Genomic DNA, 136,342 nt, shown 5'->3' with positions numbered 1-136,342 from the left:
AATGGACTGTTACATGAATTTGTTGAATGTCATATTTGGCCAGCGCAGTAAACGTAGGCAGAATTTTAAAAAAATTGTTTTTTAGGTGGTACATTAAGCATTTTTAGCCATATAATATTCTTGAGCATACATGTTTTTAATAATACTTGTCATTGCAAAATGTCGCTTCCTCTATAGAGCAGCAGAAAAAAAAATACAAAAAACATTGAAAAGTTCCACTTTTGTTTTGAAGCAGGGCAAAAAACAAACAATGGATGTCTATGGGAGAAAAATACCAGAACATGGGGGACAAAAACACCATACACCCAAAAAAAAGTGTAAAAAAAACATCACTACAAAAACCTGCATGTGCTGCATCAAAAAATTCCTATAGACTTCCATGTAACATCTGGAGCTGCTGTTTTTGTAAAAAAAAAAAAAACTGTAAAAAAAATGTAATTAATAAAAAAAAAACACAAATCTAAAACTTGGTTGTTATTATTGATATAGCCACTGACAGGCAGTAAATTGATTTATGTGGAAAAATTAAGAAAAAGGTAAAATATGAGTGGGGATAGCCTATATACAGTGTAGAGAAAACCCCATGTGTGTCTCAACAAAGATTGTGTAGTAAAGAAAGAAGACCAAAAAAATGGATGGCATAGGGTGGACAGAGGGGCATACACAGATCTCATGGGCCCCTATAGCAAAACTTTGCCCCACCCAGTTTCCCAATATTTTTTATTTTATTAAGGGCTCGTTTACACAAACGTATTTTGCGTTCCGTATGCGGCCCGTTTTCTGCGTTCCGCATACGGTCCGTATATGGAACCATTCATTTCAATCGGTCCGCAAAAGATGCAGACAGCAATCTGTGTGCTGTCCGCATCCGTTGCTCTGTTCCGTGGCCCTGCAACAATTTTGAGTCCTGTCCTATTCTTGTCCGTTTTGCGGACAAGAATAGGCATTTCTATAATGGGCAATGGGCCTCCTGTTCCATTCCGCAAATTGCGAAAGGCACACGGGCGGGATCAGTTTTTTGCGGATCTGCAATTTGCAGGACCGGCAAAAAACGTCACGGTCGTGTGAACGAGCCCTAAGTGGAAGAAATTGTAATTGAAAAGAAAACTAATTAAAAAAAAAGTCACCCTTCATCTCATCTACTTCATCCGACTTCTTTGCTAAAGAAAGTGAAATAGATGCTTTATAAACATAGTAGTGTTGAGCGAGCATGCTTGACTGAACACCATTTTGACTCCAGCATCACCACGCTCGGCGAGTTGCGGTGTTCGGCTGAACACCGCATGTACTCGAGTGCGATGCTCGAGTCTCCTTCCCGCATGTTTGTTGACTGCTACCCAGTCAATAAACGTGCGGGGAGGTACTGGCACTCACTGTAATGTCGTAGCCATGATGGTTACTGGAATTACAATGATTGGCTGGCTGGAACCCGTCATTGGGTGCTATATAGCACCCGATGACACCTGGTTCGGCTCAGTCTTAGTCAGGGAGAGCTGCAGCAGAAGGGACAGAAATTGTTTAGTGTTGAAAGGTGCTATAGACCCAAATGTCCTTTTAAGGACTATTGTTTTATCTGGCTGCTACATATATTACTAGCGCAACCTACGCTAAATTGCATGCAATTGTTTGGCCGCTGTTGACAGCAACATTACCTGCGCTACATCTCCTGTATAAAGTTTGCGCATCCTAATATCTCTCACATTCAATTTATTTGTATATACACTTACAAAACCTGTGCTACTGCACATGTGACATACTTGCAAGCATATATACCATTTAATATGCTCAAGGCGAGCAGTAAGGGACAGGGAAGTGGCTGTGCTTCTGATGGTGCGCCTGAACTGCGCCTGCTGCCAGAGCACAAGAAACACACTCATCCACAATACCTAGCTTCATGTCCCGGTTTGCAGAGCGGCGCAGGACACCACTTTTGAAGTCACACCAGTGCGACCAGGTGGTCGGTTGGATTGCAGCAGATAATGCTTCCAGTCGGTTAAGCACCACCCTGTCTTCCTCAAAGTCCAGTCTCAGTAGCCAAGAGTCTGGTCAACAGAATCCTCACCCTGATCCTCCTTCCTACCACCATGGAGAGTCCTTGGCAAACAAGTGATCCCACACTCGGATATTCTGAAGGAGCTCTTTTCATCGCCATTCCTTGATTTGGGCCTCTCGCCAAGCCTGCTTGAAGAGGGACATGAGGAGATCTTGTGCACTGATTCTCAAGAGGTTAATGATGAGACACAGTTGTCAATAATTGAGCTGCTTGTTAGGTCAACAAGTCAGGAGGATGACCAGAGTGAGGAAGTGGAAGAGCAGGTGGTGGACGATGGAATTACTGACCCAATCTGGAAAGGTGGCAAGCCGTGCGAGGACAGAAGTACAGAGGGGGAGGGATCCGCAGCACTGCAACAGGCTGGAAGAGGCAGTGGGGTGACAAAAGGGAGAATGCTGGCCACACTAAACAGGCCCACAACTGTTCCCCGGAGCACCCCCTTGCGGCAACCTCCCTTGTCAAGGGGTAGGTGTTCCGCAGTCTGCCGCTTTTTTGAGGAAAGTGAGAACGATAAAAGAATTGTCATTTGCAACCTGTGCCGTACCAAAATGAGCAGGGGCGTGAACACTAGCAACCTCACCACCACTAGCATGATCCGCCACATGGCATCAAAGCACCTTAATAGATGGGCCGAACACCTGGGTCCACAATCCAGTGTCTGTGGGTCACACCGCTGCCTCCTCTTATCCTGTGTTACGTGCTGGCCAATCCCCTGTCGAAGATGCAGGCCCGGATGCCTCCTGCCCTGCACCTGGACCTTCGCAAGCACCATCAGCTAGCACTTCCACTTCTGTGTCACAGCACAGTGTACAGAGGTCCATACCCCAGGCCTTCGATCGAAAGCGCAAATACCCAGCCACCTACCCACAGGCCATAGCACTAAATGCACACCTTTCCAAATGGCCTTGAAATGTTGCCATTTAGGCTTGTGGACACGTCCCTCGTTACTCAGTCCCCAGCCGCCACTATATTTCCCGGTGTGCCGTCCCCGCCTTACACCAGCATGTGTCCCGTAACATCACCCGTGCCCCGACCAACGCAGTTATTGGCAAGGTCCACTTAACTACTGACACGTGGACAGGTGATTTTGGCCAGGGATGCTACATTTCCCTGACGGCACACTGGGTGAACGTTGTGGAGGCTGGGAGTGAGCCGTACCCTGGGATGGCACAGGTGCTACCGACGCCAAGGATTGCAGGCCATACTTCCATCAGGATTTCCGCCACCACCTATATTAGTATCTACAACCCCCCCCCCCCCTTCTCCTCCTCCACTTCCACCTCTGAATTCTCATCTTGCAGCACCAGTCAGCCATCAGTGAGTAGCTGGAAGCAGTGTAGCACTGCAGTGGGGAAGCGGTAACAGGCCGTGCTGAAACTACTATGTTTAGCTGACAAACAGCACACCGCCGCAGAGCTGTGGCAGTGTACAAGAGAGTGCAGAGAGGCAGGAGGCCTCCCTCCAGCAGGCAGCTACATCATGGCTGCTCACTGACTAGACTTCACTAGACACTGCCTAACTAGGCCTGAGCTAAGCTATATATACACTGTAACACTGCCCCATCTAGTGGAGAAACTAGTGTAGTGCACCCTAACTAGGCCTGTGTAAAGGATCTTACACATAGAATCACATGGTGACATGGGAGAATATGACATGAGATGAAGTGCAGCATACAGGCATAATATATCATAATAAAACACAATCAAACTAGTTTGCGGTGCCCACGATCATGAGTGGGACACTGCATCATCCCTATCACAGCCCCCTCCCTCCCCTCCACATCAGGTCTAGTATGTCCCCCACCAGTCCCCACAGGATGGTGAGAATTCTGGAGTGGTTGCAGACACTAATGGAGCCCATCAGACAGAGCCTGCTCCTCACAGCAATCATCCTCACTCACAGCCCACTCCATCCTGCTATGTTTCCAGAGCTCTCCTCCTGTGCCCAGAGTTCAGGAGTGCAGGGCCACTCACCAGCCAGCCCACGGCTGCATCCAGGTGCTGCCTCCCCCGCACAGTCCTGTTCTCATTAACCCCAGCACTGCCAGCAATAGGCCTGAAGCAGCAATTTACAGAGCCTCTTCTATAGGAAGTCCCATCCAAAGAACAGAAGTGAGCTGACAGTTTTCACACATGTCACTAGTCCCCTCTGTATACTGATCCCCATGTTAGCATATCACTTGTGCATCCCAGCACTGTTAACAGTATGTCTCCTGAGTCTGTGAGCCTTGCGGCTACACCTTCATAACCCCCATCTCTCCACCTGTATCATCAGCAAGAGGATCTACCGCAGATAGCTCCCGCTGTCGCACCTCTGCTACCACCGCTCCAGATCCCTTAGGCCTCAACCTAATATTTACTCACCAGTGTCCAGCCTCCGCAACAATGCTTCACCTGCTCACCGTTCCGCTTCACGGCGGCTTCCGCTCATTTGCCGGAGCCTTTCCAAGAATCTCTCTGTCACGGTGAGGGATATCACAGACATCGCGACTCCAGTTTAGACGATTCACCCATATGTAGGGCACGGTCCAGAGTGTCCACTAGGTAAGTGTAACTGGGACTCAGCGTGGAGTAGGCGGTTACCGATAGTACACAGAACATTACAGCACATCACCATCTTCACCCACCCCCTTCTGGTAATTCCAACTATTCTTTTGCTACCCTGGTAGCGGAGCAGTTGGTAGACAGCCAGAGCCGGTTTTCCGCTATTTCGGGGGCCCCTGCTTGTTCGGTGTCGCTGCTGAGCTGGTACCTGGCTGACGAAGTAAAAGAAAAAATCTGGGCCCAACAGTATGTAGATCTTTATTCTTTAGTCGCCGAACAGATGATCTGGATGAACAATTTAAACGTCCAGATGACTCTGAGGTAGACAAGTCTAATCTAAACAATCGAGAATTGGCTCAAGGCTTCTCTAATTTGCCAGCATCCTTGGTGTGTGTTTCCCGGAATTGCCATCCCCCCATTGTTTTCTTACCTGACATGATCTGGACGGTTATTCATGCTGGGTTATATATGACAAGCAGTTCCGCAGGTCATGGTAGCGTGACATGATTTAACTTGGGAAAGCCAGGATGTCAACCAGTGGCTTCTGGTAATGACTCCATAGTCATCCTGCACCTCACAGCTTTCCAGGAAGGGCTGGTGCACACAGCGGAGCATTGGCCTACAGAGCCAATCCCAAGATATTACAGCTCCTGTTCCCACAGCGGTGGATCACACCTAGCAGTGCGAGGCTTTGAGAATGCAAAGCTGGAGGCAGCAAAATCCACGGCTCCTGCCCCCTCTTGTAGGAAGGACGCCAGTGAACAGCCTAAGGATGGAACCGAGACTCGCCCATTATCCCAAAACTATCTGGGTTTAGGACCTTCACTCACTGCGACGACCAATCTTTTGCTGACAATGTGAATTCAGCCAAAGATTATCCAGAGGCGGTCGCAAAAAAAAAATTTTTATATCAGTTGAGTGAAAAATTCACTCAAATTCCTTTTGATAGGGCGCTACTCGAATTGTTGCAAGCTGGTCAAGGAACATTGATGGCAAAACCCATCATTGAGTCTGCTTTCCATCTCTTGGCGGTTCACCATGAATGCTTCCACCTCCTACGCTGTTTTTTCAGGGAAACTACTACAGTCATGGCCAAAAGTTTGCTGCTAAACTGCTTTTAGATCTTTGTTTGAGTTGTTTCTGTGATGTAGTGAAATATAATTACACGCACTTCATATGCAAAGAGTCAGTATTTGCAGTGTTGGCCCTTCTTTTTCAGGACCTCTGCAATTCGACTGGGCATGCTCTCAATCAACTTCTGGGCCAATTCCTGACTGATAGCAACCCATTCTTTCATAATCACTTCTTGGAGTTTGTCAGAATTAGTGGGTTTTTGTTTGTCCACCCGCCTCTTGAGGATTAACCACAAGTTCTCAATGGGATTAAGATCTGGGGAGTTTCCAGGCCATGGACCCAAAATGTCAACATTTTGGTCCCCGAGCCACTTAGTTATCACTTTTGCCTTATGGCACGGTGCTCCATCGTTCTGGAAAATGCATTGTTCTTCACCAAACTGTTGTTGGATTGTTGGAAGAAGTTGCTGTTGGAGGGTGTTTTGTTACCATTCTTTATTCATGGCTGTGTTTTTGGGCAAAATTGTGAGTGAGCCCACTCCCTTGGATGAGAAGATCCGGACAAGTCTTTTTCCTGATGCCCCAAACAATCGGAAAGAGGCTTTATTGGAGAATATGACTTTGCCCCAGTCCTCAGCAGTCCATTCACCATATTTTTTGCAGAAGATCAATCTGTCCCTGATGGGTTTTTTTTTGGAGAGAAGTGGCTTCTTTGCTGCCCTTCTTGACACCAGGCCATCTTCCAAAAGTCTTCGCCTCACTGTGCGTGCAGATGCGCTCACACCTGCCTGCTGCCATTCCTGAGCAAGCTTTGCAATGGTGGCACTCTGATCCCGCAGCTGAATCCTCTTTAGGAGACGATCCTGCCGCTTGCTGGACTTTCTTGGACGCCCTGAAGCCTTCTTAACAAGAATTGAACCTCTTTCCTTGAAGTTCTTGATGATCCTATAAATTGTTGATTGAGGTGCAATCTTAGTAGCCACAATATCCTTGCCTGTGAAGCCATTTTTATGCAATGCAATGATGGCTGCACGCGTTTCTTTGCAGGTCACCATGGTTAACAATGGAAGAACAATGATTTTAAGCCTCCTTTTAACAGGTCAAGTCTGCCATTTAACCCAATCAGCCTGACATAATGATCTCCAGCCTTGTGCTCGTCAACATTCTCACCTGAGTTAACAAGACGATTACTGAAATGATCTCAGCAGGTCCTTTAATGACAGCAGTGAAATGCAGTGGAAAGGTTTTTTATGGGATTAAGTTAATTTTCATGCCAAAGAAGGACTATGCAATTCATCTGATCACTCTTCATAACATTCTGGAATATATGCAAATTGCTATTATAAAAACTTAAGCATCAACTTTTCCAAATTCCAATATTTATGTAATTCTCAAAACTTTTGGCTACGGCTGTACTATGATATGAGCTAACCAATGGGAAGCTCCATATCCTGTTGCTACTTTTAAATATTTAGCTCCTTCTTACAGTTAGTGGTCTCAGAGGAGCCAGGACGTCCATCTTTACTGCATTATTTAGACGATTTCCTTTTCATAGGCCCAGCAGGGATTAGACACTTTCCACTGCATGGATAAAAACAGAGGGTCCACTAACTGTCCTTACATTTTTAGCTATTGAAACCGATGCAGATAGGATAGTATTTTGTTTACCCCAACAAATATTGACCAACTTAAAAGGCCTCCTGTCCCAAGTCCTGTCTTCCAAAAAGGCTACCTTTAGGCCCCTTTCACATGGGTGAGTTTTCTGCGCTGGTGCAATGCGTGAGGTGAACGCATTGCACCCGCACTGAATCCAGACCCATTCATTTCTATGGGGCTGTGCACATGAGCGGTGATTTTCACACATCACTTGTGTGTTGCGTGAAAATCGCAGCATGCTCTATTGTAGTGAATGGGGCTGCGTGAAAATCACAAGCATCCGCAAGCAAGTGCAGATGCGGTGCGATTTTCACGCACAGGTTGCTAGGAGACAATCAGGATGGGGACCCGATCATTATTATTTTCCCTTATAACATGGTTATAAGGGAAAATAATAGCATTCTTAATACAGAATGCATAGTACAAAAGGGCTGGAGGAGTTAAAAAAAAATATATAATAATAATTTAACTCACCTTAATCCACTTGTTCGTGCAGCCCGGCTTCTCTTCTGTCTTCATCTTTGCTGTGCAGTAGAAAAAGGACCTGTGGTGACATCACTGCGCTCATCACATGGTCCGTCACATGATCCATCACCATGGTGAGGCATGGGGGGCTACTTTCAGGGTAAATGGTTTGCTATAGCATGGCCACAGTCGTGGGAAGGGTCTCCATTGCTCCGTAATCTGACATGTCTGGAGCTCTATCTCATAGTAGCAGCGGTCGTGGTTTGGGGAGAGGAGATAAAAAAAAGACGCATAGTATTCTTGACAGACAATATCTCTCCCAGTCCTCACCCGACTGTGCCATTTCATCCTCCGTTGCCTAGAGCTACATTTCTGGTTTAAGGCAAAACATGTTCCTGGGGTACGCAATGATTTAGCAGACTCTCTGTCCAGATGACCAGGTTTCGCAGTCTGGCTCCACACGCGGAGCAGTCGGCAACTGCAGTGCCACCCTGCTTATGGAACATCGTTTCAGAGAATTGTTGAACCTGATGAAGGAATCCATAGCTCCTACCACCTTCCGATCCTATCACAGTACCTGGCTCCGATGGCTCGATGTCACAAATAAAGAACAGGGGATACGGGTTCATCATAACAGAGTAATCGCCACTGGCCATGCGGTCTCAAAGAGCCTCTAGAAATTGTTCAGGGCTGGAAAAAGTCCTCCTGCGCAAAAACAGACAAACATTGAGCAATTTCCCCTGCCATTTTGAATCAACTACTACTCCTCGCTCTCCCAGGTGTGTGTGCTGATTCTTCTGAAACACTAATTTTTCCTTCTGCATTTACCCTTTTGTTTTTCGGGGCTTTTCGCATTAGCGACTTAATATCACTACGGACCTCTTTACAAGGCGGTTTACAAAAAGATGATGTCCTCCTATTTTCTGATTCCATTCTTGTTTGGCTGCCGAAATCCAAAACGGATCAGCAGGGAAATGGCCGTATTGTCCCGTTATACAGTATTGGAGGCGGTTGCTGCCCTGTTCACAACCTCCGTCAATATCTAAGTATCAGACCCCCAACAAAAGGCTCACTATTTATTCACAGGGACAACTCCGTTCTTTCCTTATACCAATTCTGCCACATTCTGGCAGCCTGTTGTATCCAGGCAGGGCTGTAAAAATACCTTTTTACTACACATTCTTTTCGGATAGGAGCTGCCACCACGCCACGGTTTTTCTATAAGGTTTGTCTGAAATAGAGATTCATAAATAAATTTAAAAAATGAGGTGGTTGGAAATCTAACCGATACAAATCCTATGTTCATCCCAACTTTTTGTAATTTTAGAAACACCGCTGGTTCTGGTGTGGATGGTGGGACATTCTTTTGTGTACTGGGCCAGCAAGCGAGCAGCTGTGAGGCTTTTCGGCCACAACTTTGGATTCCCTCTGTCTCAAGTACAGAATCTGTTGGTTCCAGATTTACCCAGAAGTAACCCGCAGAATCTTTATCCTTCCCCCGCGATTCTCAATGTACATCTCAGGGGGAATGACCTGAGCTCTCAGAAGAATGTCCAATTTATACACACCCTAAAAACAGATTTAGGCCTCTTTCACACTACCGTTTTTTTTTTCCGTTTTGCAGTCCGTTTTTTGCGTTCCGTATACGGTCCGTATACGGAACGTATACGGAACCATTCATTTCAATGGTTCCGCAAAAAAAAAGAAGGAATGTGTTACGTATGCATTCCGTTTCCGTATTTCCGTTTTTCCGTTCCGTTGAAAGATAGAACATGTCCTATATTTGGCCGCAAATCACGGTCCGTGGCTCCATTCAAGTCAATGGGTCCGCCCAAAAAACGGAACACATACGGAAATGCATCCGTATGTCTTCCGTATCCGTTCCATTTTTTGCAGAACCATCTATTGAAAATGTTATGCCCAGCCCAATTTTTTCAATGTAATTACTGTATACTGTATATGCAGAACGGAACAACGGAACGGAAACGGAACCACAACGGAAGCAAAAAAAAGGAACAACGGATCCGTGAAAAACGGACCGCAAAACACTGAAATGGACATACTGTAGTGTGAAAGAGGCCTTAGCCAGATGTTGTGCCCTAGTTAATGGCGTTAATGGTGAGGTGCCGTAAAAAAAACCTGAATATGGGCAATCTCAGCGTTTGTCCGGCACATACAGTACAGACCAAAAGTTTGGACACACCTTCTTATTCAAAGAGTTTTCTTTATTTTCATGACTATGATTCACACTGAAGGCATCAAAACTATGAATTAACACATGTTGAATTATATACATAACAAAAAAGTGTGAAACAACTGAAAATATGTCATATTCTAGGTTCTTCAAAGTAGCCAACTTTTGCTTTGATTACTGCTTTGCACACTCTTGGCATTCTCTTGATGCCAAGAGAATGTCACCTGAAATGGTCTTCCAACAGTCTTGAAGGAGTTCCCAGAGATGCTTAGCACTTGTTGGCCCTTTTGCCTTCACTCTGCGGTCCAGCTCACCCCAAACCATCTCGATTGGGTTCAGGTCCGGTGACTGTGGAGGCCAGGTCATCTGGTGCAGCACCCCATCACTCTCCTTCATGGTCAGATAGCCCTTACACAGCCTGGACGTGTGTTTGGAGTCATTGTCCTGTTGAAAAATAAATGATGGTCCAACTAAACGCAAACCGGATGGAATAGCATGCCGCTGCAAGATGCTGTGGTAGCCATGCTGGTTCAGTATGCCTTCAATTTTGAATAAATCCCCAACAGTGTCACCAGCAAAGCACCCCCACACCATCACACCTCCTCCTCCATGCTTCACGGTGGGAACCAGACATGTAGAGTCCATCCGTTCACCTTTTCTGCGTCGCACAAAGACACGGTGGTTGGAACCAAAGATCTCAAATTTGGACTCATCAGACCAAAGCACAGATTTCCACTGGTCTAATGTCCATTCCTTGTGTTCTTTAGCCCAAACAAGTCTCTTCTGCTTGTTGCCTGTCTTTAGCAGTGGTTTCCTAGCAGATATTCTACCATGAAGGCCTGATTCACACAGTCTCTTCTTAACAGTTGTTCTAGAGATGTGTCTGCTGCTAGAACTCGGTGTGGCATTGACCTGGTCTCTAATCTGAGCTGCTGTTAACCTGTGATTTCTGAGGCTGGTGACTCGGATGAACTTATCCTCCGCAGTAGAGGTGACTCTTGGTCTTCCTTTCCTGGGGCGGTCCGCATGTGAGCCAGTTTCTTTGTAGTGCTTGATGGTTTTTGTGACTGCACTTGGGGACACTTTTAAAGTTGTCCCAATTTTTCGGACTGACTGACCTTCATTTCTCAACGTAATGATGGCCACTCGTTTTTGTTAACTTAGAATTTGTATTATGGCAAGAAAAAAGCAGCTAACAGTCTATTCAGTAGGACTATCAGCTGTGTATCCACTTGACTTCTCCACAACGCAACTGATGGTTCCAACCCCATTTATAAGGCAAGAAATCCCACTTATTAAACCTGACAGGGCACACCTGTGAAGTGAAAACCATTTCAGGTGACTACCTCTTGAAGCTCATCAAGAGAATGCCAAGAGTGTGCAAAGCAGAATTATTTTGTGAACTGGGTGTCTTAAAACATAACCTTTACTAGATCATTTAAAATATAATAAGTACCACTGGGTGAGAGACAACAATTAACATGTACCTCCACTATTTTATATCACATTAGGTAAATAAATGGGTGGATCTTACCACGTCTAGTGGGTTCCACAACCTGTGGAGGGCGGTCCTGGTGGTTGTTGGTAACCGGAAACCTGCGTGACCAAGGTGCTGGTGTCTGGTGGCAGTGTTAGCACTCCTATTACACCCTATTATGGCTTTCCTACCTATAAGAGGGCTAGGGGCTGTTATGAACACCTGCCTAGCACACATGGAGCACTCGCCCCAACAGGGGCGACCCCATACCGATCCTTTCCCTCAGTGTGGGCCTAGTACTACACTTAACCCTAATTACAATTAATTAGGGTTAAGTGCAGTACTAGGCTCATAGTGAGGGAAAGGTTCGGTATGGGGTCGCCCCTGTCGGGGCGGGTACTCCATGTGTGCTAGGCAGGTGTTCATAACAGCCCCTAGCCCTCTTATAGTCATAATAGGGTGTAATAGGAGTGCCAACACTGCCCAGACCCAGCACCTTGGTCACGCATGTTCCGGTTACCACCAACCACCAGGACCACCCTCTACAGGTCACATATTCCAGCAAAACCTAGTTTTGAATTCCCTCCTTATTGGTCACTGCTCCCTTGGGAGGGAGGGGTTATCTGCTACCTTCAGTGTTAGTTCTTCAGCACAAGTGCATGGCAGCTTTAGTCTTTCAAGATGACAAGCCCTCCCCATGTTTATCAGTTGTTTTATGTTTTCAAAATCTCAATTTGTTATTTAAAAAAATATATATATTTTTAAATAAAATTAATAATTACGAATGCAATAAATAATAAATAAATGCCCTGATATTGCAGTACGCAGCCCTGCAGGGTGAGTGATGGTGAGGTCACAGGGGTAGTTACTAACCGAGGGTGTGTTTGGTACTCACAGTCTTTATATACCCTGGGCAGGCATACAGCAGTGATGGAGAGGCTGGCACATGTAATGCCTTCTAGTGCAATGTTTAGTTTTTTTCTAGTGTAATGCTTTAGTTTAAATGTCAGTTCTTGTTCCTCTGTCCATGGCATCTAGGATTGCTCCAAACAACATTTCATTGTATTGTACATTGTATTACATTGTATTGTACAGTGACAATAAAGGCATCTTATCTTTATCTTACATGGATCCTCTGGGGCACTCTGTGTATAGGGACCAGGCCTGGTGTTAGGTGAGGTGCCCTGGGTGTTGCAGGTTTAATGTGCCGGTGGCAAGATCCCTTTAAGTTTGTGATGCCGGTGCCGGTAACGATGGCACACCGATTTATTGTAGGAATAATTGAGAAACAAAAGTTGCAGTGAACCAAAACTTCCTTTTACTGAAACAGTTCAACTATTTACAGTCTTTGGTTAGCTCCACATGTAAAAAGGTTGGATACAGGCAGGCTTTACAATAATGGCAGGCAAAGTCTTTGCAACATACTCAGAGGGCAAAAACACTTACAGATCAGGCTGCACTTTTCTTCAGATCCTGTCTGGCTTACTCCAAGGCCCGTATGCCCTTTTGCTGGGTTTATCCTTGGATAGGGAAACCTTCCTCTGGTATATGTCTCCTTGCTGTGGAATATCCTTCTGCCCTTCAGCTCTCTGTTTGGCTGGAAATACACTTGGTTCTGCACTGCACCTTTAAGAGAACTTGGTTTCTCAGGAGGCAATCTCTTCCCCTGGATGGCAGCTTCTGAGCTTCTTTGCTCAGGAAACTCAGGCAGGCTAGACTGCACTGACTAGCCTCCTGGACTATATTGCACTGACTCTTTCCTTTCTGGGCCTAACTATATATACTAGAGGTTCCCTAGCTCCCTCTACTGTCTAGGAGGAGGAACTACCCCTAACAGGCCTGGTACAGTAGATAACAGGAAAAATACACATAAAAACATCATATAAAATACAATGATCATGTTCCAGAAGAGGTGGAGAATAACGCTGGTCATATTGACCCTTGTGTAGTGCCCACATTTACCTAGTGGGACACTACAATATTATTTCTATGTATTGTACTGTTTTGTCACAGCTTTATTTTGGCGTGGTTGTGAGGCCAGAACTTATGGAATTTTGGGGAGTTAATACTGAGACGTGGTACCCCGTAGGTTCATCTCTCGGTTGGAGACTCTTGGAAGTTGGGTTATAATATCGTGCCCACAGTGCCTCACTGCGGCAGGCATATCGTTTACGGAGTTATGTGTTATTATTCAATAAAACTACATGCACTCGAACGTTATTTGTTTCCGTGTCCATTCAGTTTTTTTGTGTGGATAGGATGCGGACCCATTAATTTCAATGGGTCCGCAAAAAATGTCACACACCGTGTGCTGTCCGCATCAGAATGTCCGTTCCGTTGCCCCGCAAAAAAAATAGAACATGTCCTATTCTTGTCCGTTTTAGGCATTGTTACAATGGATCCGCAAAACAAAATTGATGGCATACGGATGTCATCCGTTTCTTTTTGCGGACCGCAAAACACATACGGTCGTGTCCATGTAGCCTAAATCTGTGGCCAGTTTAAATCCCACATGGAGTGTCCGCTTGTTCTTTTGGTTGCGCCACAGCTTTAATAAAAGGCATAAAGTCTAATAAGTATTGTGTTTTGCTATCGCCTGTATGTGATGCACCTAATTCGGCAGTCATGCTGTGTATGGGGCAGGCTCACCACTGCAGTCCGCTCCATCCATAGTCTGAGCACCGCATAGTGAGTGGGGCACAACACTGCCTGCATGTCCTGGCTTATCATAAGCTGGGCCATGCAGGCAGCCGCCTGGGACAGAGGTGAAAACCCAGTGACAGCTCATATTGATCCTTTCTATATGGACCCCTTTCTTCTCTCTCTGTACAGGGAACACTGACAATGTTGCGGTCCACACCTTTCGCAGCCCAATTGAAATGAATAAGTCCGCACACATTCCGCAAAATTGCGGAACGGATGCGTACCCAGAATTACAGTCGTGTCACTGGACCCTAAAGGTGGCACTGGACACTTGTTGGTGACAGCAGCGCTGAGTGACAGTAACTACTAAGGACACGCTCTAAGGATTTAGCATGGACAAGTACTACTTGTCCATGCTTAATCTTACAGCGTGTCCTAATTATAAGTAAATAGGACATCATGGGAGGGGAGTGGTGCTGGCTGAGACTGACTATTTGGCAAATGGAAAAATATCAGTTACTGACATGACTGAGCCTGAAGGGGTTAAACTTAAACAACTGAACAAAAGTTAAAAAAATAAAAATAAAAAAGAAGCACCTTACTAGATTGAAGACAGGCCAGCAGCAAGCAAAGCAGGGCCCAACTCTGCAGTGATGGCAGGAAGGCAGGAGGATCCACACTCTCTTTTTCTGACTCTGTGGTCACGTCTGGTGATCACAGAAGAACTTGGGGCATGACAGGAGCGGACTGGAGTGGTCAGGACTGCAGAAGGAGGAGGCAATGATCGGGTTATTTTCCTGGGACCCGGCCCCTTCTTCTGCAAGTCTCTCTCTTTCTCTCAAGGCTCCCGAGCTCTCTTCCCTGGCTGTGTGAGGAGGTGGCGCCAAGGACGCAGCATCGCAGACTGGCACAGTGAATGAGAGGCAGGACACTATTATCATAAACCGGGACATGCAGGCAGCCGCCTGGGACAGTGGTGAAAAACCAGGACTGTCCCGCTGGATCCGGGGCGGTTGGGACTTATGCAGTGGGCCCCAGCACTTGCCCGGGTGTGCTGGGTGCTGACGCCGGCCCTGCCTGGGGGTATTACAAATTGTTTATTGTTATGCAATATGCATTGCATTTCACTGTTTGTTTCCCGGTTATTATTACCAGCAAAGAAGGCATGGCAAAGGATGGCAGGAATAGGGTTAAGCACCCTGTTCCTCACCTCTTGGTAGGAGTGGGCTGGTCCTGCTTCCTGCCAGGAGGGAGGAGCTCCTGTGTAATCACAGAGAGGAGAGGACCCAGACTGCAGCGCTCCTTCTCCTACAGAGGATTCTCCAGAGAGAACCATTACTAAATTTCCTCAAGTAAAGTCTTGAGAGGATAAAGACAGCAGAGTGACCTGGTAATTTCAGCTTCTACAGATACTGCTGTGAAGTGAGGGAATACGGCTAAAGACACCCTCATTGTCAAACAACCACTAGGCCAGTATCATCTAAGTGCTGAATTGCCACCAACCAACGCGCCTAGATATTCTTGCTGGTGCCAAAAAAGAATTGCACAAAATATTGCTGCATGGGTATTTAAAATGCCACAAAAAGGGGTCTTGTGACCATTTTTATGCCAAAAACTGATGTAAAAAAGTTTGCAAAAGGCCCCCAATGTTTCCAGTAAAGGAGATGCACTGTGATCATAATTTTTTTTTATAATGAGCAAACGCTAATCATCATACACAGCGGTTGCTGACATTGTACGTTAAAAGGGTTTTCCAAGATTTTATAAGGCCGCTGCCTTCTCCATGTTCACCAAGCACAGCGCCGTGCATTGTATAGTGGCTGCTCTTGGTATCACAGCCCATTAACTTCTTTGGGGCTGATCTGCGGCTAGGCCACATGACCCATGAGCGTGTCATCACTGGCCTGTGAGAAAGTCTCGACACTACTGTGTACTCTGCTGACTTCTCAAACAGCTGATTGATGAGGGTCCCGGGTGTCAGACCCCCATCAATCAGATACTGATGACCTATCCAGGTGATAGGTCATCAGTTTTAAAGTCTCGGAAAACTCTTTTAAGTCTAGGAGCACATTTGTGTCTAGATTCAGGAATTCTGTTCGGATCCCATTTACTGTTACTGGTTCCGGGTGGAGTACCTGCATGCAACAGTATTTCATCCTTTTTAATTTGCCGGAATCTTTTAAAATTAAAAAAGGGCTGGCTTCCAAAGATTTAAAGGGTATCTAGGTTGTCACCAATTATCTCCTCTCCATAGGATATGGGAATAAATATTAGATCAGTGGGGGTCCTAAAAGTGGGACCACCACTGATCACATGAACAGGTACCCTGTACCTCTTAGAGCCTCCAAATGAACATATCATGCAAACTGCTACTCCATTCATCTTTGCAGGTCTTCCGGAGACAGGCGAGTACAGCTCTCGGCTATCTCTGGAACGCCCATAGAGATGAGTGAAGTAGTAGTTCACATGCCCAACTTGCCACTCTGTTCATTACAGGGGGCACTCAGGGGTACAGGATATCCGTTCTCATGATCCTGGAGGTCCCACCAATCTAATAGTTATCTCCTACCCTGTGGATAGGGTATAGAATGTGACATCTGGAGTACCCCTTTAAATACAACTGTCAAGCACTAAAATACATACTTAGCTTTATATTTATTAACATACATAACATTAAATAACATCAAGAATGCCGAGTTAATATAAAAAAAAAAATTTGGGCACAAGTTAGCGGAAATTGATATATTTTTTTCTCACAAAGTAGGGAGACTTTGTGAGAAAAAAAAAATATCAATTTCCGCTAACCTGTGCCCAAAATTGAATGCCCTTCATTTAATACCTTGGGGTGTCTTCTTTCCGAAATGGAGTCACATGTGGGGTATTTATACTGCCCTGGCTAACTTGAGACAAAAATTTCAATCTTTCATGGACTTAATATGCCCCTCAGCGAATACCTTGGGGTGTCTTCTTTCCAAAGAGGGGTCATTTGTGGGGTGTTTGTACTGCCCTGGCATTTGAGGGTCTCCGCAATCATTACATGTATGGCCAGCATTAGAAGTTTCTGCTATTCTCCTTATATTGAGCATACAGGTAATGAGATTTTTTTTTCCCGTTCAGCCTCTGGGCTGAAAGAAAAAATGAACGGCACAGATTTCTTCATTTGCATCGATCAATGTGGATGAAAAAATCTCTGCCCAAAAAAAAAAGGAGGGGAAAGGCGTCTGCCAGAACATAGGAGCTCCGCCCAACATCCATACCCACTTAGCTCGTATGCCCTGGCAAACCCGATTTCTCCATTCACATCAATCGATGTGGAAGAATAAATCATTGCTGGGATTTTTTATTTTTTTTATATATATACAAAGTGTTTGCCAAAGCATATGAATACCGCCGCCCCCTCAGCTCATATGCCTCGGCGAACGTATCTTTTACTGCAGAGGAGAAATCTCGTCTTGCAGCGCCGCATACACCGACTTGTGTGTAATCTGACAGCAGCGCAATGCTTCTGTCAGAATGCACATCAGTGCTGCAGCTAGTCGATCGGTTGGTCCACCTAGAAGGTAAAAAAAAAAAAAAAACAGGCCGCAACGCAATAAATTTATTAACTTTATAATAACTTTTGAACAGAACATATAAACTTAAACTTTTTGAACATAACTTAACTTTTTTGCTTACTGGTGATTTTTATTTTATTTAATTTTTTTTACCTTTATAGGGCAAACCTCTCCTTCCCCATGGGACAATGTGCAAAGTGCAAATCGGCCAGAGATGTGGCGAAGTACATTATGCACTTTGTCCCAGGTGAAAGGAGAGGTTTGCAGCAGCTCTGTGTGGATGGGCCCTAATAGCCCTGTGTGCCTGTCCTGTGAGATGCAATCCCTATGCTAACTGTACCTGTGTGTGGTACTTCCGGAAACACTCCCCTAAGCATAGGGCAGGGAGGTCAGGGCAGTCAGGACAGAAATGGCGGGTGTCACGCCTGCTACAGACACAACATCTTTTTCGGGGTGACGGCTGGGTTGAGGTACCAGCAACGACACTGGGGAAATGTCGCTCGTGGTGGATGGGGCCACGGAACCTCCTGGAGGTTCTCGATGATCTCTTCCTGAAATTTGAGGAAGGATCCTGTTCTCCCAGCCTTACTGTAGAAAACAAAACTATTATGTGCAGCCAATTGAATTAAATATACAGACACCTTCTTTTACCAGCGTCTGGTGCATCGGGAAACTAATTACGGAGCCAACATCTGGTCAGTGAAGTCCACCCCTCCCATGAGCAAATTATAGTCGTGGACACAGAGGGGCTTTTCGATGACACTGGTTGCCCATTCTATTTGTATTGTCGTGTCTGCTTGAATGGAGGAGAGCATGTAAACGTCACGCTTGTCTCTCCATTTCACCGCGAGCAGTTCTTCGTGGCCCTGTAATAGGATCTACGTGGGCCAGACAATGCAGGAGCTCAGGAAGAGAGTACAACAGCACACTTCGAATATTCGGTTGGCAGCGCGGGACAGAAGTAAGGGGGAAAATCCCCTAACATCAGTGGCAACCCACTTCCTGGATAACCATGATGGTAGGTATGATGATTTACGGGTGGTGGGGTTGAACATTGTTCGAGGTAACATTAGGGGGACACATATTACCAGGAGTCTGCTCTGTTCGGAATCAAGGTGGATGTTTAACCTTGGTTCACAGGCCCCAGGTGGTCTAAATGAGGCGCTCACCTTTACTGGCTATTATACATAGGTTATGTCTCATTTGAACAGACCTATGTATCACTTAGTTACTGTCTTTCACTTGGTTTTGTTTCACTTTCACTTTGTCCATTTCCCTTTTTAGGTTTAAAAAGGCCTGATGACACTGAAATGTGGGATTAGAGAACGTATGGATCCTCTTCGCCTGCTTTTCTTCACTTTTCTTTTATGTCTATCCCTTGTAGCTGTCAGGGTCTAATGGACAGCATTTATTCCGTCCATCTCTCACAACTGCAAAGGCACATGTAATAAGCACCCAGCACGTTAATCACTGGTGGCCATTGGATCATATTCAACCTATTGTTTGTTTTATGCTTCAATGGGACACCCCTTGCACTTATTGTTTTGTATAGAATTATTTGTAACTTGGATATTATTTGGAATTACCTATAATATTTCTATGTGGTGTACCTCTGTCCATATCAATCAACTGCCTATTTTATTGTTCATATGTATTTAGCATGCAGATGTGTGTGTGCTGGCTCTTTTCCTATTTTTGCACCTGCTCCGTTGGCCCCTTTCTCCCCGGTGCATGGTCTGTCATCCTTTTATTCGCTTACACCTTGATTGCATTGACATAGATTTTTTGAATTACTAAATTGATGTATATATTTTTTATTATTAATTCAGGGAAACAGTCAATGGGGGTACGGGACACGCTTTGGGTTGTACAATCCTGCTAATGGAGCCAATTAGAAATTTTTAGGGCATCATGTGTCTATGAATTTGTTCATTTTTATTTATCTATTTATTGCACTATAATATAAGATGTTTGTGTTCCTTTATTAATCATTGTGTTTTTTTGGTGGATCTATTATGGCTTGAATAGCCTGCTTATATTGTGTTTAAACAATCATGGGATGATCTTGTAATATTAATTATCTGTTGTGTGTATTACTTATTGTTCTAAATGTGGATCTATTTTGGCCTACAGCCTTTATGTTTGCTGGTTCTTATTATAATTATACTGTATGTACAGTTATGTAATTGATCCAGAATAGTTATATCATGTTAGCATTTCTTTGGCTCGATTTTATAATGTATTCGTATTTTCAATATATTTTGCCCTTTGTGCCCCATTGCAGCTTGCCCGTGCTTACCCAGGTGTTGCAGATATTTTACTGTTATCCTGTTGTGGTATTGTGATTGCATGGTGACTCCATTGATGCACTGAAGCACTTAATTTTTCCCCATCTGTGGGGTTTGCTTTGCTTATCCATGTATCCATGTTTTTGATTCATATGTCTCAATAAAATCATGTTTTATTTTTGGAGGTGGGGTTGAGTTATGGTATTTCTTTCTTTAGTGTTGTTTATGTCTGCTATTTGATACCAGGCCTGCTCTCTGTTTTGTATAGTTTGGTGTGCCCCTCATTGTTCAGTTTTGTTAAGATGGCCGCTTAAGAGCTCAGCTCCCGCCTGCACCGCCACATTCTGGCCAGCGACACCTGCAATTTCGACCAAATGGGGAAGAAAACCAGTAACTGAAGGCCCTCTTCTCCTTCCTGATCTCCCTCGCCACCTAGGACACTTGAGTGCTGCATGCGGGCTCCCCGCGAGGCCCTCGAAGCTGCAACGAGCCTCCCTTCATTGCTCCCTCCGACCACCTAGACAAATCGCTCGTGCGGGAGCGCGGGAAGAACAGCAGGAGCAGAGGGACGAGCCACCCGCCACCACCGAGGCGACATCACCATCTGGAGAATCAGCACCCCCGACTGGACTGGAGCTCTCACCTGTAGTGAGGGACTTCTTGCCTGCCACATCCAGGCAGTCAGGAGCTAACATGGCGGCCCTAGAAGGCAGTGCTCAACAGGGATCTGGGAATACAGGTACTGTGCCCTTACCCACCCTGCAGAACACAGCTCCCTCCTCCTCCTCACAGAGTCCACCCATGTCCTTTTCTGGGGACCCCTGGTCTGTCCCTCCAGACGGTACCCCACCTGCCCTGGCTAATGTAAACAGCAGCTCCCCATTCCCCGCAGACGCCTGGGCTAGTTCACCAAGCTCTCCCCCGCTGGCTGCTATTTCTCCTTGTGCTGCTCCTGAGCCCCCACCATCCTGGGCAATTTACCTCAGCTAATTCCCTATAAAAGAGGACTTTCGGATGCTCATATCTGAAGTTAAGGGAGCCTGCATAGCAGAGATTGCTGCTGTCCGCACCGATATAAAGCATATTGTCGACCGAGTGGACTCATTAGAAAATGTGTACGATGACACCAGAAAGTATATATCCGCCCTTCACGAGTCTGTAACATCTCAAACAGCGGCTCTTAGGGAAATGGGTCAGCACTTGGAGGATCTGGACAATAGGGGCCACAGGAATAATATTAGAGTCCGAGGTCTCCCGAAGGAGTCTGGAGATGAAGACCTATTTGTCACTTTGGAGGCTATGTTTAATATAATCTTAGGAGAGCCACCCATGCACAGGATCAAACTGGACAGGGCCCATAGGGCACTCAAACCCAAGGGCACCTCCACTTGTCCCAGGGAAATAATTTGCTGTGTACATGATTACACGCTCAAAGAGACCATTATGGCAAAGGCCCAGACCCTACGCAACTTTGAATTTGATGGGACCCCCGTGCAGCTCTTCCCTGACCTCTCATGGATTACCCTTCAAAAAAGGAGACACCTACATACTCTCCTCACATTGCTACGAGACCGTCAAATAGCATACCGCTGGGGATTTCCGTTTGCTTTGTCAGCATGCCAGCAGCGAAAGACAGCAACCCTTCGCTCCTTCTCAGACCTACACCCTTTCTGCGAGACGCTTGGACTTCCTGCACCTGCAATGACGGACTGGGAGATTGAACCTCCTGTGCCACCATCCGCCCCGTGTCTGGTCCCAGGGGACAAGGAAGAGAAGAGCAGGTCCGAACACCGGTTCATCCTCATCCCTGCAGACCCCTCCATCTCCAGGACATCAATCGCCAGATTGATCCCTCTTAATTAGAGGGCGACGATTCTACCCCTGAGCAACCTACACAAGCAGTAGCTCCGTTGCAGACATCCCGCCCACTTATGCTCCTATTTGTTATAACTATTTGCTATTTAGCCAGTCACTTATATAATGTTATTTTGTTTTTACTTTCATGGTGCAGGCCCCACCTGAGCACTGGTTGACCTCAGAAGGTCTTATTAGAACACGAAGAGCCTCGGTCAGTTGATCTCCGACACTGCAACCCCAGAAGAGGTCCCGATAGTTGCCTCTGGCAGGGAAATAGGTCCCTGGGAATTGTCAATTACTGCTAGTTATATCTTTTTGAGTTTTGTCTTGTCTTGTCTCCCCCTCCCTCTTGTTTCCATATCCCTTTCTAGCTACCTCACATTCCTCGATCAAAGCCCCTACGGACTCTGACCTCGACATCAGACGAGACGTGAAGCTCCTCGACTAATGAACAAGGAACATGCAGAATTAAATTCTGTGAATATTGGTGAGCTGTATTCTCCCTGCACTTCACTCCATCCTACACTACCATGGTACAGTGTATGACCCTAAATGTCAAAGGACTCAACTCCAACGCCAAGAGGGAACTTTTGCTCTTGGAGTTGAAATCCCTCAAAGCAGACATTGTGTTTCTTCAGGAAACCCACTTTGACAAAAACTCTTCCTTTCGCTTTGCATCCCATGTATATCCCACTGCATACTCGGCCACCCATTATCACCAGAAGGCGGGAGTCGCCATTCTCATATCAGCCCATTGCCCCATCAGAATTGAATCTTCAATATTAGATCCGCAAGGGCGCTATATCATTCTGAGATGTAAACTTGCAGGTCAGTCAATCACGCCTTGTAATCTGAATGCCCCGAACACGTCCCAGATTAATTTCCTTAGCAGAGTGTTCCACAAGATTTTCAGATTTCCCAATTCATTGGTTCTACTGGGAGGGTTAACTCACTAATCTTGTAAAGGGTAGGCGACAACCCAAATACTACATTTCACTATCCAAATGTTGTTGCTAAAATATAACTTTTATTAATACATCATATAAAAAGGATTTCTCCACTAAACATGTAAACACAAAATGTGCACAGGACGTCTTAGGTGGCGTAATTGCCGGGTATGAGTATGTTGTGTGACAATCACCCCTACACCTAAGTCTGTGTGCAGTAAAGGGAGCAGTGGACTAACTGGATATTAGGGGAGGTGGATTGATTGCACAATAAGCTTCTCCACCTACACTCGCACAACCTAACTCCAGTGACTCAGAGCCACTAGCACTGCTGCCCTATGTTAAAGATAAAAATGGCTAGAATAGTATCCCTTCCTATAAGAGCTGCCCCCTCTCTATCAGGGTGATTAGCCCAGCTCCATGGGTTTCTCTGGCTGCCTGTTCTACTGGGAGGGGACTTTAACACTATTTTTTCTGACTCTAAGGACAGGCTGGCTCTGCCGGGTAGGCCCTTATACTCAACACAACAGCGATTAGCCAGGGACTTTCGCAAATTAATCCGGCGATACTCCTTATTTGATCTTTGGCGACTTAATCATCCTACTGATAGGTTCTTCTCCTTTTACTCCGCCACGCATGGTACCCACACCCGTACTGATTTCTTTTTTTAAACCATCTCCTCTCCGTGTATTAAAGGGGGCTCATATGAGTCAAATCACCTGATCCAACCACGCCTCAGTAATGGTTGGAATGGACCTTGGTTCCGGTCATACTCGCCAATGTGATTGGCGTCTTAATGACACCCTCCTTAAGAGACCACTATTATGAGACGAACTACACGGTCACCTTAAATCCTATTTTGAGCTTAATGTAGGGTTAGTGGGGGATGTACGTTCCCTATGGGAGGCCCATAAGGCTGTAATGAGAGGGCACTGTATCACCCTGGGCACAAGACTAAAAAAGGTCAGCACTCTCCTGAGTGACATTTTTGCCTGCAGTATACCACCTGACCCCATATCCTTCTTACTCAATATCACTCCAGAACATATAAGGAAGCATTCACTTAAACTGTTAATACAAGCCTTCAACAGTCTTGAAGGAGTTCCCAGAGATGCTTAGCACTTGTTGGCCCTTTTGCCTTCACTCTGCAGTCCAGCTCACCCCAAACCATCTCGATTGGGTTCAGGTCCGGTGACTGTGGAGGCCAGGTCATCTGGCGCAGCACAGCATCACTCTCCTTAATGGTCAAATAGCCCTTACTTTCAAAGTTTTCCCAATTTTTTGGACTGACTGACCTTCATTTCATAAAGTAATGATGGCCACTCGTTTTTCTTTACTTTTTCTAACAGTCTATTCAGTAGGACTATCAGCTGTGTATCCACCTGACTTCTCAACGCAACTGATGGTCTCAACCCCATTTATAAGGCAAGAAATCTCGCTTATTAAACCTGACAGGGCACACCTGTGAAGTGAAAACCATTTCAGGTGACTACCTCTTGAAGCTCATCAAGAGAATGCCAAGAGTGTGCAAAGCAGTAATCAAAGCAAAAGGTGGCTACTTTGAAGAACCTAGACTATTACACATTTTCAGTCATTTTTTGTTATGTATATAATTCCACATGTGTTAATTCATAGTTTTGATGCTTTCATAGTCATGAAAATAAAGAAAACTCTTTGAATGAGAAGGTGTGTCCAAACTTTTGGTCTGTACTGTATATGCCAGGGAGACGGAAATCTGCACCCTGGAATATATGACTGCAATGTTCCAGGACAAAATGGATCAATTTCATGCTATTTGGGATGTTTGGGACAACTGCTGGGCTTCTAGGCAACGCTGAGAAGAGCCCGAGGGAATGAATTACCCCCCCCCCCCGCTCTCCTCCCCTGATGTGTCATTGTCTGTATTGTCTACGTCCTTCTTTATTCTGTTGTTGTAGTGTTAATAAAATAGGTTTAAGCTTGGATCACACACACACCCTAATATTAGATCAATGTAGCTACTCCCTCATAAAAGTTCCTCATACATTGGGACACCATTGATAATTGTCTTTCTTTTTTTTTTTCAATTTCCATATTTATTTAAGAAATGAGTACGACAAGATTCTCGTGTAACCTTTATTGGTTCTTGTCTGATTTACACTGCACATAAACTGTGAAGTTATAGTCAGTGGCGTAACTAGAGTTCTATGGGTCCCAGGGTAAACTTTGAATTGAGGCCCCCTCAAGACCCCGCCCACTATAGGTCTGTACCGATGCTTGGTATTAACATATTGGGCACCAAAACTTTGGGGGATCAGAATGGGGCAGACGAGGGATCTTTCAAGAAAAGAAAAATTCTGGCAGCATCAGCGGAGGGTACTCCCATGTAAAGGTACTCAGTTAAAATGTGAAAAACTCTCTCTCACCATATATATTTTATTTTGCCATTTTGCCCCCTCTGTATATATTCGATTTTGCCCCCTGTATATATTTAATTTTTTGCCCCCTCTCTCACTGTATATATTCCATTTTTTGCCCCCTCTGTATATATTTCATTTTTTGCCCCCTCTGTATATATTTCATTTTTTGCCCCCTCTGTATATATTTCATTTTGCCCCCTCTGTATATATAAACATTTTTTCTCCTCTCTCTCTCTCTATATATATATATATATATATATATATATATGTATATATATATATATATATATATATATACATTTTGCCCCCTCTATATATATCCACTTTATCCCCTCTATATATATATACATTTTGCCCTCTGTATATATATTAATTTTGTCCCCTCTGTATATATTCCATTTTGCCCCCTGTATATATATATATATATCCATTTTGCCCCCTCTTTATAGATATTCCATTTTGCCCCCTGTTACAGGGGGCAAAATGTGTGTGTGTGTATATATTAGAAAAAAGAGAAGCAGCACACAAAAAGAAAACGTGTGGGTGCAAAAAAATCCTCCTGGGGGACCTGCGACCAAGGTCCCAGGTATGGATAATGAAGCAAAAGAAGGCAGCACTCCAGATGATTGTGAAAAAGTGGACGGTTTATTCACTCATCAGCAACGTTTCAGCTCTCTCTATGGAAAAAGGCTCCATAGTGAGAGCTGAAACGTTGATGATGAGTGAATAAACCGTCCACTTTTTCACAATCATCTGGAGTGCTGCCTTCTTTTGCTTCATTATATATATATATATATATATATATGCAGGGGGCAAAATGTATATATATGCAGGGGGCAAAATGGAATATATACATTTGGGGGCAAATGGATATATATATACAGGGGGCAAAATGAAATATATACAGAAGAGGCAAAATGAATATATATATACAGGGGCCCTGCGTATATATATACATTTTGCCCCCTCTGTATATATTCCATTTGCCCTCTGTATATATATTCCATTTTTTGCCCCCTCTGTATATATATATATTTTTTTTCTTTTTGCTATATATTTCCAGATTTTGCCCCCAGGCCGGTCCCCTGTGAAAGATTTGCTGCCATGCCAGTGCCGTGCTGGCGTGCCACTGTGCAGCACTGCCAGGTGCCCCCCTGTTAGTTATGAAGCCAGCGGTGTGTGCACATTTACACATACAAAAAATAAAAATACTTACCTAATCTGAGACTGCTTCACTCCCGCCGTCTTGTTCTCGCACAATCCTCTCTTCCAGCGTGCGTCGCGGGCCCGCGTCATCCTGTCAACCCTGAGTGATCCTTCGAGACCAGGCGCGAGGTCACGGGTCTGGTCTGGATGACAGCAAGAAAGCAGCGTCGGATGGGTGGAGACGGGGCGTAAGTTACTAACTGCGTAGGCAAATAGGCCGGGGCCTGACCGGCCATTTACCATTAAAAAAAATTAATCACTTGTGGCGGGGCTGCGCAGAGGCTGCGACCGCGACCGTTACGCCCCTGGTTATAGTATATGTTCACTTGTTGCATACGTCGTGCATATTGCCTTGTTCACTTTACCTTGTACAATTGTGCATACAGTTGAAACAGAATTGTTTTGTTGTATTTCAATAAAAATACAATTATTAAAAAAAAATTTTTTATGGGTCCTAAAATGCTGTGATCCAAAAATAATTTTTTACATATATATAAAACAAGTGTATCACAAGTTGAATGCTGTAAAAATAAAAACTTTAAAAACTAAACCTGGAGCAATTTGTTGTGTTTAGATGCACACACGCACACACAAAAGCAAAATAAATGCTAATTGAGGTTACACAATTCTCTAAAACCATCCCAAAAATTACAATATAGCACTGCAGGGAGCAATAAAAGTCAATTTCTTCTTTGATTTCAGAACACATTTGTAATGCTAAAATGTTGCAACATATTTCAACTATACCTCACCCTCCCCCAGCAGTGGCATCCACTACCTTATATTGCAAGTAACTCCTCCCAAACCTTCCAGGACCGATACTAACAAGCACATATTTCCCTGGTTGCTTAAGCAGTGCCTTTGTATATCACTGAAGGTAACATCTCAATGGAGAAAGCTACAGCAAAGGGACCACAGACTCAAGAACACATGGAGTTCTAAGAGAATGTAGGACAACCCAAAAAGAAGACACTTCTCAAGACAGTTGTCAGGATCTTGCACCAATTGTACCATAGTGTGGATACTGAAACTCAAACTATTCCTAAAAATGTATTGCTGACCTAATAACCATGGAAATGATGCTAGACCTGCACACCGTGAGTGTCAAACTACAGGACAACAGACCCATTACACTAGTGAGAAATGCGGATGACTGGAAAAAAGGTGGACGGCTCCTCTCTGGTCTCCTGGCCTCCAATGTCATGCTTCTTGGTGGGGCTTTGGCAACTTGTGTGTTCACAGAAGACAATGACATCTATGAATTTGACTTTCTCATCTTCCTGTCCATCATGATGGTAATCTGCATTCTGTGGATGCTTTTTCAAATGTACTTCACTTGGAAGCACAAAAATGCTGTTCTCTTTAAGGACTGTCAGGCAGGACCCATATGGATGAGAGGTCAGTGAGGTGGTGCAATCATTTACATGTTTTGGTATAGTTTGCTTTTTTTCTTCTTTATTTATTTTAGGATATGCCACATGGTCAGGTTTCTTAATGCAGTTTTGGAAGCCAAAACCAGTAATGAATTCAAAAAAAGAGAAGAAGTTCTATCTAGCCTTTGTACTTTCTTTTTATGATCAACCCTTGATTTTGGCTTCCAAAACTGCACGCAGACACCTGACCATGTAGCCGTACCCTTCTACTGAAATAACAGAAGAAGATGGAGACACATTTTCATAAATGGAGATGTTCTATAGAAGTATATATAGAAATTGGTGTTTGTACAGCCCCTGTAGAGTCACAAATTGTATTACAACTTGTGTCCAGTATTTCAGCTCATATGGTACTACGGAATTCTAGTATAGTGGTACACGTCCCTTACATAATAATCAATTTACCCTAAGCCTGATAGGAGCGTTAAAATAAAATAAATAGACTTTATTGGTATTACTGGTTTAAAACTTACGGGTGTGTTGCCCCAAACTTCATACGTGTAAAAAAAAACTGGCTTCAAGAGGGGCATACACTGTGTGGCTAGAAGAAGCAATAAATCACCACACAGTGAATGTTTCTGAGCCAAAAAGTATGTCAGGGCTCACTGACACACGGCTCAGACCCTCCTCTAGCTAAACAGGATTTCTGAAGGCCAGCTCACAGGAGCCACTGATATGCCTTCAGACAATTATGCCAGAGAATTAAACGGCCATCCTAGCGCCGATACTTCCACCAGAGTATCATAGTTTGGGCAGACTAGATGGGCCAAATGGTTCTTATCTGCCGACACATTCTATAGTTACTTTCAGGCAGGGATATTATGCAAACAAGGTCTCCTGTGTATGGCTCCTGACGAAGTGCTAACAATAAGAGCACAGAAACGCGTTGAACCACTTGTATTTGATCTTATCCTAAAACCTGGGATTGATCTACTGTACTGGCCATACTAGATGCCAGACTTTAAGCAACATTGAGACTTATAGTTGCAATTCCTAGGGAGGTTACTAGTTAAATTCTCTGGGATAATTGTCTGAAGGTACATCAGTGGCTCCTGTGAGCTGGCCTTCAGACATCGGAGGGTCTGAGCCGTGTGTCAGTGAGCCCTGACATACTTTTTGGTTCAGAAACATTCACTATGTGGTGATTTATTGCTTCTTCTAGCCACACAGTGTATGCTCCTCTTGAAGCCTGTTTTTTTACACATATGAAGTTTGGGGCAACACACCCGTAAGTTTTAAACCAGTAATACCAATAAAGTTTATTTATTTTATTTTAACGCTCCTATCGGGCTTAGGTTAAATTCATATGGTGCTGATCTGGAAAATACCAAATAAAAAAATAAATCCCTAAGTGTCCATTCAAACATCCGCAACCTGGGTGCAGATCTGTTCCGCAATTTTGCGGAACAGGTGCGGACCCATTCATTTTCAATGGGGCTGGAAAGGATGCGGAGAGCACACTATGTGCTGTCCGCATTTCCGAATCCACACTTCTGGATTCACAATTCCGTTCCCGAAAAAAATTGAACATGACCTATTCTTATCCACAACTGCGGACAAGAAAAGGCATTTTCTATTATAATGCCGGCGATGTGCGGTCCGCGAAATGCGGAACGCACATTGCCGGTGTCCGTGTTTTGCGGATCCACAATTTGCGGACCGCAAAACACCTACAGATGTCTGATTGGACCCTAACAGTGAGCCAAATACACTGCCCGTCCCAAAAAAAAAGTCGCCACCAAAAATATTTAGTTGGACCGCCTTTAGCTTTGATTACGGCACACATTCGCTGTGGCATTGTTTCAATAAGCTTCTGCAATGTCACAAGATATATTTCCATCCAGTGTTGCATTCATTTTTCACCAAGATCTTGCATTGATGATGGTAGAGTCTGACTGCTGCGCAAAGCCTTCTCCAACACATCCCAAAGATTCTCAATGGGGTTAAGGTCTGGACTCTGTGGTGGCCAATCCATGTTTGAAAATGATGTCTCATGCACCCTGAACCACTCTTTCACAATTTGAGCCCGATGAATCCTGGTCATTCAGTATGTTCAGGTAGTCGCTGACCTCATTCTTGGAGCACATACTGTTGCTGAACCTAGACCTGACCAACTGCAGCAACCCCAGATCATAGCACTGCCCCCACAGGCTTGTACAGTAGGCACTAGGCATGATGGGTGCATCACTTCATCTGCCTCTCTTCTTACCCTGATGCGCCCATCACTCTGGAACAGGGTAAATCTGGACTCATCAGACCACATGACCTTCTTCCATTGCTCCAGAGTCCAATCTTTATGCTCCACAGCAAATTTAGCCTTTTCTTCTGGTTTGCCTCATTGATTAGTGGTTTTCTTACAGATACACAGCTGTTCAGTCCCAATCCCTTGAGTTCCCTTCGCATTGTGCGTGTGGAAATGCTCTTACTTTCACTATTAAACATAGCCCTGAGTTCTACTGTTGTTTTCTTCAATTTGATTTCACCAAACGTTTAGGAGATCGCGATCACTATCATTCAGGATTTTTTCCCCGCCACATTTCTTCCTCGAATACGATGGGTCCCCACTATCCTTCCAGTTTTTTATATTGCGTTGGACAGTTCTTAACCCAATTTTAGTAGTTTCTGCAATCTCCTTAGATGTTTTCTCTGCTTGATGCATGCCAATAATTTGACCCTTCTCAAACAGACTAAGGCTACTTTCACACTTGCGGCAGGACGGATCCGACAGGCTGTTCACCATGTCGGATCCGCTCTTCCGCTATTTCGCCGTGCCGCCGGACCGCCGCTCCGTCCCCATTGACTATAATGGGGACGGGGGCGGAGCTCCGGCGCAGCACGGCGGTGCACGGTGAAAGCCGCCGGACTAAAAAGTCGGACATGCAGGCCATTATAGTCAATGGGGACAGAGCGGCGGTCCGGCGGCACGGCGAAATAGCGGAAGGACGGATCTGACATGGTGAACAGCCTGTCGGATCTGTCCTGCCCCAAGTGTGAAAGTAGCCTAACATCTTTTCCACGACCACGAGATGTCTTTCGACATGGTTGTTTAAGAAATGAGAAGCAACTCATTGCACCAGTTGGGGTTAAATACCTTGTTGCCAGCTGAAGGATAATCGCCCATGCAGTAATTATCCAATAGGAGGCTCATAACTATTTGCTTAGTTAAATCCAGGTGGCGACTTTTTTTTTTTGGGGCAGGCAGTGTATATACAGACAATTAAAAGCCCTTTATTTCAACATGTGTCTGCTCTGTTGACTGCCGATATACTCCTTCTGATCAGTTCAGTTAGGCTACTTTCACACTAGTGTTCGGGGCTCCGCTTGTGAGCTCCGTTTGAAGGCTCTCACAAGCAGCCCCGAGCGCTTCCGTCCAGCCCTAATGCATTCTGAGTGGACGCGGATCCGCTCAGAATGCATCAGTCTGGCAGCATTCAGCCTCCACTCCGCTCAGCAAGCGGACACCTGAACGCAGCTTGCAGCGTTCGGGTGTCCGTCTGGCCGTGCGGAGGCGTGCGGATCCGTCCAGACTTACAATGTAAGTCAATGGGGACGGATCCGTTTGAAGATGACACAATATGGCTCAATCTTCAAACGGATCCGTCCCCCATTGACTTTCAATGTAAAGTCTGGACGGATCCGCTCAGGCTAATTCACACTTAGCCATTTTTTGCCAATATAATGCAGGCGGATCCGTTCTGAACGGATCCACCGTCTGCATAATATCAGCTCCAGGCACTATGTTAATTGCTAGTAGTGTGCTTGATTACAGAGTACACAGTCACCTCCCCCCAACATGTTTCACCGTGACTGGCATCCAGGGTAAAGAAGCCACCTCCACCTCTTTAATATGCAACCATGTTATAAATATAATAAAAGGACACAGTAGTATTTCAGTGAAGGCACCCGAGCAACAGGGCATAGTTAGGTTACAGAGCATAGTTATGTAAGAGAAGGATTTCTGAGGCTTCTTAAAGGGCTTTTCTGGGATTTAAAGGGGTTGTCTCACTTCAGCAAATAGCATTTATTATGAGGAAGTTAATACAAGGCACTTACTAATGTATTGTTATTATCCATATTGCTTCCTTTCCTGAGTGGATTAATTTTTCTTCACATTATACACTGCTTGTTTCCATGGTTATGACCACCCTGCAATCCATCAGTGGTGGTCGTGCTTGCACAGTATAGAATAAAGCGCCGGCCTCTCTGGTGGCGGGGACCGTGGGACCGCACATAGGTTAGTTGTTTTTCCTATATTGTACAACACAACCCCTTGAATATGTAAATTAGACCTTTGGTGCAATTATTGCATCACCATCGTTCTTGTTGCACCCAAGCTCTCTTCCTACTTTCTCTGATCAGCCCTTCCTCACTGCTTTGCCACTGCCTGGTCCTGTCAATCAAAGCACATAAATGATTCCTATACACCCTCGTTCCTCCCAAGCCTACTTTGCTTATTAAGAAAAAGTATCATAACTCAGGAACGGAGAATCAGATCAACAAATGATTAATTGCGCTCCAAAAGGCTGTCTATGGGAGGAAGTATTTAAAAGGCATGCCTTGGTTACAATTGCTGGGTGGTGGGCTGGTTCTACCCCTGGTTTGGAGTCTTCTGGTTTACAAGCCAGAGAGAAAAAGTGTGCATGTTGCTGCTACTAAAATGGCAATTCTACTGAGGACCGAACTCTGAGAGAGAACAGATATTTGCAGAGGGTTGAGGACCACTAAGGGAGAGTGCATAGACTATGTTTACAGCTAAGACAGTAGCCCATCAGAGGGTCAATATACTAAAGGTAGTATAAATCCAAATAGACAATTCACAGATTACCACCCTAATTAAAACGTAGCCTTTATTATAAATAGTAAAAATACCCAAATGAAAAATAAACCAAAAGAAATTCACAAGAATGAGCAAATAGATATAATAATCAATACTCTAAATTACAGGATGGGGTAATGCTGTAGGCAAAGGTATTGGTGATAAGATGGGGAACTTTCCCTGGGTCTCAGTTCACCCTGTATTATTAAGTCCTGCCTACAGAATGGAATAGCCGCCCCGATAGAGGCGATCCAGTATTCAGGAAGCTCCTAAAAGCCCTCGGATGGCCCTGAAGCGGGATTATGGATGCAAACTTTGGTAAGGTAGCCTGAAACGGCTCTATACAATCACCTACTGTAAGTACAAGAAAAAAAAATATAAAAAAATAATATAAATAATGAATACATGAAAATAAATAGTACATTCAATTTCTGCAGTGTCGGATTATTTTACTATTCTCAAAAAGACACCCTCAACTACCAAAAAGTCGTTGGATTAAAAGGGTCCCTTAGATCCAACGCGTTTCGCCCAATATGTTCAATGGGCTCGTCAGGGGACACTAATACAGTATTCAAATAAATATCCATATAGTTGTTAACATAGGCCAGGCATGTCCAAAGTGCGGCCCTCCAGCTGTTGCAAAACTACAACTCCCAGCATGCCCTAATAGCTGTAAGCTATTCAGGCATGCTGGGAGTTGTAGTTTTGCAACAGCTGGAGGGCCGCACTTTGGACATGCCTGACATAGGCAATCCGACCCAGTATATAGCAGCTTATTGCAGCACCAGTAATCACTGGTCAGAAATACAAATTGATGAGTTGCTGATTGAATAGATAAAGAAACAATACAGAGGTTGGGCCAGTGAGTCTAATACCCCCTCACACTTAGTACAAGTGGATAGTATGCCCCCTCGCATTAGATACAAAATGGGTAATACTAGATTTATTACTGCCAAGGCAAACAGTTAACATAGGATACTTGCGTGCCCCACATATTTTAACAAAGATACTGGGAAAGATAGCCAGCCAGTCTAGTTGCAGTCAGATGACATAAGCAGGCCGCTGCAGCGTATTATCTGCGTCACATGGTCAGTTTCTGTAATGGAGTGGCCTACTCACTGGCCCAACCTCAGTATTGTTTCTTTATCTAGTCCAGGGATGGGCAAACTGCGACTCTCCAGGTGTGGTAAAACTACAACTCCCAGTATGCCCAGTCTGCCTACAGCTATCAGCCTACAGCAGGGCATTATGGGATTTGTAGTTTTACAACAGCTGGAGAGCCGCAGTTTGCCCATCACTGATCTAGTCAATCAGCGACTCATCAACTTTTATTTCTGACCAGTGATTACTGGTGCTGCAATAAGCTGCTATATACTGGGTCGGATTGCCTATGTTAACAACTATATGGATATTTATTTGAATACTGTATTAGTGTCCCCTAATGAGCCCATTGAACATATCTGCCGAGACGCGTTGGATCTAAGGGACCTATACTTTTAATCCAAGGACTTTGTGGTAGTTGAAAGGTGTCTTTTTGAGAATACTGAAATAATCCGACACTGCAGAAATTGAATGTACCATTTATTTTCATGTATTTATTATTTATATATTTTTTTCTTTTTTTCTTGTACTTACAAGTACTCATTGTATAGACCCGTTTCAGGCTACCTTTTGCCTCCATAATCCCCCTTCAGGGCCATCCGAGGGCTTTTAGGAGATTCCTGAATACGGGATCGCCTCTATCAGGGTGGCTATTCTGTTCTGTAGGCAGGTCTTAATAATACAGGGTGAGAACCAGGGAAAGTTCCCCATCTTATCACCAATACCTTTGCCTACAGCATTGCCCCATCCTGCAATTTGGAGTACTGATTATTATATCTATTTGCTCATTCTTGTGAATTTCTTTTGGTTTCCTTTTCATTAGAGTGCATAGACTAGTCAGCAAAGGTAACACGTGCTTATGGCTTTAGACTTTACTGCCTGTGGTTAGGGTTAATTGCTTCTGGTGCCTGCTACACTTTTGAGAAGGAGTGGCCATCCAATCTAGGACTGAACTCTACATTTTAGGAATTGCTGAAGTATTGGAAAAAGTTCTTGCATGTTCAAATTGAGAAGATTGTATAGTGTATCCAGAGAGAGATATTATTATCATTGTTTATTTGGAAGCGCCATTAATTCCATGGTTTTGTATAAACATGAAACTCTTAGCATTCTGGAATACTCAAATCTTCTTCACCCTCAGGAGTGACCAGTAGCCACTAATCATTATAGTACCACTTAAAGTGTAACCACCAAGCTAAAGTGTAAACTGTGCTGTTTGATGGTCAAGATAGAGAGAATAGTAAAATGTTCTATATGATCTGCAAATGTTTCTTTACAGGGGAACCCTTGACCATATCTTTCATAGTTCTACATCTTGCCTACGAATTTTAAAGGGTTTTCAGGGTCTTAGATACTGGTAACCTAGCCTTAGGATAGATCATCAGTTTCAGATCTGTGGGGATCCTACTACCAGCGACCATGCTGATCAGCTGTTTGACGGTGCCATGTTGAGTGCTGGAGCCTGTTCATAGTATAGCAAGCACAGTGCCATATATTGTATACAGGCTATGCTTGGTATTGCAACTCAGCCTCATTTACTTGAACAGGACTGAGCTGCAGAAAAGCCATTTGACCAGTGAGGAAGAGGCCACAGTGCTTGATAGCTCATCAATACTTAAAGGGTTTGTCTCACTTCAGCTTAGAGAGAACGCCACACTCCGTGTGAGTGCAGCCTTCCCTCATTGTTTATCTGTTCACTGTCAGCATTGCAGAGATGAGCAGGCATAATTACAAGCCGTCCCATTCACTTCTATGTGACGGGTCATTCCTATACACTTGAATAGGAAGAAGCCGTCCCATTGAAGTGAATGGGACAGCTTGTAATTATGCTCCTCATCGCTGCACTGTTGATGGCGAGCAGATAAACAAACAAGGGAAGGCTGCGCTTGTATGGAGCGCAATCTTCTCCCCACCCAGCTGACCGGTGGGGGTCCCGGGTGTCGAACCCCGACGATCCGATATTGATGACCTATCATGAGGATAGGTCATTAATAGACTTGAGCGAATCGAGCTTCAGATCATAGATCTGAAGTCAATTTGTTTAAAAAAATTGCTGTTAATGCTGTCTCCGTACAGCATTAAAATGTATTGGCTCCATGTAAGCAAACTTCGTCTTGCCCGAAGTTGCGCGAGACTTAGGTGAATGAATACGGACCTACGGTATTCCTATCTGCGTAATTAAAAACATTTAAAAATAGGAATCCAAAGTGGGCTTTGGTACCTGCTGGTAAATCGGTACCCACTTCTGATTCCTATTTTAAAATGTTTTTAAATGCGTAGATAGGAATACCGTACTAATTCAATGAAGTCTTGCGCAATTTCGGGCAATACGAAATTTGGCTACACGGAGCCAATACATTTTAATGCTGTACGGAAACAGCATTAAAAACAAAGTTTTTGAACTAATCGACTTCGGATCTATGACCCAAAGCTCGATTCGCTCAAGCCTAGTCATCATTATTAAAATCCTGGAAAACCTCCTTAAGAAAGGGTAACTCAGGAACAGAGCCTCCGATCAACAAAAGAAAAACAGCATTTTAATCAGGTAAAAAATAGCTATAGCTATGTGTCCATGCAAACAGCTGGATAGGGATGTCACTGATTTTACAGTAAACTAGGGCATTAATCCTAGAGCAACAAACTATAGCATTAACCCTTTAGCAGTGAACAACTCAGTCACTGCACTAGAATTAGACCCTGATTAGATACTTAGACCCTGATTAAATATCCTACAGTGTTAGATGAATGTATGTACGTCTTATGTATGTGTAGATCTACAGATGGATTCATAGATGAGCTGCCACCTCTGCTGACCTGTCTGTGAATGTATGTAAATCATTACCCAACAACTGTTGAGCATCTTTATGCAGAACTATGACCCACATTTACTACTGTGGCTCTGCCTGAATTCTGGTGCAATTTGGTGCCTCTAGCCTTTCTGCTGCCTGAGGCAAGATGTCCCCTAATGTGTGCCAGTACACAAAAATGCTTCTTATAACGTGTGCCAGTACAAAAAGTAACCCCTTATAAAGTGCGCCAGTACAATAAATACCCCCTTATAATGTACGCCTGTACAAAAAATACTCCCTTATCATGTGTGCCTGTACAAAAATGACTCCCTTATAATGTGTGCCAGTACAAAAATGTCCTCTTATAATGTGTGCCAGTACAAAAGTATCCCCTTATAATGTGTGACAATAGAAAAAAAAAACTCTTAGTGCCCCCAGTAGAGCCAATGTCCCCTAAGTTCTCCCCACAATGTGTGCCAATATTAAATGCCCCTATTTAGGGCCCCCATAGGCCTGAAGCCTATCAGAGGGAACAGCAGAGCAGGGAGACAATGCTTCCATACCACAGCATTCAACTGAGGACGGCGGTAAAGTTGAATATATAGAGATAAGCACTTCTCCAATTGAAACCTCCCTGCTGCTTTGCATTGCTGTGCTTGTCCCTGACAACTGAATGTTGCTTCTAGAGGCTGTGCACATATAGAAGTTCAAGAGATCTTTAAGTTGTATTTTGGTCGCACCTGTCACAATATTTTTATATCATATACTGTTATTTAGTAAATAATTGCACATTGCATCACCTGCCTTATGGTGAATTTATACTGCCTGACCTAACAGGCAATTATCAGGAAGGTACTGTTCCTTCTCTATAATTACCTGCTTATCACAGGAGGGGAAAGCTGCAGTTACATGATGCAGTCACCTCTACTGTATGAGGAGAAGCAATCATTACTGCAATCACTTGAACTCATACAGATTTATTGTATGAGGTAATCGCCTGAGGCACTCGCCTCATCTGGCCTCATTGATCTGGGCACAATTTGGAGCAACTAAGTTTAAACACGTTTTTGAAGCAAGTAAGCCCAAATGATAAAGACTGGTCTACATGGAGACTGTATTACACAGCCCAATGTGTCAGACAATTGTCTGGAGGGAATCATTCCCTCTCGGCAATCGCCTGCTCACTAGTCGAGGTGACCGCTGATATAACATGCCGCCAGGGGCGTAGCTATAGGGGAAGCAGGGGAAGCGGCTGCTTTGGGGCCCAAACTCAGAAGGGGTCCACCCAGGAGGAGGACTAAAACATTTTAATGTCAAGGCCCCATAACAGTATTATACAATGACGATATATACAGTGACACCAGGCTCGGACTGGCCCACAGGGGTACAGGAAAATCCCCCTGAGTCTCCCATCCCCTGCACAAGTGGCACAGAACACATTAGATTTACTGCACTACATACATATATTCAATGTATAGCACCTCAACCAGTCTATGTTCATATAAAAAAAAGTATTAAATGATTTATTATATTTGAATGTATCCATACGGTGGGCCCCCAAAATAAATTTTACCGGTGGGCCCTAGGTACCCCAGTCCGACACTGAGTGACACTGTAGGAAATGGATGGAGCAGCTACTGGGTTTGGTCTGAGAGAGTTATCTTGACTAGCCACAAGAGTGGGGGTTTCACAGGAGGAGGTGATTGTGAAGACGTTTTGTCTTGGTGCAGGGATGGCCGGAGTGCGCTTGCATCATCAGCGCGCCCGGCGTCACCCATTCCCATGGCAACTGCAAGGTCACGGTGGGCTTTGTGCGGGGACGGCAACCACGATGGGGCTGAGCGCCGAGCTGCTCACTCAGCGCTTGGCTGTATTGGTATTCTGGAGTCATGTGACGCTGGCCACGTCACATGACTCCACTAGTGCCCTATTTAAACAGGCAATCTGCTTGTTATTGAGGTCCTTCCTGCGTTTTACTTACCTGGTGTTCTGATCTTCTGCTCGTGTTTTGACTTCCCGGCTGTCTTTTCCCTTGGTCTTGGAGTTTCCTCCTGGTTTTGACTTCGGCTTTTTCCTGGCGATCCTCCACTTGCTCATCTGGTACAGTGCTGCTCTCTTGGTTTTGACTCGGCTTGTTTTACGTCGCTTGTATGTTTGTCCGTCTTCCCTGCACTTACCTAAGTTAGGGTTTGTCGACTAGTTGTCCCTTGTCACTAGGACTTGCGAGGCAAGCAGGCAGGGACAGGGGTACGGGTTGAGCTCAGTGGTCACTTCCCCACTCCCTGTGTGCGTGACAGAATAACAGGCCCATTTATCACTGTTACCATGAATCCTTTGGTTACCCTAACGGAGCACGTCTCTAATTTTACCCAGACGGTTCAGGAATTGGGGGAAAAACTCAGTCTACATGAGTCAGGGCAGAGTGCCTCCACTCCGCATCTACCTAGCCCTCATATGGAGCCCCAGATTAAGCTTCCTGAACAATTTTCTGGTGACCTTAAAAAATATCTTTCCTTCAAAGAAAACTGTAAGCTTTACTTCAGGTTCAGAGAGCCAACTGGTGGGCATAGTTATCTCCCAACTTCAGGGGGACCCCCAGAATTGGGCCTTTTCCTTGCCTTCTGATGCTAGTTGTCTCAGTTCCGTCGAGAGGTTCTTTCAGGCTCTGGGAACGCTGTATAATGAACCTGACAGGGCCATGGTAGCTGAAACCACTCTTAGAGCTTTGGTTCAGAGGGATCTACCTGCAGAAGAATATTGCACCCAGTTCAGAAAATGGTGTGTCCCCTTGGGTTGGAATGAACCAGCCCTTAAAAACCAGTTCAGGTCAGGCTTGTCGGAGAATCTTAAAGACCTATTAGTCAGCTATCAGCTTCCTGAGACATTGGAGGAGACTATGACACTTGCTGTTCGACTTGACAGACGTGTTAGGGAGAGACAGCAGGAACGTTAGAAATATGCTCCCTGTTAATTCTTGAAAACTTACCAGTAGAGGTAGTACTGGGGATGCCTTGGCTCCAGTTACATAATCCCATTATTGACTAGACCAAGGGAGAACTGGTGAAATGGGGGTTTAAATGCGACTCGTGTTTGTCTATGGTACAAGCGGGGGTCTCAGCAGAATCTGATATATTACCTCTAGTCTTAAAGGAATATATATATGGATGTGTTCTCCTCATCTGACCCCGAGGGTCTACCACCCCATAGGCCTTACGACTGCGCCATTGAATTAGTAGAAGGTGCCAGGTTTCCCAAGGGACGCATCTGCAATCTTTCTAGGCCTGAATGCAAGGCCATGGAGGATTATATTAAGGAGAGTCTCAGTAAGGGGCACATCAGGCCTTCTGTATCTCCTATGGGGGCGGGATTCTTCTTTGTCAAAAAGAAGGATGGAGGCCTCAGACCATGTATCGATTATCGGGAATTAAATAAGATTACGATCAAGAATCAATACTCCCTCCCGTTGATTCTCGATTTGTTTAATCAGGTACAGGGGGCTTCCTGGTTCTCAAAAATTTATTTGAAGCGGGCATACAACTTAATTCGAATTAAGAAGGGAGACGAGTGGAAGACAGCGCTTAATACTCCTGCTGGACACTTCAAACATCTTGTTATGCCTTTTTGACTCAGCAATGCGCCAGCGGTGTTCCAAAATTTTATGAATGATATTTTCAGGGAATTCTTGGGTACATTTTTGATTGTTTACCTTAATGATATTTAGATTTTTTCCCCTGATATTGAAATGTTAAACAAGTTTTGGAAATTTTGAGAAAGAATGAATTGGCTGCTAAACATGAGAAATTTATTTTTAGGGTTCAAGAAATATTATATCTCGGGTATGTTCTCACTCCTCACGCTTTTAAAATGGATCCTAGCAAGGTATTAGCAATTATGGATTGGGTAAGGCCAGCTTCCTTAAAGGCCTTACAATGCTTTTTGGGGTTCGCTAATTATTACCGTAGATTTATAAAGAACTTTTCAGTAATTGCTATACCCTTGACCGACCTCACCAAAAAAGTGGCGGACCTGGATAACTGGTCTGTTGAAGCTACTGAAGCATTTGAAACTCTTAAAAAGGCCTTCAGTAGCGCTCCTGTTATGATTCAGCCGGATCAAGAAAGACCTTTCATTGTGGAGGTGGATGCCTCTGAGGACGGAGTAGGGGCGGTCCTCTCACAAGGCCCCACTACTCTTACCAATTTAAGGCCTTGCGCCTTCTTTTCCAGAAAATGTTCTCCCACCGAGAGAAATTATGTCGTGGTGAATCGGGAATTGCTGGCCATTAAATGGGCGTTTGAGGAGTGGAGGCATTTTCTTGAAGGGGCTAAACATTGTGTCACTGTTGTCAACGATCACAAAAATCTAATGATTCTTGAGTCTGCTAATAGGTTAAATCCCTGTCAAGCCAGATGGGCGTTGTTTTTTACATGTTTTAATTTCTCCATCACTTTCAGGCCAGGAGGTAAGAACGTGAAGGCCGATGCCTTATCTCTGAGTTTTTGTGCGTTTCAGCCTATGGACACACCACCTGAAACCATACTGCCAGCTAATCAGGGCTGTCTTTACCAAGGGGCAAAAGGGGCAGCTGCCCCGGGCCCAGTTGCTCCTGGGGGGCCCAAGGCAGCTGCCTCTTGAGCCCTGCTAGCCACTGCCCCGGGTGTCAGGCTCTCAGCCACACAGGGGGTGCTGCCATGCCATGCCTGCCGGCACTGAGTCCCAGGCATCGTACTGTGTTAGAGCTGTGAATGTGATCTAGGACCTTAGATGACATCATCAACATGTGACCAGTAACCTAGTAATATTACTGGTCACATGGCTATGAGGTCATCACAGGTCCTACCAGGAGTGTTGCAGAAGTTAACTGTGGAGCTTTTTTGTGTGAAGATTAGATCAGAAAAAGGTGACAGGGGCTGTTATGTTAATATACTGTACACTACTGTATAGTGGGGTGCTGTACACTGTGTGGGGGCCTGTATACTGTGGTGGGCCTGTATACTGTGTGGGACTGTATACTGTGGGGGCCTGTATACTGTGGGGGGAGCCTGTATACTGTGGGGGGGCCTGTATACTGTGGGGGGCCTGTATACTGTGGGGGCCTGTATACTGTGGGGGGCCTGTATACTGTGGGGGGGCCTGTATAGTGGGGGGGGCCTGTATAGTGTGGGGGGCCTGTATAGTGTGGGGGCTGTATATTGTGGAGTGCTATACTGCTGTACTGCACACTGTGGGGGTCTGTATACTGCATACTGTGGGTGCTGTATAGTGTGGAGTGCTATACTGCTGTACTGTATAGTGTGGGGGGCTGTATCTTGTATAGTTTGGGGTGCTGTATACAGTGAGGTGCTATACTGTGAGGGGTTGTATACTGTGGGCTGCTATACTGCTCTACTATATACTGTGGGGTACTGTATAGTGTGGGGTGCTATACTGCTGTACTGTATAGTGTGGGGGGCTGTATCGTGTATAGTTTGGGGTGCTGTATACGGTGAGGTGCTATACTGTGGGGTGCTGTATACTGTGGGCTGCTATACTGCTCTACTATATACTGTGGGGTACTGTAGAGTGTGGGGTGCTATACTGCATACTGTGTGGTGCTGTATACTATAGGGTGCTATACTGCATACTGTGGAGTGCTGGGGTGCACTGTAACACTAGGGTGAGCCGAGCCCTGGTCTCCTTCCTGTAGAGCGGTGCCCACTTCCAGCCTGAGCCCAGCTGCCCAGAGCACTGATCCTGAGCCGCTGGAGTCTTCAGAACTGGAAGTATTTACAGTCATTCACTGTACTCTACCACATGTGTGGATTTTTTGTGTGTGTGTTCTGGTGGAGGGCGTGATTGCATGCTAAGGTGTGGGAAGGCGGGATCCAGGGGGCCCAAGTAAATTTTTGCCCAGGGTCCAATCAATATTAAAGACATGCAGCTAATGTCGTTTTAGCAGCCTTATCTCAAGATTTTACGGCTCTTATTAAGGCAGAACAACATCTGGCCCCGGCACCCACACCAACAGATAACTTGTTTGTCCCCGAACAATTCCGTCTCCAGCTGTTGGGTGAGTGTTATGATTCTGTTTTGTGTGGACATCCTGGTATCAGGAGTACTAAAGAGTTGGTATCAAGGTCTTTTTAGTGGCCCACACTATTCATGGATGTCAAGTCCTATGTGTCAGCCTGCGAGGTTTGTGCGAGGTCTAAAACCCCTAGAACTCGTCCTGCTGGTGAGTTGCGACCCCTACCCATTCCCAGTAGACCCTGGTCTCATATTTCGATGGATTTCATCACGGACCTGCCACCTGCTGAGGGTAAGACTGTGGTTTGGGTAGTGGTCGATAGGTTTGGCAAGATGGTACATTTTGTTCCTCTTTCTAAGCTTCCCAATGCTAAGACTCTGGCCTCTGTATTTGTAGAACAAATTGTACGTTTGCACGGTATTCCCGAGAACATTTTTTTTCGATGGGGGGTTCAGTTTGTGTCTAGATTTTGGAGAGCCTTCTGTCAGAGGTGCCAAATCTCTTTGTCTTTCTCATCTGCCTATCATTCTGAGAGTAATGGGCAGACTGAACGACTTAATCAGTCTGTGGAACAGTTTCTCAGGTCATATGTCTCTGATGATCAACAATTATGGGTTAAGTACCTTCCTTTGGCAGAATTTGCTATAAACAACCATGTTAATTCCTCTACTGGTGTCTCCCCATTCTTTTGTAATTATGGGTTCCATCCTCATTTTCATTCTGGGTCATCCATCTCCTCGTCTAACCCTGAGGCGGATAAGGTCTCATCAGAACTGTGCACAGTTTGGGCTCGGGTCTAGTCAATCCTGGAAAAAGCTCAAAACAGTATAAAAATCAAAGCGAATAAGAAACGTTCTAAGGGGATGGATTTTCAGGTTGGGGAGAAGGTGTGGCTATCTTAAAAAAATTTGCATCTTAAGGTGGCCTCCACAAAGTTTGCACCTCGCTTTATAGGTACATATGAGATTACGAAAGTGATTAACCCAGTATCTTTTAGGTTGAAACTGCCTTTCCACATCCATGACGTCTTCCACAAATCTCTGCTTAAGAGACATGTTGCACCTGTTATTTCTTCACAGTCCGCACTGCCGCCGGTACTAGTTAATGTTTGCGTGGAATTTGTGGTTTCCAAGATATTGGATGTTAGGAGAGTCCGTAGCTCTTTACAGTACCTGGTGCACTAGAAAGGCTATGGACCGGAGAAAAGGTCTTGGGTACCAGCTAGGGATGTTCATGCCTCTAGACTTGTTAAATTTTTTTATGCGAAACATCCTGAAAAGCTGTCATCTGTCATCGCCTTGGGTCCGGTGGCCCTGCGTAAAAGGGGGGTACTGTCACGGTGCTGGGACGGCCGGGGCACGCGCGCATCATCAGTGCGCCCGGCGTCGCCCGTCCCCGGGGCAACCACGATGGGGCTGAATTGGTATTCTGGAGTCATGTGACGCCGGCCACATCACATGACTCCACTAGCGCTCTATTTAAACAGGCAATTTGCTGGCCACAGATTGCCTGTTATTGAGGTCCTTCCTGCGTTTTACTTACCTGGTGTTCTGATCTTCTGCTCGTGTTTTGATTTCCCAGCTGTCTCTTTCCTTGGTCTTGGCGTTTCCTCCTGGTTTTGACTTCGGCTCCTTCCTGACGATCCTCCGCTTGCTCCTCTGGTACAGTGCTGCTCTCTTGATTTTGATTCAGCTTGTTTTACATCGCTTGTATGTTTGTCCGTCTTCCCTGCACTTACCTAAGTTAGGGTTTGTCGACCAGTTGTCCCTTGTCACTAGGACTTGTGAGGCAAGTAGGCAGGGACAGGGGTGTGGGTTCAGCTTAGTGGCCACTTCCCCACTCCCTGTGTGCGTGACACGTTTCTTGGGGGAATGGGGCCCAATCAAAGATTTGCTGAGGGGCCCAGTAATTTCTAGCTATGCCACTGCACGCCGCGATCTCTTCCGCAGCATAGGGAGGAACGATCACATGTCATTGCTCGTCCCCAAGCTGTATAGTGGTTTGCCGGCAGCAGATTGCTATTAGACACCATGATATGTCGCCTGCAAATGATAATTTTTTGACATGTCGAAAGATTTGGATTGCCCGATGATCAAGCGTTTGCTCGTTCATCGGGCAATTGGTGGCAATATTACACTGCAAGATTATTGCTTAGTGATTATCTGCCAAAAAATCGGGCGGTGTAATGCAGGCTTTATTGTGATGCAACTAAACAATGTAACGCTACAGAAAACCTTTTGTGTAGCCCAGGCCTAATTAACAACTGGATGTCACTAATCCCCTTGACAATAGGATGCATCATTACACAGTGTGATACCGTCAGTGATTACCGGAAGCTGTCAGACTGTCTAGGGTCTCAGCCCTTTTGGACAAGTAGAATAGTAACAGCCAAGTGTCAATTTATTCATACATTTCCAGGAAGAATAACAGGCATAGAAAAAATGCCAGCCCATCCCCTTCTCCGCCCATGCTACTCCTACAATTTTAGAACTGGCGTGAGCGAGGAAAAGTCGCAGATAGCGGCGCCTAAAGTACGCCTAATTTAGGCATATTTCAGCTTAGTAAATGACCCCTGCATTGTTTTTTTGTATAGTAATAGTATGCACTTGTCCCAGACTGAAAAAGCATATACCTGTTCCTGCCCTTATGATTATGTGTTTCTATGTTCTTCATATTTTCTTCCTTGTGTTGATGATGTAATTTACATAATTAAGGAACAGGTGAGGAGCATTACCAAGGAAAGAAAAATTCCATGGTAATGCTCTAGTGTGGCACTAGAGTGCAGTTCTAGATTAGATGGCCACTCTATCTCAAAAGTGTAGGAGGCACCAGAAGCAATTAACCCTAACCACAGGCAGCAAAGTCCAAAGCCATAAGCACATGTTACTGTTGCTGACTAGTGTACACACTATCCATTTGTGGTCCTCAACCCTCTGCAAATATCTGTTCTCTCTCAGAGGTTGTTCCTCAGTACAGTTGCCATTTTATGATACTTTTTCTTAATAAGGGTGGAATTAGGGCATCACCCTTGCTCTCGTTGCACCCAAGTTCCAATCATTTATGTGACAGCTTCTCCCTGGCTGCTTTGATTGACAGGACCAGGCAGCGGAAAATTAGTGAGGAAGGGTTGATCAGAGAAAGGAGGAGAGCTTGGGTGGAACAAGAGCAATGGTGAGGCCTTTATTTCCACAAAGGCCTAATTTGCATATTAAAGGGGTTTTCAGGGATTTTAATATTGATGACCTATCAGCCGATCAGCTGGTAAAAGAGAAGGCCACGCTTCGTAATTATGCTGCTCACTGTTGCGCTGTTGATGGCGAGCCGGTAAACAAACAAGGGAAGTCTTAGCTTCTATGGAGCGCAACCATTTCTTCAACCGATTGATTACAATATTAGAGGAATGGATGTTTAGTGGAGAAAACTGAACTGAAAAGAGGCTCTAGGACCCCGTTGGGCTCCTTTAGCCTTTATACAATGTGAGATACGGTTGGGCAGGAGGCATACATGTTCTGTATGGTATGTTGCGGCACATTTGCCCACAGATGTTGCAGCTGGGCGTGTAGATCCTGCACACTGGAAGGTTGCTAAAGCTGGTGTACCAACTGGTCCCATAAATGCTTGATTTAAAAAAATCTGCTCCAGACAGGCCAAGGAAACTGCTGCAGTCTGACAGAGACATTCCTGTGAAACCTTTGCTAAGATTTATACTGCTGAAAAATGTCAGTCGGAAGCCCTGTGTCACGGAGGGAAGGGAAGAGTGCAGCCCTGGACTCCACCCGCACCTCTGTCCCTACCTACTTGCAGGACCCGTCCTATCTGACAGCGTACAACTTGGCGGCGGTCCCTAGCTTAAATACGTGCTGGGGCCTAAAAGCAAAAACCGTGAACAGAGTCAGGGAAGCAAAAGTCAAAAATCCAGGAGGTCACACAGTACACAGGGAAAAACACAATAGCAAGGTCATAAATAGAACCGAGGTCGGAAGCCAAAAGAGGTCAAGTCAAATACAAATGGAGGTAGTGAGGTCGAGGTTACAAACAAAGCCGAGGTCAAAACAAGCAAGGTCTGAATATATAAAGAAGACTGGTGAGGGTAACAAGACCAATCACAGGCAACCTGTGGCCAACAGGCTGCCTGTTTAAATAGCCCAGACTGGTGAGTCACATGACGTGGCCAGCGTCACGTGACTCACATTACACAGCCAAACACAGCCGAGCACCGATTCATCATTATCGGCGCTCGGCTCCCCTGCTGCTCGTAGTCTAGGGGAACGCCAGCCACGCTGAGGAGGCGTGCACGGCCGGGTCCTCCCCGCCCCCTGGACCCCATGGAGACGAGGCCGCCGGCCGCGTCCTCGCTCCTGCACACAGACGGGATGCCGATGGCGATGCAAGAAGGAAGCACGTCGCCGGCTCCTGTTACAACCTGCCATGAGAGGCAACATATGTGGCTACAGAAGGTCGTGCATATATCGCTGAGCTGTTAGTGTCCCCTGCATCACTAATAGGGCGACCAACTGTTAGACTCCCCAGACTATCACACCAATAGTCAAGACAATGTTTCATTCCACATAAAAGGCAGGATTGAAGCACTCACCATAAGGCCTCCATACGGGCAGACAGGGGCATGTAATAAAAGTCCCACCTGTGTCTGGATGGTGGCCAACAAAACTGTGGGAGCTGCTCATGCTCGTAGGAGGATCAAATGATCCTCTCTACTAGTGGTCTGTCTGCACCAACCAGAGCCTGTTCACTTTGTGTGCCCTTGTATAACCATTGCTTCCAACATCTCGTTATGAACAGCCAGATGACAGCCAACTTGTCAAAATGACCATCCTGCTACTCTCAGTCCAATAGTGTGTCCCCTCTCAAAGTCTGTCACCTAGGCAAAATGTCAAAAAGTACATAATGTCTAGTGGTCAACAATCTCTCACCAAGAGGTACACTACCCAAAAGTATCTTCTGAAAGTCTTTTTATAGGGCAGTGGGGAAGCATTTTTACACCCTCTTGTGGGAAGACCCAATGTCTAATCATGCCACACCTGTAATCATTTACATATCTGCCTGAGACATAACTGTATGCTGAGTTTTGCAGCAATCTGACATTTCTGTTTGGGTCAATGAGTGACTATATATCTTGACAGGTACCATTGTCACAAAATCACCAATGTTACCCCTATGAGGTGTGCTAATTCCTGAGCGTCCATCTTGAGAAATTCTAAAAAATTATTAACTTGTTCCCAAAATCATGCAATAAGCATTAACCTTGAGTATCTGTGTATTGCATATGTAGACCTAAGAAAACTTCTATTTTAGTTTTATGGATTATTTATATGCTTTAATATATTTTCTTTTCTTTACAGTTGGAATCATTCTCTTTGGAGTTGGCACACTTGTTATGGCAGTTTTTAAAATCGTATTTGCAATCGAGCACATAGGCTGCAGAGAACCTCTAACAGTTATCCAGCCGATCATTCTGGCCCTTTTTGTCATTGTACAGGTGAGATCCACTATACCTGCCCTTCTGTTTCTGCTTTGTAGAATTTATTATACAATCTCCTAATATAATAATCAAACAGGCTTCAGACTGGAAGTTCACTTCAAAATGCACATGAATAGTGAAGGCTATGCCAAATTAACCCATTATTATCTGCCTTGGAAGTTTCTGCAGGGACAGATGATTTTGGGGTTATCCCACTATAGAAAAAACCTGTAATCAAGGGCGTAACTACCATAGCGGAAGACCATGCGACTGCCATGGGGCCCAGGGCAAGAGGGAGCCCAGTCTTGGTTGGGATCATCCCCTCTTATACTGGGGATGAAAACTTGGTCAGGACTCTACCCTCTAAAGCAGGGCTCAGCAACCTCCGCCACTCCAGGTGTTGTGAAACTACATCTCCCATCATGCACACTTGCTTGGTTTTTCTCTAAACTCCACACAAGTGGAAGGAGCATGCTGGGAGTTGTAGTTTCACAACAGCTGGAGTGCCAAGGTTGCTGATCCCCGCTCTAAAGGAACAATTTTTAGCAAATGAGGCAGTGGAAAAACGGCCAAAGTGTCATTGCAAAGGGTTAGGCAGAAACCCTTCTGTCCTGTGTGGGGGGGCCTGGATTGATCCTTGCTATGGTGCCCTTCTTTATGTACGCCACTACCTGTAATGGTATATTTGGTGATTCTATGACTTATGAATATGAATTATTATGGGTTTTCTTAATATTTATTTTATAATGTACCTTTATTTTTCTTTTAGACATGTTTTCTTTGGATATCCTGCAAACATTGTGTCCAGATACATATAAATGCTACCAGGTAATCATCAATCCGACTAAATGAATGAATAAACAAAAATAATAATCCCTCGTTGATCATAAATTTAGTAATCCTGAGTTGCAAAAAATAAACCCTTGAGGTTTTAATTGAAAAATGAGGTTGTTATAAACAACAGGCATCTCCCTAATGCTTTATGTTCACCTATTTAATAACTTTGTTGGGCCTTGCATCTTAATATGGGATTAGTTCTCTTTTTACTTTGCCTGGTTTATTAGGTTGGAGTGATGCTGATCCACCAAAAGTCCATTTTGTGGATGATTCACATCGTTCATCAGAATGAAAGATGCTTGATTATCGGCAGTATATGTTGATCATCTTTAGAAATGAATAGGAGGGAGGAATGATTGTGAAAACTTCCAAATGAGTGTCAATCGATGTGTTTATGGTTGACTGGCTCTCGTTCTGACCAGACATCAGGCAGACTAATTGGGCCATGACAGAGCAAGTAGAAGACTTAGGCTGGGTTCACACCTGAGCGTTTTACAGCGCGTTCCTATCGCGCTGTAAAACGCCCGACGCCCCAAGAAGTACATGAGCTTCTTTGGGGCGTCTCGTCGCGCGTTCCCGTACATAGACTTTCGTGAACGCGCAACAATGGGCGTTCGCTTGTCTCTGTATGCGCGATTGCAAACGTCGGTACAATCGCACATACAGAGCGCTCCTTTCAGAACGCTCAGGTCTGAACCCAGCGTTACTGTATATATATAGATTATCAGTAAGCTAAGCAGTATGCAATGCCAAGCAGTTGCAAAAGCAGATATAATTTCTGGGCAAATAAATAGGGAAATCTGTGACTTTATCATTACCCCTTTATAAAACCCTTGTTGTAAGGTCTTATCTTAATATGGTTTTGGGTTCCACACTGTTAAAAAATAAAGATAAAATGGAGCTGGAGAGAGTTTAAAGGCAGGCAACTAATGAATGGGATTGATAACAAACTCATTGGCTGTGAAACTATTTATTTAAAGTAAGCAAAGCAGCACTGTATCATAGGAGTAAAGGCTGTAGTAGACCTGCAGATTAAGCAGTAGATTGTCGGGAAGGAAATATTCCTTCCCAGGAATTGCCTGCTGATCAGTGGAGGAGACTGCTATAACATGCAGTGATCTTCTCCACTGTATGGGTGTCACGGTGGGTAGGATACAAGATACAATAAACACACAGTAAACCACAAAACAAGCATCTAGGCCAGAAGCTGGGGATAAAGGTCACCTCCTGACAATTCCCTACCAGCTCTCCCTGGACTTCTGTGCCCACGTTCAGAGCCTAAAGGTGGGAATCAACGTGCCCCCGTGCCTAAGGCTGAAGTTTCCCTAAAATCCCTGAGATGGTGTAAAAGGGGAAAGAGGCAGCCTGCTTCCTCAGGGCCTGGAGGAGGCAGGTGTCTCTCTAACAGCCTAGACAGAACACAAAAAGGAAACCAAAACCAACTTATCTTGTAGCAGAGCAGAAACAGCAAATCCACCTTTCCTCAGAGCAAGATAGAAGCTATAACCCGCACAGGACACTGGGAAGGGGCGTAATTTAAACTCACACAAACGACCCCACCCAGTGCACCTGAAGGGAGGCAGATACAGCTCAACTCCAAACCCAAAACAAACAAAAAACTACACACGTGCTGCTAACCTGGCAGACCTCCGCACATAACCTGAGCAGGGCATGACAATGGGGAGGAGCAATGACTAATGCCATCGCTCGTCCCCATACTGAATCATTTTTGCCGGCAACAGATCGCGATTAGACAGCACCATCTGCCACCGGCAAACAATTACTTTTAAACCTGTTGAAAGATTGGGATTGCCTGATGAATAAGTGTTTGCTCATTCATCAGGTAATCAGTGGCAGTATTGCACTGCCAGATCATCGCTAACTAGCATTACTACGAATGGTCGTTAGCGATGATCTGCACACTATCTGCCAGTCAAATACAGGCTTTACAGTATAGCATACGTGATGTGAAGGTAGCAAGTGAACAGTCTGTTTTCAAATTTGATGTACAGATGTAGCAGGGTTTGCACTCCCGCTCTTAACTCAAATTTCTTAACTCATCACGTTATCTTGAGACAAAAGCCACTGAAAAGCGATTGAAGGTGTTTGCTTAGATTAGATAACACAACTCAGAAATCTCAGAAAACAGGAGTGTTAACTCTACTCCATCCGTATTGATAGTAGAAATGAACGAAACAATTCAAAACTAATCAGATTTGTTAGGAATTTCACAAAAATTTGCCTGCCAAATGAATCTGAAGATTTTTGGATTTGTTTGGACAAATCACGTAAAAATGATGACTAGCTCCATTTTACTGTTAATATTGTTGGAAAAAGCCACGAGAGAGGAAGAAGATCGAGGATCACATAACACTGGGAGGAGGTAGAGGGAGGCTTGCCCTTATTGACTTAGAGGCTGACAGACAGCTGGGATTTGCCAATGAAAAGGGCAGTAGGCAGAGAGATGCCTAAGCTAAGATACAAGAATTGTCAGTTTGTCTTTAGCTTGTGACCTGAAAGGATGTGTTATGACAGACCAAGCGTCTAATGTAATGTGATAGGGACACTATAGGGAGAGAATAAGAAGATATAATTGGGTAGATTTTAGGGAATTTGATCAGGGAAAGGTTTTCATCATGTTATTAAACTAGTTTTATTGTAGCAAAATCATTTTACGTCAATAACACATTTTTTATACCCTTGTTATTAAATACATAGTTCAAAGACATTTTTGATTAAACATTGCATTGTTATAGCCGTGATAGCTAAAGCTACTTTCACACTGGCGTTTGGTGCGGATCCGTCATGGATCTGCACAAACGCATCCGTTCAGATAATACAACCACATGCATCCGTTCAGAACGGATCCGTTTGTATTATCTTTAACATAGCCAAAACGGATCCGTCTTGAACACCACTGAAAGTCAATGGGGGAAGGATCCGTTTTCTATTGTGCCATATTGTGTCAGTGAAAACTGATCCATCCTGACACACAACGTAAGTCAATGGGGACGGATCCGTTTGGGTCACTTTCGTCAGCCTTTTGGTGTCCGCCTCCAAAGCGGAATGGAGGCGGAACGGAGGCAAACTGATGCATTCTGAGCGAATCCTTTTCCATTCAGTATGCATTAAGGGCAAAACTGATCCGTTTTGGACCGCTTGTGAGAGCCCCGGATCTCACAAACGGAAACCAACACGCCAGTGTGAAAGTAGCCTAAGGCTACTTTCACAATCGCGTTTGGTGCGGATCCATCATTGATCTGCACAGACGGATCCGTTCAGATAATACAACCGTCTGCATCCGTTCAGAACGGATCCGTTTGTATTATCTTTAACATAGCCAAACGGATCCGTCTTGAACACCATTGAAAGTCAATGGGGGACGGATCCGTTTTCTATTGTGCCGGATTTTGTCATAGAAAATGGTTCCGTCCCCATTGACTTACGTTCTGTGTCAGAACGGATCCGTTTTGCTCAGTTTCGTCAGATGGAGACAAAATTGCTGCAAGCAGTGTTCTGGTGTCCGCCTCCAAAGTGTAATGGAGATGGAACGGAGGCAAACTACTGCATTCTGAGCGAATCCTTTTCCATTCAGAATGCATTAGGTCAAAACTGATCTGCTTTGGACCGCTTGTGAGAACCCTGAACGGATCTCACAAATGGAAATTCAAAACGCCAATGTGAAAGTAGCCTAACTCATTACTGCATCAGACCATGTAGTTCAAAGACATTTCACGACAAAAGCTGCTTTATTTTCCTCCATCAATCTGCACTCAATACCCCATAATGAGAAAGAAAAACAGAATTTTAGAATTGTTTGCAAATTTTTCAAAATATAAAACTAAAATTTCACACGGACATAAGTATTCAGACATTTGAAATTTAGTTCTGGGGGCTTCACATTTCTCTTGATCATCTTTGAAATGTTTCTACACCTTGATTGGCATCCACCTGTGGTAAATTCAGTTGATTGGACATGATTTAGAAAGACACTGGTCTCACAGCTGACAATAAGGGTTGCCACCCGTACGGGATTGACTCGGACAGTCCGGGTTTGTAATCCTGTGTCTGGGTACAAGCCTTTCTCAGATCTGGACACATTAATTTCAAACTGCAGTGCAGACTGTCTGACTTGCTCGCTCACGGTCCTGACAGCTGATGGTGAGTGAGCGGCGGAGAGCTGTGAGCGGCCGGCACTCTGGGACCATCTTGAACCTGAAGAGGATGGTCAGAATGGATTGGAAGCCGGAGAGCTGGGGACTTCGGGTGGTCAGGAGCAGGAGCATGAAGACGCTGCTGAAGGAGAGCAGCAAACCCTCGCCCCACAGCATGGCGGCCTTGACGGGACTGAGCTGCTCTCACTCCCAGATCAGGCCGGATAACAATGAGACGAGCCTCGGGCATGCGCTTCTCCCGTCCCCAGGTCTTCTGCTGCACTCCTTTCCTATCACGACACCTCCCCTCTCCCCCAGTCTCTGTTACCGAGCCCAGGAAGGCTGCCGGACTCTCACACAACACTATACAGTCAGTGTGCCGGCCCCGAGTGACGGTTCCCGGGGGATGAGGGCCACATTATTCTAACTGGGGGTCACTAATGGGGGCATTATTCTTAATGGGTGGCACTAATGAGGGCATTACTCTTACTGCGGACATTATTCTTACTGGGGGGGTACTAATAGGGGGCATTATTCATTCTGGGGCACACTAATAGGGCCATTACTCTTACCGGGGCACACTAATGGGGGCATTACTATTACAGAAGGGGCATTACTATTACTGGGTGCATTGCTATAACTGGGGGCGCTAATGGGGACTTTAATATTCCTGGGGAGCCACAGTATTACAGCGACTTCACACCCCGTGCTAAGCCATGCCCCCACAACCACACCCCCTTTGGGGTGTGACTTAACTTGCCCAGTATTTTTTGTTGGGAAAGGTGGCAACCCTACTGACAATGCATATCAGAGCAAAAAACAAGCTGAGTTGTAAAAAAAACTGGTTGTAGAGATCAGAGACAGGAGACACAGATCTGCAGAAGGGTACAAAAAAAAATCTGCTCCATTGAGTTCCCAAGAGCACAGTGGCCTCCATAATTCTTACATGGAAGACGTTTAGAACAACCAGGACTCTTCCTAGAGCTGGCCTCCCCACCAAACGAAGTAATTGGGAGAGAAGAGCTTTGGTAAGAGAGGTGACCAAGAACCCAATGGTCTCTCTGGGCAGCTATGTGCAGATGGGAGAATCTTCCTGAAGGTCAAGAATCACTGCAGCACTCCACCAATCTGAGCTTTATAGCAGAGTGGCCAGAAAGAAGCCTCTTCTCAGTAAAAGACACATGAAAGTTTGAAAGAAAAGCACCTAAAAGACTCTTGGAAAACTTATCATAAAGAGGCATACTATTCATAAAGATAAAAGATCTGAAATTAGGCGAACTCTGAATACCCAGGTATTTGAACTTGGACATCAATAAGTGAGGTTTGGGTCACCGAAGACCATTTGGGGTAACTCATCAATGGGCATTAGGATTAAGATTTATTCTAATTTATGCGGCGACCAGAATAGCCACCAAATTCTCAAATCGATGGTATAGTAGTAAGCATTGAGGATGTCACCCAGAAACATTTAAAGGGGTTTTCTGGGATTTCAACACTGATGATCTATCCTTGAGATCGTTGGCGGCCCATCTCCCGGCACCCTTACCAATCAGCTGTTTGAAGAGGCCATGGTGCTCCAGTGAGCATAGCACTGTACATCATATAAGTAACTGTGCTTGGTATTGCAGCCCAGGCCCGTTCACTTGAATAGAACGGGGCTGCACATAGGCCATGTAACCGATGAACATCTCATCACTGGCCTAGGAGGAGGCCGTAGTGCTCACCGGCACGCCGTGACCTTTTCAAACAGCTGATCAGGTACCAAGTACAGAGCCAGACCCCCACAACCAGATATTGAAGACCTATCCTGAGGATAGCTCATCAATATTATACATCGGAAAACACTTTCAACAAGTCATCCCTACAGAAAGACAATTTTTCTATGACTGATCCACAAGTCCTGCTAGAGACGAACGAATCGAAGTTGACGAAGTGTAATTCGACCCGTGGTAACGAATCGCATTTTTTCCTAAAATGGCTGCAGCACATGTGAGGACATGGAGAAAGGAACTCTGGGAAGGCGGGATCACCCATAATGCCATGCATGCAGCCAATCAGCAGCCAGCCCTGTGATTTCACAGCTCTATAAATAGTCTCAGCTATCTTGGATTCTGCCATTTTCCAGTGTACTTAATGCAGGGACAGACGTCAGCAAGCCCTAGGAACAGTGCTAGAAAAAATTTCATTGTGATAAAAAAACGATTTACAAGTGCAGGGAAAGATTATTCAAGGTGTAAGGAAAGGATAGGGAGGAATCATTCTACAGCATTTATGTTGAACAGGGTTCAGTAGGGGAGGTTACAGCCTGGGTAATAGGAACAATCCTATTACACCTTGCTGCACTGAATGGGGGCCCAATTTGCCAAATTACAGCTCTGTAATTCCAGCAAACCGTTTTTGTTATTGGGGTGTTACAGCCATTAACAGGGTTTATTACAAGGAAATATTTCTATGTCTTATTTGGCCTTGTGCGGTGCATTAATATCTTCTAAAGCATTTTTTGGCTTGTATTAGTGGGAAAAAATTGCTTATTAGCCGCTGTGTGGTGAAGTGCTAAAATTACAGCACTTTTTGTCGTGTATTAATAGCAAAGTAAAAATATATTTGCCGTTCAGCGGTGCAGTTATATGTTCTAAAGCCTTTTGTGGCATGTATTAGTGGCAAAAGTAAAACATATTTGCTGTTCAGTGGTGCAGTTATATGTTATAAAGTACTTTTTGTCGTGTAATAGTGTCAAAATAAAAATATATTTGCCGTTCAGTGGTGCAGTTATATGTTCTAAAGCCTTTTGTGGCGTGTATTAGTAGCAAAAGAAAAATATATTTGCCCTTCATCGGTGCAGTTATATGTTCTAAAGCCTTTTGTGGCTTGTATTAGTGGCAAAAGTAAAATATATTTGCCATTCAGCAGTGCAGTTATTGTCACGGTCTCTCCAGTGACAGGGGACAGGAGATTGGCTGCATGTGATGTTATCTGACTGTCACGACCCTTGGTCATGGTCGTGACTCCTTGGGTGCCGCATGCTGTTGCCCGCGGTTTCCGTTGTCAACCGCAGCTGGGAGCACTTCGTTGTTGCCTCAGGTGCGGTTGCCGCGGACAATAGGCATGCGTGTGGTTGCCCTTGACAACGTGTCTTTGTGTGCACTCCCTTTGTCTGTTTGTTGTGCACGAGGTGGTGTTTGTATGCACTTGGATTCCTCCCTTCACCTGCGGTTGTCCGCGGCAACGTCTGGTGATGTTTGCATGCTGTGGAAGTGTCTCGGCCCGTTAGCTGTTCTTGAGGACACGGTTGCCACGCATGCCGTTGCCGTCGGAGACAGGTGAGTGAGTTTGTGTGCTTTCCCCTTTATGTGTGTTTTCCCTTCTGTGGTGTAGGAAGGGTTAACTCCCTTCCCAGTGTGTCTGTGAGTCACTGGGTGTGTCTGACCGTGGGTGTGGCCACCTGGCCTATAAAGCCTCAGTCCCTGGCTTGGTTCAGTAGGTTGCTCTCAGCCATGCTGGCTGGAGCAGCCTCCTGTCTCCTCCATCTGCTTGGTGGGGACCATCCTTCTGTTCATAAATCTTCGTTAGTTATATTCATGTTTGGTGTTCTGAAGATGTTTGTGTGGTCTCTTTGTTGGTGCAGCATATGGTTTCCTGAGTTCCCGTGTTATGTCTGGTGTGTGCTGTGTCCTTTATGTTGCTGTGGACATCAGCACTTGTTCATGGGTTCCAGGGTTGTGTGTCTGTGGCAGGTAAGTGCAGGACTAGTCTCACTTACCTGTCATTTCCATATGTCTGTTGATGTTCCCCCTGTGTTGCTTGGCCGTTGAGACTCCTGCTCCTCCGTGCCTAGGAGGAGTAGGGCGTCTGACTCTGTCCCCTAGTTCAGGGCCGACTTGAGGGCTCGTAGGGACTTTTAGGTTCCGGCGTATGAGCCCTCCTACCACCAAGGTCGGCTCATACTGACAGGAGACAGGGTCAGCGTTAGGGACGCAATAGGAGGTGACCTGCTCCCTAACTCTGTGGTCCCGGCCAAGGGGTAACCCTATCATCTCCTGGCACCGCACGGCTGGGGGTTTCCCCCACCGCCAGCCGTGACACTGACAGTCCCTTTGGTTTCACTTTGTTCAATGTTGTTGCTGGTCATGGCCACACCTCTTGTCTCAGGTGTAGATTAAGTGTTCATTCCAATTCCTATTTAGTCTGACCTCACCCATCATTCTATGCAGTTGATAGCTCCTTTTGGATGTTGGAAATGCTGGTGTTGGTTCTCCTCTGAGTTCCTGCTCGTCCGCATACTTCGGAGTTAAATGTCTTTCCTTTATTTCTTGTTTGTTCAATTTCCCCTACCGTTTGGTTTTAGGCCTGAGGGGGTCTCCTGTTCCTTCAGCTGGGAAGGAATAGGCCATCCGTTGTCCTGACACTATCTCCAGGGCCCTGTTAGGGTGAGATAGGGCTTAGGTTCCTGTGTATGTATGAACATTCCTACCATCAAGGTCTGTTCATAATGACAGTAGTCAGGGCTCGGATTAGGGACTCACTAGCTGTAACCATACCCCTATCCCTAGTTTCTAGGCCTAGTACCTTTCCCCTCCCCCTCTGTGTTCGGTGTGAAGTTAGTTCCCACATCACACCGTGACAGTTATATGTTCTAAAGCCTTTTGTGGCATGTATTAAAACATATTTTGTGGCAAAAGTAAAACATATTTGCCGTTCAGTGGTGCAGTTATATCTTCTAAAGACTTTTGTGGCATGTATAAGTGGAAAAATAAAAATATATTTTCCATTCAGCGGTGTAGTTATATGTTATAAAGCCCTTTTTGTCGTGAAGTATTGGCAAAATAAAAATATATTTGCCGTTCAGAGGTACAGTCATATGTTCTAAAGCCTTTTGTGGCATGTATTAGTGGCAAAAGAAAAATATATTTGCCGTTCAGCGGTGCAGTTATATGTTCTAAAGACTTTTGTGGCGTGTATTAGAGGCAAAAGTAAAACATATTTGCCGTTCAGTGGTGCAGTTATATCTTCTAAAGACTTTTGTGGCGTGTATAAGTGGAAAAATAAAAATATATTTTCCGTTCAGCTGTGTAGTTATATCTTCTAAAGCCCTTTTTATCATGTGATATTGGCAAAATAAAAATATATTTGCCGTTCAGCGGTGCAGTTATATGTTCTAAAATCCTTTTGTGGCGTGTATTAGTGGCAAAATAAAAATATATTTGCCGTTCAGCGGTGCAGTTATATGTTCTAAAATCCTTTTGTGGCGTGTACTAGTGGCAAAATAAAAATATATTTGCCGTTCAGCGGTGCAGTTATATGTTCTAAAGCCTTTTGTGGCATGTATTAGTGGCAAAAAAATATATATTTGCTGTTCAGCGGTGCAGTTATATGTTTTAAAGCCTTTTGTGGTGTGTATAAGTGGAAAAAGATAAATATATTTACCGCTCAGCGGTGCAGTTATATGTTCTAAAGCCCTTTTTGTCATGTGATAGTGGTATATTATCAAATGCGACTGTCCAAAACTATATGTTGGAAAGACTATTCAGGAGTTAAGAAGGCGAATTTCGAAACACCTGAGTAGTATCAGTACAGGAGAAGACACCAGCCTGGCCAGACACATGAGAGACAAACATAAAGGTAACAACACGAACATAAAAGTCTGGGGAGTGATGAAGGTGAAAACAGGCCCACGAAAAGGGGACATAGACAAAAAACTTCAACAAGAAGAAACTAAATGGATATACTTATTAAACAGCTTATCTCCAAATGGCCTCAATGAAGGGTTCACGTACTCGTCCTTCCTATAGATGGTACCCCTACTTGAGAACAAATGAAAAAATATTAGAAGGAAAAAACTATAGAGTAGGATTTACGATATATCAATAATAGAAAGAGCAGCCTCAAGTTAGGCTAGACCTAAGCAACAAAAATATTCGCAAGAGAAAAATACAAAAAGAACAGAAGAATATGATCAACCCTATGGAAAAAGTTGGCAATTCAAGTAAGCCCTTGATGAAGAATTGGGGATAAATATTTTTATATAAGAAAAAAAGGGGGAAAGAGAGGAGAGAGGAAAAACGAAATCAAAGAGATGAAAGAAATCAAAAATGATCATTCTCTGAGCCCTATTAGATAAAGAGCTGGGCAGAGGATAACCAGAGAAGAGGGCAAGATACATGCAAGGTACAACCAATCGAGGAACAGTACAGAGGATAGTAAGTCAAGTCTGTTGATATATATACAGACATAGAGGTACTATAATCATAAAGTAAATTAAATAAAGGAAAAATCATAATAGACTTTGCCCATCAGTCTCTGCCTTTTCCCCCTTCCTCCCTATTAAATCTGGGCAACCAGTAAAAATAAGTCCAACACTACTATACTAAAATTCGGATGAAGAATAAAACATATGCGAAAATGAGGGGAGATACACCAATAAACATATTCAATCGAAGAAATGAGAAGCTAACCGTGAATGGAGGAACTAATATGGAAAAGACATAGGGGACATCAGTGGTGTAATAGGCTCTGCCGCTGGCGAATAGAGACAAATAGCGTATCGATAGCTAATAAAGTTGGTAGAATATATCAGTTAACATCAGAGGAATAGATGAGCTACGATATTCGCTAAGTCCATGGGCATGCGCATTGGAAAATCCTGATTGCAAGTTAAGCATGAAAACATACGCATTGACACAGGACCTGTGAGAGCGCCTACGTCATCAACAAGTGCGGCACGGAATGATGACCCGCACCAATAGCGAGCAGAAGAACTATACACAACTGACGTCAGGGGGCGAGGCTAGGTCGTCGTCGAGCCGAGCCCCACGACTCATCCAATTAGCAATGTAGCAAAGGTGTATACCACGCCCCCAAGTAAACGCATAGGATACACGTCATTAACCTAGGTCATAAAAGCCCCAAACGAGGCAAACACGCTCACACCCTGCCCGAACCCCTGAGGACGCCGTGACATGGCGAAACATGTCGGGGGGCAGCGTGAGGCTCTAATTTTAAAACAGGAATCACTGGCGCTTACGCATATGAATTAACTCTAGACACGGTGCCGTGAATAAAGACAGGCAAACGCGGAGCCTGCAATGGCAACATTGTATCTAGACAAAAAGTGAAAAATAAAGGCCAGTGTCACTGGAAATTTTAAAACACAAGTGTTATGTCGGTGCACTACCAAACATTTTAAATTGAATACAATTAAAAGTTATGTCTTAGGCAATTGGTAGGTGCAGGGAAAAATAGGTGCAAGAATAAGTCCCAAAGGACATTAGTATTAATTAGTTGTTAGCCCAACACACCTTATCCCAGCACCTAAAGGGAAAACATAGATGTTGATCCCCAATAGCAACACCCCCATATAGTAATTTCCACCACACTGCCCCCACATAGTAATCCCCCCATAGTAATTTGCCCCCACACAGTAATTTCCCCCAAACTGCCCCCATATAGTAGTTTGCCTCACACAGTAATTTCCCCCAAACTGCCCCCATATAGTAGTTTGCCCCCACACAGTAATTTGCCCCCCACTGCCCCCACATAGTAATTTCCACCACACTGCCCCCACATAGCAATTTCCCCACACTGTTCCCATATAGCAATTTCCCCACACTGCCCCCACACAATAGTTTTCCCCCACATAGTAATTTGCCCCCACATAGCAGTTTTCCCACATAGCAATTACCCCACACTGTCCCCACATAGAAATTACCCCACACTGTCCCCACATAGAAATTATTCCACACTGTCCCCACATGGCAATTTCCCCCACACTGCCCCCACACAATAGTTTCCCCCACACTGCCCCAACATAGTAATTTGCCCCCACACTGCCCCATATAGTAATTTGTCCCTACATAGCAATTTCCCCACACTGTCCCCACATAGCAATTACCCCCACTCAATAAATTCCCCCACACTGCCCCCATATAGAAATTTGCCCCCACATAGTAGTCCCTCCCATAATAATAAATTGCCCCCACACTGCCCCCACATAGCAATTTTCCCCCACACTGCCCCATCTAGTAATTTGCCCCCACATAGTATTCTCTCCCATAATAATTTGCCCCCACACTGCCCCACATAGCAATTTGCCCCCACACTGCCCCATCTAGTAATTTGCCCCCACATAGTATTCTCTCTCATAATAATTTCCCCCCACACTGCCCCACATAGCAATTTGCCCCCACACTGTCCCATCTAGTAATTTGCCCCACATAGTATTCCCTCCCATAACAATTTGGCCCCATACAGCCCCCACATTCCCCCCATGTACTCGATTTATCTTCCCTAATATGTCCTCCTGTGTGTGCCCCCCCCTCCAAGTAGGCACATGAAATAAAAAAATTAAAAATGAACAAAAAATGAAAAGATAAATACTCACCTATGTCCAGGGCCAGGCGCTTGCTCGCAGAGGAAGCTGGGATGAGTCAGGCGCATCTCAGTGCTGCGTCCCGGCACAGGCGCGCAATTACGTCATCACGCACGCCTGCGCCGGGATTTCACTACCGCATAGGCCTCAGGCCTACAAGGCCTGAAGCCTATGGCGGTGATCGGCGACGGGACAGGGAGCTATGCGCTCCCTTGCCCCGCCGCAGTATGTGGGCGTTCGGGTCAGCGTTGGGCCCCCCAGCGGTTCTGGGCCCGGGGCTGCCGACCTGAACGTCCCTATTGTAATCCGCCACTGGTGTCTGTGCTGCGTCAAGGAGGGCTGAGCCATGCGCCCTGCATGGCACACATGTTCAATCTGGTTGTCAAGTGGTTCCTGAAGGTTTCCACCCATCTGCAAGACATCCTAAAATGGCCAGGAAACTTTGCATGCACTTCAGCCACTCGTACACCGCAAAGCACACCCTCCTTGAGCTGTAGCGGCAGAACGGCATCCCCCAACATAGGCTGATATGCAATGTTTCCACCCATTGGAATTCCACCTTCCATATGTTGGACCGACTATACGAACAGAGAAAGGCCATAAACGATTTCTTGATGATCCAAGCAGACAGGCGTACTCCCCTGTGTAACTTCGATGTCAGCCAGTGGCAGCTCATGCGTAAACACCTGCCTGTTTGCTCAGGCCCTTTGAGGAGGCCACGTTATTTGTCCGTCACCAGGACTCCGGGATGAACGATGTCATTCCACTGCTTCATGTCCTGGAACAGATACTGGTAAATCTGGCTGGTCAGGGGACTGGAGACGTGGCTCCTAGATCTCACGGCCACATGACCCCTGTGGGGGCTGAAATGGAGAAGGAGGAAGAGGAGGAGGACATTGAAGCACAAGCAATGTGTAGTGAAATGGGTGGTTTTTATACACAGGTGACAGAAGAGGAGGAGCAGGAGCAGCCAGAGGAGCTATAGGGCGATGAGGAAGACGAGGCAAAGGACCCAGACACACCGTGGCAGTATGCAGTGTAGATGGAGGCAGGGAGTCCCTCTGAGTCACTTGCACAAATGGGACGATGCATGCTCTCTTGCTTGCGTAGCGACAGCCGAATTGTCACCATTCGGCAGAGGGATGACTTCTGGCTCTCCACTTTGTTGGACCCTCGCTACTGGTCCAAAATAGGGGCCTTTTTTACATCCACTGAGAGGGAGGACAAACTGAACTACTAAAGAGACTACTATGTAGCCAGTTGGCTGCTGCCTATCTGCGCCATTGTCAGTCCTCTCGCAGGTCTGACCGGGGGGGTCCTCTGCGCTCACATTCCACTGCCATGGCTGCTGGGGAGGGGTGGCGTGGCAGGAGCAGTACCAGCTCCATCAGCAGCAGCCTGAGTCTAGATTCGCTGATGACCAGCTTTCTTCACCCGCATAGAGAAGAAACTACTCATCAGCAGCTAGACATAGAGCAGGACCTGAATCAGCAGATGGTGGCATTCTTGGACAGCACCCTGCCACCGCACATTGAAGATCAACTGGACTACTGGGCAACCAAACAGGATTTCTGGCCCCAACTGGCAGAGTTTGCCCTGGAAAATCTGTCCTGCCCGGCAAGTAGTGTGGCATCAGAGCTGGTGTTTAGTGTGACGGTGGCCATAGTTACCCCAACAAGAACTCGCTTGTCCACCCAAAATGTGGAGAGACTGACCTTTGTCAAAATGAATCAGGCATGGATCAGCCAGGATTTCCACCCACCAATGCCTGATACATCAGACTAGATCTTCCATAGTGCCACACCAACACTTTGACAAAAGAGACCGGTTTCTTCTGGCTACCTGCCTCAGCTACTATTCTGATGCTGCCACCCGCCTGATGCCACACATCTGATGCCAAGTGCTCCTTCTTACACCCACCATCGTCAGCGGGTACTGTTATTGCCACCCACCTCCCCACTCTGTCGTCTCCTCATGCTGCTGCCAACTCCACACTATGTCACCTTGCCACTCTGTGGACTCCTGATGATGCTGCCACCTCCACCCTATGTCACCTTGCCACTCTGTGGTCTCTCATGCTGCTGCCACCTCCACACTATGTCACCTTGCCACTCTGTGGCCTCCTGATGCTGCTGCCACCTCCACACTATGTCACCTTGCCACTCTGTGGTCTCCTCATGCTGCTGCCATCCCCACACTAGAGATGGCCTTGCGGTTCGCCCGGCGGTTGTTTCAGAGCGAACTTTGCTCGTTCGCGGTTTGCTGAACAGGTGAACATATAGCGATGTCTGACAGCGCCATATTCTTTTTAAATTGTGAAGAACTTTGACCCATGACACATCCATCAGGTGGTACAGGACAGCCAATTGAGATGTTTCAGCACATGGACATACCCCCTACCTTATAAATAAACCTGATCTGGCCGCCATTTTACATTCAGTCTTTTGCCAGTGTAGGGAGAGGTTTCTGTGTGGAGCAGGGACAGACTGTTAGGGACACCAAACTCTAGCTAATAGTGCCACAAAAGTCCTTTTAAGGACTGGTATAGGTGTGCTATCGTTAGGTGTGACTTACTGAGAGGTGTAATATACTTATAATATACTTTCTAACATATAAAGTATATTATAGTGCACTTGTATTGTGCAGCAGTTGTGTGCGGTTCTGCTGCGATACTGCAGCTACACAGAGTGCCAAACACCATTGGAACAAATAATTTCTACTGGTGTGATATACCAGTTGCCCCCGAAAAAACTGATTGAAGCAGGGGTGTTATATACCAATTATATACTTTCTACATAGTGCATTTGGGTAGTGCAGCATTTGTGTGCGGTTTTGCTGCGTTACCTCAGCTACACTGACTAACAAACGCCATTGGAACAAATAATTTCTACTGGTGTGATATACCAGTTGCCCCCCAAAAAACTGATTAAAGCGGGGTGTTATATACCAATTACAGGGAGTGCAGAATTATTAGGCAAATGAGTATTTTGACCACATCATCCTCTTTATGCATGTTGTCTTACTCCAAGCTGTATAGGCTCGAAAGCCTACTACCAATTAAGCATATTAGGTGATGTGCATCTCTGTAATGAGAAGGGGTGTGGTCTAATGACATCAACACCCTGAATCAGGTGTGCATAATTATTAGGCAACTTCCTTTCCTTTAGCAAAATGGGTCAAAAGAAGGACTTGACAGGCTCAGAAAAGGCAGAAATAGTGAGATATCTTGCAGAGGGATAGAGCACTCTTAAAATTGCAAAGCTTCTGAAGCGTGATCATCGAACAATCAAGCGTTTCATTCAAAATAGTCAACAGGGTCGCAAGAAGCGTGTGGAAAAACCAAGGCGCAAAATAACTGCCCATGAACTGAGAAAAGTCAAGCGTGCAGCTGCCAAGATGCCACTTGCCACCAGTTTGGCCATATTTCAGAGCTGCAACATCACTGGAGTGCCCAAAAGCACAAGGTGTGCAATACTCAGAGACATGGCCAAGGTAAGAAAGGCTGAAAGACGACCACCACTGAACAAGACACACAAGCTGAAACGTCAAGACTGGGCCAAGAAATATCTCAAGACTGATTTTTCTAAGGTTTTATGGACTGATGAAATGAGAGTGAGTCTTGATGGGCCAGATGGCTGGATTGGTAAAGGGCAGAGAGCTCCAGTCCGACTCAGACGCCAGCAAGGTGGAGGTGGAGTACTGGTTTGGGCTGGTATCATCAAAGATGAGCTTGTGGGCCTTTTCGGGTTGAGGATGGAGTCAAGCTCAACTCCCAGTCCTACTGCCAGTTTCTGGAAGACACCTTCTTCAAGAAGTGGTACAGGAAGAAGTCTGCATCCTTCAAGAAAAACATGATTTTCATGCAGGACAATGCTCCATCACACGCGTCCAAGTACTCCACAGCGTGGCTGGCAAGAAAGGGTATAAAAGAAGAAAATCTAATGACATGGCCTCCTTGTTCACCTGATCTGAACCCCATTGAGAACCTGTGGTCCATCATCAAATGTGAGATTTACAAGGAGGGAAAACAGTACACCTCTCTGAACAGTGTCTGGGAGGCTGTGGTTGCTGCTGCACGCAATGTTGATGGTGAACAGATCAAAACACTGACAGAATCCATGGATGGCAGGCTTTTGAGTGTCCTTGCAAAGAAAGGTGGCTATATTGGTCACTGATTTGTTTTTGTTTTGTTTTTGAATGTCAGAAATGTATATTTGTGAATGTTGAGATGTTATATTGGTTTCACTGGTAAAAATAAATAATTGAAATGGGTATATATTTGTTTTTTGTTAAGTTGCCTAATAATTATGCACAGTAATAGTCACCTACACACACAGATATCCCCCTAAAATAGCTAAAACTAAAAACAAACTAAAAACTACTTCCAAAAATATTCAGCTTTGATATTAATGAGTTTTATGGGTTCATTTAGAACATGGTTGTTGTTCAATAATAAAATTAATCCTCAAAAATACAACTTGCCTAATAATTCTGCACTCCCTGTATATACTTTCTATATAGTGCAGCTGGGTAGTGCAGCGTTTGTTTGCGATTTAGCTGCGTTACCTCAGCTACAGATAGTGACAAACGACATCGAACAAATAATTTCTACTGGTGTGATATACCAGTTGCCCAGTAAAACTGTTATTCAGTGACCGCATAATGTACCTCGAGCCACATAATCACAATTTCTTTTATGTCAGGTGAATGGCTAATTTTTAAGGCCCGTACTTCTGTGACCTAAAATAAAAATTTTCTAGGCTCCAACAGGGCACATTTCACAGAATTTCCCTTTAAGACGCATAAAGATGTCCCCTGATTAAGATACATATTTTTTATTAGAATTTTTGTCATTGATCCCCCTCTAGTATGTCACTGTCCATGTTGTGGGACTATTTGTACACTTCTACTTAGTATTTGGTGGCTGCAAATATGAGCTGAAGTTTTTTCAGGTTCGCCTGCCATTAAAGTGAATGGGGCCCGCCGCGAACTTGTGGTTCACAAACATTTGATTTTCCGCACTGTCCCGGCCGATGTTCGTCTATCACTATTTCACACTATGTCACCTTGCCACTCTGTGGCCTCCTGATGCTACTGCCACCGCCACACTCTCATTCTGCTACTCTGTGGCCTCCTCATGCTGCTGCTGCTGCCACCTCCACACTGTCATTGTGCCACTCTGTGGCCTCCTCATGCTGCTTACACCTCACCACTATGTCATAGGGCCACTCTGTGGACTTCTCATGCTGTTACTACCCTCCCCACTTCATGACTAGGCCACTATTTTGCCTTTTGGCCTGGCTGACATCATCATTTATTTGACCCTTTTTCTGATCTGTCAGAAGGAAGGAAACATGAGACGCACAATGGATCCTGTCTGTGTAGCTGTAAGGCCTGTATGGTCCCATCAGAATTGGCTTATGATTTGGTAGCCAAAAGCAGGAGTGGGTACAAAACACAAAAGACATGCAAATATACCATTCACGTGTAATCTGTTTTGGATCCACTCCTGTTTTTTTGGGCATTAGCAATACTGATGGATTAATGACAAAATGCTGACCGAGTGAAGGCGTATGCTCCCCAGACAGAGTCCGTTTTTTGTGGGTTATTGTTCTGACGGATCAGAGGAAGGGCAAATTAATCAGTGACCTCTCCATTCTGTTGAGGGGGCTCTACTTGTATAAGCGTTTAATAGAACAGGTTCTGTAGACATCTCTGTGGAATCAGCTAGTGACGGTGAAGGAGTGCGCTTCTTCTTGGCGCTAACATCGACCTGTAAGGCTGAGTTCATACTTGAGTTATTTGGTCAGTTTTGGCCCCGTGACTGCACGAATAAGTGAAGTGTGCAATGATTCTAAGAACGACGCCTGTCATCTGCATGTCATACTGACAAGGCACAGTGTTCTACACCCCTATAAAGGCTCTCTGCAGCCAGGAAATAGCGATTTGTCGCAAATAAATTCGGATCAAACTGAATTTTTCCATAAATTTTTTTTTTTTTATTCACTCATCTTTAATCTCTGCTAATGATTCTACAACCAGAGCCAATAGGAGGGGTGAAAGAGAACACCCTAGTCTAGTGCCCTTGTGAAGACAAAAGAGCTTGGATAGTATGGTAATCCATTGGCCCTGATACTAGCTAAAGGGTTTGAATGCAATAATTGGGGTAAGGAAGGTAGAACACCAACATTTATAGATTAAGCTCCTTCTTTTGAAATAGTATGGCACACTACAGCAGCATCCGCCAACTCCACATGACCTCTGACCTCCTCATATGGGCATGCCTCACAGTAGGTAGAAATAAGCATTATTTTAAAGAGACAATAAAAAATAAAATAAAACAAGGCAATAAACAGTGCAACAGTCATCATAATATACACCTGGTCACAGGCACACCTTACATGGCGTCGTACTCCACATTTACTGCACTGTTTGAATAAACCATAAAACAATTATTTCTCTTGTAACCTTATATCATCGTGACTAAATACCATTCGTATTATGGTCTGACCTCTCCAGAAGATGCCAGGCTTGTTGTGAACAGAATAAAAATATGATGGTGCTGCACCAAGCATTAATTAAACTGGCATGTATGCCATGTCTACGTCAGTCTTTTTCAGGATTACACTAAGCATTTATTGAAATGCAGATTGAGTCCTATATTTAGAGCCGCGATGATGCTTTACAGTAATTGAAGGTGTTCTTTACTATGAGAATATATGTACGAGGGTGAACTTTTACCCTCTCCCTTAAAACACACGGACTAAGGATGTATCCTTTAAAAATGTTTACATGTTCCTTTCACATGAAAAGGTCAGAAATTGATGGAAACACCATTGAAATGATTCGGGAACAGCATGGGGAGGATGTCAGGATGCATCTTGGACTCCCAGGTTACTGCTGGGAATGATGTTGTCCGAGTAGTACGCCACTCTTACAGACTGACAATAATACGCACCAAAGCGAAGATAAAATCGATTTTAGAGAAAAAATTGTTAGGAAACCTTCTTTCCTGTATATTTACTTGTATATAAAGTGCAAGTGCTGCCAAAAATTACAAGGAAGAGGCACTCCGATACAACCTGTATATCACATAAAGGAGGGCCTCATTCACATTGTGGTACAATTGTTCAGGTAGTGGGACTCCTACACTCATAAAGCCTATGCACTAAGTAGAAGGGCTGCCAAAAATTACAAGAAACCGGCACTCCAAGACACCCTTTATTACACATAAAGGAGGGTATCATACACAGCCTTGAAAAATTATGATTGATGGCCTGCTGGTGACCCTCAAAAACATTAGGGGGGAGGGCCTGCTGCTGATCTGACCATCTAACAAATTAGGGGTGAGGGTCTGCTGCTGAGCTGACCTTCTATACAAAAATTAGGGGTGAGGGTCTGCTGCTGAACTCACCTTCTAAAACATTAGGGGTGAGGGTCTGCTGCTGATCTGACCATCTAAAAAATTAGGGGTGAGGGTCTGCTGCTGAGCTGACCTTCTATATAAAAATTAGGGGTGAGGGTCTGCTGCTGAGCTGACCCTCAAAAACATTAGGAGCGAGGGCAGCCTAATAAGCATGTTGATATGATGGAGGAGGAGGACGAGAAAAGGAAGATTGAACCATATACACTTTTTTGTGGTGGAAGGGGTGCATGGGAATACAGTGTGTACATGTCAATGACCCTACATATTCCTGTTACTTTGAATATTTTTTAACCTATGGAATGGATCTATGGTGGTTAATCATGGTGAACCTCTCACCCGTTCCTCATCACAGGTGTTTTCTGATGATCCTGCTAGCTGTAAATCTTATCATATGGATAATTGCAGTTGCTGAAGAGTCCAACCATCACACTCATGAACTAGAGAAGCATCTAATGAGAAATGAGTCTGAAGACACCAATAGCAGCTCCAGGAAACAAGACACAGGTACACAAATCTTCCACCCATGTTCAGGCATGGATTTTCAGTGTGGATTCACAGTAGTGTACAATTTGCATAGCATTTTGCAGTACACTGTATGTGAACGTGCACAAATCAGAACATGCGTCAGATATTCAAATCTGCAGCATGCTTATTCTGCAGCAAATTTTCACCCCAAAATTTGCGCTTTGCAATGCATACTGTGGAATCCTTAGCAAAATCCACAGTGGAAAAACTCTACTGTATATGGACATACTATAGCTCAACTGTAAGTAACCCTGATCAGACCATAATGGCTGTAGATGCACCTGCTCAGGTTAAAAGTTTCTAGCTGAACCCAGAGTGGATGCGTTGCTTGCGTGGAGGCATAGATGAGGCATGGCAGTAGAATTGATCTAGCTTCCTATATTAAAAAAAATGGTCATGGACGTTAAAGGGGCTGTCTCACTTCAGCAAATAGCACTTATTATGTATACAAAGTTAATACAAGGCACTTACTAATTCATTGTGATTGTCTCTATTGCTTTCTTTGCTGGCTGGATTCATTTTTCCATCACATTATATACTTCTTGTTTCCATGGTTATGACCACCCTGCAATCCACCAGCAGTGGTCGTGCTTGCACACTATAGAAAAAAGTACCAGCCTATGTGAGCTCCCATGGTCCAGGCCCACAGAGAGGCTGGCACTTTTTCCTATAGTGTGCAAGTACGACCACTGCTGGTGGATTGCAGGGTGGTCATAATCATGGAAACAAGCAGTGTCTAATGTAATGGAAAAACGAATCCAGCCAGCAAAGGAAGCAATATGGATAATAACAATACATAAGTGGCTTGCATTCACTTTCTCTACATGATAAATGCCACTTACTGAAGTGAGACAGCCCCTTTAATGTCAACATTTGTCTTATATCGCTCCATTTAGTTTTATAGTGTATGTAAATGCTTCTATATACTTTATTAAAATGTATTTTGAATGCCATAAAATTAATTTCCTAATGCACCCGTATTTTTATGACTTATAAGATGCACGTTTTAGCAAAAAAAGTGGCTGCATCTGCATTTACTGTGTTTATGTACTGGCCGGATGGTCCCTCAATACTATTTCAGTGCTTAAGGGCTTGTTGGGGTTAAAGTGCCCCAGGGTTGGCTAGGCAACCATGACACTTTCAGCAGAGAGCTCTCACTGTCTGCAGAGCACGGGCAGCAGGGTGAGGGTAGAGGGCTGCTTTAATCATTCATATCTCTGGATTGGGAGCAGCTATAGACATGGCATTCTAAGCTTTAAAACAAGATCAGAATCACTGCATTTTCTCCACTACATCGGGAAGATATAGCTGTTAGAAATCAGGTTGGAAATGATAGCAGGTAAAAGTGAAAACAGTTCACTCCAAACCCAATTTCTACCAGCTACAGTATATCTTCTTATGTAGTGGAAATAATACTATGATCCTGGTCTTGTTTTATAGTTCTCAACTTTCAAACAAGACTAGAACCATGTCTATAGATGCTCCTAATCTGGAGGTATGAGTGGATAAAGCATCCTTCCCCATTCAGTTGTTTGTGACTGAAGCCAGCTGAAAAGGCGTTAATGTGATCCTCCCCTGAGAGTTTTTTATCATACTCTCGGCACTTATGGAGTATACACTGGATGGCTCTTTATTCTCATTTTTTTCCATTTTTATTTAATTTTTTACTTTAACAAGCATGATTTAAATGTTATTTATATTATACTATCTAATCTTGAAATGTTTTATTACGTTTTTTTTTTTTTTTTTTCAAATGTTCTGATGTCTGTACCTGGGGTGTGTCTTATAGTCCTGTATGTCTTATAGTCCCAAAAAATTATAATTTTTTTATGCTTTCCCAATGAAATAAGCACCTGAAGTTCAAGTGTCTAGAGCAATTTGCAATCCATACTTCTGTGCTCTCCACTTTGATTAACAGGGCAAGGCAGTGTAAATGTCATCACGCCTTGCCCGGTCAATTAAAGAGGATAGGGTGCGGCAGTTGCAGAGAGAGCAGAGCCTCTAAGTGTAATGGCAATGCCTCAATTGCTCCTAGAGGCTCATTTGCAAACATTAAAACATAATTTTTCGCAGCAATACAGGCACATATGAGCATGGCACCAACACAGATCCCTTCAGCTGCCAAGTGTAAATGCAACAGGTCAGCAAGGTTCATAGGTACAAATCAGCCAACAGGTGCGCATTAATAAAAATTTGTAAATTCATTAGAAATCTAGGGAAGCTCACTTTGCATTCCACATTGTCTGGGACAGTTTGAGACATGCCTACTGAGTAGGACAGTGACTGAGTGGGAAGGGGGGGGGGGGGCATATTAACTCTTGCTATGTATGCCCCTGCATAGAGTCTAAAATAATCTTTTTTTTTTACCTATATAGTGCAGAATAGGCTAATACAAAACTTTAATGTAGAGGTCATTCTTTATTCCTTGTGTATATCTGTTTTAGTATCATTTATGGGTTTTCTGCCATCTTGATTCCTTCTTCCCGTCAGATATTTCTCCCCTAATTCAGCTCTAATTTCCCATCTTGTCTCTGTGTCTTCAGGGTGGAGATTTATCACACTAAGAGTAACTCATACTACAGAGTAGTGGTTCATATGAGATGCAGCTTCAGCCTATCTCCCCTGCCTCCTGTTAGGTCTTACAAGCAGGAGGAAGGGGAAGCAGTGTGAAGCTGCACCACATAGAGTACACAGCACACATAGTATAGTCAGGGTATTGTTCACTCGAAGTCAGCCACACAGAAGAGACTGATCTCCTGTGTACACAGGAAAGTATCAGACCGGAGATCACATAATCAGGTGGCACCCTTAATGACAGGGTTCAAAATGTATGGAAACACCTGAGGCGGGAATGAAATAAAATTTTTTTTTTTTTTTAATTAAACAGCAAAAATAAAGATGCATTACTTGTCTTCTGATCAAAAAGAATGTCGTTTTTTTCCCCAAAAAAGAATAGTAGTAGATGACAGTATATGCCTCTATGAGACAATCTAAGTAAGCATGCTCATTTGCCTTTACAGATGAATTTGGTGAAGCGGTGAGTTGTGAGTGCAATTCACGGTGCATAAACGCCACCGTGTTTACCTACTTGTACCCCTTCAACATTGAGTATAATCTGTTTGCTGCGGCTATGGTTTACATCATGTGGAAGAACGTAGGACGTCAAATTGATGAAAATGCTTCCTTCCACCATGGACTAGGACCAGGATTCCATCAACATATACCACTCATAGGACTTACCTTTGGTGTAGCCATTTTGGTAATTGGTCTAGTGGTGTTCATCATGTATGAAGTGGGTATTCATACTAATCACACGGACTTGTTGTCACTGACAACCTTCTTTATTTTTCATGTGGTCAGCCTCGCTCTCATGTGCCTGGCCAATATAGCAGGGATTGTTATCTTCAAATTAGATAAGAGAAAGATGGACAATAAGAAAAATCCAAGTCGTACACTGGATACGGCTCTACTACTTGGGGCAACATTAGGCCAATACGCCATCTCTTATTATTCTATCATAGCCGTGGTGTCTACACAACCCTTCAGCGTCTTGTGTGGACTAAACCTTGGTTATTCCATGCTGATGATTCTTCAGCACTCTATTCAGAACGCTTTTATCATCCAAGGGCTCCATCGTCTTCCCCCCCATGTATCATTCAGGACCCCTAGGCCTACGGAACCGCATGAAACCATAAGGCAGGTCACTGCGCAAGGTGCAGACAGAAGAGAATCGCTCACAGGTGTCCAAAATAATTTTCACCGGAGACTGACAAGAAGAGAAACCTTGAATGCTTACATCAAAAGCCACCTCAAGAAAAGGAAAACCATGAAAGACATCTACTTGTTTCTTTTCCTCAGTAACATAATAGTAAGTAATGGGTTATATATATATACATATATATATTAAGACTATAGCTCTTTTTTTTTAGCTTTTGAGTATCCTTGTGAGTATCTCAATATTAGATTAGTTTGGGTCCGAATTTTACCTCTCCCTCCCCTCCACTGATCACAGCCCAATCCTAATTGCTTAAATGGAGCTTAGTACTTTTAGTAGCGACTGTGTCTGACATTTCAGCCTAGTCAGCTTCACTGGAAAGGGAGAAAGCTGGAATACCAAGTACAGCAGCTACTGAATGTATGTAGCTAAGTCTGTTAAACCATGAAAGGGGGTGCAGACCCTAGCCCCTTAAAACAACTGATCGACAGAGGTGAGTGAGATCGTGCCAATTCATTTTGTTGTGTAGAACCCCAGAATAGTGTACTTGCAAAATTGTTTATTGTTATTTAAATGTTCTTTAATGTTCTGATGTATTATATTAACCATATAGTTTTGTATGGATAAGTCAGGGTTAACAATCCTGACTTTACCATGTAGAAGACTAGGAATTGGACCCAACTCTGCCCCTAGTTTAGTGTTAGTCTAACTTTAGCTTAGGAAGAGAGAGGGGCTACATGTGCTCACTCCTCAAAAGACTATGCCTGAGTCACATAGAACCACCATCTCTAAGACATTTGCATCAAGAAAGTCATTTGTACTTTACAGTACTCTAGAGAGAAGTACAGTACTCTCTCTAAAGGAGAGAACTAGAATCACCAGAATCTGCATGGCCAAGTACTGGCATCAGTCAGTAAGGTATTTGCTGTTTTAGGGTGCATTCACACGACCGCAATTCTGGGTCCACAAAATTGCAGAACAGGTGTGGACCCATTCATTTCAATGGGGCCGCAAAAGATGTAGACAGCACACCGTGTGCTTTCTGCATCCTCTGTTACATTCTGCAGCTCCGCAAAAAATATATTTTCGATATAGTGCCAGCCATGTGTGGTGTGCAAAATGCAGGATGCACATGTCCGGTATCCGTGTTTTGCAGATCCGCAATTTTCAGACCGCAGAGCACTTACCGTTGTGTGAATGCACCCTGAGGCTGAAAAGGACTTTACTGCAGAGAGAGGGACACCCTTCACACTATGACACAGTCCTGGCCACCAGCTGGGAATTACAGACACATTTACAAGTGCCTTAGGGGCCTAGCATATTTTTATAATTTACTCTAGAAAATTATGTCTGCAAACTACTCTAGCTCCTAGATGGTGTAGATTTTTGCTCTGGCACTTTGATGGCCTGCCAGCGAACCACACATCAAGACCAGCTTATAAAATGCTGTCTTAAAGGGAATCTGTCATCAGTTTAATGATGTCTTAACTAAGGGCAACATAAACTAATGACAGATCCCCTTAGCAAAATGCTGGGTCAATTTCTTTAATCAACTAGGCTGTTTGCCATAATTTTGTATTAAACAGAATGAGTTTTGATATTCATCAGCTCCTGGCTCTTCCCGCCCACCTACGGATGTCTGAATGGACCCTAAAGCAATAAACTACACAGTGATGTCACAGTACAGGGATAGTGCATATAGTGACGAAATAATGGCAGGATAATGCGCATAGTTGTAGTGTACGGGAGAGTAATACCCCGTCACTACAGAAGGGTCACTTGGGTATTGTCGTTCCCCCTGTATTTAAGGGGAGGTTGGTATAAAACATCTTATAATGTCATGCTATGTATTTTCCTGTTACTGTGAAACGTGCATATGCAGGCCGGCTAGGGTGTCATTCCAGCTCTGAGTCACTAGAGGGAGCTAGGGAGCCCTAGGTTATATAAGGCCCAGTCAGGAAGTAGTAGCGAGAGACAGACAGTGGGAGCAGAGGTCAGAAATGATCCTGTGTCTGAGTGAAGGCCAGGCTATGGGCCTGTGAGAGCATAGCAGGCCTGAAGCCTGCCGGCTAGGAGAGGGTAGTAAAGGCCCTGTAACCGGGTTCCGGATCCAAGGAAAAGGTTCCCCTCCTGAGTCATCATCCGTTTAGCTGAAGCAGCATAAGCAAGCCACCAGCCAAGACACAGATTACCACAGAGGCCGATCAGATAAAGCAAGAGGTACTCAAGATAACAGAGGAGGTACTAGATAAGGACAGCTTCAAGGGTACGCCAGATAAAGGGCATTAGACCTTGGAGGGAAAGTCACATGTGTCAGGACCAGTCAGGAATAGTGTGCAAGCCGCCTGTACTGCATCTCCTGCAATCAACACTCTGTATTATACATTGCTAAGACCGGCCATTCTGTAATTCCAAGAACCACCTGTATTCTTATGGAAAACCAACTGTCTTTCATGGAACGGCGCTTCCAACTGCGTCCATGTATGTTTATAACTGATATTCAGTAAAGTTCCAGTTTCTGTTGGCTACCCTATGCTTGCTTCATTCTTCCACCATACCATACACGGCGTGTCACCGTTTAATTGACACTGGCGTCACGAACTTTTAAATACCTGCCTGTTCCAGTATCTGACCAAAATTGAAGACGACAGTGGATCCCAGGTTAGTGAGTCAATCTGCACTACAAAGCCCAGCATACACTACTGACCCCCTGGGACACTGCATCGCTCTTTTTGGCGTCACGAACAGGATCCGCATACTTCTACAGTGCAGAGAAGTGTGAACTGTGTGCTTTAACTATTCCACCACCGTATTGCGAGGACTGTACCCTTTATTTCCAAGCCGGTGGATTAAAATTGTGCCTGGGAGGAATCAGAGACGCTGTACTGTGTTGCGCTACCCCCAGAGAGAAAATCGTATTTGTGGACTGTGTTTTATTGGACTTTTCATCATCCTGCTTGCTGTCAGTGAATTGCGGCATCAGGACACTTAAAATGGCCGCCGACGCCATGAGGCTTTTTACTGCGCCATCAGGATGTGCAGAGGCGTGAATATTTGGCGCCGAAACCTTCCAAGAAGAAGGAGGAGACGATTGCCCTGGAGCGCCACCCACCTTGAGGAGTGACGACGCGGCTGACTACTTTGAAGAGTTACGCCTGGGAGGCGGGGCTCAGATGGAGATAGACTGGCCCAGTGCGTGGGAGGAGTCAGTGTCGACGCGGCAACCAGGAAGAGGAGAGATGGCGTACGCGGAAGAGCCGGAGTTCGATACCACGTGCGCCGATGCCTCGTGCGAGTGGGGCGCCACTCCCCCGGACTTTCCTGAGTTGGGGCCGTGGGACCCTCTAGCCTGGACGGCCACCCCCTGGGCCCAGGCCATGGACTTGAGTATCACTCGTCCTCAGTCCCCACCGATCCGTCGCCGGCACGCAGAATGGCCGGCTATTATGGAAGAATTGAGAGCCGCGGTGGCTAAAAAGAACACCAGCCGGAAAAAGCGGTTTGAAGAAATGGCCAAGTCCATACAAGGAGACTCCTTTCCGGGTAAGCCCCAGCTAGAAAGGCGCCGCGGGATCGTGGTGTCCTTTGATAAAGAGAAAGGCTACGGGTTTATCCAGGAGTTGGGGACTGGCCGGGACTTCTATGTAAACCGGCAATCGGTGAAGCGGCACTATCTCCCGGAGCATCTCCATAATTTAACTGTGGGAGAGATCGTTGAGTACACCCCCGCCGAAAGTCTACGGGGCCCCTACGCCACCGCAGTGACTCGCCCGAAGGCGCCGGCTGAGACCTGGGACTCTGAGAAAGAGAGGACAGATCAGGTTGAGACCGAGGGGGTGCAAGTGGAACAAGCCCGAACCACCCATCTGCATAGCCAGGCGTACCTCAGTCCCGACGTTTTCTGGGAGCCCATCGTGCTGCAGGGGCTGGAGGAACGATATCCCCCTCCGGATGCGGTGAGACGTGAGGAAGAGGAGGAGCGGCAGGACAGCTGCCGGCGGGCAGAGGAATGTGCTGAGGCCCGGCGCCAAGCAGCAGCTGCCACCGTTACCCCAGCGGCCACAGTCCCTGAACCTCCGGTAGCTCCGACCACCTGCACCAAAGCTGAACTAGAGGCCCAACGTAAGAGGGTGTATTGGGTGGCGGACCTCGGCTGCGCTGGAGGCGTGCGGTGGTTCCCGTTTCCGAGGACGGAGGCCGAAATGGAGGCCGTGAAGGACAAGCCTCCCCCTCTAAAGATTGTCAGGGGAGACGGTTTCCAAATGTGGCCGGCCTTGCCAGAACAATTGCTGCAGGTTCCGTACGTCGATTCATCATCCGAGGAAGAATACGACACTCGCCTGTGAGTACTCCGGCCCTCCTGTCCATCTCCTTAATGGCCGTTTTGTCCCTCCAGTTGGCAGAGCTGGTGAAGTTCGCTGCCAGTTACACACGGCCGGTGGCATCCTAGTTGAATAATGTGCCACTGTATACCACTGCTTCCAGCTGCCCTTGTTATGTTTGGGACATCCGGTCTGCTGCTATTATCCCAGTTGTGCCTTAAAGTGTTGCACCATTTTACCCCTTTTTACCCCCATTTCAGGTTGAAAAGACATTTTTATGTCAGCACTATTTTAAAGGGTAAGCAGGACTTGCCAGGATAACATGGCCCTGGTATTGTCAGAGTCCTGTATTGTCATTTTATATATGTGCTGCTGACAGTATTTAATAACCGGTTTTTTATTCAAGTATATGTGCCCAGAGATGGACTTCCTATGTGCAAGCCTCTGAGAGGTTAATTTTATTATGGACTTATTTATTGTCATGGACTATCCTGGTTCTTTAAACATCCGCTGTGCCAGGTCAGCGCCCCCGTTCCACTCACTATCCTGTGAAAAAGAGAACGACGCCCCTTGTCACCAGACTTAACCTTTGCCAATTGGGTCTGATATGAGTGTAATTGACATATATGTATGCATGCATGTGTCTTTCTCTGTTTCAGGTCATGATTCCAGTTGGGTGGGCCCTGATGGAGTACGAGGTCGTACTCAGCTCAAAGCAGCGGGGTATGTAGTGTACGGGAGAGTAATACCCCGTCACTACAGAAGGGTCACTTGGGTATTGTCGTTCCCCCTGTATTTAAGGGGAGGTTGGTATAAAACATCTTATAATGTCATGCTATGTATTTTCCTGTTACTGTGAAACGTGCATATGCAGGCCGGCTAGGGTGTCATTCCAGCTCTGAGTCACTAGAGGGAGCTAGGGAGCCCTAGGTTATATAAGGCCCAGTCAGGAAGTAGTAGCGAGAGACAGACAGTGGGAGCAGAGGTCAGAAATGATCCTGTGTCTGAGTGAAGGCCAGGCTATGGGCCTGTGAGAGCATAGCAGGCCTGAAGCCTGCCGGCTAGGAGAGGGTAGTAAAGGCCCTGTAACCGGGTTCCGGATCCAAGGAAAAGGTTCCCCTCCTGAGTCATCATCCGTTTAGCTGAAGCAGCATAAGCAAGCCACCAGCCAAGACACAGATTACCACAGAGGCCGATCAGATAAAGCAAGAGGTACTCAAGATAACAGAGGAGGTACTAGATAAGGACAGCTTCAAGGGTACGCCAGATAAAGGGCATTAGACCTTGGAGGGAAAGTCACATGTGTCAGGACCAGTCAGGAATAGTGTGCAAGCCGCCTGTACTGCATCTCCTGCAATCAACACTCTGTATTATACATTGCTAAGACCGGCCATTCTGTAATTCCAAGAACCACCTGTATTCTTATGGAAAACCAACTGTCTTTCATGGAACGGCGCTTCCAACTGCGTCCATGTATGTTTATAACTGATATTCAGTAAAGTTCCAGTTTCTGTTGGCTACCCTATGCTTGCTTCATTCTTCCACCATACCATACACGGCGTGTCACCGTTTAATTGACACTGGCGTCACGAACTTTTAAATACCTGCCTGTTCCAGTATCTGACCAAAATTGAAGACGACAGTGGATCCCAGGTTAGTGAGTCAATCTGCACTACAAAGCCCAGCATACACTACTGACCCCCTGGGACACTGCATAGTGATGTCACAGTACAGGGTTAGTGTGCATAGTGATGTAATAACAGCAGGATAATGCGCATAGTGATGTCAAGGATACTGTACACAGTGATGTAATAATGGCAGGATCATATGCAGTGATGTCACAGTACAGAGATTGTGCACATAGTGATGTTCTTTTCAGCAGCACAGTGGAAAAGGATGCCCCCTCCCTCCCCACTGTGACGTGGCTGCCGCTGCCACCAGTGGGAATAGCAGTGACGAGGAGGGGAGGGACTGTGGCCAGTGCACCACCAATGAATATCATTTATTATATTGAGTGGTTAATAGACGCGGTACAACATTTGTATTTAGGGATAAATTCTATGTGTTATGGCACCCCGAGTAGGTAAAGGGAGTTAACGCCGCCAAAGCTGTTCTGGTCCCCAAATATGACTATCAGCTACCGAACACTCCTAGGCGTTGAACAGGAATCATCCGAACTATGTATTGAGAGTAAAACAGGAACACCAGCAGGTCTTCCAGCAAGGGACATTCCCAGCAAATCTACACAACACCCCCCCCCCCCTCCCCCCCGCCTGTGATACACTTAACAACCACAATGGGCTTACTTAATTACTCACGGACAGAGAACATATATTTTCCCTCTGCCTGTGATACCATTAACAAACACAATGGGCTAGTTTAATTACTCTCAGACAGAGAACACACATTTTTTCCCAAACACAGAAAACACCCCAAAACACCACATAAATTATACGTCCCTGAATAGCTCTGATCTGGGGGAACAACCAGCAACCGCTGAACAAACAGACTATTTAGGTTTTATATAGTAATCCAAAGGCAAGGAGGTCTGCCACACTATGCATTGGAATATTATAGTCATTGGTGGCAAAAAAAAAACACGCGATTTGCCATTTTTTTGTCACCTTGTCCCCCCAAAAAATAGGATAGGTTTTATTATAGGCTGGACGTTCCATAAAATGCGGAATGCACGCAGCTTTTTTTGTGTTTTTTTTTTTCCGTGCGGTATCGAATGGTATTGAGTATCGCAATACTTTTTTTATGGTATCGAAATTGAATAATAATTTTGGTATCGTGACAACCCTAGTCACAGTGCAGGGATAGTGCACATAGTGATGTAATAATGGCAGGGTATTATGCACAGTGATGTCACAGTACAGGGATAGTGCACAGTGATGTAATATTGGCAGGATACTGCACACAGTGATATAACAGTGATCTCATGGTAGGCATAAAGCTACAGGAATAACACAAACAAATGTCAACGAGTACCTGTTTCCTCACAGCACAGTCAAAAACAATGTCACATGTAGTTATAATGCACAGAGGATGAAGGAATAATATGTCACAACACAGGAATAAGTGATGTCATTGAGAAGGTATAATGCACACAGCTGGCTAAATCATAGGGTCTCTGTTACAAAATTTAGAATGGGGTCACATTAATTTTTCACGCCACTTTACGTATATTTCATTACTAACTGCACCGTTCAGTACAGCTGAGGACGTTAATTGGCTGCAGTGGTCACATGCCAAATCCAGGCATGTCACTGCTGCAGTAAACGAACAGCAGGAGGAGAACTGGACCAGCACTGCAAAAAATGAAGCTGGAGAAACGGGTGAGAACGGTGAGGTTTGTCCCATTTCACCAGAGAAACTAGGCGGCTGGGCTTATGGAAACGGTTGAGCAGGGTTTCCTGGGGGTAATTCTCCGGGAGGTACAGAGGCAACGTAGCTTGTTCTGCTATGTTCAGTGGGAGTTATAGAATCCCACTCAGGCCTGGATGTCTGTTTCCGTAAACGTGGACCTGGGGCCAATGCTTAGTCCCATCTTGCTGTAGAAATGGCAAGATGGGACAACCAATTGTAGAGGTTGTCCGAGATTTTTAGCTATCCTGGACAACCCCTTTAAGTTACTGCCCTTGTCCTGTTCCTTTACTGGTCTTGTTTCTTCTCTTCTCACAGTTCTGGATTATGCCAGCCTTTGGAGCTCGGATCCGATTTGACGATGGTTTCGAAGTAAATTTTTATGGTTTCACACTTTGGGCCATAATTACCAACGTTTGTCTTCCTTTCGGGATCTTCTACCGTATGCATGCAGCTGCTTCGTTGTTGGAACTGTACAGCATGTCCTAGAGGAGCATGTCATCCTCTCTTCCCATAAATGATGGCCCTGTGGTGTGGAGGACTGTGGAGATATAAAACAATGACCATTCATAAACTACAGGGTTTACAGACACATATTGGGATTCTGCTGAACGACATAGTGTGGAAGAGACCTTCTGCTTAAAGAGCATCCAGGCATACTGGTAGAGTTGATCCTGCTGATTAAAATGATGCCTTGTGAAGATCGGTTGGGGCGTTCCTGAGAAATAAATAAAAATATTCTTTATGCAAATTAGGCCTGCAGAGCACAAGGGGCGGGACCTTGTCCCTCGGTGCACCTGGGATTTCCACTGCTTGTCACGCCCTTCTCTGCACTAAAGTCCTAAAGATTGCCATAGAGAATCAAATTTTTATTTTGTCTTTAGAACGGTGCAATCGGGTTTCACAAGACAGGTATCATTTTAATCAGCAAGATACACCCTACCAGGTGCTGCTTGGTGTAATAGGGTTGATCCTGATCATATTCGCCTTTTTTATTTTTTTATGGAATGTTACTTGAATCAGAAGAGGCAGAAGAAACTGAACCAAAATATCTAAATGTTTACATGGGGGGGGGGGGGGGGAGTGAAGAGAAAGGGTTGGTGCTTTTTGTAAGTCTGAGGGAGAAGTGAAAAGTAATATGCACTGAGAACTCATTTGAGATATGTGAATAAGGGTGGGTTCACGCAGATGTGAACCCACCCTAACCTTTTTTTTGTTAAAGGGAACCTGTCATCAACTTTATGCTGCCCATATTAACGGCAGTATAAAGTAGAGACAGGTGAGATGATTTCAGCGCTCTGTCATTTATAAGTTAAAAGTAAGTGGTTGCCGAGAAGCAACATCACAATCCTTGCAGACTGGGCCTGGAAAAGAGTCCCGGCCACCTGAGAAGAGTCCTGGTTATTCATGACTTCCTGCTCTCCTGCCCACCTGCTGATGGCTGACAGGCTTCTACCTAGTTTTCTCCCTTTCTCTCTAGAAGAGAACTGCCAATCATCAGCAGATGGGGGAGAGAGCAGGAGATTAGGAATAACCAGGACTCTTCTCAGGTAGATGTGACTCTTTTCCAGGCCTGGGCTGCAATGATTATGATGCTGGTTCTCATCAACCACTTACTTTTAGCTCATGAGTGACACACGGCTGACATCAGCATTTCTGTGACTATTTATGCTGCCCTCAGTGAGGTCACCATAAAGTTGATATTGATATATGTAATAACTCATAAGGAGTATATGTATGTTCTATATGGAATAAGGAAAAAAAAGATGAAAACAAGGAAAAAGGTAAGAAAAAACATACTGGAATGTCTCATGTCTACGTGGTTTTATATGCATTATCTTATTGCGATGTGTTTGCTCTTTAAAGATTATGGACACCTTTGGGGCAATTTTTATGATTGCATTTTACTCATTTTGGGCTTAAAAATCTTTTTTTTTTTTTCAATTAGTCTTCATTAAAAATTTACAACCATTTTTGTGATACGTGTACATATGAATCAAAATCCGGATGTAAAACAGGCTGGTCACTAAGCCGTTAAGTTTGTCCCTGAAATCTCCCAGTAGCCATGATCTAATGAAATTATCTCCTCCTTTCTGCTGCAGACATTTTACTTACATCCTTTGTATAAGGGCTCATGTACACGGCCGTTGTTCGGCCAAGCCCGTATTGCAGCCAGCAAACAGTGGGCACCGCCTGTGTGCATCCCACATCACGGATGCGGACCCATTCACTTGAATGGGTCCATAATCTGGAAGCTCAGTGCAGAATGGAGAGCACATAACACCATGTTCTATTTTTTTACAGACTCATTCCAGTTGAATGGGTCTAGATCCATCTGCGAAATCCGGACGGATGTTGCCCATGCATTGGGGACCGCAAATTGAACAACAGCCGTCTGCATGAGCCCTAATCCACAGTTTTGTGCATCGTTACAAGGATTCAGCCTGGAATTCTTCCTACATTTCTCATATAGATGTCAGATCAAAAAATGTCATTGTCTCAGTAACTTGTCATGTGGCCTTGAGCATCAATTACAGCTTGACAACGACGCCTCATGCTGTTCACAAGTCAACTTATTGTCTGCTCAGGAATGGCATCCCACAGATTATTGAGGTTCTAGGGTACAGAGTAAAGGGGTTGTCTCATCATGGACAAAGGGGGCATATCGCTAGGATATGCCCCCATTGTCTTATAGGTGCGGGTCTCACTACTGGGACCCGCACCTATATAGAGAACGGAGCCCTGCAAGGTGGTGGCTAGAGGACTCCGGACCGGCCACCACCAAGCCAGCTCCCCATAGAAGTGAATGGGAGCGTACCGTGCATGCGCCACCCCTGCTCTCATTCATTTCTTTGGGGCCAACAGAAATAGCCGAGCCAGTGCTCGGCTATTTTTGCCGGCCCCATAGAAAATGAATGGAAGGCGGCTGTGCATGCGTAGTGCACCCTTCTTCACTTGCAGGGCTCCGTTCTCGATATATGTGCAGGTCCCAGTGGTGGGACCCACACCTATAAGATAATGGGGGCATATCCTAGCGATATGCCCTCATTGTCCATGATAAGACAGCCCCTTTAAGCTATCCTGTAAAGGTTAGAGGGCATTTTAGGTTCATCCTGAAAGTTTATCCACAAGCCAAATATCCCTAACTTTACGTGAGTAGTATATCTGCTTGAGACATAACTGCATGATCAGTTTTGCAGCAATCCGAAGTTTACATCTGGGGGCATAATTCGATTTTTTATTTTTATCACTGAGTGTTCAATTGTAGGACTGAATTGTGATTTATCTGCTACAATACATCTGTAAACAGCAGTACATAGGGAGAAGAACACAACGCCTGCACTGCAGAATGACCAAACATACTGAAAACATAAAAAATAAATATCAGTAACATAGTGTATGGCGGTTCACCTTGGGAAACAAATCTGGTTAAACTGATCCCCATCGATCATGTTCCAGTGGTTATGCACAATGGCCTTGAAACCCTGCAAATAAAAAAATAAGTCGTCTGGATGTTCCAGCTGTAGACCTTCCAGCTGCAAGGACTGAATGAGATCTTCACCTGAATGTACAGTCCATAAAATAAAATAAAATATTAGAATGCCACAGAGACATCTAGTGGTGGCTAGTATTAGTACAGGTTTGGGTTGACATTGACCTTATCCATTTCATTGCATTGGTGTCAGAACTAGGGCTTGGTGGGCAGTTCCTAGAAGGACAACTACCTTAAACAAACATTACCCAGAGTTGTGCCTGACAGGTGAGTACACTGAGCACGTGTGTAAGTGACAAACAGTATTGGCGATGCTTCACATGGTGCTCTTTTTGTGTGTCTTTCTCTTAGGTTTAGAAATGGGAGTGATCCCATCCTTGGATTTAGAAATGGGACAGATCCCATTTTGGGGATTTAGAACAAGGAGAAATCTCAGCCTAGGGATAGGAAATGGGAGGACCTGGCGTTTAGAAATGGGAGGGGTCTTGTCCCAGGATTTAGAAATTGTTCATAAACTATCCAAGGACTTATAAATGGGAGAAAACTCTTCCTGATATTTAAATATTAGAGAAGTCCTTACCCAGGGCTTAGAAATAGAAGGCATCCTAACCTGTGGTCTAGAAATGAGAAAGATTTAGCCCCAGGGCTTAGAGCTAGGAGAGATCCCATCCTTGGGATTATAGATTGGAGAGATCTAAACTTGAAATTTAAGAAATGGGGTAGACCTCATCTATTTAGACATTGGAGAGATCCTATCCTGGAAAAATAAGAATTAAAGGCTAAGTACACCTTTGGAGTCAGTTTTTTAAAATGATAATCATATTTTCAATTGGTCTTTATAAAAAAACATTGAGCTGTTCAGTCACAAAGGGCTAACTGTTTTTCTAACTGTGTGACTGATACTTTTACTTTCACTTTGTGCCGGTCATCTAATTACCCTTATTTCTAAACTACTGAGAGATCATAAACACTTATTTAAGCCACATTCTAATCAGTAGAAAAGGATTGAGCTTTAATGAGTGTATGATATGAGAGAGAACAGATAAGAAGTCCCTCTGCTACTCAAATGATGGAAAGGACAAACAAAATCCATAGAGCTAGTAGACAAGTAGAGCATATCAGCTCTGTACAGAAAAAAGGGTTCTATATTGTTAATAAAGACCAATTGAAAAAAATATTTTTAGCTCAAAATAAGTACAATGCAGTAATAAAAAAAATTGCCTCCAAAGGATGTACATAGCCTTTAGTAACATAGTAACATGAAAGTGTCTTATTCTATTACCAGAGAGAATTTCGTGGTAGCACAAGCCCCACTTAAAAAAGACCTTTCATCTGTTTTACTTATAGGAGCTAAATACCCGTACTTGCGGGGCTGATGCTGCCACCCATTTTATTATTTTTCTCAAACATCGACCCTACGCCCACCTGAAGTCCTCGCGCTCAGTATGTAAATACTGAGCATCGGAACAGGGAGGAGGAGACGCCAGGGTTTCTCAATGGACGTCTCCTTCTCCCTGGCTGTGCCGCGATCCAATCACATCGGAGAGCTTCACAGCCATGGAGGAAAAACCTCTCTTCATTCTTCTGCGGCTTGACCACACAGAACGCTGAAATATATAGGTCATCTTACCTCCACTGGATTTCAAAAAGCCAGCCCTCTGAAGGAAAGATAAATCTGTCCATAGACCAGATGAAAACCACCGCTAACGATAATGCGCTGCTGACCAACCACGGGCAAAGGTAAGCATGATATTACACATATGAGATGGAGGAGACAAGAGAGGACAACTAAGGGAAGAAGAGGAGAAACCGAACCAGGAAACCAAAGAGAACAAATAGACTTATAGATGGGAGGGGTTGTGCAACCATGTGTCTTTCAAGCTAAGACGCTCTAGGGGCCTCTTACATGAGTAATGTGCACCAGTTATCTGCTGCACATAATAGTTTTGAACCGTGGGTGACCGAACTAGGAGAAAATCTGACCTGCCAACCCATGCTGGTTACCAGTACAGTTATCAGTAACATTTTTTCCGTCTATCTTCTCCCTTTTCGCTCATGGGTTTATTTGGGTTTGGGAAGGGGGTCTACATGCTTTCTAACTGTGGTATTATACTTAGTTTGTTCAGTTTGGTTTAGCGGAGTAATTGCAAATGGCGACCAGATCCATCTCCGTACAGTATTAAAATGTATGGGCTCCGATGAGCCGAAGTAAGTGATTCACAAAGTGGCGCGTGACTTAGTTGAATAACTTTGGTAGTTTATTTTTATAGTGAAAAATCACTTTAAAACTTGGAACCAAACTCGGGTTCTGAGGTACCAGTTGGAGCCGAGTTTGGTTTCAAGTTTTCAAGTTTTCCACTTTAAAAATCAATTACCGAAGTTATTCAAAGAAGTCATGCACAAATTTGCAAATAACTGTCATCGGAGCCCATACATTTTAATACTGTACGGAGACGGATCTTCGTACTGTATTAATCCAAAGTTTTGAATGAAGCGACTTCTGAAGTAGCTTCTGAAGCTCGCTTTGCTCATTACTAGTTGTCACCTAACTTTCCAAGATTTTCCACAGACTTCAATTTGCTACTCTACAAGTATCCAGTAAGATTACACATCACAGTTAAATTTCCCATTTTTGACATAAAATGGGGCAGATTTATGAAACTATGATCAAGCTATACAGACTCTGCTGCAAGGTGGTGGGAAGCATGTTAAGACACCATCACTGCATTTCAGAACATAGCTAGAAGCCTGCATCATACAGTGGCAGATACAGTCACAGGCAGGGGTGCACCTAGCCTTTCTGCTGCCTGAGGCAAAAACTGAAATGGCGCCCCTCTCTCCCCAATGTCAATTTCTTAACCTAACCCCTTCCCTTCAGCCCATGGCCCTTCGGCTGCCCCTCTCTTGCCCCTACCTGGTGCTGCCTAAAGTGATCGCCTCACCTGGCCTCATTGGTGGTGCACCCCTGGTCACAGGTGCCAGAGTGCTGCTGTAAGGAATGGAATCAGGAGAGAGACATTGTCAGCTAGCAAACCTCTGAGTGTCATCTTCTGCCACATTGCCGGCTACCATACCCCATCATCTGGGAGGAGAGAAATTGCACTTTGTACGAACTGCTGCTGGATGTGCTGTTATCTTTTTTTATCACGTAGTAAAGAAAGATGCTATTTGTTCTACAATCTCTACCTGGTTCCTTCACGTCATCTTTTTCACTGCACCGAGCAAAATCTCATCGGGTCTACTACCACGAACATCCTCTGCAACAGCTCCTCGAGGTTCATTGCAGAAGGACTAGATTATGGACCCTTTAAAAACATTATCCTATCACAGCTCTTAATGTCAGAACATAATTAAATCTGAATGCTTAACCTTGTCCAGAATTTTCAGTCTAATGATATTGGAGAAGACATGATCCATTATTTTTCCTTCAGGAAAAAGCAAGTCTGACCTTGAAAGCAAGAATCCCAAGTATGGACCAACCCAGCAAATCAGTAGCTGCGTCCTCACTCATATGATCGTTCTGTCTTGATTTTGTAATAATGCCTCTGATCTTCTGGTTATAGATGTTGGGTATTTATATGGAGTGGTCACCTATCGAAAGCGGCTCACTTCTAAAATGTTGCTCAGAGGATCCCTCACCACTCTCTTGTCTCACTTCTGAAGACTCCATAGGACTTTCAACTTGTGTGCCAGTTTCTGTGACTTCCCATAGACTCCAAGGAGATAGCCGAATCACTGGTATTTGTCTCATGTTTTGTCACAGATTTAGTGGGATAATAGGGGGCACATGATATAGATATAGCCATAACAGTCACTTTTTTTTAATCCTGTTTTAAATGCAAATTCAAATAGTTGGACATGAAGTTCTACTAGGTATAGGTGAAAAGTGACACCTAGTGGTAGGCATGAATGTTTTATGGCACTGTGAGAGGACAAAAAGATACTAAAGAACTGGAGAAGACCCTGCCCATGCAAGCTTACAATCTACAAGGGAAGGGGCGAAGACAGGAGGTGAGATGTATGGAGGGGACAGATTATGGACTTGACATTACCTGTGGTAGATCAGGTCAGAGAGTTATGAGAGGACAAATGGTGGATGCCTTTGTATGTAATTTTTAGTATTTTAAACCTAATTTGCCAGGCAATAAGGCACCAAAGAGGGGAGGCAGAGGAGAAACAAGGGAAGAGGTGCATGGGAGGCAACAGAAAAGGAGGTTGCAGTAATCTCGGTGGAAAATGAAATATTTACTGAAAGATACCATACATATCAGAAGACCGGACAACGCCTTTTTAAAACTTCAGTTTTTATAGAGCTGGAGTTAGTGCATTAAGCCTCATTCACATTTCCGTTTTTCACTGATGTGTGCTATCCGCATTTTCTGCAGACAGCACACATACCTATAGATTTCAATGTGTTTGTTCACAAGTCAATATTTTTTTACGGACTGTGGGTCAGTAAAAAAATCACAGAGACATGCACTATTTGGTCCATGATGCGGACCAAACACACCCATTGATGGGTCCGTGACATTAATGGACCCAATGCATCCGCAGTTGGTCCATTTTTCACTGATAGGAGATGCTTTGGAAATTAATTTTCAGCTGAGCAGTGTCAGTGGAATACGGATGACAAACAGAGGGCAAAAACAGACCAAACATAAATCCTTCATGGACATCTTCACAGATGAAACATGGACTGATTTTTTTTTCCGCTGAATTGTGATCAAGGACTTATAGAAATAGTTTACAAACATATTTGCTTGAACACCACCACCAATGGCTATCTATTCCAGCCTTGCCATCCTGCATTCATCTTTATCCCACTTTGCCAGTTGATCCATGATTCCCTCTAAACAATTTAATGGAAGGCAAAAAAAAAGCCATATGGCAATAATAAAACAGAACGTTTTCCGCCTTTGTCTGGACCCTAGATATACAGCCAGCTGTTTTTCATCCATTTTACCTGTCCTATCTATATCTGTCCTTAAAATCCGGCTTGGGAAAAGAAGCACATTAGCGAGCACATAGCGTTCTTCTTTACATCAATAGTTTATCAACAGTCACTGTGCTATAAAACCATAAATGACTACTTTGTCAATATTGCTTACAGGACTGGATCTAGTTGGGCTAAATGAACAGAGGAAGAGATATGACTATCTGAAAGCTAGCGGCAGTAAAATTTGCCCTGCCCAACCTCCAGTGATAGAAATTCCCAGCGAGACTCCCATAATGTGGTTATGCCTATGTGAGGGCAGCATAAACTTGTGACAGAGACCTTGAGCAAAACCCTGGTTCACGTTCTTGCACTGATTGATTAGTTTTGTTGAAATCTATACTGAGCAACCCCAAAGAGAATTGATTGCTATAGGGAAAAAAGCTGTCAATCAGTGGCAATTGGGGTGGAAAACAGCAATGTCGAGATGGAGATAACCCAACCCCCCCAATTAACCACTTAGATGCCTTGATTGATAGCAACGACGACATCAAGGGGTTTGACAGGGTAACTGATAATGTAGTGCTCTGGAGCAGGGTTACTTTGAAGCCTGGACATGCAAAGTCAACTCCTCACTTTATTTCACTATAAAGAGTTAACTTGCATTGACTTATACTGTTTAATACTGTGTAACTGCATTTTATATGTATGTTGAGATGTATATCCTGTTCATTTGCACTGTGTTTGCACAGCACTGTGGGAAGGGTTAATGAACATTGAGAGACTTTTGGGACTTTCTATCTAATAATGAGAAGTTGGTAGTTTTCCACAGCTAGCATAATGTTTAGAGAAGAGCATGTTTTGGAGGGAAAAAGACAGACTTGTTTACCACCAAAACCAGACAGACTTACCTTTTGAATGTCTCGTTTAGCTAGGATATGTCTGAAAACACATTCTTGTCTGGAAGAACTGCTGTGTCATTGCCATTAGGTATCACTGAAGCTCCAATGCAAGTCTTTGAGAGACAGAAGCTGTGACATTGTGTTTGTGCTGATTTTCTCCACTCCACCCCTCCCACTAGAAGGTTATAGTTCAGCTAGACACTGTATATAAGGAGAGCAGTCAGAGCCCCTAGTGTTCTGCAGTTAGGGAACAGTGCTGCCAGATTACTTGAGTAACTAGCAGAAGATGCTGAGACGGGGGATATTCTTCCACAGACCCTGGATCACTAGCCTTTGACAAGTGTACCAGCCTTCTGAGAGAGAGCGGGACAGCTAGCTTAGGCCTTTCCTCTGCATCAAACCCTTTTTCTAACCAGGGAGGAGACTGGAGAAGACAGCCGTATGCATCACCTGTCTTGTTTTGCACCTGAATTCCTTCAGTAAAGAAGCACCTGGTTCACTGCAGACCCTGACACTCTGTACTCAATTCCCATTAGGGTGCAATGCACCACGCCTTACCATAACTTCTAGAGAGCAGCAACACATGGTGACACCTCAACGGTATCCAGGGGACCCAACGTAGTATTGGGACCACCCCAAACTCGGCCACTGCAATAACCCCTTCTGCCCCCCCACAACATAATCATGGGGTGCTGATGGTTCCTAGGGCAGTCAGGAGACGTAGCAATTGCCCACTGCAATAACCACCACCTTTCCATATCCACTGTATAGCATCCGATTTCCAGCCTGTTGTTGTACACATTGCTAAATGTTATTTGAAGCAGTCCTGATGATTCTACTATTTCTTGAAAATGGTTGTTAAAAATTACTGCCACAAACATTTAAGTTTTTTCCCCTGTTAAAAATAGCCTCTCTGTCAATCATAGGAACAGGGTTCCCTGAGACCCCTAAGTGAATGGAACAGTGGTGTACAGGCATCCATCACCACTGCTCATGGACGAACACTGATCTCATAGGGCCCAATAGAAAAATGTTGTATGCCCCCCATCTCCATGAGATTTCTAACACCACTAGGAGGAGCTCAGTGCATAGAAAGCTATACAGTTACTATTGGAATTGATGGACGCTGTAAGAAAAAAGATATTTCCACTTAGCTCCCTCTAGTGGCGACTGCTAAAAATAGCTATTGCTTAATGTCGGGAACAGAAGAAGGAGTTTAGCATCGGGTTCCCCTTCCCTTGGGCCCCATAGCAGTTGCATAGTCTGCCTCCATTGTAGTGATTATTACATAAAGGTTACAAAACATCTCAACAAATATTAGCAACCTAAAATAAGGGAAAATGTATCTAAACTCAGAAAACACCAATAACGAGCTGGCTCTTAATGAACAAATTAACCTACATAAAAACACTTGAGCCCTTATAGCTAAAAACATAACAATCTTTATTAAATGAATATACAAAACATAACAAAAAGAGATGAATCACATCAATGTAAAGTGCGGTACTCCCCAAGGAAAAATATGGAGGTATAGTCTAAGTGAGAACAATTACTAAACTGTGAACTATATAATAAGTAATTGATAACCAGTAATACTATAGAGCAGGGATGCACAACCTTTTTTGGTCTGGGGTCCGCATTGTCACATCACTATTTCAAGGGGCCGCAGTTCTATTGATTATCAGTAACACATTCCTGATTACACAGGGAGATGTGCTCACGATTATCATACACCTTTTATCCTGATAAAATATACAAATCAGCCGATTCCTTGTTTATCATCTAATCAGCGGCATGATTACACCGGACAGATATCAGGAATGAGAGTATCTATGAAGACTTGTTTCCAGCAATTGTCCCGAATATTGTGCAGTGTAATAGGAATGCATAGATTTCCCGGTAAAAAAAAATTTAACACGTTCCCGCAGCGTGGCCCTGAAACAGAAGATTCATACTCTCCTGCTCCCTGCTGCTCCCGCTGTCTCCATCTTCTGGTCCCCGGCCTGTTTACATCCGGCTGGCTGTGGGCATAGTCACTTGCTCCACTCCAGCCAATGACTAGCCTCAGTGGTGATGTGGCCACAAGCAGTGTTTCACTGCTGAAGTCAGTCATTTTCTGGAGAGGTGCTCCGGGAGCAGAAGATGGAGACAGTGAGAGCAGCATGAAGCAGGACAGTATGAATCTGCAACAGACTGGGACCGGAGTCTGGGGGTTACCTTACCCTTTAATAGGTTTTTACGATATATGTCCCTCTGAGTTGTCGTGACGCCAGTTGCATTTAAGCAATGAGGATATGGAGTCCTCTTTAAGTATAGTGGTGTTGGTACCCAGATGTAGACTTGCCAGAGTGGTGTAAGGGTTGCCTATAGTGTCCCTTGGGTGTGGATTTAGCACTTGTCACGGTGCTCCTACCTGGATATCTTTGGATCCCAGACGTGGTTGTCCGAAGCAGTGATAAAAGGGGTGTTGAACTTGGGTGATGAATAAGTAGAATAAATGGAGTCCAGACTTTGTATATACATTGAACACAGCTTCACTTGAATAAACTTTCATCAAGGAACAATCTTCCAACTTTATCTTGTTCATCAGCAGGTTTTGGCATTAGTTTTGACAGGCAAATGCCCTTTCAGCTCTGCTATATCTGTACTCTCAGCTCTGCTATGTCGGCTGGATTAAATAGGAACTTTTCCTCGTCTGCTGGAACTTAGCTTAGTTGTCTGTAGTCTGTCTCTCACTGTAATCCTAGGAACTTCTTCCTAGCTTCAAGCTTCCTTAGCTTGGCATTAGGCAATGCAAGCCCAGGAGGGGACATGCTACCATTTAGAACTCACAGGCAGGGCCTGTCGGGCAAGGACAAAGCCTGTTTCCTCCCCTAGCGGGGGTAAGCTAGATACGCAACCTCTCCCCAAGGAGGGGAAGGCTAGACTGACCTTCACTAGCTAAACTCCTCCCTCTCTAGAGATGGGAATAGAATGGAAGAAGGGTTCCATTCCATCTAACACACCTCTGCCACTGTTGCCACCAACTGCTGGCGAACCAGGCACATTACACTTAAACAGTTATTTTCAAAGGAAATATGAATACACTCTTTGCAGGACAAGGAAATACACATGATGACTAGTGTTGATCACGAATATTCGAATTGCGAATTTTAATCGTGAATATCGGCACTTCGAGAATTTGCTAATATTTCGAATATCGCAAAATATATTCGTAATTGCGAATATTCGATTTTTGTGAAAATACCAGTTCATGTGAATTTTTATGCGGAAATTTGTATGCGAATTTTATGCGAATTTTCGCAATCAAGAAACTAATGCCTGGAGATCATGAATTCGTAAATTCTCGAATATATATGGCGAATATTCGCCCAAATATTCGCAAAATATTGCGAATTCGAATATTGCCCCTGCCGCTCATTACTAATGATGACACAGGATCACCCAAAGGAGATAGTGGGGGTGTGCAAAAAGTAGTAATGTCACTCTGGGGTATTACAAAAGTGACAACATTTCCTTCCTGCCTCCTATTCTCAAATGAGCGCTTTACTTCACTGCAGAGGACGTCACTCACTGGTTCTTACCGCCTCCTGCACCCCTAGATATACTGTAGGTGCCCTTCAAAAAACAGTAAGCGTTTTTCCCTGAAGGCAGCATTTTTTGTGGCTTGGATGCAGACCCATTCACTTTGATGGGGCCGCAAAAGATGCAGACAGCACTCCTTGTGCTGTCCACATCTGTTACTCCGTTCCGCAAAATGCAGAACACACATGGCCGGTATCCGTGTTTTGCAGACCAAAAGTACGATCGTGTGAATAAGGCCTTACTAGCCGGGAAAGCACTCATTGGTTAACCCTTTAATGACCAGGCCTGAAAAGGCCTTAATGACCAGTCACTTTTTTGTGATTTAGCGCACGGGGTTCAAACACTTTTTTGGACTACCAAAATTACTTTTTTACATTTTTATTCAAACTATAGCTCATTATTTAAATATGCAAATTATTATAATTAGTTCCCTATATGTGTTGGATCATTTTATTATACAATATGTATAGTTTCACATGAATGGGGTGATAATTGTAATGGTTTTGGTTGATGTGGGCATTTTTTTCTTTTATATATTTTAAAAAAAATTTCTTTTTTGTAACTTATTTTTTTTATAATATTTCTGCTACAAAAAGACCTTTGGGGGACTTTTTATTGTACACATTTTCCTTTTTTTCCTTTTATTTGTATTTAATTAAGTTTGTATTTTTTTTTATCATTACTGTATTATTTATTTAAAAAAAATATTTATATTTTATTCTTTTCTTTTACTTGTATTTTATTCATTTATTTATTTATTTTACATCTTTTTGCTAAAATTTTCTTTTATTTTTAATTATATATATTTTTGCAGCACTGTATGTTTCCCAAGAGGTCTTTAAAAGACCTCTGGGGGACACCGACTTTTTTTGTGGACACTTTTTTTTTTGCACTATTTCCACTGTAACTGGAGCATCCAAAGGAGTCCCAGTTAACGGGAAAACCAGCCTCCTAGGGAGGCTTTATACAGGGTAGAGCTGGTGAGGCTCAGTACTCCTCTTCCCCTGACACCCAGTGATTACGTGATCGCCGGGTCTAAACTCCTCAGAGCGCCTCTCACCTATCTGAGGAGAAGGCAGAAGCTCTGATACACTGCTTTTGCCTTCTGCTCGGGTTTCGTGCTGTCTCTGACAGCCGGGAACCCGTCCTGCTCCTGCTACAGTGCAGGAGCAGAAACTGTGATCCTGCAATTGTGCGGCGCTCCAGGCAGAAACACGTAGTCAAGAGTGGTCAGCACTTTCAACCTCATGGGACACCCACACGGGAAGGAAGAAATCCACAATGTAGCAAAGAAATCCCAGCGGGCGCTTGATTTTTAATTCATGTATCCTTTATTTCATCTCTGTAACAATGTGACAATGGACGCGTAAAGGATACATGAATTAAAGATCAAGCGCCCGCTGGAATTTCTTTGCTACACCAGGCAGAAACACAGCTGATCGCACGATCAGCTGTGTTTCTGCCCAGCTGGATTAGGGTCACTGAATAATTATCCTACTTAAAACATAACTTTTAGTGATTATTATTTAAAAATAAGTCCCACAAGATACAATGTGTATATTTAGATAACTGCACAATGAAACAATATGGACTTAGGTAAGGTAAGACACAGAGGCAAAATACATAAATAGTCTCATGTGCTCAAAATTGGACCCACGGAGTCCCACTCACGGTTTGATGATATTTTCTTATATGGAAATGAGCCACAGCAGAGCAGGTGTAGTGGGATGGTCCACTGGCATCTTTGTTGAGAAAATTTAAAATAGAGCGGTACTTCTATTTGCAGGATGGAAAAAGGCAGAGGTGGGGAGAAGGATTCCCTATCAGACTATATACTTCTGCCTAAAAGCGGAGAAATCTCCCGCCTAAATGCGGGAGAATCACCTCCAAAGGAGGCGACCCCACTTATCGGTGGCTTTCCCTATTATCCTATCCCTGTAAAAAATTGCTCCCAGTGTCCATACAGCCAAAAATTGAAAAGATTTGAAATTCCCAACGCGTTTCCTCCAGTTCAGTTGTGACCGGATTCATCAGGGGAAAAAGAGAAGATGTAGGTTTATATGGCAGTGGCACAATAGCCCTCAGCAACAATGGCTCTTCTATTGATAAATCCAACTAGATTGCATCCGACTGCATCATCTAGTTGGATTTATCAATAGAAGAGCCATTGTTGCTGAGGGCTATTGTGCCACTGCCATATAAACCTACATCTTCTCTTTTTCCCCTGATGAATCCGGTCACAACTGAACTGGAGGAAACGCGTTGGGAATTTCAAATCTTTTCAATTTTTGGCTGTATGGACACTGGGAGCAATTTTTTACAGGGATAGGATAATAGGGAAAGCCACCGATAAGTGGGGTCGCCTCCTTTGGAGGTGATTCTCCCGCATTTAGGCGGGAGATTTCTCCGCTTTTAGGCAGAAGTATATAGTCTGATAGGGAATCCTTCTCCCCACCTCTGCCTTTTTCCATCCTGCAAATAGAAGTACCGCTCTATTTTAAATTTTCTCAACAAAGATGCCAGTGGACCATCCCACTACACCTGCTCTGCTGTGGCTCATTTCCATATAAGAAAATATCATCAAACCGTGAGTGGGACTCCGTGGGTCCAATTTTGAGCACATGAGACTATTTATGTATTTTGCCTCTGTGTCTTACCTTACCTAAGTCCATATTGTTTCATTGTGCAGTTATCTAAATATACACATTGTATCTTGTGGGACTTATTTTTAAATAATAATCACTAAAAGTTATGTTTTAAGTAGGATAATTATTCAGTGACACGCAGTTTATATTCCTACATTCTATCAATATTTTCTACTGTGAATCCAGCTGGATTAGGGCCGCAAACCATGGCTCTGGGGGCTGTGGGTTGTGCACCCCTGCTATTGATCAATAACCAGTGCCAAACAATTATGCAGCAGTATCTCATAAATAGCTCCCTCCTACCATAATGACCAGTGAATGAGTCCCCTTTGTAGATGGTAGTGTGGGTACCCAGGTGTAGGATTGCCAGAGTGGTGTAGAGTGGCCTACAATCTCTCTGAAGGTGTTGTATGCACGTGTCACGGTGCTCATAGCTGGATATCCTTGGATCCCAGACGTGGTGGTCGGAAGCAAGTGCAAAAAGGGGAATTGTTGAACTTGGATGATGAAGGAAGTTGAAGAAATGGAGTCCAGACTTAGTATTAAGTCAGCACAGTCAGCACAGAGTTGTCCTGGTAAAATGCCATAATCACTGGTGTGGGAATTTTTTATCAAGTTGCTTGAGGACGTCAGCGTGGCCGTACATAGGATCTGTGGACAAGGGCAATGTTGGCACCACTATCCTGCGTCAACACATGGAGCGTCACCGTACAGTGACCTGGGAAAAGAAATGGCGCTAATGTAGTGGTGCAGTCTGACGCATTTCCCACTGGCACACACCTCTTCCCCAGCAGTCAGGGCTCCATCATCTCAGCAGAAGGTAAATGCACTTCCTTCCCATCATCTACTGGTCCTGATGCTCCTCCTCCATCTACTCCTCATCACACGTTTTGCCAGCAATCGATCACCGAGGCGATTGCAAAGAGACAACAGTATGCATGCACTCATCCACCAGTGCAGAAGCTGTAGTTGACTCTGCCCATTTCAGAGAACTGATGGTTTGTGCTGAGCCAAGATGAGAGTCCCAAGCCATCACTACTTCTCAAAAAAACCTGTACCAGCTCTGCATACATACAGTATGCACAGCAGAAGGTGGGCCAGTCCTTGAGCCTGTTGGTGTCGGGTACAGTTCACAGTAGTGCCGACTTGTGGAGTTGTAACTATGGTCAAGGACAACATATGTCCTTTACGGCCCACTGGGTAAATTTAGTTCTGGCTTAGGCACACCAGTAACTTGGCCAGGTGATGGCAATGCCGCCTCTGCATTCTCATGCTGTGATTGCAGCACCAATTGCAGCAACCGGGACCACAGGGGCAATGTGTGAGTGTAGTGGCCTGATGGGCGTCATAGTTGGTACTCACGTTTCTGCAGCTCCCTGGGCCGGCATGCAGTGATGAGAAGAAAGGCACGGGGTTCCTTTGTGGCACACTCTGGTGTTGAGGGATCTGCCAGATGTTGGTTGAGGTGCCCTTGATAGTATCAGGTTTAAGGTACATGGAAGGCAGGGTCCCTGATGTCATGACACCAGCACCCTTGGATGCAAATGAGGTGGTGAAATAAAGAGGAGTATAAAGAAATGGAACATTTACTGAGAATCACTTGTTTTGAGGTAGATGTACAGATTATTGCAATGCAAAGTGGTAGTTCTAAAGGACATCACAAGTTCTGCGACGCTGTCCCCCTGCTTACCGCTGCAGTTCCAGTCACCGTGCTCATCTGTGATCATGGTTTGTGCTTCCCTGTCTCTGCTGCAGCTTTGGGTTTTGCCTGTGTGGTTAGTATTACCTTTGAAGAGTCCGCTCCACAACTTCCATTCAACCTGAACACTGCTTGAACTCAGCTTCGGTTGTAGCAGTACGCATCACTCCCTGGGCGGGGCTGAGTTGTGTCAAGTGATCTCGCTAACCTATCCTGGCTCTCCTGCAGGTGCTTTAGTAGCTCATCCCTCTAGCCAGACTCCTGAGTGTCAAGGTCCTAATCTTGTGCTAAAGAGCTTGCTTACCACTCGTGTTCCTGACTTCGTGCTTCATTCCTGGACTTCGTTTATCTCCTATCCAAGCCTGTTTGCATCTCCTCTCCTGTTGCCAACCCGGATTGTCTGACCTTGCTCCTGTGCCGCATGCCTTGACCCATTGCTCGTCCTGACTACGTCTCTGCATTATCCTCCGGTTCCTGTTTTGTTGCTCCTGGTCACGACCCTGTCTGGTTTACTTTGTATGTACTGACGGTACCTTTGTAGGTACCTCATGGTGTGCCTGGACCAGCTGTCACTGACTGGTTTACGCTCCAGAGTAACCCCTGGCAATTACCAATGGTCAAGCCTATCCTCTTCATCTGAGGCTCTAGTGAAATCCGGGTAGTTGCTTAGTCACACCCCTCTGGTGTATTGCTAGTCAGTGGCACAATGGGTTCACATCCGCTGTTCCGTGATAAGATGTATCTTTAATCCTAATAACAGACTCTTGGTGAGGTATTGACTCTGGTCACACTCTGGCTATTGTAACTTGGTTGACTGTCTATCTCACAGGTGTTGAGTATACATCTGTAAGCCGTGTACCGGGGTGGGCTCCCCAGTATACAGCAAAGTCACGGACAAGGAAAACGACTCTGACACCAGCTCTTGTAGAACAGACTTTGTTTTACTGTTACGGGATATCAAACACTCCCAAATTCAGTGAACATAAAATCAGATTACATACACTCAGCCCGGAGGCTGAGACCCTGTGTCGCACAGCACGGCGCCCTATGATGGTAGCCGGAACACACTTGTGCAATTTACCTACTGCGAGCAGAGCTAACTCTGCCTCGCCATACCTGTTATTACCCTGAATAACAGAAACAATCGTGTGTGTGTGTGTGAGATACAGGCTAACCCGTGGTGCAACACAGCAGCCTACAATCTTATCACCTCCCTTTTCCCAAACCTTAATGTGGCACGTGCCAAATATTTATCACTCCCTATAAACATGCTGGGGTAACTGGAGATTATGGTGAAGTGCTCTCTGTTCTCCGGAGCGAACCAGAACTTTAACTTACAAGTTCTTGTGATAAACAAGCAGCAATTCTTGATAGCCTGCCACTTAGCAACACTAACTACCGGCAGGTTTGATCTCAGTCTCTAGTATTTAGGTGCCAACCTTATATTGAGGTGCGTGCACGGTCTGTATTACCGACCCGGGTCTGCCCTGCCTCAGCTGGCAACTGCGAACTTAACAAAGGCTGATCCAACACACGCGCGGTACCGCAGTGTCTGTTTCTTTTCTCTTCAGCTGTCATCAGCGATCCTGGCAGCTGTACTCCTTCTCCTGGACGGGATTTGGGTCCTTGACACGATCAGCTTCACTTGGCTGCAGTAATGGTCGCAAAAGGGTGATTCCTTGCTAGGATGTTAGTGGATTTCTTCTCTCACACACTTTTCCAGTCTGCAGCCAAGATGGACGCCAGCTTCCTTCTTCTAGAGACACAGCTCCACCTCCTATAAATATTTAAATCTGAGCAGTCTGTTTAGCTGTGTGAGGAAACAGCGGCCTCTTGTGGCCAAACAGCAAAATAACAGTGTTCATGCACTAAGAGCCGTTTCACAATCTCACACATCACCAAACTTCTCTGACATGGCCGGTACATATATCTTGCCTTCCTGGCTTACTTACAATTTCCAGTAATACGTCCACACTGTCTATAGAGAAATGCGTCTCCAAATACAGCTTGTGACTCCAAATGCGTCTCCAAATACACTTAAGACTGTGAACAGGCACCGTAGGCTAACTTCTCCCATTGGGTGCTAATGGAGTCCAAAGGCTAAGGTAACACTCTAGTCTCTACTAGTCTTTCCTTATACTCTCTCAACTCACTGGGCTTCTGTTATACCTCTCTTGAGGCCTACCCTTGGTCTGCGCACAACTTAGCTTACTTGGCTTCAAGGGTTCAGAAGGTCCAGCCCAACCATTTTTTAGCTGGCTCGTTTTGTCTGACTCTGCAATCTGACCGAGGTGTCTGACTTTTGAGTTAGCTTTCCTTGGCTGTAGACTAAACATATGCTGACCTCACTGCACTGTACTTCTCTCAGCTGCTGCACTTCACTTCATAACTTCATCTGCACTACACTACACTTCCTGCCTTTTCCCTCATATATATATATGTGGTGACGGCACCACCTAGGGGTGACTGACTGTGTCTACATTGTGGGGGGGGGGGGGGGGTCGCTCTGGTAGACACTTGGTAGCTATGCAGGAAGCAGGGTCACAGACAGGCTAAAGTACAAATTAAATGTTTTTATTTCACACTTATATTTAACCCCTTAGTGACCAGCCTGTTTTGGGTCTTAATAACCAAGTGTTTTTCTTCCTTTTTTCATCGTAGCTTTCCAAGAGCTATAACTTTTTTATTTTTCCGTCTATATAGCTATATAGCTTTATAAGCGCTTGTTTTTTGCTGGACAAGTTGTAGTTTTTAATAGCGCCATTTTGGGGTACACAGAACTTTCTGATTAACTTTTATTAACTTTTTGTGGGAGGGAGATGGGAAAAACACTGCGTTTTTACGTTATAAATTTTATGGCGTTAATTTTTCAGTATAAATAACAATTTATTTATTCTCTGGGTCCGTACGATTAAATTGATACAAAATACATATAGTTTTTTTCCGTTTTACTACTATTTTGCAATAAAATCCCTTTTTTTTAAAGAAAAAAAAATGTTTTTGCATTGCCGCGTTCCAAGACCCATAACTTTTAGATTTTTCTTTCTATGGAGTTGTGTGAGGACTTGATTTTTTTCGAGACGACTTTTGGAGTAAATGGTGATTTTTGATCGCTTGTTATTAAGTTTTTTCAGTGGCAACTAAGAATAAATGAGCAATTCTGTCTTTTTTTTTAATTTAATTTTTTTTTTTTACGCCGTTCACCATAGGGGATAATTTACATGATATTTATGTAGTCTAGGTCGTTATGGATGCAGCAATACCAAACATATACGGGGGAGCTTTTTTTTTTGCTATATTTTTCATTGAAAAGCGTATTTTCAATGGAAAATAAGTAATTTTTTATGGGATTTTTTTTATGAAATAAATGTAGGTTTTTTGAACTTTTTTTTTACCACTTAATAGTCCCACAAGGGGACTATAAAAGGGGACTATAACAGACAACATTCTGATTGAATATCAATTCATTATCCCTACAGTGCGTTGCATTTTAATATCAGTGCTATTCTGACATTGGACAGCAGACTGCGCCAGAGAGGCACAGCCTGCTGGAAATTACTAAAGGCTGGTCTGGGGCCTATACAAGAACCCTGCCAGCCTTCACACACATCGGCACCCCGTGATCGCATTTGCAGGGTGCAGGGGTGTACATAGAAATCACTAGGCCCCATGGCAAGAATCTGAATTGGGCCCCCTTGTGAGTGACCCATCGCACCCCTTAGGGCATGAGCACATCTACTGCTGAGGTTGCAGCAAAAGCCTCCATTGCAGATTCTAGCAAAAACAAAGGGCAAAAAAATCTAGAATGACTGTATTATTGTGAATGAGATCCAGCAGGTGCCAGCAGTGTTTGGCATATGCTGGATCTGGCGATTCTGGTATTCTGCTGGTATGCTGGAACAGAATACCAAAATCTGATGGCAAGTGATTACCTAGCCTTACCCGATGAATTGTGCCCGCTGCTGCTACTTTTTATATTGTGTGTCATCCTTCTCCATGGACTGTGCCTGCTCCTGCTTCACCTCCTCCCCGATGCTGACTTACCGAATCTGCTGCGGGCCTGGAGCAGATCTTGACAGCACTAGTCTGGAGTCTGGAGTCTGGACTGGTAACGGTGCGGGATCAGGTCAGGTCTGGACTGGTCAGTCAGGTCAGTGTTACACATGCTGGCAGAGGAACAGGACAGGGACATTTTCAGAGTGGTCCTCCAGCATACCACCTAAGCAAAGCACGGTGGTGTCAAGTTGTTCTGTACCTGGCCAGCCTGGAAGGAACTGCTTGGTGTCATCAAGAAATCAAATCCTGGCTGTCTTCTTGCCAACTAAAGATCAGACCCATGGTCACAGATAACAGGAAGAACATTGTGTCGGCGCTGCGTCAAGGAGGGATGACCCATGTGCCCTGCATGGCGCACGTCTTTAATCTGGTTGTAAACCGGTTCCTTAAGTCTTCTACCCAACTGCAAGATGTCTTGAAAATGCCCAGGTAACTGTGCATGCATTTCAGCCACTCTTACCCTGCAAAACACGCACTCCTTGAGCTGCAAAGGCAGAGGAAGGCGGTGAACGATTTCTTGATTATGCAGGTAGACAGGAATACTCCCCTGTGTAACTTCAATGTTAGCCAGTGGCAGCTCATGCGTGACACCTGCTCAGGCCCCCAGCTCCATCAGCAGCAACTTAAGTCTGGAGTCTCTAATGAGCACTTTTCTTCATCTGCCTACTGAAGGACATGGAGCAGAACCTGAACCAGCAGTTGGTGATATACTTGGACTGCACTTTGCCACCCCAGATGCAAGATCCCTTGGACTACTGGGCAGTCAAACTTGATTTGTGGGCACAACTGGCCGAGGTTGCCCTGGGCAAGCTTTCCTGCCCAGCCAGTAGTGTGGCATCAAAGCAGGTGTTTAGTGCGGCTGGGGCATAGTTACCCCAAAGAGAACTCACCCTTTAAAGGAAATGTTGAGAGAATAACCTTTCTAAAGAGGAATTAGGCATGGATCAGCCAGGATTTCCACACACTGGTGCCTGATGCATCAGACTAGATCACTCTGGCAGTAATGCTTTGACTGCAGTGTGCTGCCATACCAGAACATTGTGATAAATGGCCCGTTACTTCTGGTCACGTGCTTTAGCTGCTATTCTGATTCTGCCACACGCCTGATTCCACACACCTGCTGCCTCTACTGCCAACTTCTCCTACTGCCATCCACCATCTTGTGCTGTGACTGCCACTGCTATTGCCTCCCACCTCTCAACTTTGTGACTGGACCACTATGTTGACTCCTCATGCTGTTTCCATGTTCACCACTCTGTGACTGGGCCACTATGTTGACTCCTCATGCTGTTGACACCCTCACCATTCAGTGACGGGACCACTAATGCCCCTGTTTGGCCATTTATTTTACCCCTTTAACCAAAAAATGAAAAACACAACGGACTCTGTTTTTGTAGCATCCATAAGGCCTCTTTTACACGGTTGGTATTTTGCATAAGGATTTTATCATGCTTTGGAAGCCAAAAGCAGAAGTGGGTCCAAAACACAGAAGACATGCAAATAGATCCATCTCATGTTATCTCTGTTTTGGGCCCACTCCTGTTTTTGTCTGATCAAATACTGATGAAAAAAGCTGACCAAATACTGACAGTGTGTTAGAGGCCATTAAAGTCCTGCATGCAGAACTTCTTTTCCATCTGAATAAAACAGATTTCAGAGGCAAATGGCCAAAACTCATGCAAATTGAGCATGAGGCCTCTATCACATGGTCAGTATTTTGTATCAGGAGTTGATCATGATTTGGAAGCCAAAAGCAGGAGTGGGTCCAAAACACAGACATGCAAATATTCACATCAGGTGTCATCTCTTTTTTGGACCCACTCCTGTTTTTTTGGCCTTACCAATACTGATCAATTACTGACCAAATACTGATGTGTAAAGGCAGATGCTCAAAAGATAGGATCCGTTTTTTTTTCTTTTTTTTCTTCTGATGGATCAGAAGAAGGGAAAAATAAACAGTAATGTCAACACAAACCTGGGCCACTACTTGTATCAGCGTTTAACAGAACAGGTTCTCTAGCAATCAGCAGACGGTGTAAAAGGAGAGCGCTCTTTCGGTCTATAGTAGAATCTCGGGCCACTGCCTGGTTACGTACATTATACCTGATGCTAACATTGAGCCACTGCCTGGTTACGTACATTATACCTGATGCTAACATTGGCCCTTAAGGCTGAGTTCACACTTCAGTTATTTGGTCATTTTTTGACCTGTAACTGAACAAATAAGTCAAGTGTGAACTTGGTCTAAGAGTGATGCCTGTCACCTGCCTGTCATAATGACGCACAATAACTGTTTCACTACCACAACGGACTAGCTATGCACATTTCTGTGCTGCACAGTGATGAACACCAAGATACACGCTCCCTGCAGGCCAGGAAATAGCTGATTTATAACAGACTTTCTGACGTCCAAATCAAATTTTTGAAAACTTTGCTTATCTCTACTTATATTGGTGACCTATCCTAAGGAAAGCCAATCAATATCAAAATCCTAGAGAAACCCTTTAAAGGAATACTGATCCTGAATGTCAAAGTTTATGTAAGCCAACTCATACATAAAAAGCTGTTGACCCCTTAGTGACCACCAATGCACCTTTTTATGGCTGTCACTAAGGGGCTTAGGCCTTTTCACGGCCGCCTGGTCAAAGCTTAGCACGGGTCTCCTATGGTGCTAAAAAGGCGCAGCGTGCTGGAGAACTGTAAAGGCAATCTTGGGGCCTATACCTTTTTTTTTTTTTATGCTTTTCAATGAAAAAATAGCAAAAATAAAATCTCCCCCATATGTTTGGTATTGCTTCATCGATAACGACTAGCACTACACAAATGTAAATTATCCCCTTTGGTGAATGCCTTAAAAAAAATATATATATACCAGAATTGCTCATTTATTCTTGGTCGCCACCGAAAAAACATAACAAGCAATCAAAAAGTGTTATTTACTCCAAAATGATACCAATGAAAACTACAAGTTGTCCTGCAAAAATCAAGCTCTCACACAACACAGAAAGAAAAATAAAAAAGTTATTGAATCCTTGGGATGCAGCAGTGCAAAAAGATTTTCTTTTTTCTTCTACAAAAAGGGGTTTTATTGCACATACAGTTGCAATAAAAAGTATGTGAACCATTTGGAATGATATGGATTTCTGCACAAATTTGTCATAAAATGTGATCTGATTGTCATCTAAGTCACAGCAATAGACAATCACAGTCTGCTTAAACTAATAACACACAAACAATTAAATGTTACCATGTTTTTATTGAACACACCATGTAAACATTCACAGTGCAGGTGGAAAAAGTATGTGAACCCTTGGATTTAATAACTGGCTGAACCTCCTTTGGCAGCAATAACTTCAACCAAACGTTTCCTGTAGTTGCAGATCAGACGTGCACAACGGTCAGCAGTAATTCTTGACCATTCCTCTTTACAGAACTGTTTCAGTTCAGCAATATTCTTGGGATGTCTGGTGTGAATCGCTTTCTTGAGGTCATGTCACTGCATCTCAATCGGGTTGAGGTCAGGACTATGACTCAGCCACTCCAGAAGGCATATTTTCTTCTGTTTAAGGCCTCATGCACACAACCGTGCTGTTTTTTGCGGTCCGCAAACTGCGGATCCGCAAAAAATGGAAGCCGCCCATGTGCCTTCTGCAATTTGCAGAACGGAACGGTCAGTCCATTGTAGAAATGCCTATTCTTGTCCGCAAAACGCATAAGAATAGGACATGCTATATTTTTTTTGCGGGGCCACGGAACGGAGCAAAGGATGCGGACAGCATACGGAGTGCTGTCCGCATCTTTTGCGGCCCCATTGAAGTAAATGGGTCCGCACCCAAGCCGCAAAAACTGCGACTCGGATGCGGACCGAAAAACGGTTGTGTGCATGAGGCCTAAGCCATTCTGTTGTTGATTTACTGCTTTGCTTTGGGTCGTTGTCCTGTTGCAACTTCCATCTTCTGTTGCACTTCAGCTGGTGGACAGATGGCCTTATGTTCTCCTGCAAAATGTCTTGATAAACTTGGGAATTCATTTTTCCTTTGATGATAGCAATCCGTCCAGGCCCTGACGCAGCAAAGCAGCCCCAAACCATGATGCCCCCACCACCATACTTCACAGTTGGGATGAGGTTTTGATGTTGGTGTGCTGTGCCTCTTTTTCTCCACACATAGTGTTGTGTGTTTCTTCCAAACAACTCAACTTTGGTTTCATCTGTCCACAGAATATTTTGCCAGTACTGCTGTGGAACATCCAGGTGCTCTTGTGCAAACTGTAAACGTGCAGCAATGTTTTTTTTGGACAGCAGTGGCTTCCTCTGTGGTATCCTCCCATGAAATCCATTCTTGTTTAGTGTTTTACGTATCGTAGATTCGCTAACAGGGATGTTAGCATATGCCAGAGACTTTTATAAGTCTTTAGCTGACACTCTAGGATTCTTCTTCACCTCATTGAGCAGTCTGCGCTGTGCTCTTGCAGTCATCTTTACAGGACGGCCACTCCTAGGGAGAGTAGCAGCAGTACTGAACTTTCTCCATTTATAGACAATTTGTCTTACCGCAGACTGATGAACAGCAAGGCTCTTGGAGATACTTTTATAACCCTTTCCAGCTTTATGCAAGTCAACAATTCTTAATCGTAGGTCTTCTGAGAGCTCTTTTGTGCGAGGCATCATTCACATCAGGCAATGCTTATTGTGAAAAGCAAACCCAGAACTGGTGTGTGTTTTTTATAGGGCAGGGCAGCTGTAACCAACACCTCCAATCTCATCTCATTGATAGGACTCCAGTTGGCTGACACCTCACTCCAATTAGCTCTTGGAGATGTCATTAGTCTAAGGGTTCACATACTGTTTCCACCTACACTGTGAATGTTTACATGGTGTGTTCAATAAAAACATGGTAACATTTAATTATTTGTGTGTTATTAGTTTAAGCAGACTGTGATTGTCTATTGTTGTGACTTAGATGAAGATCAGATCACATTTTATGACCAATTTGTGCAGAAATCCATATCATTCCAAAGGGTTCACATACTTTTTTTTGCAAAAGTAAGTAGTAAAACGTAAAGAAAAAGTATATGGATTTGGTATTGTCTGTAATCGTATTGACCAAGAGAATAAGAATATCATGTTATTTATGCTGAAAAATGAACGCCACAGAATTTATAATTTAAATCAAAGTAGCAGTATTGCTGCTTTTTCCCATTTCCCTTCTAGAAACAGTTAATAAAAGTTAATAAGAAAGTTATGTGTACCCCAAAATGGCAACATTAAAAACTACAACTTGTCCCGCAAAAAAACAAGCCCTCATACAATCAGCTATATAGATGGAAAAATAAAAAAGTTATAGCTCTTGGAAGGTGCTGATGAAAAAATGAAGAAAAACGCTTGGTCAGTAAGGCCCAAAACAGGCTGGTCATTAAGGGGTTAATATAATTCACACATATGTATGTAAATATTTCTAAAGGTTCTCAGAACTAGAGATATATCATTTAATGTGATAATTATGGAAGTAAGATTTTTATTATTCCCAGTGAAGACAACCAGTGTCTGACGGGGGTTCCTTGGGCCCACCAGATGAAATTATGCTTGGAGTCAAACCCCAATATCATTAATAATTTCTAATGGGTTTTGATTGGCCTAGTTACAAGTGATTAGGTAAAAAGGCAGCCCCAAATGGGTTTTATCTACTGGACTTTTGGGACCCACTATGGCATCAGAGCTTCGTCCAACAGAGAAACATCTGGTACTCTGGTGGGCCAGTCTGACACTGAAGACAACTACTGAAAGTGAGTAGATGCTTGGAAACTTCCAGCAGATATAGTTAGAAAATCATCGGTAAGCAAATATAAACCTGTCTGGGATTTACATACATCTATCCTAAGAGAAAAAAATTAAGCAAATCCTACAAGTACAGACTACATGGACAATATGGTCTTTTTCTTCTGCCATTCTTCTGTTTCTATGTATCTACAGATATTAGCTGATAAAACAAAACACTATGCTACTTTCCACTGCTCCTAAAATATACTTTATACACTGGTGTCAGAATATCTACAGAATGTGTAACGATACCAAAGAACATAGTTTATTATTTTAAAAAAATTCTATGTTCTATCACCATTAGAGAGAAACAAATTTTCCAAAATTTGCGTTGGGTCCAATTGGGTGGAAGCTGCCATTAGAATGGTTTTGGTCCAAGTAGATTCAACCCAAATTGAAAGTTTCACAACTGCCCTGAAAGGTCTATTATGCCACTCTGTGGTCCCCTGGGACTGTATCCAATCCATTTTAAGCTCTTTAAACCCTTCAAAACCTTACAGCTTTCCCTGCCTTCCTGGAGTCATAACTTTTTCCATTTACATAACTGTATGAGGACTTGGTGTATTATTTAATGGCACCATTTAATATTGCATATGATGTAATGAAAAACATAGAAACATAGAATGTGTCGGCAGATAAGAACCATTTGGCCCATCTAGTCTGCCCCAAAACTGGAGAAAAGTTCCAAATGTGGTGGGATTAAAAAAATGCTATTCCGCCATAGTATTATGCGTTTCACTTTTACTGTGCTTTCACTGTGCTCCTTACCTTCATTCTCTTTGTCAGTACGATTACATACAATAGCAAATTTTTTATAGTTTTCCCCTTTGAAAAAAAATTTTTTTTTGCATCATCATATATCATATTCTGACCCCCATTTTTTGGGAGGTGAAGCAATGAAAAGATGGCGAATTGGCTATTTAGATTTTTTTTTTACATTATGGTGTTCACTGTACGCGATAAATACAATAATATTTTAATAGTCGCCGTGATGCTAATTATGTTTAATTTGTATTGTTTCTTTAATATAGGGAAAAGGGTGATGTGAATTTACTGTATATAAAATTATATTTTTAAAACCTTTTTTCCCCCGCTTTTTAAAGTCTCTATAGGGAACTTGAATATGCAATCATTAGATCACTTCTCCCGTGAATTACCATTACAGTCTGTTACTATGGAGCCCTGTGGTAGCCTTGGAGCCTTTAGAAGGCCAACAAATGGACGGCTCCCCCATCTCTGTGCAGGGAAGCCGGTCAGCCCAGGTAGAGCAGCACTCCTAGGGAAAAACCTTTTAGATGCCTTGGTCACAGCTGACAAGGACATGGTAACAATTGACCATGGCATCTGAGGGTTAAATGTCCATGATCGGCATTATTGCCGATCAAAGACATTAGCTCCGTGTGTCTGCTGTTTAAAACAGCAGAATCTCAGCTGCTATGGTTCCGTGGTCGGCTCCTGGGTGGGCACCATGTTTAGTTACCCAATTTCCACCAATGGCAGAAGGGAGAAGGGGTTAAAACCAAGAAAGCATTAGTAATGACAAAGTGACAGTGACTTATATGGCTATGGGTAAACAGATGGTAGTCAGTGGTAACAAACAGCCTGTTTAATAACACACCATACTATCAGATTTTTATTTTATTTAAAAAACAGTTCACAAAAATGTCCCTTTTTGGTGGCAGACACCTTCCTGTATGTCATCTCATCTGTAAAGTTATGGCTGCCATTTTGAGCTGTTCATGCAGGACAAATCACAAAGGCTTTAGATTAAGTTAAATTAGAATCTTTTTGGAAATTCGTATAAAATTTGATTTGTGTACACTGAATTATTTTGCTCATCTTTAGTCACCAAGTTATATGTTCTGTAAACACGTTAAAGGAAATGTGTCTGCCAGTTAACCCTTTCTACCCCAGAGGTTTTTTCATTTTTGCGTATTCGTTTTTCGCTCCCTGCCTTCCCAGAGCCATAACTTTTTTATTTTTCTGTTCACACAGCCAAATGAGGGCTTGTACTTTCAAATGCCACTATTTAATATTGCATATGATGTAGTGAGAAGTAGGAAAAAAAAACAAATGGGGTGGAGTTGGAAAAAAAAGCAATTCCGCCAGTTTTTTATTTATGATGTTCTATGTGTGATAAAACTGACCAGTTACTTTCATTCTACAGGTCAGTACAAATCCGATGAAAACTTATATGTATAGTTTTGCTTTCATTTTGAAACTGCTAAAATAATAAAAGCCTTGGAAAAAAATCTGTTTTATTTATTCATTGCCATATTCTGACTGACCCCTATAACTATTTAGTAGTTACGAGCTTTGTGATTTGTTCATTTTTTGCAGGGAGATCTGTACTTTTCGTTGAACCATTATGGGCTGTATACGACTTTTTGATCACTTTTTATTTAATTCTTTGTTGGAAATGAAGCGGCCAAAAACGGCGAATCGGCCTTTTTTTTTTTTTTTCTGTTTTAGCCATTTGCTGTATGGGAAAGATAATTTAATATTTTTATAGTATGGGCATTTTCTCACGTGGTAATACCCATGATGTGTATTTTTTATTTTATTTTTTTTATTTTGGGCAAAGGGGAGTAATTTGAATTTATAAAAAAAAAAATTTAAAATGTTTTACATTTTTAAAAACTTCATTTTTTTTTCTCTATAGGGAACCATAACAAACAATCATTAGATTGCTATTCTCATAGACTCCAATGCATTATCATTGGAGTCTATGAGAAATGTACTAGTTTCCTATGGAGCCCTACTACAGACAGGAGCTCTATAGGAAACACTATGCAGCAGCCTCATGACAGGGGCTGCAATATATAGGTTCTGGCTCCTCTGGAGCTGAAGCATACCCGGAAGTGCGCGCTTCTGGTAATACGAACGTCAGATGCTGTGGTCAGGTTCTGACATGGTGTTAAATATCTGCAACCGGCATTATTGCTGGTCGCGGACATGAGCCGCCTGCTGTATGAAACAGCAGGCATCCTGCTGCTATGGCGCCCGCTCTGCTCAGGAGTGGATGCCATCTTTAAAGACCTGGCCAACGTCGTACATATTTTGGCGCTGGTCGGGAAGGGGTTAAAACCAGATAGCGACACATCTCCTTTTTGTCTAATCTGTTGTTATTTTCTGATCACAGAATTATTTATTCTGATTTCTGAACATAATTATGGGGGTGGCCATCTTGCCTTAGGCCCCTTTCACACGGGCGAGTATTCCACGCGGATGCGATGCGGGCGGTGAACGCATTGCACCCGCACTCAATACCGACCCATTCATTTCTATAGGGCTGTTCACATGAGCGGTGATTTTCACGCATCACTTATGCGTTGCATGAAAATTGCAGCATGCTCCTCTTTGTGCGCTGCGGTGCGATAATTCACGCAACCTAGGCCCCATAGAAGTAAATGGGGTTGCGTGAAAATCGCAAGCATCCGCAAGCAAGTAAGCATGCGGTGTGCGATTTTCACGCACGGTTGCTAGGAGACGATCGGGATGGAGACCCGATCATTACTATTTTCCCTTATAACATGGTTATAAGGGAAAATAATAGCATTCTGAATACAGAATGCATAGTCAAATAGCGCTGGAGGGGTTAAAAAAAATGATTTAACTCACCTTAGTCCACTTGTTCGCGTAGCTCGACATCTCCTTCTGTCTCTTTTGCTGAACAGGACCTGGGGTGAGCATTAATTACATGAACAGGACCTGTGGTGACGTCACTCCGGTCATCACATGTTCCATCACATGATCCATCACCATGGTAAAAGATCATGTGATGGACCATGTGATGACCAGAGTGATGTCATCACAGGTCCTGTTCATGTAATGAATGCTCACCCCAGGTCCTGTTCAGCAAAGGAGACAGAAGGAGATGCCGGGCTACGCGAACAAGCGGACTAAGGTGAGTTAAATAATTTATTTATTTTTTTAACCTCTCCAGCCCTATTTGACTATGCATTCTGCATTCAGAATGCTATTATTTTCCCTTATAACCATGTTATAAGGGAAAATAATACAATCTACAGAACACCGATCCCAAGCCCGAACTTCTGTGAAGAAGTTCGGGTTTGGGTACCAAACATGCACGATTTTTTTCACGCGAGTGCAAAACGCATTACAATGTTTTGCACTTGCGCAGAAAAGTCGCTGGTGTTCCCGTAACGCACCCGCACATTTTCCTGCAACGCCCGTGTGAAAGGGGCCTTAGGTGTTCTTAACAGCATTTAGAAAGCATTAAGAAAATTGCTTTACGGCAGCCACATGGTCCATAGACAGGAGAGGACCTCAGTGACTTCTATGGGAGAGGTTTCTAGACACGTAACATGTGCAGAGGTCATTGTACATTGAAGGAATAGATAAGCTTTGACAATCACCTTTGAATGGTGGATACTGTCTTATCTGTACACAGAGGTGATATTATTACAGTGAGGATTAGAATGATAGATAAGCAGATAACTGCAGTAAAGTGATCTGTACAGACCAAAAAGTGACAACTATTATCAAGCTTAGTGGCCAGTGCAAAAATTGCAGGATTTTATGATTTTTGTTTAACCCCTTCCTGCCGCATGATTTTCCATTTTTGTTTTTTGCTCCCTGCTTTCCTGGAGCCATAACTTATTTATTTTTCCATTCACAGCCATTTTTTTTTTTGCAGAGCAAGTTGTACTTTCTCATGGCTCCACTTAATATGGCATACAATGAAAAAAATCTAAATGTTGTGGAATAAAAAAAAAAATGCAATTCCACCACATTTTTAGGTGTTTTGTTTTTATGACATTCACTATGCAATTTACATATGTATAGTTTTTCTTAAGTTTTAATTTTGCAATAAATTCTGAAAAAATGTATTTTAACTTTTCATCACCTTATTCTGACCCCCATAACTTTTTTAAAGAGCACAATTATAGACAGCACACCAATGAGATTTTCAAACATGCTTGTTTATTAATTCATTTTAATTAGCCGACTTGCTAGAGAAAGTGCTTCCCACTAGAGAGGGCCCGAAACGATGCCTATGGCTGAATTAAATGAATTAATAAAAAAGCATATTTAAAAATCACGTTGGTGCGCTGTCTATAATTGCGCTATATTGGAAAATAAATCCTTGGGTGGAGAAGGGTCAACCATTGACGTACACCCAACAAAAGCCATAAAGACAAGTGCTGTGGCCAGTATCGGATTGATCCATAACTTTTTTATAGTTCTGTCTATGGGCGGGGACGATCTGTAGTTTTTGATAATACCCTTTTGGGGTGTGTATGACTTTTTGATCATTTGATTTTTTTTTCCTTTATTCCATTCATCGTATGGGATTTTTAAACACGGTGATGCCTTTTTAAATTTTAATCACTACAGGACCGCCGAACGCAGGATTGCGTCCTGGCATCGGCCCTGTTATTCCTCCTGGACTCGCCGGCGCGTCATCTTGCGAGACGCGAGATTTCCTGCGAATGCGCGCACACAGGCGTGCGCGTTCACAGGAACTGCAGGTAAACGAGCTGATCTACAGCCTGCCAGCGGTGATCGTTCTCTGGCAGGCTGTAGATGCGATTTTTTTAACCCCTAAAAGGTATATTAGATGCTGTTTTGATAACAGCGTCTAATATACCTGCTACCTGGTCCTCTGGTGGTCCCTTTTGCTTGGATCGACCACCAGAGGACACAGGCAGCACTGTAAAGTAGCACCAAACACCACTACACTACACCCCCCTGTCACTTCTTTAACCCCTGATCACCCCATATAGACTCTCTGATCACCCCCTGTCATTGATCACCCCCCTGTAAGGCTCCATTCAGACGTCCGTATGTGTTTTGCGGATGCGCAAAACACATATGGACATCTGAATGGAGCCTTACAGGGGGGTGATCGCCCCATATAGATTATCTGATCACCCCCCTGTCATTGATCACCCCCCTGTAAGGCTCCATTCAGACGTCCGTATGTGTTTTGCGGATCCGCAGATCCGTGGATCCGCAAAACACGGACACCGCAAATCCGAATCTGAAACTCAAAAGAAGTAGGGCAATGTGTATTTTTACATATACCCATGCTGGGTAAGAGAAATATCTCTCTAAAAGTCAACTTTTCTGTGACACTTTTTTGCAGCCTAGGTGGGCAAAGGGGCACAAATCCTAAAGAGCACCTTTAGGATTTCACAGGGCATTTTTTACACATTTGGATTTCAAACTACTTCTCACGCATTAGGTCCCCTAAAATGCCAAGGCAGTATTATTACCCCACAAGTGACCCCATTTTGGAAAGAAGACACCCAAGGTATTTTGTGATGGGCATAGTGAGTTCATGGAAGTTTTTATTTTTTGTCACAAGTTAGTGGAATATGAGACTTTGTAAGAAAAAAGAAAACATCATCATTTTCCGCAAACTTGTGACAAAAAATAAAAACTTCTATGAACGCACTATGCCCATCAGCGAATACCTTGGGGTGTCTACTTTCTGAAATGGGGTCATTTGCGGGGTTTTTCTACTGTCTGTGCATTGTAGAACCTCAGGAACCATGACAGGTGCTCAGAAAGTCAGAGCTGCTTCAAAATGCGGAAATTCACATTTTTGTACCATAGTTTGTAAACGCTATAACTTTTGCGCAAACCAATAAATATACACTTATTGCATTTTTTTGCGGATCCGCAAAACACATACGGACATCTGAATGGAGCCTTACAGGGGGGTGATCGCTCCATATAGATTATCTGATCACCCCCCTGTCATTGATCACCCCCCTGTAAGGCTCCATTCAGACGTCCGTATGTGTTTTGCGTATCCGCAAAACACTGACACTGCGGATCCGCAAAACATGGACACCGGCAATGTGCTTTCAGGCCTGTTCTTGTGTGCACACTTGCGTTCAGTCCGCCCCACTGCAGTGACAGAATTTTTTTTTTAAAAGATCACTTTTGAGGGGCATCGCGAGTTCATAGAAGGTTTTTTTTTTGGCACTAGTTAGTGGAATTTTTTTTTACAAAGTCTCATATTCCACTAACTTGTGACAAAAAATAAAATCTCACATGAACTCACTATACCCCTCACGGAATCCAAATGCATAACATTTTTAGACATTTATATTCCAGACTTCTTCTCAAGCTTTAGGGCCCCTAAAATGCCAGGGCAGTATAAATACCCCACATGTGACCCCATTTCGGAAAGAAGACACCCCAAGGTATTTTGTGATGGGCATAGTGAGTTCATGGAAGTTTTTATTTTTTGTCACAAGTTAGTGGAATATGAGACTTTGTAAGAAAAAAGAAAACATCATCATTTTCCGCAAACTTGTGACAAAAAATAAAAACTTCTATGAACGCACTATGCCCATCAGCGAATACCTTGGGGTGTCTACTTTCTGAAATGGGGTCATTTGCGGGGTTTTTCTACTGTCTGTGCATTGTAGAACCTCAGGAACCATGACAGGTGCTCAGAAAGTCAGAGCTGCTTCAAAATGCGGACATTCACATTTTTGTATCATAGTTTGTAAACGCTATAACTTTTGCGCAAACCAATAAATATACACCTATTGCATTTTTTTGCGGATCCGCAAAACACATACGGACATCTGAATGGAGCCTTACAGGGGGGTGATCGCTCCATATAGATTATCTGATCACCCCCCTGTCATTGATCACCCCCCTGTAAGGCTCCATTCAGACGTCCGTATGTGTTTTGCGTATCCGCAAAACACTGACACTGCGGATCCGCAAAACATGGACACCGGCAATGTGCTTTCAGGCCTGATCTTGTGTGCACACTTGCGTTCAGTCCGCCCCACTGCAGTGACAGAATTTTTTTTTAAAAAGATCACTTTTGAGGGGCATCGCGAGTTCATAGAAGGTTTTTTTTTTTGGCACTAGTTAGTGGAATTTTTTTTTACAAAGTCTCATATTCCACTAACTTGTGACAAAAAATAAAATCTCACATGAACTCACTATACCCCTCACGGAATCCAAATGCATAACATTTTTAGACATTTATATTCCAGACTTCTTCTCAAGCTTTAGGGCCCCTAAAATGCCAGGTTAGTATAAATACCCCACATGTGACCCCATTTCGGAAAGAAGACACCCCAAGGTATTTTGTGATGGGCATAGTGAGTTCATGGAAGTTTTTATTTTTTGTCACAAGTTAGTGGAATATGAGACTTTGTAAGAAAAAAGAAAACATCATCATTTTCCGCAAACTTGTGACAAAAAATAAAAACTTCTATGAACGCACTATGCCCATCAGCAAATACCTTGGGGTGTCTACTTTTTGAAATGGGGTCATTTGTGGGGTTCTTCTACTGTCTGTTCATTGTAGAACCTCAGGAACCATGACAGGTGCTCAGAAAGTCAGAGCTGCTTCAAAATGCGGAAATTCACATTTTTGTATCATAGTTTGTAAACGCTATAACTTTTGCGCAAACCAATAAATATACACTTATTGCATTTTTTTGCGGATCCGCAAAACACATACGGACATCTGAATGGAGCCTTACAGGGGGGTGATCTCCCCATATAGATTATCTGATCACCCCCCTGTCATTGATCACCCCCCTGTAAGGCTCCATTCAGACGTCCGTATGTGTTTTGCGGATCCGCAAAACACGGACACTGTGGATCCGCAAAACATGGACACCGGCAATGTGCTTTCAGGCCTGATCTTGTGTGCACACTTGCGTTCAGTCCGCCCCACCGCAGTGACAGATTTTTTTTTTAAAAAGATCACTTTTGAGGGGCATCGCGAGTTCATAGAAGGTTTTTTTTTTTTGGCACTAGTTAGTGGAATTTTTTTTTACAAAGTCTCATATTCCACTAACTTGTGACAAAAAATAAAATCTCACATGAACTCACTATACCCCTCACGGAATCCAAATGCGTAACATTTTTAGACATTTATATTCCAGACTTCTTCTCAAGCTTTAGGGCCCCTAAAATGCCAGGGCAGTATAAATACCCCACATGTGACCCCATTTCGGAAAGAAGACACCCCAAGGTATTCGCTGAGGGGCATATTGAGTCCATGAAAGATTGAACTTTTTGTCACAAGTTAGCGGAAAGGGAGACTTTGTGAGAAAAAAAAATCAATTTCCGCTAATTTGTGCCAAAAAAAAAAACTTCTATGAACTCGCCATGCCCCTCACGGAATACCTTTGGGTGTCTTCTTTCCAAAATGGGGTCACATGTGGGGTATTTATACTGCCCTGGCATTTTAGGGGCCCTAAAGCGTGAGAAGAAGTCTGGAATCCAAATGTCTAAAAATGCCCTCCTAAAAGGAATTTGGGCCCCTTTGCACACCTAGGCTGCAAAAAAGTGTCACACATCTGGTATCACCGTACTCAGAAGAAGTAGGGCAACGTGTTTTGGGGTGTATTTTTACATATACCCATGCTGGGTAAGAGAAATATCTCTCTAAAAGTCAACTTTTCACATTTTTTTATACAAAGTTGTCATTTTAGAGAGAGATTTCTCTCACCCAGCATGGGTATATGTAAAAAGACACCCCAAAACGCATTGCCCAACTTCTCCTGAGTACGGCGATACCACATGTGTGACACTTTTTTGCAGCCTAGGTGGGCAAAGGGGCACAAATTCTAAAGAGCACCTTTAGGATTTCACAGGGCATTTTTTACACATTTGGATTTCAAACTACTTCTCACGCATTAGGGCCCCTAAAATGCCAAGGCAGTATTACTACCCCACAAGTGACCCCATTTTGGAAAGAAGACACCCCAAGGTATTTTGTGATGGGCATAGTGAGTTCATGCAAGTTTTTATTTTTTGTCACAAGTTAGTGGAATATGAGACTTTGTAAGAAAAAAAAAAAAATCATCATTTTCCGCAAACTTGTGACAAAAAATAAAAACTTCTATGAATGCACTATGCCCATCAGCGAATACCTTGGGGTGTCTACTTTCTGAAATGGGGTCATTTGTGGGGGTTTTCTACTGTCTGTGCATTGTAGAACCTCAGGAAACATGACAGGTGCTCAGAAAGTCAGAGCTGCTTCAAAATGCGGAAATTCACATTTTTGTACTATAGTTTGTAAACGCTATAAAAAATGTAGGTAAATTTGGATTAATAACAAAAAAAGTTAAAATGTCAGCAGCAATAAAATACCACCAAATGAAAGCTCTATTAGTGAGAAGAAAAGGAGGTAAAATTCATTTGGGTGGTATGTTGCATGACCGAGCAATAAACGGTGAAAGTAGTGTAGTGCAGAATTGTAAAAAGTGGTCTGGTCATTAAGGGGGTTTAAGCTAGGGGGGCTGAGGTGGTTAAAAACCCGACATGTCATGAAGGGGTTAAATAAAAATATTGACATTGCAAATTTAAAATAACAACATCAAAAATTCTTTAAAATATGTGAAATGTAAAAACATAATTTAAAGAATGGGTAATTTTCTGATGACACATTCCTTTTAAGTCTTTCTGGACTATATATGTGTCATGAAATGAAATGTTGTGATCTGATTTTAGAAAGCATGAGGATCAGTAATTGGCCCACTGTGAGAAAGGAAAAGTTCGTTTTCTTACATCCCAATACCGTAGGATATGATGTTTGACCCTTGTATATTAGAGGCTCTAAATCACAAGGGATCAGAATGAAGAGTTTATAATGTCTTATTATCACAGTGTGTAAATCAGTCCTAGAACACACAATATAATCTGGAAAAAGAGGAAGCACATCCCATATTAAAGGACCTAGACGTAAAAAGACCATGGTATATAAAGAGAGAATCTAGCCCAAAGTCAAAGTCATGAGCAGGTTCCTTATAGCCTAAGGTAGAAGATCATATGTAGGGCCGGGGGTCTACTTACAGATAAATCAAAATCTCAAATCACAAAAAGAGTCCAAGACCTGAAGGTGAGTTTAAAAAAATAAGACGACACATACCTTAACCTGGAAAAGTTCTCACAATTCCAGCCAGAATAATCCTAAAATCCCCATATGGAACCAAGACCCTGAAGATCATCATAATCTATCCTGAAACAGAACCACCGGGATTACAGAATCAATTCTAGCTCTGGAAGCGGAAATCAAAGAAAAGAGACAACTGGTAAGAAGTGTTTTATAACGAAGATGTAAGATTAATTATTGGATAAAAATGTTGGTATTAATGTAACCAATTTAGATTTTTAAGATTAGCAATAGACTATAGGAGCCTTTGTCAATGTTACTTTGTGCATAAAAAATGTAAGAATTTGGTTCCTAGAAAATTCTGTAAAAGTATACAGAGATGTCAGTGCCTGGTTGCCCCCTGTGGCCTGAGCCGGTGATAAAAAATAAAAAAAACAGCATTGAGCAATCTATCCGATGACATGTAAGCTGTGAACACCAAACCTAATAATCCATATCTTATCCCAACAATGACACAAAGAACTCTTACTTTCACTCTGAGGCTCAGTCCTCTCCCAGGACATATATACACACCTGCACTCTTAACTTGAAGGCTATACATTACTACTGCTACTTACGTGGAACAACCTTCCATTCAATTCTCATACTACATATAGAATTCTACGCACTCACCATATCCTACATCTTGTCTTCTACCTATGGTATGGCATATATCTGTTATCTGTGTCCAATTATCAGTTGCAAGATATATGAGATATACATGCTTCACGGTCATATATATTATTACCTTCCATCATGTGCCTACAAGTACACAAATTGAGTTATGCAAGTGTTGATAAGAAGAGAAAAAGCCTTGGATGTTAAGAGCAAGCAAAATATGAAGAAAGAAAAGTAGCTGGCAAAATTCATTTTTTTTTCCAGGACTTGATTATGGGTGACTTAACTGTCCACACCGTTTCTCCTGCAACTGTCTCTCGTATGGAAACGGACACAAAGTTTGAGAAGATCAGTATTGGCCAGCATTCCTTGGTAGCTGTTGAACCCACTGTGTTGTGGAAGAAAGGTGGTCGCTTGCTCTCTGGGCTTCTGGGGTTAAATGTGCTGCTGTTGGCCATTGTACTTATTAGCAGTGCTGCTTTCAATGATGTGGCGCTGGTTGAATGGCAACTACTCTCTCTTCTGTGCACTCTTATGGGACTCACAGGTTGCTGGATGGCTGTCTACTTGCTCTGGACATCAAAAAAGGACCATCACACAGGCCTAAAGGACTCCCATGCTGGACCCATCTGGTTGAGAGGTAAGAACAGTTATAGTTCTCAGTACAGGGGAAGTTGATCTTGGTGGGTAAGAATAATGAAGAACCTGGGGTACGAGTATATGAAGCAATTCCCTAGGAAAGCCACCATTAAAATTCTATGGCGTTAAAGGGGTTGACTCACTTCAGCAAATGGAATTTATCATGTAGAGAAAGTGAATACAAGGCACTTACTAATGTATTGTGATTGTCCATATTGCCTCCTTTGCTGGCTTGATCCATTTTTCCATCATGTTATACACTGCTCATTTCCATGGTTATGACCACCCTGCAATCCAGCAGCGTTGGTCGTGTTTACACACTATAGGAAAAAACACTGACCTCTCTGGTGGCCGGGACCATAGGAGTGCACATAGGCTAGCTCTTTATCAGATAATGTGCAAGCACGACCACCACTTCTGGATTACAGTTGGTCATAACCATGTAAACGAGAAGTGTATTATTCCATGGATTATTGGATGAAGCAATATGGATAATAAAAATATATTAGTGAGTGTCTTGTATTAACTTTGTTTACATGAAAAATGCCATTTGCTGAAGTGAGACAGCCCTATTAATAAGTTGTCCTATGAGATAAATAGATCAGAGATTTATACATGAATAGAAGGTCCTGTTCACATCATATTTTTAGCCTTCCATCACAAGTGTACAGGGTTGCCAGCCGTTTAGAAATTCCTGGAAAATTCATAAAAAAATAGGTGACTTTTTACCTGTGTCTGTGAAAAAAAAATTTACGTGTCAGTGAATTTTTTGAGGCTGGTGGTATTTGACTAGATTATTTCAGTGGTAATTATCATTTTACATCTCACAGTAAATGCTTGTAATGAGTTATTATCAGTATATTGAGCTGTGGACAAGTATTACTTACAATCTTTATCATTCTTTATGGTTTTCCAATTTGTCTTTACATTTTTTGGGATGTCCATGATTTTGGGATAAGTTGTCCAGAAAAAAGAAAAAGTGTACGTCTGGAGAACTTCAAGTGCATACCTCTCAGATGTATCCCAGTGTACAGGAATACAGTGGGCACACGTTCCCCACACAGTCCTTCTCTTTAGCACTGTAGTGCATTCACTACTTTCACCAACAAGCCCTGGACACATGGCCAGCTTGTTCAGTCCAGGACTTTTTAGTTCCCCTACCGCTTTGACTTTGAGGGAGCAACTTCCAAAAAGTGGCACTAACTTTTTACCTAAGAAATAGCTCTTTTTATATTATTCTCCCGTGAAGCATTCCCCCCTAAGTCTCCATACACACCTGGTCTCCTTAAAGAGTCACTGTACTTTCACACAATTTTATTTCTTTTAATAGAGAATGGTCTAAATAGCAAATTTCCTGAAATCACTTCATTTAAAAAAAATCTGCCTGCATCCACCTGAAAGTCATGGCCACTAGGAGTCTCACTTCCACCAAATTTGCAGTCCCCTGCCTGTTGTCAGACAAGATCCATCCCTAGTAACAGAGACTCAGAAGATGGCTGGGAAGTGGGGGCTTGTCAGAGCTAGCTGAGATCCTGAGCCTACTGCCTTTCTGTAAGTGTGATCCCCCCCCCCTTTCCCCCCTTCTTATCTGTTCTGTGAGCTCTGGAGCTGACATAAGTGGAAGGATGTCATAGTAGAGTGCTGGCAGATTGCACAGAAGAGAGCTAACAACTGCTTGTGAGAGAAATGCATCTCATTGTGCAGCTGAAGAGATGAATAATTAGGCTGAAAAAGATATAAGGGAAGCCAAAAAAGACCTATTTCTTTACAGTTATCATTGTAAAAATAAACGCAGGCATTATGCAAACTTTTTATGAAAACTCAGGCACGCTTTAAGGATAGCCAGTACCCCCCACCACCAACAAACACACAAACCCAAGCTGTCCCATTCCACTGAATTCTTTAGCAGCTTCAAGGGATGAAGGTTGTGTTGCCTATGATGGAAAGGTTTGAACTCTGCATAAAGTGACGTGGCTGAGAAGCTTTGTTGATGTGTAGAGACATCTGTGTACCCAGGATCTACCCTCCCTTCTGGCCCTTCAAACACAGCCGAGAAAGACTGAAGGAGTTCTCTTCTCTGTTCATCGGATGCATAGAAGTGACCAAACAGCCATACACGAGAACAGCGAGGGGAAAGGAAGATCCTGTGTGCATCAGCAATATCATATACTACACAGTACTGTGCAGCTGGGACTCATAGTCCCACACATACAGGTTGCAAACAGGGTGGCCACTTTATACACCTCTGCTGTCTGACTTGGGGAACTGCTTTGACAACCGTCCATATATGAGATATCAGTTTAATGGAGGCTAGTGATGAATGCCATAAAGTGGCATCCATCACCCATAGACTATTATGGCCTTCATTAGGGCTCATTCACACGACCGTATGAATGAGTCCACATCTGTTCCACAATTTTGCGGACCCATTCATACATACAGATACAGACAGCACACTGCGTGCTGTTCGCATCCGTTGCTCCGTTCCGTGGTCCCCGCAAAAAAAGATAGAACATGTTCTATCCTTGTCCATTTTGCGGACAAGACTAGGCATTTCTATATTAGGCCGCCCGTTCTGCAAATTGCGGAACACACACAGGCGGCATCTGCATTTTGCGGATCTGCAATTTGCACACCTCAAAACACAGCGCGGTTGTGTGAATGCGCTCTTAAACTGATAAGTCTTTTTACAGGATGCACACATTATCCATTTCACTGACAACATTGTCCAGTGCACTTACTAAAAGACCCAACTGGAACACACATTGACTATTTTGGCAGCTAAGGCCAGGTTGACATCACCATTTAGTTTTACGTTCTTCTGATTCGTCAGAAGAATAGAAAAATAAACAAATAAAAACAGATTCTGTATTTTAAGCATACGTTATGCTCAGTTAAGCACATTTTGCATCTGTTTCAGCCATTTCCGTCTGAGATGGAAAAAACAATACTTCGTGTAGGACTTTTTTTCCATCTAAAATAACAGATCTTAGACAGAAATGGCTTAAACGGATGCAAAATGTGCATAACGGATGCTTAAAATTCAGGATGACGGCTCAGAAGAACGGAAACCAAAATGGTGATGTGAACCTAGCCTAACGTCTTTGTTTTGCATTATTCTCTGCAGTTGGGCTGGCAGTTTTTGGGGTTTGCACATTGCTTCTTGATGTGCTGAAGATTGGAAAAGCAGTCGGTCTGGTCCAGTGTGCATCTCCTATCCAAATCATCCAGCCAATCTTTCAGTTTGTGTTCGTGGTGTTGCAGGTAAGATTTGTGACACTGTCCCTAACAACCCTTTCTTGGCCATTAGCGACCTAGCAGTTATGTGTAAGCCTGAAATATCAATAAAACTCCAGAATTTATTGCAGAATTTTTAATTGTATCCTCTTTAGTATTAGTGATTGTGATTGCCTGCTCTTCCCATTTAGACGTATTTCCTCTGGGTGTCCTGCAGGAACTGTGTTCAGAGTCACATGAACCTTACCAGGTAAGAACTAATGAAGAATATCCTCCAGAATAATCTTCAGGTCAGTCTATACTAATAACCTACAGGAATTTTAGTGGGGAATATTGCAGTAAGTTCAATGTAGCTTCGGTGCTCAGCTGTCATGTCCCTGTGTTATAGGTGCGGCCTCATGTTAACTCTCAGCACCAATCTAGCCATCTGGATGGCTGCGGTCACAGATGAATCTCTTCACCAAACGCCTAGTGCTAACAGCTCATCTGGTGGTCACAGGATGTCCAGAGGTAATACATCCCAGTAATAAAATAAATGGTTTATTATGTTGATGCCAAATTGACAACAATGGGGGTCGATTTAGACACCTGTCTTAATATTCCAGTGCGCTGACCTCTACATAACTTCGGCGCATCCACCGCCGGTCTATATGTAAGCCAGCTTCCCTGCTGGATTAAATTTAGACCGTTTCCTATGCCTAAAACAGGTGTAGTAACCTTTGTGCCGCAATCTGCTACAAATATACGCCAGAATATTGGCGTACATCAGCTGGTATATTGGAAATTGAATGGCTGGAAAAGTTCCACTTTCTTTTTGACCTCTAGCTTCTATAGTACAAGCAAAATCCACAAACTATTATGTATTGGAATTGCATAAATATAAATCTTCTAATATAGTTTTAATATTTTAATACTGGAATCTTTAGTGGCAGAAGCTTTCCAATGGTTAGATACAGAGCTGCATAGAATGACTAATTCTGCACCATTGTCAGACGACTACATCACCAGATGTAGCACAGTGGATGTGTACCCACTGTGTCACTGAACGAATTTGACTTAGGTCTACTCCTTTTAAAAAAAAAATCAAATAGAATTTTTATTGAAATAAAGTTTTTTTCATATACAAAAGATAAAGAATGGACATATCTTCATGTCGATAAATGATAAAGCAAGATAAGAGTACAAATATTGCCCTGTTTCATAAACAGTTGTACAGTGATGTCTACAAAAATAACAAAGTACATAAGCCAAACCAAATAACCCCCCCCCCCCCCAACAATAACAAAGCAGAGAGACGACTACACCATCCCCTATGTGGATGAGTAAAATAATTAGGTCTACTCCTAAGGGCGTTATCTAAGTGCCCCCTCCCTGGTTTTTTACCTACAAGGATCTAGTCTTCGCCAGAGGGGAACGACCAGGCTGCTTGACCCAGGCAGGTCGAAAGACAAGCAGAATCATAGTCAGTGAACAAACTTAGGTCAGGGCAGGAAAAATTTGTTCAATCCGGTAAACAGGCCAAATGTTGGAAAAGGCAGCACATGGTCAATACAATAAATAGGCAGAGATCAGAGCAGGCAAAGCAAGTTCAACACAGTCAACAAGCAGAGGTAAGGCACAGAAGGTCAGATGACACTAAACACACCTTTGCATGGAATAGGCAAGCTAGGAACCTTTTTGCTCAGCCATCCTCCCATAGGGATAGCCACCTAAAGGGAAGACTAGTCATAGGCTGGCGAGAGAGCGTGCACCTGTTCGCCATATGACCATGGGAACTGTGGACAGGAAGTAGAGAGGCTGCAGAGGCGTAGCATGGGACAGACAGAGCTAACAGTTCTACAGCAGCCATACCCGCTGTGGATATTCGCTCTGGTAGTCAGGATTAGTGGGTGCAGCACAGAGGTACAAGTTCTTGGTTCAAAACATCAGTGTTTATTCACACGTGAAAGCAAAACAAAAACGCAAGTTGCTTTGTGATCGTTCACACACATGAAAAGTTCATATACAAAACAGTCACCTTTTCTCCTGGGTGTTACTTCACACCCTGTTGGAAGTTTTGTCAAGTCCACAGGCAGGTGTTAGGTGGTCTGTTCACCCTCATAGGGGTCTGAGCCCTTCAACCCAGCTCAAACCGTGGATCCCAACACAGCCCTCAGATCACAGCACACAGACCTCCTAAGCTCCACTTTCAGACGGAGATAATCCTCTCCACCTGGCAGTGCTGGCTGGTTTTTATGCCTGGCAAAACCCGGCCTGGAACATGGGGAGTAGTCACCCACCCATCACTTTGACTACTCCCAGTAAGGCCCCTTTCACACGGGCGAGATTTCCGGCGGGTGCAATGCGTCAGGTGAACGCATTGCACCTGCACTGAATCCGGACCCATTCACTTCAATGGGGCTGTGTACATTAGCGGTGATTTTCACGCATCACTTGTGCGTTGCGTGAAAATCGCAGCATGCTCTATATTGTGCGTTTACCACGCAACGCGGGCCCCATAGAAGTGAATGGGGCTGCGTGAAAATCGCAAGCATCCGCAAGCAAGTGTGGATGCTGTGCGATTTTCACCCACGGTTGCAAGGAGACGATCGGGAGGGGGACCTGATTTTTATTATTTTCCCTTATAACATGGTTATAAGGGAAAATAATAGCATTCAGAATGCTTAGTACAATAGGGCTGGAGGGGTTAAAAAAATATTTTAAAAAATTAACTTACCTTAATCCACTTGTTCGCGCAGCCAGCTTCTCTTCTGTCTTCATCTTTGCTGTGCACAGGAAAAGGACCCGTGGTGACGTAACTGCGCTCATTACATGGTCCGTCACATGATCCATCACCATGGTAAAAGATTATGTGATGGACCATGTGATGAGCGCAGTGACGTCATCAAAGGTCCTATTCCTCAAAAATGAAGACAGAAGAGAAGCCGGGCTGCGCGAACAAGTGGATTAAGGTGAGTTACATTATTTTTATTTATTTTTTAACCCCTCCAGCCCTATTGTACTATGCATTCTGTATTAAGAATGCTATTATTTTCCCTTATAACCATGTTATAAGGGAAAATAATACAATCTACACAACCCCGAACCCAAACCCAAACTTCTGTGAGGAAATTCGGGTTTGGGTACCAAACATGCATGATTTTTCTCACGCGCGTGCAAAACTCATTACAATGTTTTGCACTCGCGCAGAAAAATCGCTCATGTTCCCCCAACGCACCCGCATCTTTTCCCGCAATTTCCATGTGAAACCAGCCTAAGAGCCGTCCCAGATCAGCTGTTACAGCCATACTAAGTATCAAGGTGTCAAACAGAAACTGCTGCTGACACATAAAAACCTGCTCTTACTCAACCGAGGCCAGGAACCTCGGTGACACGTACCTATCATCCACGAAGATTTCTTGTACCTTCTTACACCGCTGAGAAGGAGCAGGGAGATACCGGCAGGCATCGACCTCCAATGTTACATAGACTACAGTTTGCTATATTCTAAGGACTCATGCACATAACCATATTTTGCAGATTGCACATGGACCTACCAAAAGAAGGACAGCACACAAATGTCATCCATGTGCTGTTCACATCATGTCCTTTTCTTGTCCGTATTGTGGACAAAAATAGTCATATTTTAGTGGCGGAAGTGAGAAAAATGCAGATTACACAAAAAGGGTGTCTGTATTGTCGGACCCATGGTTTGCAGACAGCAATACGGATTTGGTCGTGTGCATGAGGCTTTAGAAGCATTGCTTAGTAAGTGTTCCAAAGCACAAGTATATCTTAGGTTGTATACAGGAGCCATTTATGGAGTGCCAGGAATGAGAAATAAAGTAAACCTTCCTAAAAGGTACTCCTGCCATCTGAATTGGACCTAAGGCCTAGTTCATACTTCAGTGGTTTGGTCAGTGAGCCAAAACCAGGTAAGGGGCAAAAACACCAAACAGGTGCAACTCTTTCCATTATTCCTTATCATTGTGAAGCCTCCATTCCTGGTTTTGGCTCACAATCACTGATGGAAATCACTGACCAAATCACTGAAGTGTGAACTAGGCCTAAGTGGCATCTAGAAGCCAGAATCTCAAGCTCACTTTCTGACAGTGAGTGGCACAGCACATATTCAGGTCAACCTTCTTCCTTATGCACACAAAGTATTTTCTTTCCGCGTGCATCCCGTTTTTTTTTTTAAAGACCGTATGCAGAACCATTCAATTCAATGGATCTGCAAAAAAATCGGAAGTTGCTCCATGTGCATTCCATTTCTGTAATAGAGCATGTCCTATTATTGTCCGCATTACGGACAAGGATAGGACTCTTTTATTAGGGGCTAGCTGTTCCGTTCTGCAAAATACGGAATGCACACGGACCTCATCCGTATTTTTTGCGGATCTGTTTTTTGTGGACAGCAAAATACATACAGTCGTGTGCATGAGCCTTTAGGCAAAGTCCACATGAATTGCATTTCCTCTCGATTGTTTCCACAACAACTCCACTCGGACACAAAAGAAAACTGATCTGGCACTAAAGTCAATGGGCGCCGGATCCATTTTCTTTTCTGTCATGGCCATTTTAGAAAGAATACAACCGGATCCGCTCACTAATGGATGGAGCCGGTTGTTACCCTTGCCTACTACTGTGGGCTTCATAGTGCTCTAGACTGATATTTAGGCCACTGAATGTTTATTTTATTCATTTTAAAATTTGCTAATCCAGACATCTGTTTTGTTTCAGCTGGTGGAGGATCTGATACCTGCGCTTGTAATAATCTGGCGTGCGAAACCTTCGAGACAGGATATTATTACCTGTACCCTTTTAATATTGAATATAGTCTCTTTGCTTCAGCCATGTCTTACGTGATGTGGAAGAATGTGGGCCGTGTAATGAGTCAGCATTCTCACCACACACATCACTCCCTCTGTCCACATAGACTTTTTGTGGGACTTATCTGTGGGGTTGCGGTCCTTGTGGCAGGCCTAGGAGTCTTCATTGTCTATGAGATTGATGTTTCATCGGATGAATCTAGGCCACAAGCACTTGAAATGTTTTACATCTTCAATATCATAGCTCTCAGCCTGATGTGTATTAGCTCACTTGCTGGAACCATCATCTTCAGATTTGACAAAAGGGAGGCCGACAGTCACAAGAACCCTACAAGGAACCTTGATGTTGGTCTGCTGATTATAGCTGCCCTGGGCAAATATTGCATCGCCTATTTCTCAATAATAGCCATTATAGCCAAGTCTCCTGGTGGCCTCATTGATCATTTAAATTTGGTATATTCACTGCTTATGATTTTACAGCACACCCTGCAGAACATTTTCATCATAGAAGGACTGCATAGAGAACCATTCAGTAGTGGACACTCGGGCCATCGTAGTTCTGTAGCCTATAATGAGAGACATGAAGTTTACATCAATCAAGCAGATGCAGGTATTCAGAGTAATCACTTGGAAGCTGAACATGGACATGAGTTGGATTCAAACTCCAATGGGGTTATGGCATACTCCATGATAAAGAATGCTCGAGAAGACTTGCGAAGGAAGGCCCTAAAGGAGATCTGTTTATTCCTCCTCATCTCCAACATCATTGTAAGTTTAATCTCCAATGGACAATAATGTCCTTATGCTTTTTGCACTGGTTTATTTTTGTTGACCAGCTAATGATGTGGCAGTAAATCTATGACATATAGCATCGACAGGATGTATAGAGGATGTGGATCAGCTGTGTCACGTGAACAGGTTTGACTGGCAGCTACTCCTAAGGGCGTTATCTAAGTGTCCCTCCAGATCTTTATCCTTTAACCCCTCTACAGGGATCTGGATTTTACTGCAGAGAAGCCACCAGGCCGCTACCTCTTGGAGTAGTCTCTGTTGAAGTGACTGCTGGCCCATGAGTGTCAAGAAACACCAGTGCAAAGCACTGTGGGATCAGGTAAAATTGCAGTCAGGGAAACGCCAAGATCAGGGCATACAAACTATAAGTAATACGATAAATAGTCTGGGGTCAGGGCGGGCAGCTCAAGGTCAGAACGTTAACCTGGGAGGGGTCATGTCAGACAGTGAAGGGTCAATTCCAGAAGTCAGGCAGAAGTTTGTACATGGAACAGACAAACAAACAAACAAACACCACAACTGTACAGGAAATTAGTTAAATAGAACCTATTGCTCAGGCACCTTCCCACAGGGTTAGGTACCTGAAGTACCCCAGGGTAACCAGCCATCGGCTGGGGAAAATTAGGGTGTGCCAGCTAGCACATTAAGAGCTTATGAGAGCATGCACATGCCTCCTATGAGCAGAGAGGGCATTGCCAGCAAGAAGCATGCTTCAGCCTGTAAAGAAGGAGCATTGTTACCCTGGAGGCCGGGACCGTGGGGCTGGGAGGGAGAGGCTAGGACAGGCATGTCCAAACTGCAGCCCTCCAGCTGTTCCCAAACTACAACTCCCAGCATGCCTGTAGCTATTAGGGCATGCTGGGAGTTGTAGTTTTGCAACAGCTGGAGGGCCGCAGTTTGGACATGCCTGCGCTAGGAGGTGCAGTATGTATAGCAGCAACAGGCACAGTTTTCAGGTATATTACTAAGTAGGCTTTTCCCAGTAGCTGTGTATAGGCAGTAATAATGATTGGTAGTAATCCTCCCTGAGTCTCTCTCTTTCTCTAGAAACACCTTGCAATCTTCCTAAATAACCACAAGAGTGCAATTCCATTCTCATTGGCACTTTCTGAAATTCCCAGTGCACGGGGTGCAGATCTTAGATCAGGGGGCCAGTCCGTCTTAGAATGTAGTGGCAATATACCCAGACCACAAGCAGTACAGTGCTTTGCCATAAACGAGCATTACCTTACTATCGTTAACCTGCACAGTATAAAACCTTCTGTGTGGATTTCAGGCTCTCTTTCTCTCAGGCGTAGTCTTTTAGTTTAGTTGCTTCTCTGGCATTTTTTCAGTCTGAGGGATAAAGGTTTCCTGGACTAGGCCTAAGCTTCAGCATCTCACACTGACACATCCTTCGTCTGGGCCTGCTTACTAGGGACTCTCTAACCAGGGCCGGGACCAGCCCATCACCCAGGTAGTTGCACTAAAAAGACATTCACTGGGTCACTATAATTGCAGGCACAGACCAAACCTATATAAGAATAGGCCCGGCCATGCCGTATTGCATCCCGCAAACAGCAGGTCCGCAATATACGGGCACCAGTCGTGTGCACACTGTATCACGGATGCAGATCTATTCACTTGAATGGGTCCAGAATCCGAAACAAGTGGTGTGGAACGGCGGCACATGTTCTAATTTTTTGCAGTGCGGATGGATCGCTTCACTGACCTTTTCAAGTTGAATGGGTCTGGATCCATCTACAGCAACCGCACGGATGGTGCCCGTGCATTGGAGACCCACACAGAAAGTCTGGCACATGTTCGTGTGCATGAGTCCTTAGGAGCATAATTCCATAGATGGTGCAAATTAGCTCTCCTTTAGAAAGAAGAATACAGTCTCTAGTATCACCTGTAGGTAGATATATTGTAAGGTGGCACTAGAGAGACAGTTTTCTTCCTTCTGGAGGAGAGCTAATTTGCATTCTTTTTTTCCCGAGGGAGCATTCACTATAAGACTCCCAGTCCCTACACCAGTTAGAGCTATGTAGATGGATAAATGATAGATTGATTGCTTCTTATAGACAGACATACCATGATCTCACTAGCATATGTTAGGTCATTCCTAATTATATTTATTAAAGGGGTTATCCCATGATTAATGTAACCAATGAAAATCAGATAGTACATGATAATCTCTTTCTAAAAAAGCTAGAACCAGCCCTGTACCTCACATGGATCCAGAGATCTCCCCATTCAATGCTCTGCTAGATTTATATTAAGCTGACAGCTTAAGGGGAGTGTCTTTTCTGCTGGAGCTCAGGGGCGTGTCCATGCTCTCCCTATCACAGCTCAGGAGGCAGTTGAAGGATGAAACTGAGCATGTGCGGCCATCTCAGTGAGCAGGTCAAAGAAATAAGGAAAAGAACAAACAGCAGGTGGCGCTATACAGATACATTTTCTTGAATAACTCACTGGCTATACTAAATTTTTTATTGCATGCAATTACAAAAATATTGAGATCCAGGTGCTGGTTTGAAAACTTTAATATTTTTCGTGGGACAACCCTTTTAATGCAGCAGTAATTAACTAATCCATTTGTAAAACCTATTTGGGGCACATTTATTAAGACCTATGTTTTAGACGCCAGTGTTAATCAGCCCCATAACTGTTGATGGATTGCCGAAGTTATGAAGTGGTGGCGCCCTTCTCCGCCCCTTTTTTTGACCTGGCGTGAGCGGGGAAAAAGTTGTAGATTCTGCCATACCATGGCGCGCAACAGAATCTGCGCCAGATATACGCCACAAAAGTGGCATATATCTAGTCATAAATGATCCCCTTTATTTTTCATTTACATTAGAATAGATTTAAGCCCACCATTGAACTTAAGGAAATGTGGCTAATTTTAAAATACAGAATGGTTGACAGGGTGCTGTGGAGTGGAAGAAAGGGGGGTGGGGTAACACTTTTGTTTTCTATTTCCAAAACCAATGCAGAAATGTGAACTGCTGTCTTCTCTATAGTATACAGAATGATCATTATGTGTTGTGTATTTAGTGATGAAGAAAGAAGAAATTATAAAAAAAAAAATTCTGCTCTTGATGTAAGAAGTCAAATCTCCATGCATTGACTTCCTACTGATTCTGAAATATAGATTTGTGTTGATACACAGCAGCCAATCACAAGCTGCAGAGCTGCTGGAGTGGGAGAGTGCAGAAGCCTTAGCCAATCATAAGACAGGAGGTGTGTCTCAGACTGCCTCAAACTCCCCGTAGTCAGTGCAGGTAAAATGTAGTCACAGATCACATCATTGCCCTAATGAAGCTAAGGTACAAAAAAGATGAAGGTACTGACATATCATATCATTATGGAGCTCCTGACTGAATAGTCGCTGTAATTTACATAGCTATCCCCAAAAAGTTGATTTACCAACATATAATGTAATAACAAATATCCATTCCATGCTGAAACCATAATATAAATGATAAAATGTATTGGAAATGTCAAAAAATTTTGGCCACCCATGGTTCTCCTTAGTACATAAATTGTATCTAACAATATTGTGTCCTGTTTCCCCAGTTCTGGATCATGCCTGCCTTTGGTGCTCGTCCAGAGTTTGACAATAAGATGGAGATGAGTTTCTACGGAAATGCCATGTGGCCCGCTATAGTAAACATTGGCCTTCCGTTTGGGATCTTCTACAGGATGCATTCAGTCGCCAGCCTTCTGGAGGTCTACGTCATTTCCTAGCACATCTGGAAGCATGGCAGAACAAGAACATTGTGATGAAACTAGAAGGCTAAGGAAGGCATTAAAGGACGGTCTATTGTTTCCATAGCTTGTAAAAAGCTTGCAAACATTTTCGGACCGAGATAAAAAAAACAAGCCATTTAATTAGCACATGCAAATAGCTACCCATGCTATATGTGTATTACAACATGTATTTTCTCATTACAGTACCTTTTTCAGAACAGTTGCAATCTATGGGGCTATTCACATGGCTGTTTTTTTTAATGGCTAGTTAATGGCGGCCGTCAAATAATAGGTCATCCTACCTTTTGCTGTTTTGACAGACGGATCCCCTTTGAAATCAATGGGCCCAATTTTAACAGCCGTTTAGACAGACGTGCACCATCTAACGGCCATTAAAAATTGGTACATTAAGGACCTTTGAGTAAAAAATTTTTTTAAAGGCAACGCTCCCAACATTGGGACATCAGATGATCACACTGATCTGATCCTGTTGCCTTCAGTGCAGAGCAAATTTTGCCAGATGCCTGTGGTGAGGTTTTCTTTGGTTTGTTTAAGTGTGGGCACTAGCTGGAATGGGGGAAGGAGCAAAAGCGTAGCATTATTCATATTAAGAGGTCTTGGGTGGCATTATATCTACAAAGGGCACTGTTGGAGGCACTCTTTAAAATAGGGGCACTATGTAGGAGCATTATTTGTCCTGGGGGCAGTTATGGGGCCGTTATATGTCCTGGGGGCACTATAGGGGCCATTATATGTCCTGGGGGCACTATGGGGCCATTTTATGTCCTGGGGGCACTGTGGGGGGAGGCATAATATGAACTGAGGGCACTGCAGTGGATGGGGTTTAAAAAAAGGCCAATAAAATTCATCCTTTTTTAATGTTACAAACAGATGCAAAAAGGACAGTAAGAACAGATAGACGGACAGAAAATGGATGCACACCTTGATGGTCAAGGGCCATGAAAATCTGACTTGTTACTTGTTTTTAACTGACTTTTTTTTTTTTTTTTTTACTGTCGTGTGAATGTACCCTAAAGATGAACAGCTGTTAATGTTATCGCTTTATCTGAGATTGTTTGATGACCTTTGTTCTGTTTGAAGGTGTTTAGCCAAATCATGACAGAAGGATCCTCAGTATGGGTCCTTGATCCTGGGGTCAAAACTTTTTCCTTAAATGACTGACTCAACAGATATAAGGGCCAATAATCCAAGACTATTAGATATACATTACCAGTTCAGTTCTGATGTAACAGGGACTTTGCCGAGGATGATTCTCTGTACTGTGAAATGTGAACTTCTCTTGAAATGTTATATTATTACCAATAAATGAAAGCAAGGAATATAACTCAATGTGTCGTGTGATGGTGTCTTTGATAAAGGTAATTTTGATGGACTACGGACAAATCTCTATAATCTCTTTCCATATTTCCCAACCCTATTTGGGCTTACGGACATCCCACCTTTGGGACCCTGAGACCCCACTCTACAAGCCAAGGCAGAGTTGCTCATTTGGGTGGAGCAAGTCCATCCATACATTACATGGATGACCACTGATTTTAATGGTTCTGTGTAATACATGTCCCCATTTCTCCTGTAGTAGCCACAGTAGCCTATCTTGGTGGAATATTTTTTTTTTCCAGGGGACCAAGACACATGCCAATTTTCTGTCTTCTATTTCTAAACAATAGTTTTATTTATATATTTTTTTCATTTCACTTCACCAACTTAGATTATTGTGTTCTGATCCATCACATAAAATTCAGATTAACAAAACATTGAACTTAAGGCTGTAATGTAACAAAACACGAAAAAAGTCAAGGGGGTGAATACTTTTGCAAGGCACTGTATATTACTTACATTACTTACTTACAATACAGAGGGTAGCGTTTTAGATCTCTGAGCGAAAACATGAAATACCGTATATACTCGAGTATAAGCCGACCCGAATATAAGCCGAGGCCCCTAATTTTACCCCCCAAAAATGGGAACATTTTTTGACTCGAGTATAAGACTAGGGTGGGAAATGCAGCAGCTACTGGTAAATTCCAAAAATAAAAATAGATACCGTACCAATAAAATTCAATTTTTGGGAAAATACCAGTTCATGCGAATTTTTATGCAAAAATTTGAATGCGATTTTTTTTTTGAGAATTTTCGCTATCAAGAAAAAAAAACTCCCTACTTCATACTTGGCTAGGAAGGGGGGGCTGTCCAGGGGGAGGGGGGGATGTCCAGGGGGAGGGAGGGCTGTCCAGGGGGAGGGGAGGCTGTGCAGGGGCCGGTACTTACTGCCGGTGTAAATCTCGCGGTCTGCTCCCAGTGTAAATCTCGCGGCCCACGTGTCTCGCGAGATTTACACTGGGAGCTTAACAGAGGTGCCGCGCGGACGTGCTGGGAGCTGACCGGAGCAGCTGTAAAGGTAAGTAACAGCTTCTCCGGCCCCCAACATGTCATGGTCTGTATTATGGCAATGTAAGTTGCCATAATACAGACCTAGACTCGAGTATAAGACGAGGGGGCTTTTTGAGCACAAAAATATGTGCCAAAAAACTCGTCTTATACTCGAGTATAAACGGTAATAGTTCGTAATCTGTATCAGGGCATCTTCAGACAATTCAAATGTTGGTGTGGGGGAAGGGGTTATCTCATAATAGTTTGACAACTTGTCAGGGAGTTATTTTCCTAAAAATTGCATTTTTCTCCACAAGGCCAGCACACAAAACCACAGCCCTGTGCAAGATCTGCAGAATTAAAAGAAACTGTGGGCGTTCAAACACAATCATAGGTACCAGAACTCTATAGCAGCACATAAGGCGGCATCACCAGATCTGGCCAGAATTCCCAACAGAACATGTTTGTCCTTCTCCTGGTCCAATTTGTGGCAGCTAATCAGCATCCCCAAGTAATACAATATCCTTGTCATCATCATCAGCTTTGTATTCTCCTGCTAAGACTCCTCCTCCTTGTCCTCCACTCCATCATGAGACATCCATAACGCAATGTGTGGCCATGAAAAAACTTTTTTCGACCAGTGATTAGCTTGTCTACAAGCTGAACCCCGACCTAGCCAAGTTGCTTGTTGTGCAGTCGCTGTTCTACCATTTAGTAGTGCCTTGTAGTCTCAAGTGGTGGAGAGAGCAGACCGCTCCTTGCAATTCTCGCTGTGTAGCTAGGTGCACGCCACTGTGGACACCTGGAGAAGCTGTTAGGGGCAGGGCAAATACATGTCTTTTATGGCCCACTGGGTGAATGTTTTTTGCGGAAGTGATGAGGCGGCACACCAGCAACAAGGCTAGGTCCTTTTGCCCCCCCCCCCCTCCCCACAATTACATCAGGCTGGCTCCCACTCCAGGCACTTATCAGCCTCCTCCATCTCCATCTCCATGTACACGATCCTGTTCCCAACAGCAGAAGGTCACGTCATTGCTCCCACTCCCCCTTTTTGCTATCACTTGTGTCAAGTCAAGCGTTGCCATGCAGTGTTTGAGCTGATTGGTCTGGGAGAGAGTAGCCACTAAAGAACATCAAGCAGTAAACATCCCACTACTGTGCCCCCACAACTCCAACTGGGCAAGGTGGTCAGTTACCATGGCTGCAACATTGTGACCACTCTGAACCTGTAGAAAATAACAGATATTCTCTGCGTGTTGCATGTCATTAACCTAGTCTTGCAATGCTTTTTTTAAAAGTACACTGGTTTGTGCAAGGTGCTGACAATGTCCAGGAGACTGTCCTCGCATTTCAGCCATTCTTACGTGGCGATGAACGATCTCATAGACTTGAAGCGTCAGAACAGTCTGC

The 136,342-nt window shown here is 43.9% G+C and overlaps 2 protein-coding genes across 2 annotated transcripts; both read left to right on the top strand.

Annotated features, from left to right (window-relative positions):
* The first annotated feature begins 27,231 nt into the window (after positions 1–27,231).
* Positions 27,232–81,716, top strand: LOC122942481 (proton channel OTOP2-like). The gene is made up of 6 exons (XM_044300131.1): positions 27,232–27,753; positions 47,862–47,998; positions 48,750–48,808; positions 69,115–69,266; positions 72,308–73,155; positions 81,009–81,716. The coding sequence occupies exons 1-6, from the start codon at positions 27,426–27,428 to the stop codon at positions 81,177–81,179; spliced, it is 1,695 nt and encodes a 564-aa protein (XP_044156066.1). The 5' UTR covers positions 27,232–27,425; the 3' UTR covers positions 81,180–81,716.
* A 37,887-nt stretch (positions 81,717–119,603) lies between these two features.
* Positions 119,604–132,538, top strand: LOC122941970 (proton channel OTOP2-like). Its single transcript, XM_044299464.1, has 6 exons — positions 119,604–119,970; positions 123,097–123,233; positions 123,398–123,456; positions 123,595–123,716; positions 127,929–128,785; positions 132,368–132,538. Exons 1-6 carry the CDS (start codon positions 119,604–119,606, stop codon positions 132,536–132,538), a joined length of 1,713 nt encoding a protein of 570 aa, XP_044155399.1.
* The last annotated feature ends 3,804 nt before the right edge of the window (positions 132,539–136,342 follow it).

This window comes from Bufo gargarizans, chromosome 6 (genome assembly GCF_014858855.1).
Source record: "Bufo gargarizans isolate SCDJY-AF-19 chromosome 6, ASM1485885v1, whole genome shotgun sequence".
Lineage (NCBI taxonomy): Eukaryota > Metazoa > Chordata > Amphibia > Anura > Bufonidae > Bufo > Bufo gargarizans.
Note: the sequence above shows the minus strand (reverse complement) of the source record. Positions and strands in the feature narration are given on the sequence as shown.

Bases quoted from the DNA above. Each gene is read 5' to 3' on its own strand.
- LOC122942481 (XM_044300131.1), top strand. From the start codon at position 27,426: ATGGAAATGATGCTAGACCTGCACACCGTGAGTGTCAAACTACAGGAC. The intron at 47,999-48,749 runs GTGAGATCCACT...TTTTTCTTTTAG, and splicing joins CCCTTTTTGTCATTGTACAG to ACATGTTTTCTTTGGATATC. The intron at 69,267-72,307 runs GTACACAAATCT...TTGCCTTTACAG, and splicing joins CTCCAGGAAACAAGACACAG to ATGAATTTGGTGAAGCGGTG.
- LOC122941970 (XM_044299464.1), top strand. From the start codon at position 119,604: ATGGGTGACTTAACTGTCCACACCGTTTCTCCTGCAACTGTCTCTCGT. The intron at 123,717-127,928 runs GTAATACATCCC...GTTTTGTTTCAG, and splicing joins TGGTCACAGGATGTCCAGAG to CTGGTGGAGGATCTGATACC. The intron at 128,786-132,367 runs GTAAGTTTAATC...CTGTTTCCCCAG, and splicing joins TCCTCATCTCCAACATCATT to TTCTGGATCATGCCTGCCTT.